Here is a 144179-nt window from a genome sequence, read left to right on the forward strand (position 1 = left end):
GCCTGGGCAAAAAACCTCCTGGCTGGGTTGGCACCCCGATGGCCCCCCGACCCGCCCAGGGCCTGGGTGCAGGCCAACGCCCGTCGGGCTCAGACCACCGCGGTGTTGGCCTCGGATTATGTTTGTGTACCTCAGTCTGTCTGATTCCTGGAGTACTGAACCAAGATGGATGCTCCTCTCCTGACTGGTGGGAGGCCGAGTTCTGAAGTGGCCTCCGTGCAGGAAAGGCGCCGCACAACTGCAGCTGCTTGCTGCCCGGCTGGTCAGCGAAGGTCAGTGGTCGTGGGCGCAGGGCCTAACTGGTCCCTGTGACGCCTTGGTTCCACTGCTGATGGCCCTTCAGCTGGAGCAGCCACTGCTGCCGCTGCTGCCGCCGCCGCCGCCCGTGGTGAGACTCTTAACCTCAAAGCTGCTTCCGTTCAGTCTTCTGACAGCAAGGCTACCACCTGGAGACCAACTATAGCAGATTTTTATTATTCAGTTCACTGCATTCTATTCCGTCAGCCCTACTGTCTCATTGCTTTACCATAATACAAAATGCATTTTGCTCATATTCAAAAGTACCATGATTTCTCACTAGGGTCAACAGTGTCTTAAAAAGAATTCTCTACTGAGAATTAATAATTCTCTGTAGAGTAACCCCTATGAAATGCATAAGCCAATTACATACCTATGAAAACTAATGACAAAAAGTGTGCATTGTAATTCTGAAAGGTAAGAATGGGGACATGGTGAGAAAACACAGAGCACCTGTGCTCATCACTGGATGGTTAATGTGTATTTCAATGAACGTTAGCAGGACCCAAAAAGTGCACTGAAGATGACATACCTGATATCTGCACAGATCTTCTGCTGCTTTGGTGAAATAACATTCCACCAATGAACTTAATCTTGGACTAAGGGTGCATTCATGACTCTAAGTAGCCTCGCATCTGTTTTAAACCATGGGACATTTTCTTCCAGGAATTTATAGTTGTTTTTCTAAGAACAGAAGATTGCACCATTTGTATCTCTCAAATTTCCTGTAGGAAGCAGGACTTTGAGACTGTAAACAAACAAGCCCATACTGACAAATACATATTAAATGCCCTCTGCATTGCACTGGGTAAGAACAGTCAAAAATGGGGTAAAACATTCTTTGACTTCACATATTGATATTAACATATCAGTTGATACAAAACAGTTTTCCTTTACTATAATTCACCTGAGTTTTAGAAAATATGTCTTTAGCTGCTGTGTGTCATGCTAAGGTACTAAATGAAACATCTGTATAGATAGAAACAGTAAAAGGACAAAGAGAAAATTCAATTTTGTGTATTATAGATATAATCTTATAATGCATATTGTTGCCTCCTGTTTTGGATTTTCAATTTTACTGTGGAAATTATTATGAATTATAGATATAGAAAAGCATCATTACCAATTGCATAGAACTTAAAATAACATTTAAAGTTTAGTTACCATCTTAGTATATGTTAATTCTCCTCTTACAAATGGCTCCAGAATCAAAAACTAAAGCCTAATTTTACTTTCTACTCAATTCAGTTTTTACTTTAATGTTCAAGGATGAATTTTTAATAAAAGATTTTCCCACAGATCCACTTTAGTTCTTTGCTGTGTACTTGAAACTATTTTTCAGTGTTCTCACTACTTGTTTTAGTTGTTTCTAATATCTTTCTGAGACTGAGAGAAGTCATGAAAATACATTATGATATATATTAAACTTTACTCTGTTATATTTTAATTTTATTTGATACTTAGGACAATGAAGTGGGTATAAAATCACAGCATACTAAAAGCCATCATAGTTGCTATGATTCCATTTGGAGTTAATTGCAAGTATAAGACACAAGAATAATTATGTACTTCTTTTGTAATGTTAACTAAATAAAATTTATCATCTCAAATAACATGAGTTATTATTTGAGTTGAGTTACAATACATACCTGAATAATGGAACAATTCTTATATATCTGAACAATTTTTGTACTACTGCACTAAGTTAACTGAATCAGGTTGATTTCATTTTTGTCTCATTATATAATCAATAATATAAATGAAATAATTATTCAAGTAGCTTTCAAACGGTCCAGAAACATGTAATCTATTTTAGTAGCCAGCTGTTTAGATATTATGAATTTGCTTCTCTCCTTCTACATAATTTTGATTTCCATTTTGAAAATGACAATAATTCTATTTGATCCATTGTACAGAGTTCTTTATATGAATATTTTTCTTGTTTTAACACCTCACAATTTCTTTAACTCATTTACAATGTACAAATTTTACTTTAAATCTTTCAAGTTAACAATTTCTTACTTTAATTTGTTAAATAGCTACATATCATGCCTACATTTTATTGATTTCCAGAATCTTTACCTTAATCTGCATACAATTTTCAAATTGTTTTAAACAGTATAATTAATAATTGCATATCTTATCTACCCTTATATTGTATACTTTCATGATTCATAGTATCATCTTAAAAACCTTGAAAACATCATTGTAATATATATATATAAAGATCTATGAATATTCTCATGCATTTTAACTATTTCCAGAAGTATCAAACATGAAAAAGTCACTCTATTTTATTCATTGGAAGAAATTAGCAATTTGTGAATATAAATCTTAGTGGTGAGTTTACTATATATTTAAGACCATTCCCTGATTAAGAAATGTCTGATTCTATGTCAAGAATCAGAATATATTTCTCCTTTAGAAATTAAGCTACAATGATCATAATCTTAAAATACATGCCTAATCGTGGTGTTTCTTGGAGTGATTGTAACACATTTTTAAAAAATAAATCTTATGTATCTAGGCAGTAAATATGTATCAGGACTACTTACTATGGTGCCAGAAAAAAAAAGATGCATTACACAATGAATTCTTTAATTTCATACTGTGTGAAACATTAAAAGAAGGTTGACAGTTAATACATAGCAAGTTTAATTGTTGGGAAAGTTGTATTAGAACAAGTTAAGCAGTGTAAGATATGATATATTAACTTCCAAATTAGGAACGTTTTCATGGAAACCATAGATAGTCGATAAGACAAACCAGAGAGGAATAAATCCAGTTGCCTGATAATAACCCACATTATTAAATTTGAGCATTTTAATATGGCAATATAAATCAGAATAAAGAAATTGATTCAAATTTACAAAATGATCTGGAAAGAGCTGAACATGCTCAATTCACATCTTTGAAGCCTATGATATTGGAACGTTATTAAGGTAGAAGCAATTGGTCCATTGTTACACATCTTTGTAGGTATAACTGTATCTGTCATTGTTTTCTCTATTCTCTTCTTACCATGTTCTATTTGTATACATTAAAAATCACAACCTTGCAACCCATCACTTTCTCTATCATCTCCCCTTAGTCAATTAATTGTCTGGGGGTTACTAAGGATATCTTAATAAGTAATTAATAAATCACTTGTGTTGATTTTTAAGTCACTGCATATGCTGTCAAGAGATGAGAATACTCTAATCCCATGACTAAAACTAAAGAGTTTGATCGCATCTGAAAATGCCAACTAGTGGTAATAGCTGACTGAATGTCTCAGCAGCTAGAAAGGTCTGTGTGTGTTTACACTAATCTCAAGGAGCTCATGTATTTCAACATTTTATTACACAATTTGTTTTGTACATATTGAATGAAGCAGAATAATACTTCATTCATTTGATGTAGTAGATGCTGGGTAGAATTCATTTACTTTCAGATTACCCACTAAAACCTAATGATTTAAAAATAATACACATTGAAAAAGATAGTATCCTGATGGTATATTGGACTTAATGTCTTCTCGGATGACTCTGTGTCTTAAATACCATAAACTATAAATCTTAAATGCTTCCTAAGTCCTGAACTACTAGACACCACTGGTCCCTACCTGCCCTTGGGGATTGGAGGTGAGGTGGCACAGAGTCAAGACACAGACTCCTGGAGCAGGTGAGAAACGCCACAGCATAATCATCTGAACACTGTTGCAAGCTCCTTTAATACTTTCCACCTGCACCCCATTGTTCCAAGAAAGCATCTCTTCTAAACAGCAGTTTCCAATTGGCTGGCATTGTCTGCACTAGAGATCCTTGGTCTCTCAGGAAGTCATCAATTAGGTCCTCCTGAAGGAGATGCTTTTGCAGATGCAAGGTCCAGGCATTTATTTAAAGGTGGACCCACCATTTCTGCTACACTTAAAAACAGTAAAAGTTTACTCTCACAGTTTTGACTTCAGTAAGTCTTACAATGTGTCATTTTGTGGTCCATATGTGCTAGTTACTACCTTCATTCTTTCACAGTAAATGAGATGCTAAATTATCTATAGCAGCTTTTACAACGGTTTGAATTCCATCACAGAGAATCAGTTTTTCCAAAAGGCCCTTTGTCCTACCATCAACTTCAGCATTAGGATTTCAGCATATGAAATGTTAGGAAGGCACATAATTCTAGAATATAGCCTCTTGCATTGGAGTGAGTATTTATTCATGTGGGGGCTGTGTGAATGTACAAGTTAGGAGAGAAAATGAAATAAATTAGCATCTCTCATATATAATTTTACAGATAATTTTACCAATGTAAGGAAACCACTCAATATTAATGTCTGATTCATAGGCAAATATTCTAGAATACTGCTTTTGTATAAAATCATATTTTAGTAGAAGCATACATAAATGATAGATAATAAAATGTATCAAATAAGAACTTGAAAATCTAACAGTTCCCTAAGTACTTGGTATATTAGTCTCAGAAGCACAAATCTATCTAGCTTTTGAGTTCTTTCAGTTTTAATATCTGCAATGCACTTTAGTGAAAGAGAATGAAAGTTGATGCTGTAAGATCACCAAATCCTTTAGGCTGTACCTGAAGCTTTGCCCTGATGAAGGGTAAATGGTTTCATAATGTTTCTCTGAAATTGGTTTATGTATTTGAATCTCCTGTTTAAATATGTTTATCCTTGGAAGAAAGTAAAATATGTTCAGTACCTGAAAGCATTTTCTCTACTGTATATTCAGTTTTCTACCTAAATATAAGTTAAGAATTTATAAGATTTGAAATAGCTTGTGCTTGCTGATTTTGCCATCAGCTTGTGTTTAGTAAATTCATGCACCCATTTTTGGAAAGTCATCTGACCTTGAAATCTGACAGAATAAAGCACATGAAAAAAACACAGTAATATATTTTTCAAAGTACTAAATTTTATTTCCTAAGAAAAATATCGCTCACATTAATATAGCTGACCTCTCGTCATAGCATGTCCTTAGATAGTTACTGTTATATCATTTATATCAAGCAAAGAACCATTTCAAAGGAGGGCAGAAGCTTGGTGGTATTTGTCACATGTTCAGGTAAAGACATCTCAGGCAATTCCATAAGCCTCTGGTGCCTTGTTCCATCACTTCTCATTTTCAGCTGCCATTTCTATATGGCAAAAACGCAGATGTATTGTTCTCTTGGGATCGAAAAGGACCCTAAAATTAGATTAAATGACTCATATAAGGAAAGAAAAGTTTGTTTTAAAGTAATAAATGAGGTAGCTTTTAATCATTTAAGATGGAACTGACAGGTTAAAAGTCTGTTAAAATTCTCTCTCTCTCTCTCTCTCTCTCTCTCTCTCTCTCTCTCTCTCTCTGTATGTGTGTGTGTGTGTGTGTGTGTGTGTGTGTGTGTGACATATTTTCTAATCTGGTAATTTAAAAGGAATTCTAAGAAAAAGCTTCATATATACAAACATAAAAATAACTACTTTGTTAAGTAAAGTGCATATTGTGCAGTTTTTAGTTATTTTCGCTAATGTCATTAAGCACCATTATTTAACTCAAATATATGATTTCATAAAAATGGCAATTCTTTTGTTTAAAAGAACAAAGCAATATATTTTCAAGAAAATGATTTCAAGTGACCATGGTAGCACATGATTCACAACCTCTTTATGATTTTGACAATCTGAAAACAGAAACTTCATTTAAGTCATGGATTTGGTCAAACTGCCACAATCTCCCTAGAAAACTTTAGATGAGTAATTATCAAGGATTTTTGTACAATTATTGTGTTTAGTTTAAATGTCTGTATATAAGAATGAGCTACAGACCAAAATCACACATTGTGGTAAATATTCTTTTATGTGGTATTACATATTTCTTATCTCTTGGTCATCACTGTATATTTGGGTTTTTGGAAGGAATTAGAAGCTATATGTATACATTTTTGCTAGTTGTCTTAGTCAGGGTTTCTATTCCTGTACAAACATCATGACCAAGAAGCAAGTTGGGGAGAAAAGGGTTTATTCAGCTTACATTTCTGCATTGCTATTTATCACAAAAGGAAGTCAGGACCGGAATTCAAGCAGGTTAGGAAGCAGGAGCTGATGCAGAGGCCTTAGAGAGATGTTTTTTTCTTTTTCTTCTTTCTTTCTTTCTTTCTTTCTTTCTTTCTTTCTTTCTTTCTTTCTTTCTTTCTTTCTTTCTTTCTTTCTTTCTTTTTGATTTTTTTTATTTTATTTTTTATTCGATATAATTTTTTATTTACATTTCAAATGGTTTCCCCTTTTCTAGCCCCTCACTCCCCGAAAGTCCCATAAGCCCCCTTCTCTCCCCCTGTCCTCCCACCTACCCCTTCCCACTTCCCCGTTCTGGTTTTGCTGAATACTGCTTCACTGAGTCTTTCCAGAACAAGGGGCCACTCCACTCCTCCTTTCTTCTTGTACCTCATTTGATGTGTGGATAGTGTTTTGGGTATTCCAGTTTTCTAGGTTAATATCCACTTATTAGTGAGTGCATACCATGATTCACCTTTTGAGTCTGGGTTACCTCACTTAGTATGATGTTCTCTAGCTCCATCCATTTGCCTAAGAATTTCATGAATCCATTGTTTCTAATGGCTGAATAGTACTCCATTGTGTAGATATACCACATTTTTTGCATCCACTCTTCTGTTGAGCAAATCAAAACAACCCTGAGATTTCACCTTACACCAGTCAGAATGGCTAAGATTGAAAATTCAGGAGACAGCAGGTGTTGGAGAGGGTGTGGAGAAAAAGGAACGCTCCTCCACTGCTGGTGGGGTTGCAAATTGGTACAACCACTCTGGAAATCAGTCTGGCGGTTCCTCCAAAAACTGGACACCTCACTTCCAGAAGATCCTGCTATACCACTCCTGGGCATATACCCAGAGGATTCCCCACCATGTAATAAGGATACATGCTCTACTATGTTCATAGCAGCCCTATTTATAATTGCCAGATGCTGGAAAGAACCCAGGTATCCCTCAACAGAAGAGTGGATGCAAAAAATGTGGTATATCTACACAATGGAGTACTATTCAGCCATTAGAAACAATGGATTCATGAAATTCTTAGGCTTAGAGGGGGGCTTGCGGGACTTTCGGGGAGTGGGGGGCTAGAAACAGGGAAATCATTTGAAATGTAAATAAATTATATCGAATAAAAAAATTAAAAAAAGAATATAAAAAAAATAAATTAGTAAAAAAAAGAAAATAAAAAATCTGAGGAATAATTATAAAATAAAATAAGATAAAAACAAAACAAACAATTTTGAAAAGGACAAAAAAGAGAAGAAAAAGCATACAATAAAAACATATCACTAGAAAATTCTACACATATTCATAGAATCATGTGTTTATAAACACATAATATAAAGAATAATGCCCCCACTCAACATTATGAGACAAAGGACCAGCAAACATACCTCTGAGGGAGTTTATTTAATGCTGGCCATCTCTTGCCAAACATGAAGAGTATCCTTAATAGTAGTTTGTTATTCCAGAGACTCCCATAGAGAAACCAAATTTTCAAATTCAAAAGGTTATAATTTCGAGATAGATTCTAGATGAGGAATGCAGTGTGTGCCTACTTCCCCTTTCTTCTCTCAGAACCCATCTGATGAACACCCATGCAGGCTCTGGGAATGTTTCCACAGTCTCTGTGAGTTTATAGATGCGATTGTCAAGCAGTGTTTTGAAAACCTTGTTTTCTTGGTTCCACCCCTCATGTTTAATCTGTCTCTTAGACTCTTTCTGCTTTCTCTTCTACAGAGTTTCCTGATCCCAGAGGAGAGGAATGTGATGGAGATATTACATATTGACTCTGCTAAAGTCTCTTACTCTCTGAATGTTGTCTGTGTGTGTCTCTGAATTGTTCTCATTGGCTGCAGGAGGAAGCTTCTCTGATGATAGCTGAGCAAGGCCTGCAGCTATGAATATAGTAGAGTCATTACAAGCCATTTTACTGCTATTTTCCTTTATCAGAACAGTAGTATAAAGTTTCTCTCCTAGATCCTCAGTGTATCTAGTATCCAGTTCTTCGTCATCCAAGCGGTGCCAGGTATGGGTTGCATCTCTTGGGTTGGGCATTGAATCAAATGAGATATTGTTTCTCAAGCAATTTCTTATAACATCCACCGTAAAGGGGTAATATACGAAGCTCAACACCCCAGAACTCTCCACATAAAAGAAAATAAATCCTTATCAACACTGATGCTCTCATATACCTTTAATCCCAACACTCAAGATAGCCAAGGTGAGTTGGATGTCAGCTTCACTTACAGAATGTGACTATCTCAACAATAGATTCAACAAAATAAACAATAGAAAGCAAATAAAATAAAATTAAAAGATGAGAATCAGCAAGTTAAAATAATGCACGTATAACTATCAGGACACTGGACATTTAAGGAAAAGGATAGCCCAAATGAGATTCCTTCATTTTAGTAGGAGAATTTAAAACTTTTAAGGAGTTTGTAGATACATAGATATGTAGTGTGATGATGCACAAATCATTTCAAGATGGTATGGAAAAAATGCTTGTCATTAAAGAATCATAGCAGATGCGAACTGTAGAAATGAGAAAAAGCTCCAACTTGTCAGTTTGCTCAACAAACTTGAAATAGTCATTGTTGTCTTTATTCACTGGGAAATTATTAAATTACATTAACATGATTTCAGTATAGGCTAAGATTTAAAGAAAAAATGAATGAAGTAAGCAGGAATGTTGATTCTATAAGAAACATCCTTTAACCTATATTTTAAACAATAGAAGTTCATTTGATTGGCATTGTTACAGTTAAAGTACTGTAAGTTTATGTGACAAATCATGTGGCCCATCCATGTGTTTAACACAAAGAAAATAAAGAAAACATTCTTTGTGGGTATAATTAATTATGAAGTTTAAATTTTATAATGTTGATTGACACAGAAACGACAAGGCAAATAACAGAAGAAATTTAATAGAAAAATTACTTAGGAAATGGGCAGTAAACAAATATATAATTAAGGATGTGAAAAAATACATTTATACATGTTGTGGTGGTACTGAGGTTCAAAATCAGGGCCTCTGAAGAGCTAGGAAATCACACTGGTTCTATGCTACTTCCAAGTCTTTGATAAAACCCATTTAAATTAATTTATATCATTAGTACACTAATAAAATGTAGGAAATGGAAGGTATACTTATCCACAGTTCTATGAAACAGATAATGGACATTAAGATACTTGATTAATAGATATGATGTAATCCTTAGTAGAGAGGTGTTATACTGTTTTTAGAGTTTTAGCTTCAATTTTCATATAATGATGGCAGAAAGTGATCCAATCCATATGCTTTGATTTCTCTTTATGTTGAAGGAGTTAGCTATGAAAACTATGCAGAGTATGGGTGAAATAAGTAAATTTTGCAAAGTTAGTATGGTAAAGGTGGCTTAAAGAATTGTTTTATAATGAGATACAAAGATAAAGTATTGAATAGAATTTGAAACGTTGAGTTATTTCATAGCAGACTCAAACTGCAGTACGAAAAGCCTGAAAGGCGACATAGCATTGTATAAATATAAATGGCAAGTAAGGATTTTCCACCAGACATGATTTTTTTTCATATTTTAAAATTTGAAAAGGCAATGAGTCTTTTTAAAAAACCTGAAATCCTTAGTAGCTCAACTTATTGAGCAGCTTATCTTGACTAGGGTGTTATTCTTTCTTTTGTCACTAGTCAACACAGAATATGGTTATTGTTTTCCTAGTATAAGACTTTTCTTATTTATTTCTCATGTCCTGTCTGATCACATGGAGCTTTTAAATTTGCTACCTCCAATTAGTCTAATCTTGATAAGTGCACCAAAGGCATATCAGCACATGATGAGGGAGATAAGTGAAAAAGAGAATATCCAGAAGGAAATAGTGTGACTATAATGAAAAAGTTGAAGCTATAAGTATATCTGAACACAATATCCCTATAAAGGTAACTCTTCGTTCTCTTACTTTAATGTGTTGCTTATAAAGTAGAATTTCAATCAGCATATAGTATGATGTTATTATAAATAATTCAAGTCAGTAATCTATTGTAGAGTATTTCCTGGAAAATAGCTAACTGATAAAATATGTAGAATGATCATTTACATTTTGAAAAGCACAGGGACTTTGAATCAGTTTTGCACTGATGCTTATTTTCTACAGAATGACTCTAAATCTCTGCTTGCATTGATTACCATAAAGAAATCCAACATCACTGCCTCCTCTGTTGGTCTGTCTGTCTGTCTCCCCATCCCTCCCTCCGTCCCTCCCTCCCTCCCTCCCTCCCTCCCTCCCTCCTTCCCTCCCTTCCTTCCCTCTCTTTTTCTTTTGTTTTGCTAGGACTTTTACATATGACCTTGCATATCCTAGGTAAACATTTTTATTAGATGTATCTTTAGCTTACAACATCTTCTTGAGTATATAGTCTTTTAGAGAAATTTAGTTCTTTAGTGAGGCAAAAACAAGTAAACAAATAAACAAACAAAAGACTATTTGTAATGTGCATTTTTGGAGCTGTGCCTATTCTATATTATAGCTATGCCAAATCCACAGGATACCTGTCATGTAAATGTGAAAAGTCCAATATAAATATAATGTCCATGTAGATGGACATGTCATGGAAATATAAAAGTCCAAATGTGCTCCCCAGATTTGGTTTCTCAAACTTCAACCCTAATGTGCCAGCAAAGGTGAGGCTTTCTGGGATCTGTTTAGCTCACAAGGAGGGGCTGCATCCTCACAAAGCAATGCCATGTTAATGGATTGTGGGCCTGGCCATGTGCTCTTTTGACCTTTCATCTTTTGCAATAAGAGGACAGAGCAAGAAATCCCAAAACAGATATCAATGCTTGATCTTACCATTTCCAACTCACAAAGTTACAAAAATCTAGTCCACTGTGACTATTCCATCATTTATTATAGATACATTGATTACTTCCATTTTTGGCAACTTTAGTATGTTACCAGCATGTATACACAGACTTACATGTGCACAAACATTTAAAAATAATTTGGATTTTAAATAATTAAATAATTTTAAAATAATTGGATTTCCTTCATATTATCACACAACAAGAAAATGTTGTGGTCTTTGAATGACAGAAGTAAAGAAATTGAATTTTATATGGTGATATGCTGAAATTTTAGTGAATTTTATTGAAATCTGTTCTAAAATTAGTATGTTAAAGACAATGTTGATGCTTGACATTTTGAAAATGATAGCGCTAAAAGAGGCTAAGGTTTAATAAGCTCACATAATGTGTATACTGTTGATATGTATTTTGTTCCATTTTTTTCAAAGAGACAGTACCCTAAATTGCTCTCATATTATACATATGGTTTTGGGCACAGTAATTTAACTTTCACCTAAGATGCTATGAAATAATGTGAATGCAGTGAAATAATGTTTTTCCAACTCTATGCAACTATTCATCCTGTTATCAGTGTTTTCTAACAGTATGTGAACACTTTTGACAGTTTTTTCATATTAATAGAAAATCATGTTTGAGTATATTATATCTCCAAATTGTACACTTGTCTTTCAAGGTTGAGGAGTCATCTCAGTTTAGTTACTTTCACAAATCATTTACCTATGGTGAAATATATCAAGTAAAAATTTCACACTAATTAAATACATAATTCACTAAAATAGAGTTTAGGAAAATATATAATCTTGGTTTTTCCATAGTACACATTTTTTATACAATAACAACCATGTGACAAGTAAAGTTTAAGAGCACATTATTCAATGTATTTTTTCTCAAATATTTATTTCCCTCTATGGTTAAAGGCTGAAGAAGGAACAAGAAAAGACCTCTTAGAGAACACTAACTGATAAGTGGATATTGGCCCAAAAGCTCGGAAAACCCAAGATACAATTCACAGACCACATGAAGCTCAAGAAGGAGGAAGACCAAAGTGTCTATATACTTTATACTTCGGTTCTTCTTAGAAGGGGTAACAAAAAACTCACTGGAACAAATACTGAGGCAAAATGTGGAAGGAGACTGAAGGAAAGGCCATCCAGAGACTGTCCTCATCTGGGGATCCATTCCATATACAAATCACCAAACCCAGACACTATTGCAGATGCTAAGATGTACATGATGACAGGAGCCTGATATATCTTTCTCCTGAGAGGCTCTGCCAGAGCCTGACAAATACAGAAGCAGAAGTTTGCAGCCAACCATTGGAGTGAGCATGGGGTCCCTAATGGAGGAGTTAGATCAAGGACTGAAGGAGCTGAAGGGGCTTGCAACCCCATAGAATGAACACAACATCAAACAATCAGACCCTCGCCCCCAGGGCTCCCAGGTACTAAACCACTAACCGTGGAATACACATGGAGGGACCCATGGCTCCAGTGGCACATGTAGCAGAAGATGGCCTTGTTGGGCATCAATGGGAGGAGAGGACCTTGGTTCTGTGAAGGCTTGGTGCCCCAGTGTAGGGGAATGTGAGAGCTGGGATGTGGGCAGGGGGAGGGGCCATGGGATAAAGTTTTCCAGGGGCAGTGGACCCTAAAAAGGAGATAACATTTGAAATGTAAATAAAGAAAATATACAATAAAAATACATTTTAAATGTAAATCCTAACATTAAGAGGTTTTTTTTATAGATAAAACGATGATGTCTTAACTGCAACAGAAAATAAACATTTTGATTTAAGAAGAAGATTCAAGAGAAGTGCTATTTATATACTGATTATTTATGACTATTTCTGTACTAAACAAGAGAATAAACAATAATTCTCTCTAAAGAAGAAAATTGGAAGAAAGTAGTAAAAGATGGCTACAAATGCAAACATTTAATACTAGATATTTCAAACTTTTAAAATAATCACATTTATTTTACTGTTAATATATAATAATCATATAACTTGCTCTGTTCTTTCCTCCCTCCAGTCCCACCAGTGTGCCCACTTGTCCTCTTTAAAATTTATGGACTCCTTTTCTTTAATTGTTGTCCCATATTGTATGCTTGCAATAAATGGCTTTGAAAGACATTGGCTTGTATTGGATTCCAATACACGAAACAATTCATATTTTCTTAGGGGAGAATATGGTGAACATGATAACTAGAGAATTGGACATAATTTCCTTTCATCCCATGACTTCTTGTTATTCCATTTGCATATTCTTAAAATAGAGCAACCCAACAATGATATACACTTATCGAACTGAACAAAGTAAGTGTGTGTGTGTGTGTGTGTGTGGTGTGCAAAAATTTAACTGCATTAATTTTGTATTTTTGTAAACCTTTGTAGTTAAGTGTGAGGCACATACGAACTACATGAGGATTTGGCCAAAAGCAAAGAAAACCCAGAAGTTTCCCTGATGTAAATGCTTCCTAGGAGCTCTTAATTGAACAAGTCAGACTTTAGTGGTCATTTGTCTTCAGCAGATTGCAGCCATTCATCAAACATTTTGGGTCCCCTGCTCTTTTTTTTTTTCTTTTAGTATGAGCCAATTTCCACACCTAGTCAATGATAAAGTAACTTTACAATGTATGAGTTTTCCTTAAATAATTACCTACTCTGGTGAATCCTACGTTCTTCATTTCCTGTGCCATCTATCTCTTCATCTTTTAAGAATTTTTAATGGTGATGGAAAGATGGCAAAAGACAGAAAACTGAGAAATGAGGACATGATACATTGCAATAAACTTATCAACTTCCTACCACACATTTTTTCAAATAAAGGAGGATTTTTTTTAGTATTTGATATGTTATAATATCATTTGTAGTTTTATCTATATGCTTGCACAGCAATTTAAAGAGCACTTTCTTGATAATATATCCCTTAATTCAGATCCTGATATGACTTCCAATTTTATTTACTTAAATAAAAGTATTAAGCCTCAATATACTAATTTCAGCTTATAAAATTATGAAAATACCTTCAGGGCATATCTAAAATGTTAAAAATTTGTATAGAATGTATAAGAAAAAAATGTTAGTGTTTCAGATAAATATATTTATATAAGAAACAAAATTTAATACCTGAAAGTTTAAAAACTAAAGAAATATTTACTTATATACTAGAATACTTAATTATTTGATTTAGTTTGTAAATTTTATGAGCAAGAAATTGCTGTATTAAAACAATAAAGCACTTAAAATTTTAGTTATTGATATGAAAATTAAATCACATGCAATAAAAACAATTTTTCTAAATTACTAAAAATTGTCTAACATAAGTAGAGTACTTGGTGCAAATAATCCTGTTAATAATCCTATTAATAATTAAGTGCAAAGAGTGTTGAAAATAAAACATTCTTAATGACCTTTCTCCCCAACAAGCTTCTACATATCCTTCTCTAGGATATAGATGATTAAATTCACCTAATTCTCCTCTCCTCAAATCTGCCTAACAACCATATCAGCTCTCAACTTCAAGCTATAACCAAAGCATATCCTCCACACCAGCCCAGATCCCCATATGCTTCTGGTTTATTCTAACCTACACCACATCGAATCTTGAGGTCCAATCTGACAATTACATCTTTTCTTTAGCAAACTATTTAGTCTATATAGACATAAAAATAATGAAACATCCCCATGTCCATATCTAATTTTGAAAAATCCAAACATTAAGAGAGATCAAGTCATTATCTCCCCCAGACCATCCATTAGTTTTATAGAAATGCCTTCCAATGAAAATTATCTAGGAGATCCCTGGGAAAGAATTTTGAAGAACAATCATGAGATTTATCAGGTATAAAGTGTTTAAAGAATACTCAAAAGAGTAGCTCAATTAACTTAGAAAGAAAGAACTTAAAGGAATGAATGCTTGAATAATGCCCAAGAGAATACAAACATAAGGATAGTGAGAAGAATCTTGGGGATTTGAAAACTGAATCTAATAAATAGAAACATTGAAGAGGACTTCAGCTAAAATGAATATAGAATTTTTTAAAAATCTAATAACCTAACTATAAAACTCAAAGGAAAACCTTAGAGGTAAATTGAATAAAGCTGAAAGTAGACTATCAGGACACCAAATAAAACAAGCAAGGAATATAATAAGTGATGTTCCACCAAAATAAATGGTAAGAAAAACACTGTGAAAACACAATCTACTTTATAAAAATATGTGCGCAATTTATAAAATAAAAGGCTGATATACAGAATATATAAGCAAGTCAACTCAACATGAAATTACAATTTCTAGATTGAAAATGGATATAGAAGCAGTTGTGTTTTTAATATGAGAATTCTAATGACTAATGGATTTGTGAAGACGTTCAAAATTCCTCAGCATATATACATTAGAGAACTGTACATCAACCAAATATGCAAATCAAGATACCTGTAACAATTACTAGCGAGACCAAGATATTGGGTATTGATGAGGCTACTGATAACAAAGGACTGATATGCTCTGACCATGCGAGTATAATTATACAGATAGTAAGAAAATATACTAGACAAATGATTGGAAGTGATAATATTATTTAATATGAAATTCATATATGTTGCAGATGAAAGTCTCAGGACTGTGTAAGAATCCTTATAAACATAGAAGAGAACATATTTCTCATGGAAAAAATGAACATGTGACTTGAAAAAACTTAAATCTGGGAATTTTCATACAGCTTGTTGCTTAATTGAGTCTCTTGACTACAACCTTGGGAATACTGAACAAAGATTGGCTCAGGGTGAAATCTATGATTTCAGTTGCACGTACTACTGACACTACCATTGGCTTATCACTCACATTGCTTACTGTTTGGTTAATTAAATATGCTTGCAACCGATAAATAGCTCAGGGCATTTCCACCTAAAAAAAAAATTCTCTCAGGAATTTGAAATCTGCTTTTGAATCCAAACACTGTCTCAAGAACCAATAGCATGAAAGACAAGACCCTGTTGGCCCACTGTTGCATTTTTCTCTGTTCCCAGAGGCAGATTGTTAATAATTGATATGGAAAAAATATGAAAGTTGTAGGAAGTGATACAGCCTTTGTACTAAGGATTAATTCAAACTCAGTAACTGATCTAGTTAAAGTTACTGCTTCTAGGCTTCTCTGGTTATATTTTTGAGGCTACTGGAAGCCACAGACATTTTAGTCTCTGAGTACAGATTATAGAGAAGCTACAGTAGATGGTGACTGTAGATGGTGATTAGTGCACAGACACAACTCTTGACAGTACACAGTGGCCATCGTTAAATAGGATATCTACATTGTACTTTCTTCTTCTAAGACTCTGGGATCATTACAGAAGAGGAAGGAGAAAGATTTTAAGAGCTGGAGGTGTGCATGCCTTTAATCCCAGCACTTGGGGGACAGAGGCAGGTGGATTTCTAAGTTTGAGGCCAGCCTGGTCTACAAAGTGAGTTCCAGGAGAGCCAGGGCTACACAGACAAACCTTGTCTTTAAAAAAACAAACAAACAAAAGAGCTGGAGGTGGTGGGTGATTACAAACAAACACTGTCTACTATAAACAAAAGAACATTTCTAAAAGTATCTAATACTATCTAAGCAGAGCAGTTTCAGTAGAATGTTAAAAATTGAAAATAATTAAGAATATGATAATAACAACAATAATAATAATAATACCAAAACATTTCTGTTGGTGTTCTGGCTGCTTCTCGCTCCTTTGGCAGATTTAGGCTGATTTGTGGAGCCTTGCCATTTCTTCTAGGGGTTTGGTTTACAGCTACATGGGCATGATGTCAGCCACCCAGATACCCCAGGACTCTCAGGGACTAAACCATCAACCAAGGAGTACACATGGTTCCAGCCAAAAATGTGGCAGAGGAATGTCTTATGTGGCATCAGTGGGAGAAGTGGTCCTTGGCCAGGGGAAAGCTCAATAGATGCCCCAACAAAGGGAAATTAAGGGAGGGGAGGTGGGAGTGGGTCTGGTGGAGGGGCATATAGCTGGAGGCAGGGGGTGGGAGGAGGGGTTGGGGTCTTTGGGGAGGGGGAAGTCGGGAAAGATTTTACCATTGGAAATGTAAATGAAGATGATATTCAATAAAAAAAGAGAGAGAAGCACCACTGTTTCCTATCTTGCTAGTGGATTGGACGGCTGACACCAAAGATTGGAATCGCTAAGGAACTACTTATAAGCAGGTCCATGTCGCTCTTGTCCCACTAGCTAACTTCTTCTCCTACCTTTGGTCAGTGGGGTTTAATGAGGTTGAAGCATTTAAGAACCTTTATTAAACTAGGCTTTGAAAAATATAAGCCTACAAGTATAATAGTTCAGTTTAAAATAACACATATACTCTGAAAAAGCACTGGAATGGGCCTTTTTGAAGTTGTTTGATGCAGTGAATCCAAACTTATGGAACTTCAAATTTTGTGATATGGATGGAATACTTGCTGGAAGAAGATTATTCTCTTCTTAAAAAATACAAAGACAAACAAATAATAATAACAACAAAACAAACCTTTGAGCATTGCATGGCCTTTTAGGGCCTGACAAGATTGGTCAAAACTGCAGTGAATGTTATAATGAAGCTATGCTTTATAATGTAGCAGACAGGTCCTTTCCTGGTGCACTTGCATGGCAGCTGGGAAACTTCTCTGGCATTTTAGTTTCTGGTATATGGGAAAATCTAACAATAGGTTCATGGATGCTTCAACATAAGAGAACATTCTAACCATCAAGAAACATAGCTACTAATATACAATGTCACCTTCTATGGTTCACTTATTTCTAAAGACTTGTCTACTATATCTTAAGAGGCAATTCTATTGGTTTATTATCGGCAATGTTTCACAGGCTGATCTGAATTAGCCTTCTTAATGTCTTACACATGAAAGTGCATCCTGTAACACACACTTCAACATCTAGAAAAGAACAACTACTGTTCACACATAAGTGAAATACTGCTGTCAATTTTCCTCACTACTCAGCTTCCATACATTGATTTCTTAAAGAAGATGAACCACGATTCTGGCATCATGCCCTAGAAAGAGAAAACTATATTTGCCGTGAGATTAAAGTTTACCACAGTAAGGGACAGAAGCTTGTTACATCTGAAGGTGAATAGCAATCACTAAAATGATACTAATCAAAAATAAAAGTGAGGAGAAGGTACTAGGCTATCAGAGATCATCAAAAGCAGATGGGATAAATTGGGTGTGCCTGACTGAACACAGAAGTTCTGTAATAATGGTCATTTTCTTAATTGTGTCCCTGGGAAGTCAAATCTCTCCATGGATCTGTCACACTGATGAGTTTTTTAGTTTCTTCTCTGCCAATTTATGACTTCTCTCCATCTTCCTCTTAGGTTCCTGTTTCACTTTCTGTTTGTTGTGTGATTCATCTCTATCAGGTAATATAAAATATACCCATCCATTGGCTCCCTACTACTTATTTCTAGTCCTCAACTATTAAACAGGATTTTATATCTCCCATTGCTTTATAGCCGATCCTCTGAAATGGAGTCTTTAGTATAAATTTTACTGCAATTTTCTGGCATTTATTAGCTGTATTCTAATTTTTCTTTTTTTATAGCATGCATGAAATGGCCTGTTTTTTCTTTTCTAGTCTTTTTACTTTCATAAGAAATGACTACATATGTAACCTTAAATTATGCATTTTCTTATGAAATTCTAAAGTAGACCATTTGTGTCATTTTTGTTGCTTGCTCTTTAGTTGGTTTAATTTAATCTTAGCTATTTGCTAATGACTTCCAATATCACTCTTCAGTTCTGCCCTCATCATTTATTTCCATCTTTTATGTTTACTTGTGATTAAATCAGATCTGTACATTTAAAAGTCCTATTAAACTGATGGGAGTTTAAACATCTATTTCAGAAATCTATTAACATTTGTATACACAAAGCCTAAATGGCTGACAAGAACTTATTCCAGTTATACTGATGGGTTATCAACCACTGTTTACATTTTTTATTTCTTCCCATTTCTAATCAATCAGCAGCAGCTCTACAGAGTCTTTCATAAACTACCTTTCTTCTTTGATATTATTTTATACAACACAATGGTTATATTGGAGTTAGACCATAAATATCCATTATATCTATCTCTCTGTCTCTCTGTTTATATCATCTATACCTATATTTACATCTATCTTTATATCAATATATATCTGTATCTGTCTGACTCTATTTGTCTGTCCATCTGTATGTCTATCTATGATCTCTATATCTCTTTTATCACATTTATCTATGCATTATCTATATTTCTCATTAAAGTATATGCTTATCTAGAATATATTTAGAATATATTTTTAAGAAATTATGGATTATAAAACTTGTCACATGACCTGCAATCCAATATTAGAGATTCCATAGTTACTTTCCTCCATAACTTCCTGGAGCCAGCCCTGATGAAAGCTGTTCTTCTTTCTTGTTGGTTCTTCTTGAGGGGGAAGTTCGTTGTTGGGGGCAGGGGGCAGGGGGCAGGGGGCAGGGGGCAGGGGGCAGGGGGCAGGGGGCAGGGGGCAGGGGACAGGGTAAGACTTGGTCTTAGGAAATTTGGAGTAAGACTTTTGAATTATTTAGGTTTGCTGTATAATAAAATGCTTACTTATCTAATTCTAAGTTACTATGCTATTGTAGCTGAGTTATTACTTACTAGTTGAGTTATTTATGTTTGCTGTATAATAAAATGCTTACTTATCTAATTCTAAGTTACTATGCTATTGTAGCTGACCTTCCTTCAGTGTTGCTCTGAAGTCAGAGACTGCAGTCTCAGGCACTTAGCACCTCATTTTAAAACAGCAGAGATTAAGTAAAGGGTTAATTGTTGGAACCTTTTCCCTATTGTCCAGAGGCCTCTTAATTGCCAGGCCATGGGAGAAGTTTGGAGCACTAAACTTCTGTTCAACCAGGAGAAGAGAATAACGCTCACAGAAAGAAAAACATTTATGTAAGTGAATATGCATAATCTCACATGAATTCATACAGAGCTTCATGCATGCAGAGTTCTCATTTATACATTTCCACACAAATTCAGTTGGGCCCAGCCAGCTTGCATGCATTCTCACAATTACATCCTTACACACACATATGCATGCATTCTCACGATTGCATACTTACACACATATCCATACTTACATATGCATATGAAGCAAAAGACCAAGCACTGGTGCAGAGAGAACTCACTCGTTCTGGATGAAAAATGAGCTCTAATCTTCATTGCATGGAGAAAGAAAAGACTTCAGCCCTTTTAATGCTAAATGTATTAAAACCATATTTATTAGAAAAAGCTTTGTCCCTTTTAATAGGACTAAGCCTGCCTTGTCGTTACCATGGGAACTGTTCTGTCCCATGGTAAGGAGAAGCCTGCCTGCTCCTTCTGCTCTCTGCAGCGTCTCCTTTTCCCCCTCTTTTTCTCTGCATTCTGTACATTACTCTCTTATATTTTTTATGTTACCTACAGTTACTAAGTTATTCCGCTCTGCATTCTCCTTCTAGTCTTGTTCTCTGCTGACTAAATACTTCTCCTCAGTTCAGGTCCTCTTTTACCTCAGTTCTTCTTACCTCTGTTTCTCTCACCTCAGTTCCTCAGTTCTGACTCTTCTCTTTGTCCTCAGCCCTTAAACATCTTTCCGAATACATGATCGCATATTACAAAATTCATCACAAGTTCACACAAAGAATCAAATCATAAATTGAAATAGAAGTTTACAACAGAGAATGTTTATATGCATGTTCATTAGGAGTAAACATCCATCACCTGTCTCAGTTACCGCAGGCTCACTAAAGGTTAAAAACCATAACTAAGTTATTAGTGAAGTTTCATATAGTTTTGTATATAAACCTAGCTAATATTTTATCTTTTGTCTTCTGTCCTAGCACCTATATAAATCATTAGTTCCTTTTTTATGACCTTTGGTAAATTGTTTTTTTTTTCTTTTTTCTTTTCTTTTTCTTTCTTTCTTTTTTTTTTTTTTTTTTTTTGCTTTTTAAGATGTTTTTTATTACAAATAGTCAGAAAAGAAACAAGGTAATGTTAAGGTTACATGTTTTAAATATTTCTCCAATATTTTATATTTCTCCTGTTCTGTTGTTTCATTTACATTTCTTGAACCAATGCCTAAGCCTACATTTCCAAAATATTAATGAGAATCTAAGAAGTCAATAAAGGAGAATTATATCTAAGCATAATGAGCCAAAAATAAACTACATTAGGATCTGAAGAGATGGCTCAGGCATCAACAACACTTGTACTTGGAGAGGATGAGGGTTCAAGTCATAACAACCACATGGTGGATTACAAGTATCTTTTACTTCAGTTCCAAGGGATCTAATGCCCTCTAATAACATCTTTGGACACGAGGCATACACAAGATATACAAACATGTGAGAGCAAAACACTGTCACACACACAGAATGTAATAAATAAATCTAAAACTGTTTTTAGTACTATACTATATTTTTTTGTTTAAATGATGAAATTTTGCACTTATTTGCCTAGAATATGCCATATACTATGTAATATGATAAATAATCCATTAGAATTTACAGTATTGATTGGGAAAAGAAAGTGTCATACCACTGATTTGTATGATTTTTGTCAAAGGATAATATATGGTTAAAATTAAAACTGCTTTATGTTAACTAAAATAAAACAAGTTGCTACATGAAAATTTAATAAATTCCAGCAGCAATAATATATATATATATATGTATATATATATATATATAATATTTTTGTTCAATATTCATTGTAACATTTCACTGGAATGTTATTTTCACTTAGAAAATAAAGATTTATAAATGTGATCTCTTATTCTAAGTGTGATTATGTGTGTGAGTATACAGCACAGTATGTAGTCCAGTTCTCTCTACTTGAGAAAATATTTACATTGGTGACAATATGTAGATTAAACAAACAAAAATAGATAAACTCTGATACTTTTTAGCAGTCTATTTTGATAAGAACAATAACTTTTTAGCCTCAGATCTGTTTTCTGGTAGTATTTTAGAATTTGATATTTTAATTATTAAGTGTTATTCTCACTTTAACCCAATGGACTGAAATAGCTTCCTTGTAATATTTGGATACACATTAAGATTAGAAATCTTAATTCAATTTTTAGAGTGAAAAAAACAAGACAATAATAAAGGTAAATATAAGCAATGATTTGGTAGAGATGAATATAATAAAAGATAAACACACAGTTGAGTGAATATGGAGACAGAAGTTTCAGGATAGAATAAGCTTTAAGCTTCTTTTTATACATTCTCTAATTGGCTAAAAAGCAATGTAGAGGAATGGGATAATCTCTCTAATGCCATGTTTTCACAAAGACGTGGCATTTCAAAAGAGTTCTTGCATAGTTACTGGAAAATAACACATGAGAAAACCAGTCAAGCTAATGGGTTTCCTAAGAGGAAGAGACTGTGACTTATATTAATAAATACACAATATATTTTTACTTTTGTAGTATGAAAACATGCCTGGTCAAATAGAAATGGAGTTTATGTAAAAGGAATTTCAAAAAGCTTAGATGTACAAAAAGAAAAAAAAGGGATGGGCAGGTAATGGTGAAGTGGAGTCCTGATACTGAAGAAGACTCCACGACACCATTGAGAATATATATATTATATATATATATATATATGTGTGTGTGTGTGTGTGTGTGTGTGTGTTTATGAGCATGTATTTGTGTGTGTATATACATGTATATATATTTATATATGTATATGTATATATACATATATAAAAATTTGAAACATTTTTATCCTGAATACTATATATATTTATGATAAAAATGTTTCAAATAAATTAAAGATGATATAGAAACTGTGTTGTACAAACAGTCATAAGATCCTGAAAAAGAAAAATTATATAAAATCTTATGGATGTGTTGTACTGAACCTGTAGAGACCATATCCAGAGGCTAGACAAGGCCCCTGGTTGTGGAATGGGGCCACTCACACATCTCCAAATTCTTAACCCAGAGGGTTCCTGTGTAAAGCAAATATGGGAACAAAGCATGGAACAGAAACTGAAGGAAAGGCCATCTAGAGACCATCCCACCTGAGGATCCACCCCATATACAGACACTAAACCCAGACACTATTGTTGATGGCAAGAAGTGTTTGCTGACATGAGCCTGATATAACTATCTCCTGAGAGGCTTTGCCAGAGCCTGGCAAATACAGAGGCAGATGCTCGCAGGCAACCATTACACTGAGCATGGGGTCCCGAATGGAGGATTTAGAGAAAGAACTGAAGAACTTGAAGCGGTTTGCAACCCCATAGGAATAACAACAGTATCAATCAACCAGACTCCTCTCCCCAGAACTCCCAGGGCCTAAACAACTACCCAACGAGTACACATGGAGGGATCCATAGTTCCAGCCCCATATATAACAGACAATAGCATTGTTTGGCATCAATAGGAGGAGAAGCCCTTGGTCCTGTGAAGTCTCAGTTCCCCAGTGTAATGGAATGCCAGGGCAGTGAGTTGGATGTGGTTTATGGGAGGGAAAGAAGCCTCATAGAATCTGGGGGAGGAGGAATAGGAAAGGGGGTTTCTGGATGGGAAACTTGGAAGGGGTATAATATTTCAAATGTAAATACTTAAAATATCCAATGAAAAGGAAATTTTTTTAAAAAAGCAAGAACAGAAATGTAATTTTGATACTCTAGCTTTTCTATTGGCAGCTTGCTTAAATATGATAAATCAAATGTCAGCTGGAGATGTAAAGAGTTCATCCTTGGAACTCTGTTTCTAAATAGTGAACTTGACACTGAGGTCTGTTCTCACTCTTATTACATGTAGGGTACATCTGTATCACGCATCTTCTAGTTCTCAGGTTGTGATTTTTCTTACGCATCTTCTGGATCATGCATCTTCTGGTTCTCAGGTTGTGGTTTTTCTTACCAGCATCTGTGTTGTGCTCCTCACTGTACCAGTGCTTGCTTCATTCTTTGCCTTTGCAACTTCTATGTCACCACTGCTGTTAAGCATGTTCATTTTCACAAGATTAAAAATTAATTTCAAGTGCATTAATTAAATATTCTCTCAACTACTCCCATTATCTCTTTGTAGCAACCTAATACACCATCTTTCAGTTTCTTACTTCCCATCTTATTGAGTCATGTGATCATACTGAACATATTCAACAAGCATCTTCATTCCTATTATATAAAAAATGAATTCCTGACTATACTCTCAAAACACTCAAATTTGAAGTTCATATATTATTGCTTCTTAAAGAACAGAGTTATAATTAAAATTGAAAAGTGTAATCCATTGTCTTTGGAGCTTACATTTGTCGTTTCCTCAAATGGATATAGATCTTGTACCTTTATCTAGGTAAATTGTTTTACAACCTCTTGGAATAGGACAAAGTCTGGTTATCGTCTAAGAGCAATTAACTTGTGAAATTTGGGAGACTGGCAGAGTTCTCATTGCAGTTTTGACAATCAGAACAGGACCTAATAGCAGTTCCATTATAAAAGACTGTAATAATCACAGATATAATTTTAGGGATTCTTATATTATCATCATTAAAACTTAAGTCATCTATTTGTCTATATAGCATCACTACAAGACATCTTCATGGATCTGCAGAGATCTTTTCTAAAGGGGTGTGCTATTATTTATTGATTATTATATACATTTAATAATAACAGGGAAACATATTAATAGCAGGAATCTTTCCTAAAATGAGTCCCTTACAGCCTTGCTTAATAAGGACTCGCCTGTCACAGATTATATAATAATCTGAAGCAGGCCATTTCAGGATGATCACCTGCTAGTATATTAGCTTGTCCCATTATGGCTCCTGACGTGTAACCAGATTTTCACTATCATATTTAAAGATAGTTCTCCTTTTATTTATTTTCAAAATAAAAGAGTATGGGTATTTGTATTATTGGACCCATGTGACCTTACTCTTCATAGTATTTTTCAGTTCTAGCTTTCAAATTCTGTTGCTGTAAAATGTATAAATGTATAGTGTATATTGAATATTGCCCCCCACAGTGCTTCAAATTCCTTCTCATTTCAATCCATACTTTACATGTTCTTCATCTGTTGTCTCATAATTATTCTTTAGCATCTGACAGTATCGACAGTTTCCTTCACGCTGTGTTTCTTCTACAAATCTGTTGTGATTTGTCTACTCTGTCTCTGTTTCTCTCTCTCTCTCTCTCTCTCTCTCACACACACACACACACACACACACACACACACACACACAATCTCTCTTTCTCAATCTAGAAGTGGCAGACAATTCCCTTCAAATCATATATCTAGCCAGTCAATGAAAATACTACCCAAGTCTTTCATTTTTGCAAATGCCAGCAAAGTATTTTTTCTGAAGAAACATCTCTTTAACTCAGAAGATCATCCTTTAAAATTAAAAAATAGGATGATTTTCCAATCATGTAGATCTTAGCCAGGACAATGAGTAGAAGATATTATTTTTAGGCACCAGTGGGAGGAGAGATCCTTGGTCCTATGAAGTCTTGATAGATGCCCCAGTGTAGGGGAACTGAGGGTGAGGAGGCAGGAGTAGGTAGGTCGGTAGAAGAACATCCTCATAGAAGGAGGTGGAAGCGGGATGGGATAGGGGGTTTCTGAGAGGAGGAAAACTGGGAATAGTGATAACATTTGAAAGGTAAACAAAGAAAATTTCCAATAAAAAATAAAATAAAATTCAAAAATATGATTGTTTTCCAATCATGTAGATCTGGAACTAGTCTATGCTTTTTCTTTTTTATCAAAATGACACTAAAGGTATAATTAGTTTGTATATCAATGAGTAGTATAAGTTTTCTCTTATAATGTTTATTCCAGTATAAAACACTAGAGAAATAAGTTGGGCTATGAAGCATTACTAAAATGTCAAAAAAGATAAATTTAACTTGGATAGGTTTATATTAAATAATTTTGCTTTATAAATTTCTATATAATATCACTCATTTTGTAATTAATATAATATCTAAACTTTAACTCAATGGGCAAGAAATAAATATTATGGAGGTGGTATTATATATCTATATTCATGCATATATATGAATATATATTTGTATACTTCACTATATGCTCAGTTGAGGTGCAATAGTCAGCTGAAGTTCAAAGCTATTATCACAGTTTTGTGATATTTGATACTAATAGGATGTATCCTGTCATTCAAAATATTCTAAACCATTTTGTAAAGACTTTTGTATATGAAAAAATACTTCATGACAGTTTTCTCAAATTTAAAACAACAATTTCTTTCCTACATGACTATTTTATTGATGCCTGTCATTGGGGAAAGAGAATTGTCTGCAATACAATCTAGATGAAAATAGAATGGGTTGCAAAGTAACTAGAGATTTAACCTTGCTAGAGGAAAGGCATCAAAGTAAGATATATTGCCTCTAGATGACATGCAAATACCAAAGAGATAAACCATTCAATTTATGGAAAAGTATAATTTTCTTCTTCCCTTTAACAATATCTCAATTTCTGCTTTCCTTCCCCCTCCTCTTGTGTGCTTGAACTATATGCAATATAGTTTCTTTCAAAGCTTTACTGAGAAACACAATTTCCAAATACTATAGTGAGGATTATCAATGCAGAAATATTGCTTTGACCAAAAATAGTGGCAATTCATTCTGGATCCAAATATGAGTGACCAGGGCTCAGCAACACTTTGCTACAAGACTATGGTATACAACATGCTAACAAGTTCCTGATGCTTTTACAATAAGAGAATAAAATATCTCATAACTCAACACATTTTTCAAATATTTCAGTAGGTATGTCATATATAGGGATTATTAGGAAAGCTATGAAAGTTCTAAGATAAGTTTTAGGTATCTTTTGCTTGGTCAAAGCTAATAGTCAACTTTATTAAGATAGCCAAAAGTATTCACGTATTTGTCATTATGATGCTAGGTCAGATAAAAAGATTAACAACGAATGAATATTAAGAGGAGTAAAAATTTCTGAAGGCAAATTGTAATTTGTATTTGGACCTGCAAAATCTCAGGCTGCCCACAATAATTGAGATTTTAATCTTTAAATCAACCTTAGAGCTGCAACTTCCTTTGAGAACTTCAGTTCATAGCATTTTATATAAAATATTTGCACAACAGTTAAATATGATTTGTATTTTCATGCTACTTTATCGTGTTATATTAATATATCTCATCCTATAAAATACTCAAGTCTATTCAGAATTTAAAACACCAAGAACTCTTGTGAAATTGACATTATGATACTACTTTCTCTCTTAGATTATATATCGTAGAAATAATTGCCTCGCAAACCTCATAATATAAAAATCACTGGAAGCTGTATCTTGTTTCATATAGCAAAGTAAATTTTAAATAAATGATTAATGTTAAATATGGAGTTATGAACAAGTTATTGTGGGATTAGAGTAACATCACATATCTCAAAAAAGCCTTTAGAGTTGAAAATTGTTTCTCTGGAATATTTGAAACTTTGGCCCATGAAATGTGGTTCCCTAAAGACTACTATAGTCATTGAGCCCCAGAAACTGTTTAATGAGAGAAAGAAAAACAGAATGTTAGAGGATCAAAAATAAGACAGATTGAGAAAATGGTAGAAATAAGATGACAAGAAAGAGACATCTAAAGGAAGAAAGATGTAATCAAAACAAGATGTTGCTAGAAAAAAATAGAGAAATAGTTTAAAACACCATCCAAACCAAGTGAAAATTTACAGAATGAATATATTAATATTTACATAAATCATTACTGATGGAAAATTGAGAGCCAATTCAATTGGTTATCCAATTGTCCCACAAAGCTGACACCCTGATTTGAGTGCCTTGAACATAGTGATTTAAAGAGAACTGCCTCCAAAAAAAAGTCCTCTAATCTCCACAGAAATGATGGGGCACTTCGCTGCCCAAATAGAAGAAAAAGGAGGAGGAAGAAAGGGAGGAGAAAAAGAAGAAGGAGGAGGAGGAGGAGGAGGAGGAGGAGGAGGAGTAGGAGGAGAAGAACAAGAACAAGAACAAGAACAACAAGAAGAACAACCAGAAGAACAACAAGAAGAACAACAAGAAGAATGAAGAACAAGAACAAGAAGAACAACAACAAGAACAACAACAACAAGAAGAATGAAGAACAAGAAGAAGAACAAGAACAAGAAGGACAAGAACAAGAAGAAGAACAAGAAGAACAAGAAAAACAAGAAAGAAGAAAAACAAGAAGAAGGAGGAGGAAGAGCAAGAAAAACAAGACAAGAAGAACAAGAAGAACAAGAAAATGAACAAGAATGAAAAGGAGAACTAAAACAAGTAAAAGAAGAAAGAAAAAAGGAGAACAAGAAAAACAAGTAGAAAAAGAGGAAAAAGAAGAAGAACAACATGAACAAGAGGAAAAAGGAAAAAAGAGAAAAATAAGGACAAGAACAAGAAGATAAAAGAGGAAAAAATTGAAAAATATCTAACTGAAAGTATTTTTCAATTTTAAATGGAACAGACACAATATAAAAATGGTGAATTAGATGTTTCATAAAGACAAAATCCATCCTAAATAAAAGCATAAATAATGAAAGGACTTTATAGAAAATCATTCTGTTTAATAAAACATACTATATAAAATTTAGTATTTGTAGAAGATATGTATACAAATGTATCCTAAGGAACAGGCAGAAGTATGACATCATGCCTTAGATTGAGAATAGAAATTAGAAGCTTTATGATAATTATACAAAGCCAATCTCTTTAAAAAATGAATGAGCTCCTCAAATAAATATTTTGAAATTGAAAAGAAGTATAAAATACACAGAATATGTATAAATTACTATACTAGGTATAATGGTGAAGTGATTAAACAATTAAAGTTAAAATTGGGCAAATCATTCCCCTATGGTATGTGTGAGCATATCTAAAGAAGTCGAATTTAGGAATTAAAAAGTAATGACTGTTTAACCTAGTCAAAATTGCAGTAGTTACAAAAAAATATCAGTTCTAAATAATTCTGTTAAGAAAAGAAAACTATCTATTAAAGTGTGCATAAAATATTTTAGCATATTAATGAGAAATGTAAAAATAATCGATGATCACAATAATTTAAATCTTGTAAAGTCACATGATGACATGATATAGAGAAAAATTAATTTTTTTATATATGCAACCATCAATACTGTGTTCAGAAAACAGTAGGTTGAGTGAAAATACTATGTATGTGATGGGTATGATATAATACAACTCATATCTTTTCAATATTATTTCATGAAATACTATTTTTTATTTGATGTATTTTTTATTTACATTTCAAATGATTTCCCCTTTTCTAGACCCCCACTCCCGAAAGTCCCATCAGCCCTCTTCCCTCCCCCTGTTTTCCCACCCACACCTTCCCACTTCCCTGTTCTGGGTTTGCCCTTTACTGCTTCACTGAGTCTTTCCAGAACAAGGGGCCACTCCTCTGTTCTTCTTGTACCTCATTTGATGCGTGGATTATGTTTTGGGTATTCCAGTTTTCTAGGTTAATATCCACTTCTGGAGTAGTTCTATGTATTTAGAATTTTTGACAGTTAAATATGTTATATTTTTGTTTATATTATGTTTACTCATCTAAAATGAATAAATGTATTTATAATTAATGCTAAAGGAATGGGAACAAGATTTAGAGAAAACTTTGTCAGTGGGCCTGATAGTGAAGGTGTATTATGAATTGCCAAACTTACTGACTAGAATGTCTTACCTAGGCTAAGCTGGCAGCCTATACATTGTCTTGGTAAATTTCCCATTGATGTGAAAAATGCCCTGAGAGAAGCAACTTAAGGGAAAAAAGAGAGATTTATTCACAGTTATAGATCATGAAGAACATTTCATCATCATTTCATCAGGAAAAAATATAAAAGCAATAGAAAATGCTTAGAGGTAGAAACAGGAGGCCAGCTGACCACATTGTACCCAGACTCAGGAAATACCGTTGGAGGCCCTTAGGTACTTGTTGTCAAAAATAATCACTAGGAATGTAGAACACTCAGTGTTGTTTGTCCAAAGGAAGAGATAATCTATTTTCTACCCAGAAGACTGGGAATAGCTATGTGATCTTTGTACTATGTGCCTGGTTGGACCACTCTTATCTGAACCTACTTATCTCAGTACATCTATAACACTGTCCTTCCCTAACTCATTGTGACTGTTGTTTTCCTTGAGCCTATTTCCTTACTTAATCTATAGAACCTAACTTTATAGAAGATATCACTTAGGCTTTACAAATATTTCAGCATATTCTTGTCTTAAGCTTTGGTGTGCACACGGGATTGAGATGTTAATTATCTCAAGGATACTTTTTTCCCAAAATATGCTGTGCTTAAGATGCACTAAACAAAACAAAAACCCAAACAAACAAACTTATGAACAAACAAGTGAACAACTAAAACCTACCTAGTATCGGAATCTTGAAGTTTGAACTGACTAGTGAGTCACATTGAATCAGATTCACTTCTTGCCTTGCCTCCCATGAACTGGGTAATGAATTGTAGGGGGATAACCAGGAGTAAGGCAGTGAGTAGGATGTGAAATAAATAAGTAAAAAACAAATAAAAAAATAAAATAAAAACAACAAAATGATTTCTTCTCTCCAGATATGTCTAGGCTTGTGTCAACTTGACAAAATCAAACAGCACATTGAATCATTGTCAAGTTGACACAAATCACATCACTTACTAATCCAGAACTTTTTTCATACCAGCATCAATATAACAATGCAAAACATTTTTAATGTGAAAGTCCCATAATCTTCAAAAGTTTAAACTCCTTAAAAATATCAAAAGTCCCTTCAAACATTCAAAGTTTCTCTAAAATAGTCAAAGTATCTATAAAATTCTGAAGTCTCTCTAAATTCTGAAGTCTCCTAACTGTGGGCTTCTTTCATATAAAATAAGTCAAATGCTGTTTTACTTCAAGGGGGAAAGATCAACGTATAGTCACAAGCAAAGCAAAGCAAAAACAAAAACAAATAATTGAAGGATTTAAGTTCTTGACATCTGATACTTACTCAAGATACTCTAGGCCACAAAAAGGTCCTGGCCTTTTTGATATTTCTTCAGTTTTGTAATTCATAACACAGATCGTCTCCTAGGCTCAGGCAATCTCAACTCCAATGTTCCTACTGAACTTGAGAGCCACCCCAGGATACTAGCATCTCCAAACTATTGGGACTTCAGCTGTAATTGTGTTGCACTTTAACAACACCCTCTTCTGGGTTTCCTTCATCGATTCTGACCAGTCTCAACTTCTCTCCATGGCCCCTTGGGCTTCTGCTACTGTAACTAGGGTTATACCTGTCAAGCATTGGTTGTTCTTGGTTTCTCATCTTTTCAGGTAAAGTTCAAACTTGGTGACTTTTACATAATACCATGTTTGGCTTCCAGCATGACATGAGAACCTCTGGTCCACAGTTCTGTGTGCTAACTACGAGAAGACACTCCAAGAAGATTTCCAATGGTGCTCATCACCTCTTAATCACTGTTAACTTCTTATCTCTAGGTTGCGTCCACTGTTTTTTATTCCTATCAAAGATTTAACTTTATAGTTTCTTAATTTGAAATATAACAGAAATAGTACTTTTGGTATCAGGATCTCTGAACCCAATGACATCACACACCTAGGCTACAGTGCGATCCATACACCTGGTGCTAAGGCAACAAGCCACCACATTCCCAGAATCCACTTGGGTCACCTCCCACCTTTACCTGTGGCTATGTTACTATCCATATGTAAAAGGACGACTCCTCTGATCACTCTCTTTCTTCCCCCTGCCTTCTCTTTACTCTGCCACCTTTGCCCTTCTCTCCTTCAATAAACCTCACATGGAACTGTTTGGTCTGGTGTGGTCTTTCTGGAGCCAAGTGATGATCACAACATTGGTGCGATGTTTTGTTCACCATGATCATATAGTGGCTAGTACTCTGCATTGTGGCTGCAGAAAATCTGGGTCACAGCAACAGATTATGTGTTTATATAAAGATAAAGAGGTATAAGATATGTTCTATAAGGGTGTGGTGAAGTATAGGGTAAGGGGAAGTCTCAGTGGGCTCATAATGAGATACCGCTTCCCTCTGAGGGACCAGCCACACCACAGTATATAGTATAGAATAGAGTTTATTCAGGGCTTGGGGAGGGGAGTTAAGATGGTAGTAGAGGCAGAGAAAAGCACACACACACACACACACATACACACACACACACACACACACACAGAGAGAGAGAGAGAGAGAGAGAGAGAGAGAGAGAGAGAGAGAGGATAGAGGCCAGCCATGGTCATAAGCACATGGAGAGAGTGGGAAGGGAAACGGGAAGGGAAGAGCCCAGAGGACAAGAGGGAAGCAGGTTGGAAGCAATAGTAAGAGAGGGAGGAGGGGGCGAGCAACCCCTTTTATAGTAGGTCAGGCCTACCTGGCTATTGCCAGGTAACTGTGTGGAGGAGCATATCTGGCTGTTACCAGGTAATAGTGAGGTGGAGTTTAGACAGAATGCTAACAAGGACTATTAGAACTCTTATTTCACTCTGAAACTTCACAAGACATTCCTTCATTTTCTGCATTGCTTTCAACATTTGTAAGTTCCAAGTACACATTGTACATTCCACTGAGCTCTGAAATTCCAAAAGATTTTCCAGCACAAAGTTAAAATATGTCCCCAGCCTTTCCCCAAATACATGGTCAGGTATTTCCTAGAAAATAACACACTCCTGGTACCAATTTCTGTCTTAGGGTTTTGACTAATGTGCTAAAGCACTAAATGACTAAAATTAACTTGGAGATGAATGGATGTTTTTTTTTTTTCATTTTATAGCATGCAGTACATCATTCAGGGAAACCAGGACAAGAGGCATGAGGCTAGAGACAGGAAATGTATCAGAGGCCATTGAGTGTATAGTTTATTGACTTGACCACTCATAATTTTTAGTATTCCCAGAAACAATACGTTGGTTCACAACCATCCATAATGAGATCAGATGTCCTCTTCTGATGAGTGTGAAGACAGCTATAATGTACTTATTCATAATAATTATCAGGGTTTCTCCACAGTTGTGCTTATTTGTTTTACCTGGCTAAGGGTGCAGCACCAGGAGTGGTTGTGAACCTTGCAAATAGAATATCAATCATTAATCAAGGAAATACTTGACAGACTTGCTTAACAACCAAACTTCTAGAGGCATTTCACCAATTATTTCCTATTCCTTAATATACAAACAAAATACTGGTAAAACAACGGGAAAAAAAGTCCAAACAAAGGGATATAGAACAAAATGTCTACAAAAATACAATGGAGTTATGTTATATTGACCATCTACTGTTGTGCATGCTGTCTACCCTTAAGTGTGGTTAATAAACCCAATCAGACTTCATTGGGGAAACAAAATCTCTCCTTTGGAAGTGGATGTCAATTGAAGATATCTTCTTGGTTATAGAGAGGAGTCTGTCTGTGCTCCTCCTACAGTACTGGCAACCTATCCTATTTCAACCTGTGCATTTTTGGTTTTGTGCTTTGTGTGTCTGTGTTTCTTGGGCTTTATCTTTTTTATTATTTCTTAATAATTTTATTATTTCTTAAATTCTATTTGTACATCTGTTTACTGAGGAGGAAGAGGAATAATGTATAGAGTTGGGTGGCTAGAAAAGATCTGGAAAGAATTGGGAAATGAAAACTTTGATCAGAAAACATTCTTTAAAGATGAATAAATAAGGGTTTATCTATCTTGTTGATTTTCTCAAAGAACCAGCTCCTGGTTTTGTTGATTTTTTGTATGGTTCTCTTTGTTTCTACTTGATTGATTTCGGCCCTGAGTTTGATGATTTCTACTCCTCCTGGGTGAAATAGCTTCTTTTTGTTCCAGGGCTTTCAGGTGTGTCATTAAGCTGGTAATGTATGCTCTCTCCATTTTCTTTTTGGAGGCACTCAGGGCTATGAGTTTTCCTCTTAGCACTGCTTTCATTGTGTCCCATAGATTTGGGTATGTTGTGTTTTCATTTTCATTGTGTTCTAAAAAGTCTTTAATTTCTTTCTTTATTTCTTCCTTGACCAAGGTTTCATTGAGTAGAGTATTGTTCAGTTTCCACGTGTATGTGGGTTTTCTGTTGTTTTTGTTGCTATTGAAGACCACTTTTATCCATAGTGATCTGATAGGAGGCATGGGATTAGTTCGATCTTTTTATATTTCTTGAGGTCTGTCTTGTGACCAATTATATGGTCGATTTTGGAGACGGTGCCATGAGGTGCTGGGAAAAAGGTATATACCCAGAGGATTCCCCACCATGTAATAAGGATACATGCTCTACTATGTTCATAGCAGCCCTATTTATAATTGCCAGATGCTGGAAAGAACCCAGGTATCCCTCAACAGAAGAGTGGATGCAAAAAATGTGGTATATCTACACAATGGAGTACTATTCAGCCATTAGAAACAATGAATTCATGAAATTCTTAGGCAAATGGATGGAGCTAGAGAACATCATACTAAATGAGGTAACCCAGACTCAAAAGGTGAATCATGGTATGCACTCACTTATAAGTGGATATTAACCTAGAAAACTGGAATACCCAAAACATAATCCACACATCAAATGAGGTACAAGAAGAAAGGAGGAGTGGCCCCTGGTTCTGGAAAGACTCAGTGAAGCAGTATTCGGCAACACCAGAACAGGGAAGTGGGAAGGGGTGGGTGGGAGGACAGGGGGAGAGAAGGGGGCTTGAGGGTCTTTCGGGGAGTGGGGGGCTAGAAAAGGGGAAATCATTTGAAATGTAAATAAATTATATCGAATAAAAAAATTTTAAAAAAAGATGAATAAATAAAACAATGAAAACAAAAGTTTACCTCTTCTTAGATATGTCTAGATTTGTGTCAAGTTGACACAAATTCAGACAACATATTTTGTGATATGTAAATTTTCTTCTTTCTCTTGAGAGAATAACTTGTGCCCTGCAGCATAGAAGTACTGCCGTGTAACAGTCCTGACATGGCCTGCTGTCAGATGGAGGGCACTGCACTGTTTTTGCCTCATTATTGTTGTTTTAATTTTTTGTTTTTTGTATTTTAAAATTTTTTTATTATATGTATGTGTGTATGTAAGAACATATGTATGTATGCACATATGTATGTATGTATTTAATAGAGGAGACATAGAAGTATCCAGAGGAAGTGTCATAGCACACTTTGCAAAGGTCATTCTCACCCACGATGTTAGGGTCACAGGTCTAACTCTGGCAGCAAACACCTTTGCTAAGTCACTTCACTGACATTGGAGAATTATAAATTCCACTTTTTTAGACAAGGGAAATGATTTTGCCACAAATCTTGACTATCTTCTTGGAAATGGCTAGAGAGAATTTTACTCTGGCAGATGGTTGTGCTTGAGAAGAGGCATGCAAGTGACAGCATGACAGTCACAGAAGCTGCTAGATTTGCTGAATAAAGTTGTTACTGTATATAAAAGTTATCATTTTGTCATTTTTAAGTTTGCCATTTATTGGCATCAGCATGACCCCTTTACTAGGGTTTAAATTAAATATTATAAGTAGGTGTTAAAACCATACATATTTCTAGAAGTCAATGGGTAATAAAAATTGTATGTGCAAACTTCCAAATTTTTATTCCTTTATTTAACAATAACTATTAAAATTGACTCATTGTAGGGCAAGAATGTAATGTGTGCAATTATAAAATATTAAAGTCATGTTTAAAACAATAGCATTTGTTCCTGATGATAAAAGTCATAATCACTCATTTTGACAGCACAATGATGGGTTCTTTTTATAGATTTCTCAGATGATCTGGGAAGTCAGTGACTGCAGTTAAATGACTTACAATTATACTCCGTTTATAAATCATAGAAGTGTTGAGAATTTTTGCCATCTTAAAATGTAGATGTAATTCATATTTTAGAAATATAACTGTCAGTTTTAAAACTAAGTTGTAGAGGTATTCTATTTTTTTCATTTTTTTGTTATCCCACCATTAAGTGATTAGTTTTAAAGAAAGATAGTCACTGGGTGCTAGTGTGAAGGTTTATATGTAAGTGGGTAGGTTTGTGCCTTTTTGTGTTTTTGTGTTTTATTCATCCTCTGCTTTGCACAGTCCCAACCTTTTCATTGTAAAACATGCACCTAAAATGTAAATGACGTATGTTTAGCCCAGAAGTACAGTTAAAGCTCACAAACTGCTGTCCTGAATGTGTGCTTGCATAAAATCTCTATCAGTAATATACCATATATTTGTTGTAGTTCTCTGAATATTGTGCCTCTGTCCAACAAATGGTAAGTTTGATATTAGACAGATTTTTTTTTTTAATTAAGAAGATGTGTCTTCCCTGAAGCTACTGTTTACCCTTCTGCTCTTTCTAAACCACACTCTGGAAGAACAGGAATAACAGAAGAATTAAGTACTTAACATAAAACAATTTTTGCGTATTTCTGGAAAAAGGACTAACTTCTTATTAATTTCTGTTGTGGATGTGGTTTGACTCTTGTATTATGTTAATTGGGTTCCCAAAATAGCATGAGATTCCACAGGTAAGATGGGGGGGGGTCCCTGCCCCCAATTGGCTTTGATTGGTCAATAAAGTTGTCAATGGCCAGTGGTTGGACAGGGAGAAAGATGCAAGAATTTAGCATTCAGGAGCAAATGGACTGACAGAGAAAAGAAGAATCACCATGCCATCCAGGGAAAGGATTAAGATCCAGGCTTGAGAGTTTCAGAAGAAAGAGCATACCAACCACATATGAGCTGGGGAAGAGTTGCCCCAGCCCCATTGGGTCTGCCTATGCAAGGTGGAATATAGATTTTAGTAAACAATAACTCAGGAATATTGGATGGGAGGTGTTAGCAAAGTGGAATTTTTGGAGTGGTCCAGCCATTGAGCTGTTTAAGGCATATTAAAATAGAAGGATGCATGTGTGCATGTGTTTGTGCATGTGTGTGTATGTACACATCATTCATTCTGGATCTCAGACCATTGGGGCAGGTAGCAAGGAAGAAGCACCAACATCCCCGGGGTGATTTGTGTAGCTCTAATTGCCTACAGTAACAAATTTCTATACCAATACATTGTTCTTGTTTTATCTTTCCTTATAGAATATGTGTACTAAAATATTCTGTGAAAGGTACCACAAAAGGGGGAGTTCACTCAACATTTTATGCAGTAGGTGTTTTTTTTTTATAATTAATAATTTAAGAGTAATTTTATACTCCATATTGTAATATAGTGATATACTATAGTTGATACTGTCATTTAATATTATTTGACTGTTATAGTCATTACAGAAAAAAATCTATACACATTTTAACTAAATTAAAACTGCTTTTGGCTAGGACAGATTTGTTTTGAAAAGACTTTAAGAATCCTTTGCTCTTAGTCTTCTTTCTTCTCTACTAAGAAATTCCTGAATTGGACCTTCATCAATAGGTTCTTACCATCTACTTATGATGGGTAACCAGGAACAAACAGTAACAACAGAATATCTTATTAGGATGGCTCTGGGACCCATCATTGATAGCTTCCTGTGTTAGACACTGAAATTCTCACTGAGGTCTCTTGGGGAGAAGAATTGTTCCCCCTTGCAGGGTACCTCTGTTCATACATGGTTTCCTTTCTTTTTTAATCATACTTATACAGCTTGTATACTGGTTGAATTTCTTAAGGCATCTGCTGATGTCCTTAGCTTTAGTTAATCTACATTTTACTCTTGATTAGTTTTCAACTCTTAGTCCCTTCTCACTTAAACTCTTAGCCTTTTACAAGCTCCCGCTCTACACTTTTAAGGATCTTATGTGTTCTTTATCTTCTCTTTTATATTTTTGATTTGGGCTGCAGGATTACAGGTTTCTATGTAGATTCCTCATGCATATTTCATTTTGATTAATGTTTCCTCAACCATTCATTTCTCTTCTGTATCACTACATAACATATTTGAACTTTCCCCTCTCTATTTTAATCTCACTTATAATCTGTTTTTCCACCAACATAACTGCATCCACCCCCAGAAGGCTTCTTACAAGTTTACTGACTGCCACATCTACTCTATGCTAAAAGTCCACAAATTAAAAAAAAATGAAGCAAGCAAGCAAGCAAACAAACAAAGAAACAAAAATCCATGAAGGTTATACCCAGATACAAGAGATAGCATGAAACTTTTGGGTTTCAAGTGACTGCACTAATTATATTTTTTTGTTCTGTTTACATTTCTATAAATTTCAAGATAATATTTTTCTTTAAAATAGTACAATATTTCATTATATATATGTACCCATAGATTATGCATCTATTTATAAGTTTATGAACATCTAGATTGATTTCATTCCCCATTAATTGTGAACATAGCCACAATAATCACAGGCGTATCATTATCTGTAGTAATGCTTGGATGTTAAACATTTTTATTGAAAAGCACTGATCATCCCTCTTCTTTTCTGACTTTGTGTGTGTGAGTGTTTAAGACAACTCAATGTTGACCAGCTGCCTATGAAAACTTGCTAAATAAATATTACTGCATAGTTTGATCCTCTTCAACAGTGATGATTTAATGCTTCAAGCAATATTTAAGCATGATATTAATACTAAAATATTTAACATCTAGATAATAGTCCACCTTTTTTTCTTACCAGACCTAATCAATGGGGGGAGATGATGGCTGAAACAGCCTGAGTAATTCTAGTGTCCTACTTTTTTAAACATACTGGGACAGTTTCAAATATTCTAGAAATTCAGATAACTTTCCTTTTAAGAAAATACAGAGAATGTTTTACTTTATTTATTTACAGGGAGTAGGATTCAAACTGAATGAAATTATATACAAAATCTAGAATTGAAAAAGAGAGCTATAATACAACTCTTGTTTGTGCAGATATTGAGTATGAATTATAAAAGAGAAATTATTGTAAAATATGCTCACTCTTGTTTGGATCAATCTCTACTTTCATCTCACAGAGCATTTTCCTTCATAATTTTTTCTATTGAGAAATGTACTTAAATTATTCTTTTTTTCCTTTTTTAATTTATTGATATATTTATTTACATTTCAAATGATTTCCCCTTTTCTAGACCCTCACTCCCCGAAAGTCCCATCAGTCCCTTCCCTCCCCCTGTTTTTCCACCCAACCCTTCCCACTTCCCTGTTCTGATTTTGTTCTATACTGCTTCACTGAGTCTTTCCAGAACCAGGGGCCACTCCTCCGTTCTTCTTGGACCTCATTTGATGTGTGGATTATGTTTTGGGTATTCCAGTTTTCTAGGTTAACATCCACTTATTAGTGAGTGCATACCATGATTCATCTTTTGAGTCTGGGTTACCTCACTTAGTATGATGTTCTCCAGCTCCATCCATTTGCCTAAAAATTTCATGAATTCATTGTTTCTAATGGCTGAATAGTACTCCATTGTGTATATATACCACATTTTTTGCATCCACTCTTCTGTTGAGGGATACCTGGGTTCTTTCCAACTTCTGACAATTATAAATAGGGCTGCTATGAACATAGTGGAACATGTATCCTTATTACATGCTGGGGAATCTTTTGGGTATATGCCCAGGAGTGGTATAGCAGGATCTTCTGGAAGTGAGGTGCCCAATTCTTGAAAATAGTGACATATTTCCATATATATATATGGAAATATATGGATATATATATATATATATATATATATATATATATATATATATATATATCCAGAAAATTATAGTTGCTTCTAGTTTAGGAAGATACAAGCATTTCAATATCTCATGCTACAGGCCCAGTTATATATTTTTTAAATATCCAAATCCTAAAAATATTACTTAGGTTAAGCAAAGGTAATAAGCATACACAAAAATACATGTATTCATGTACACATGCGTACATACATACATGCATAAATATACATTTTCATTGTATAGTGTGTTCAGTGAAACAGAAAGGTTCTGCTTTAATCTTACCTTTCTATACATTTAGGGTACACAATAATTCTTGGCTGAATTTCTCACAAAAGTCCTTCAATATATAGTTTCTGTATTTTTGCTGTGGTTAAAAACATTATATACTTAAAATGTGAAAGATTGTATAACAAAAGATTTTTAAATAAAGAAATATTAGTTTTCGTTTGTCTATAAGATCCTGCTTAAGCAGTTTTGTCACTGTGTGTGTGTGTGTGTGTGTGTGTGTGATGCTTTGCTTAGAGTTTAATAAGTTCCATTACTATTTCATGAGGCCTCATTAACTTTAATGGCAATTTTCATACATATATAAAGCCATTGCCCAGTTGATGTGCAGGGAATTTTTACTTCACATTTAACACAAATAGCTACAAACACAGGGCTTCAGTTATATTTTTTTCTGTATTTTAATTGAGCTGGAATGCCTAAGCAAGAAGATGATAATTAGGCTGCCAAACATAAAATCAGCTATCCTCATCCAGAACACTACATATTTGCTAAGCTTTGGGAACTGTCATTTACACACACACACACACACACACACACACACACACACACACACACACATCATGAGGGTGGGCAGCTCCTAAGCATAGAAATGTGCAGGTAATGAGTTTACTTCAAATAAGATTGAAACTCCTCTAAATTTGCACAAAACCTAGTTATTGTCTTTTATCCACTAGTGTTGCTTCCAATGCTGACTTTTCTTTATCTGATCTTATTTAGAATTAACATGTCCTTTAGGGAAAAAAATCTCCTTTAGTGAATAATTTGGTCTTTTCCTTCTTGATAACGTAGGTTTAATGGTCACATAACAAGAACAACAACAAAGAATAATAACCCAATGCTCTCATAGTGAATTATATAGTTTATAATTAAAAACAAATGAAACAGTTACACGGTGTTGATGGATGAAATCTGTAAGCAGATACAACTTATATGAAAAGATAAAGGAAATGTAAAACAGCACAGTAACTTTAAAAGGTGGAGTAATTCATTACAACAAGGTAACAGTTAATTTATTAGCTTGCATAAATGGATGCAAAATGTATCTTGTCTATCTGTCTGGAAGGTAAAAACGCTTTTAGTTTTAGAATATGTTCATTCTTTGATTCCTTATGGACTTTAGAAAAATGAGTGGTTATTGTATTTTCAGTTAAGAGTACCTGAGAAAGGATTAAAAAATTTGCTTACCATCATACTTACCTTACCGTTTCTTTAATGCTTAAAGTTACACTGTATCCCTTTGTCTACCCTAGATGTCTCTGTTGAAAAAGTTGAAAAGTTGAATGCTTCTACTAAAACAACCTTGTGGACTATGATTTTTACATATTATGATACTTTTAATTATTAATCCTTGGAAGATAAATATGATTTTTTGGACAAAAGAGGCATTATAACAGAAGAGTGGTAGTTTAGTTAAGAAAGACTCTTCTAAAAAGTAATTATGAAGTTTTCTAGCTCATACACACCAGGCACAGTGCTGATTATTCCTGCAAATTTGCCACATATTATCAATTGTCTATCTCATTGGCTTCAGATACATTGGAGCCCACAGTTCCCATGCTCTACTAAAATCTTTTTCTTAGATGCTAGTTTCACATTTCTGATATGCAGCCTGTGTATTTTTCTCTCTCCAGTATTTAACTTGTTGATCTCTCCATTGAACGTTTTCCCATAAATGCCACCCTGGAGACATACATCTACCCAAAGTGTGTTCTCTATCAAAGCACCATTCAGCTGCAACTGTCTTCATAAAGAATGTGTTATAACATGTAGGAATTTTTGTTTGCTTGATTTGGTGTTTTGTTTTCTTTTGTTTTGTATTTTTAGCTCTTTCTTTAGTAACTACTTTATGATAATTGCCATCAGGAGACAGCAGGTGTTGGCGAGGATGTGGAGAAAGAGGAACACTCCTCCACTGCTGGTGGGGTTGCAAATTGGTACAACCACTCTGGAAAGCAGTCTGGCGGTTCCTCCGAAAACTGGGCACCTCACTTCCAGAAGATCCTGCTATACCACTCCTGGGCATATACCCAAAAGATTCCCCAGCATGTAATAAGGATACATGTTCCACTATGTTCATAGCAGCCCTATTTATAATTGCCAGAAGCTGGAAAGAACCCAGGTATCCCTCAACAGAAGAGTGGATGCAAAAAATGTGGTATATATACACAATGGAGTACTATTCAGCCATTAGAAGCAATGAATTCATGAAATTCTTAGGCAAGTGGATGGAGCTGGAGAACATCATACTAAGTGAGGTAACCCAAACTCAAAAGATGAATCGTGGTATGCACTCACTAATAAGTGGATATTAACCTAGAAAACTGGAATACCCAAAACATAATCCACATATCAAATGATGTCCAAGAAGAATGGAGGAGTGGCCCCTTGTTCTGGAAAGACTCAGTGAAGCAGTATAGGGCAAAATTAGAACAGGGAAGTGGGAAGGGGTGGGTGGGAGAACAGGGGGAGAGAAGGGGGCGCATGGGACTTTTGGGGAGTGGGGGGCTAGAAAAGGGGAAAACATTGGAAATGTAAATAAAAAAATATATCAAATAAAAAAAAAGCAAAAAAAAAAACTATATAACTTCCACAAAGACAAAGTCTCTTTTATTAATTTTCTCTCTAATGATTATTAGTTCAACCAACACATTAGTGAGTAATCATTGAAAAGCCTGGAGAGAAGGGAGAATTATGTAAATGTACAACACATATATGAATGTTTAAATAAAAAGCCAGACCTAATTTCCCAAAAAGAAAGTGAAACAGACACATAGGCTACTTCTAACTACTTTCAAGGCTAAAATTCGACCAAAAATGGGGCTTCTGAAGATAACTATGATAAAACTACAAAGGAAAATTTGTTTACTATAGGTATATGTGTACTATAGTTATTAGCCCCATCAGTTTCAGAGAACCTAACTAAATAAATAAAGTAAATGATACTAAAATTATCACTCTTAACTAAATAAATAAAGAAAGCAAATGATACTAAAATTAAATAGTTACCTCTGATCAGTCAACTTCAGTATACTTCTCATTTTGAGCACAAGGTCATACTAAACTAAGACAGTATTGTATCCTCCTAACAAAAGATACAAGGTAAATCTGTCCTGTAACTGGCAACCTATCCCTGGCATTCTTTTCTTTTCCTCCAAAGTTTACATTCATTTCCCTTGTACTGTATTAAAAGTTTAAAAGTATGATTTTTTTTTGTCTTCCTATCTCTGTCTTTTCTCATATAATTATACCTGATCACGAAATATTTTATCTTGTATGTCTACATCATATCACTCCCCTACATTTCTCAGGCTGTTTTAAAATTTTATTATAAATAAGATGAGGAGCCTACAAATTACATTCTGTAGCGAAATGGCAATATTATATAAATGATTATTATAAATATTATTATTTATATTTATAATGAACATTATATGAATACTAATAACAATATCTATTATTAATATTAATATAAACATTAAAATGCCTATCACTAATATTAACATGATATTATTTGTCATTATTAATCATTATAAATTAATTAATATTAATTGTTTATTAATAATGAGTAATATTTATTATCAATATTGATATGATGAAATTATGGTTATTAATTATTATAAATCAAATGATATTAATTTTTATTAATAAAATAATAATATTTGTTATTAATATTATATAAATAAGTACACAAAATCCTGACAATGTGGAAAGGAATTTATAATTATATTTGCTTAATTTTGAATTACTTATTAGTCATTTGTTTTTGTCTCTTAGTAAACTCACAACAAATGTGTGTGTAATAGGTTTACTTAAGCCTGAGCCACAAACAGTCTAAGACAAGTTATAATTACAGTGATATTGTGGTTTTCGTATGCCTGTCCCAGGAGTGGCACTATTGGGGAGGGGTGGCTTGTTGAAGTAGGTGTGGAGTAGGTGTGCCACTATGGGTGTGGGCATTAAAATCCTCATCCTAACTGCCTGGAAGTCAGTCTTCTTTTAGAAACTCTCAGATGAAAATGTAATATTCTCAGTTCCCCCTGCACCATTCTGCCATGCTCTCACGTTGATGATAATGGACTGGATCTTTGAATTTTAAGTCACCTCCAATTGAATGTTGTCCTTACATGAGTTGTTTTGGTCATGGTATCTGTTCACAGCAGTAAAACCCTAAGATAGAAGTTGGAACCAGTGACTGGGGTATAACTCTGATAGGCCTGAACATGTTTTTGTTAGGAACAATGTGGATTTTGGGACTTTTGACTTGGAAACTCATGGAATGTTATAGCTGGGGCTTAATGGTCCATCCTAGTACCAGTACGGAAGAAGGTGGTGCTAAGGGTAAATTGAACTGTGTAGGTCTTCTGGCCAATATGTTTGAATGGTGAAGCTTCTTGGTATTTGGCTTAAAGATGGCTTTTGTGATATTTTGACGAAGAGCAAGGCTGCTTTTATGGCACAGTCTGAAGAGTCTTTCTGAGTCTAAGGTGATGAGATATAGATTAATTGCTTTGACAAAAGAAGTCTCAAAACATCCTGATATAATTTCTGTTTTGTTGTTGCTACAGTTCACTCTTATGAACTGTATTTTAATGAAAAGGAGCAAGCTGAGAAAAGAAAAAAATATAAAAATGTATGGTAATAAAAAGGCACTAGGAAGCAAAGTGGAGCTTAATCCTATGTTTAAGAAGATAAATATATTAAGAGAACAGTGGGTTTGGGACAAGAACCCATTCAGCTAATTCCAAACATGGTGATACACACCTTAAATCCCAAGAGACAGAGGCAAGCAGATCTCTGAGTTCAAGGCCAACCTGGTACAATGAAAATTCCAAGAAGAGAAAACCATAAGTCCAGGATTGGAGGTACATACATGTGATCTCAGCATTCAGGAGACAGTCATACAGGTTTTTGGGTTCAAGGTAAATCTACAGAGCAAGTTCCAGGACAGCCAAGCTTAGGCAGTGAAGGAGTTGCAAAACAGAAAGCTGGGGATAATGTAGTACTATGAGGGGCCATTTTTCAGCTCCAGTGAGCAACAGAACTGGGCAGCTTCGGCCATGTGACTCTGGCTATTGAGTCAAAAATAGAAGGGATTCCTGGAACACTTGATACAGGTTAGCTGGAGCTAAGAAATAAGAAGAGACTAGAATCACTGAGCTGAAATCTTCTGGTGAGTGCTTTCTGAGAGCACAAAGAATCTGTCTTTCAGAGATATCTAAAGTTGTACTGTGTGCTGCAGCAATACTTGGGAAAGTGTTAGATTCACCCAGGTGATACTAGTTTTGAATATATGAAGTAGTCTTGGAGAACAGCTGAGACTTGGCTCTGTGAGAGGCCAGGGAAGGCTATTGGTGAAGGCGCATCCTCAGTTGAAGTTGGTGGCCCAGGAGCAAAGGGGTCATGTGAAAAACTTGAGGATTATCACCATGAAGTGAGCCTTTGAGAAGCTATGTCTAGTTGCAGCAGAAGACACCAGTACATTAGCAATGCAAGTACCATAGTATGATCACCAAGGACCATGACAACTATTTAGTGAACAAAATCCCAGAGTGTTACTGAAGGCAGGATGAGCTGGAAAAATCACCCAAGCCCTTTGGTGGAACCCAGAAGATTGTGTGTGGATCCCAGACAGTGGAACAAGAGGCTATGAGGTGAAGTTGACATGGAAATCCCAAGATGTTAGAGCTGTCCCAGTAGAACCAACCCAGGAGAAAGAAGTTTGTTGCAGTCAATAAAGATAAAAAAGGAGTTGGAGATCTGAAGACTGCTTTGACATCAGATATGGAGGTGCAGAGTTTGGAGTTTGCTCTGCTGGATTCTTGTTTTGCTTTGGGAATTAGTTAAGTGATTGGATTTATTGGATGAAGAGACTTTGAACTTGAACATTTAACACCGTTGAGACTGCTGCAGACTATGGGGACTTTTGAAGTTGGATTAAATGTATTTTGCATCATGCTTTTTTTTTTTTTTTAGGTATGATCTCATAGACTCATGTGTCTGAACAAACCTATGAGGGCCAGAGAGTAGAACATGGTGGTTTGCATATGCCTGTCTCAGGGAATGGTGCTATTTGGAGGTGTGGCATTATTTCAGTAGGTGTGGAGTAGGTGTGCCATTGTGGGTGTGGGCTTTAAAACCCTCATCATAGCATGTTGGAAGCCAGTCATCTTTTAGAACCTTCAGATGACAATTTAATTTCCTCAGCTCCCCCTGTACAGTGTTACCATGCTCTTGCCTTGATGATAATGGACTGAACCTCTGTAAACCAGCTCCAATTAAATGTTGTCCTTATAAGAGGTGCTTTTGTCATGGTGTCTGCTCAGACCAGTAAAACCCTAACTAAAACAATTGGCCATGTGTTTTATGTAATTCCTGTTTTTTTTCTCTAATGTATTTTTAAATTCACATTCCGTTTTTTATCTAGTTGACAATAAATTTCATCAATGAAATTTAATACATGAACAATTTAGTGATTTTAAACACAACATAATCATCTTGTTTACTTAGTGTTTCAGATAAAAGGATAGATTTTCTACTTAAACCACATCATCTACATTTGATTTTTATTGACAGTAATATTCATTCTGCCTCAGAAGTCTCACTTTCATTTTGCTCTGGGCAAATTTAGAACATAGAGAACAGACATATGTTGTCTGACTAACCATTTGAATCCCAGGGAATATAGCATTAAACTTGACTAGAAATCCATGACACGCTTATTAATATGACTTTTACACTAGATCTATTGCATTTTAACAGCCCCCAAAAATGTTTATTATAGTGTGGACTGTGTGAGTCAAATAATTTTTATGACTAAAGAGAATGGCTTAGTTATTTTTAGGATTGCTTTTAAAGGATAAATTTACATTTCATAATTTAGTAGATTATCATGGTCAGATGTATCTTAATCATATCAATATGAAAACCACAACCTCAAAATGATCATATATAGTCTGAAAGAACTATATTATTCAGAAAAGAACTATTATTATTCAGAGAAGAAAGTTAATGTATTGCCAGTGTGTTAGCTACTATATACAACAACATATACTTGTAGAGTAGCAGTTGTGTTTTTGAAACTAGTCCACAAATTCTGTTACCTTGGACATTTTACATAAATTCCAGATACCAGCTAAAATCATCATCTGTGTTCCTGGGGGTGGACTTTGATGCTTCAGAAGCTCAAGTCAGGGGCAGTTGGTTACTTTCTTTTCCTGCTGCCTGCTGATCTAGATGCAGAACTCTCATCTCCTTCTTCAAGACCATGTCTGCCCACATACCATAAAGTTTATCTCACCAAGATCACAAACTGAACCTCTGAACTGTAAGGCAGCTCAAATAAAGTGCTTTTCTTTTATGATAGTTACCATGGTCATCATGTATACAAACAGCCATAGGACATTAAAAAGACATGTGTCTTATCCTATTGTTCATCATATTTTTTCTAAGTTAGCTTTATATTGCTGTGGTAAGAATCCAGGATCAAGGTAACACAGAGAATAAAAATATTATTGGGGATTACAGCTTCAGATGGGGAGGCAGCTGCCCTTGACCATCATGACAGGTAGTATGGAAGCAAGCAGGCAGGCAAGACTGAGCTGAAACACTAACATGGAGTTTAATTACTTATCTGCAAGGAGAGAAAAAGAGACAGAGAGACAGAGACAGAGAGACAGAGCTGAGAATGAGGCATACTATTTTGTAATTCGGTATATTCTTTATTTACATTTCAAATGATTTCACCTTTTCTGGCTCCCCAATCCCCGAAAGTCCCATAAGCCCTCTTCCCACCCCCTATTCTCCCATCTACTCCTTCCCACTTCCCTGTTCTGGTATTGCCCTATACTGCTGCACTGAGTCTTTCCAGAACCAGGGGCCATTCCTCCATTCTTCTGGGACATAATTTAATATGTGGATTATGTCTTAGGTATTCAAAGTTTCTAGGCTAATATCCACTTATCAGTGAGTACATACCATGATTGATCTTTTGAGACTGGGTTACCTAACTTAGTATGGTGTTCTCTAGCTCTATCCATTTGTCTAAAAATTTGATGAATTCATTGTTTCTAATGGCTGAATAGTACTCCATTGTGTAAATATACCACATTTTTTGTATCCATTCCTTCATTGAGGGACACCTGGGTTCTTCTGGCTACTACAAATAGGGCTGCTATGAATATAGTGGAACATGTGTCCTTATTGCATGCTGAAGTATCCTCTGTGTATATGCCCAGGAGTGGTATAGCAGGGTCCTCCAGAAGTGTCATGCCCTGGGGGAAGGCCTATATGAAGGAAATACTAACCAGATGGGGTTTCCCATCGCAGTATATGCGCAGATTGCGGTGGCTGCCCGCCATACATGGAATCTTTTACCATCTAAGGGAGGTCCTAGTGGAAATTTAACAGCTGTGAAACAGGCTCCCGATGAACTCTTTCAGGATTTCGTAGATCAATTGCTAAAAACGGCTAATAGAAGTTTTAGAAATTCTCAGACAGAGAATCCACTGGTTACTCAACTAGCCTATGAGAATGCTAATGCGGCCTGTCAGGAGGCGATTAGACCCCATAGGGGGAAGACAGACTTAGCTGGTTACATTCGTCTTTGTTCTGAAATCGGTCCCTCGTATAATCAGGGTTTAGCTATGGCTGCGGCGCTGCAGGAAACCACAATCCAGGGAATCCTTTCGCAGAGACGAAGAAATAGAAGGTGTTTTAAATGTGACAGTCTGGGTCATTTTAAAAATGATTGCCCTGATAACAGGCCTACTATAATTGGGCAATCAGGTGGTCCACCAGGAACATGCTCTAAGAGTAGAAAAGGAAATCATTGGGTGAAGGGATGCAAGTCCAAAACTAATTCCCAAGGCAGACCCGTGTCGGTAAACGGGGGGAGGGGCCAGCCCCAGGCCCTGATGCATCTAGGACGAACAGTCTGTGGGGCAACACAGCTGCTGCTGAGCCAAGGAAATCTATCTTTGAACTCGCCAGAGCTACACCAGGAAGTGCAGGATTGGACCTCTGCTGCATATTCCATGCCGTACTAGCACCAGAGATGGGTGTTCAGGTTTTGCCTACGGGAGTCTTTGGACCATTACCTGAAGGCACATGGGGATTGCTGTTAGGACGAAGCAGTTCTACCGTAAAAGGACTGCAGATTTATCCAGGTGTCATAGACAGTGACTATGAGGGAGAAATAAAAATTATGGCTGCTTCCTCTCATGGTGTCATAACTATACCTGCTAATCAAAGAATTGCTCAACTTGTTTTGGTTCCTTTACATCCACTGCCTTCCAAATTCATTAAAGATAAAAGAGGAGAGGAGGGCTTTGACTCCTCCGGAGTGTTTTGGGTTCAATCTATCACCAATAAAAGACCTAACCTTAAATTGACTATTGAAGGAAAGAGTTTTGAAGGATTAATAGATACGGGAGCTGATGTTACTATTATCAAGGGACAGGATTGGCCGTGTAGTTGGCCACTGACTGAGACCCTAACGCATCTCCAAGGTATCGGTTACGCAAATAACCCCAAACAGAGCGCAAGACTTTTAACTTGGAAAGATGCAGAAGGGAATTCAGGACAAATTCGGCCTTTTGTTATGCAGAACTTGCCTACTACCCACCCTCTGGGGTAGAGACCTCCTATCTCAGATGAATTTAATCATGTGTAGTCCAAATGAAATCACCTCTAAGCAAAAGACAGTGTCGGAGGAATCCTTACCTGCTCAGGGGCTTGGGAATGAAGGACAAGGCACTAGAAAGTTTAAAAACCCCCAGCCAAACCCCAACTCTAGAAGTCTGGGGCATTTTCAGTAATGGCCACTATCTTGCCTGCACCCCACGCCGATAAAATTCAATGGCTTAGTGATAATCCTGTGTGGGTTGATCAGTGGTCTTTATCTAAGGAGAAATTGGAGGCCGCCTCTTTGCTAGTGCAGGAACAATTAAAGGCGGGACATTTACTAGAGTCATTATCTCCATAGAACACGCCAATATTTGTAATTAAAAAAAAAATCCGGCAAATGGAGGTTGTTACAGGATTTAAGAAAAGTAAATGAAACAATGTTGCCCATGGGAACCTTACAAGCTGGTCTTCCATCCCCCGTGGCTATCCCTAAAGGGTTTCATAAAATAGTCATAGATTTAAAAGATTGTTTCTTTACCATTCCATTACACCCTGAGGATTGCAAAAGGTTCACGTTCAGCGTTCCTTCTATTAACTTTACAGAGCATATGAAAAGGTATCAGTGGACAGTGCTTCCTCAGGGCATGGCTAACAGCCCGGCTTTATGCCAGAAATTTGTAGCACGGGCTATTCAGCCTGTGAGACAGAAATGGCCAGATATTTACTTTATCCATTTCACAGATGATTTTCTAATTGCAGGAAAAAATCCTCAGACCTTGCTTTTATGTTTTAAAGATTTACAACAAGCCTTGGTCGCCAAAGGGTTGCAGATAGCGCCAGAGAAAGTTCAGACCCAGGAGCCGTATAATTATCTGGGTTTTAAACTTACAGACCAGGCAATTTTTTCCCAGAAGATAATTATCCGCTGGGACAATTTGAAAACTTTAAATGATTTTCAGAAGTTATTGGGTGACATTAATTGGCTTCGGCCGTATTTAAAGCTTACAACAGGAGAATTGCAACCTTTATTTGATATTCTTAAAGGGGATGCTGATCCGACATCTCCTAGGTTATTAACTTCAGAAGGACTTTTGGCTTTACAGACAGTGGAGAAAGCTATTGAAAATCAATTTGTTACCTATATAGATTATTCTTTACCTCTGCATCTGCTAATTTTTAATACTACTCACTCGCCTACAGGTTTATTATGGCAAAAGGCTCCTCTGATGTGGATTCATTTGAGGGTGTCTTCAAGACATAATATTTTGCCATATTTTGAGGTGGTGGCCCAAGTAATTATGCTTGGTAGAAAGCAGGTGCTAACTTATTTTGGCAAGGAACCGGACGTTATTATACAACCTTACAGTGTAAATCAGGATGAATGGCTAAAACAACATAGCACAGATTGGTTGCTAGCTCAAATAGGTTTTAAAGGGTGTATAGATAATCATTATCCTCAAAACAAGTTGATAAAGTTTTTAAATATACATGAGGTTGTATTTCCTAAAATGACATCTCTACGGCCATTACATAATGCCCTCTTAATTTTCACAGACGGCTCGTCTAAAGAAAAAGCCGGATATCATATTAACAATCAACAGGTGGTCATAGAGACTCCTGGATTGTCCGTTCAGTTATCAGAGCTAACAGCAGTGCTGTGTGTTTTTCAATCTGTAAATAGTACGTTTAATCTTTTTACTGACAGTGCTTATGTTGCATTTTCTATACCACAATTAGAAACCTGTGGCACGTTTAATTTTAATACGCCAGCTGGATACTTGTTTTCACAATTACAAGGTATCATTCTTGCTAGGAAAAATCCTTTTTATATAGGACACATCAGAGCCCACTCAGGCCTTCCTGGACCTCTGGCTCAGGGTAATAAGTGCATTGACAAAGCGCTTATAGGACAGGCCTTGGCACTCACACCCATAGAATTGACAAAAAGTGATCATGATAAATTTCATCTTTCTAGTCATACGTTGAGACTCCGTCATAAGATCACAAAGGAGCAAGCTAGAATGATCGTAAAGCAATGCCCTAATTGTCTCACTTTAGTACCAGTGCCCCACTTAGGGGTTAATCCACGTGGTCTTATGCCCAATCAAATTTGGCAAATGGATGTAACTCACTATGCAGAATTTGAGAAATTAAAATTTATACATGTTTACATTGATACGTGCTCAGAACTCATTTTTGCTTCCCTACATACGGGAGAAGCCTCTAAAAATGTAATTGATCATTGTTTGCAAGCCTTTAATACCATGAGATTACCCAAAGTCATTAAGACAGACAATGGACCAGCCTACACTGGTAAGAACTTTATCTCATTTTGCAAGGAATTTAATATAAAACTTAAAACTGGAATTCCTTATAATCCAATGGGGCAAGGAATCGTGGAGCATGCCCATCGCACACTTAAAAATTGGCTTATTAAAACTAAGAAGGGGAATCTATATCCTCCCAGGTCCCCTAAATCACATCTTGCCTTTGTTTTATTTGTTTTAAATTTTCTCCAAATGGATGCTAAAGGTCAGTCTGCAGCAGACCGACACTGGCACCCAGCTACTTCCAATTCCTACGCCATGGAAGGGCCCAGACCCCGTTTTAATCTGGGGAAGGGGGTCTGTATACATTTTCTCCCAGGAAGAAGACGGAGCACATTGGTTACCAGAGAGATTGGTAAAACAGGTAGACACCCCATAAACTGTTGGTAAGTATAATTAATTCAAAGGCTGTTTTCAAGCCACTTCCCACTTACTTGGGAAGGTAAAGTTCCTTTGTGTTCTTGCAAATTAAGTTGCAAGCCAGGCCTCTGGCCTGAGGCCACTGAATTTCAATTAAACTAAAACTGCTTTGAGCTTCCGAGACTAACCAAACAGGTTGTTCCCTTAATCTCCTTTTATATTTCAAGCAGACAACGCTCCTAAGACAAATTCCTTCAGCGATGGCCCCAGGTTGAGGATGGGTAGTTATTACAGCCAGCCAGCGCTTATCCGCAGAGCATTCACTCTGCCAGTGGAATCCTCAGAAAGGAGGCTGCATGGTATTCGGAACCATGCATGTTTGTTTATATAACAAACATGGGCATCAGTTGAGGTGTGAGGCGAGGCACTGCAGGGGAAAAAGAAAAAAAAAATCCTGTCTCTGAATTTCCCTGAAAAGCACGCCCAGCTGCATGGGGGTTTGACATCGAAAGACTGTCCTTGAATTAAAAAAGGCGGTCTATTCCCCCCGCCCTGAAAAAGATGTCCTTAACGCTTAAGGGGGTTGGGCCTCTGCTTTCACTCACTGATCAATGCCCGTCATCCATTGGATGAACTTACTTATTTCCACTGAGTTGTTTAAAATTAATAATTAAGGGGGAATTGTCTCCTCCCCCCCACAACCAAGCTGGCTGGCAGCTCCCAAACTCTTCCGATGGCTACCTCCGGCCTTTGTTCCTGTGAACAATGAGGCTCCTCACCTCGACTACCGACACCGCCCCCAAGGCGGTTTTCACCTGACTCGCCAGTCTGAAGGCAGGCGACCCGCTGAGACCTGGAGCCAAGAGAATTCACAGGCCCGCCTTTGATGTGACCGGGAGGGGTGGTCGATCCCCCAATTAATATATCACTGGCCTTAAAAATATTAAAACCAGTCTTGACCGGAATATTCGCCTTGACTCATGTCTCTTGTCGCCTCCCCCTTCCCTGTAACCTCAAAATTCTCTTAACAGGTAACTCGGTTCACATGTAGCTGCTGGCAGACTATATCCATTCCTCCATTGAGGGACACCTGGGTTCTTCTGGCTACTGCAAATAGGGCTGCTATGAATGTAGTGGAACATGTGTCCTTATTGCATGCTGAAGTATCCTCTGTGTATATGCCCAGGAGTGGTATAGCAGGGTCCTCCAGAAGTGTCATGCCCAGATTTCTGAGGAACCGCCAGACTGCTTTCCAAAGTAGTTGAACCATCTTCCAATCCCACCAGCAGTGGAGGAGTGTTCCTCTTTCTCCACATCCTCGCCAACACCTGCAGTTTCCTGAGTTTTTGACTTTAGCAATTCTGACTGATGTGAGGTGAAATCTCAGGTTTGTTTTGATTTGCATTTCCCTAATGATTAAAGATGTTGAGCATTTCTTAAGGTGCTTCTCAGTCCTCCAAAGTTCTTTATGTGAAAATTCTTCGTTTAGCTCTGTACCCCACTTTATAATGGGGTTATTTGGTTCTCTTGGTTCTACCATCTTGAGTTCTTTATATATATTAGATATTAGCTCTCTGTCAGATTTAGGGTTGATGAAGATCCTTTTCCTATCTGTTGGTTGACGTTTTGTCCTTTTGACAGTGTCCTTTGCCTTACAGAAACTTTGTAGTTTTATGAGGTCCCATTTGTCTATTCTTGATCTAGAGCATAGGCTATTGGTGTTCTATTCAGGAACTTTTCCCCTGTGCACATGTCTTCCATGGTCTTCTCCAGTTTCTTTTCTATTAGTTTCAGTGTGTCAGGCTTTATGTGGAGGTTCTTGATCCATTTGGAGTTGAGCTTAGTACAAGGAGATAAGAATGGTTCAATTCACATTCTTCTCCTCCAATTGAACCAGCACCATTTGTTGAAAAGGCTATCATTTTTCCACTGGATGCTTTCAGCTCCCTTATCGAAGATCAAGTGACCATAGGTGTGTGGGTTCATTTCTGGGTCTTCAATCCTATTCCATTGATCAGCTTGCCTGACATTGTACAAATACCATGCAGTTTTTATCACTATTGCTCTGTAGTAAAGTTTAAAGTCTGGGATACTGAATCCCCCAAATGATCTTTTACTGTTGAGAATAGTTTTAGCTATCCTGGGTTTTTTGATTCCAGATGAATTTGAGAATTGCTCTTTCTAGCTCTATGAAGAACTGGGTTGGGATTTTGATGGGGATTGCATTGAATCTGTAGATTGCCTTTGGCAAGATGAACATTTTAACTATATTAATCCTGCCAATCCAAGTGCATGGAAGATTTTTCCATTTTCTAAGATCTTCTTCGATTTCCTTCTTCAGAGATCTGAAGTTTTTGTAATATAGGTCTTTCACTTGTTTGGTTAGAGTCACACCAAGATACTTTATGCTGTTTGTGGCTATTGTGAAGGGTGTCATTTCCCTAATTTTTTTCTCAGTCTGATTATCCTTTGATAATAGAAATTAACAAAATTAGAAAAGGGAGATATTACAACACAAACTGAGAGAATTCAAAAAATCATCAGATCCTACTACAAAAGTCTGTAATCAACACAACTGGAGAATCTGGAGGAAATGGACAATTTATTAGACAGATACCAAATACCAAAATTAAATCAGGATCAAGTAGATCATCTAAACAGACCCATAACCCCTAAAGAAATAGAAGGGGTCATAGATAGCCTTCCGACCAAAAAAAACAAAGAAAAGGACCAGATGGTTTTAGTGAAGAATTCTATCAGACCTTCAAAGAAGACTTAACACCAGTACTCTTCAAACTTTTCCACCAAATAGAAACAGAAGGAACACTATCCAACTATTATTACGAAGTCACAAATACACTGATACCAAACCCACAAAAAGATCCAACTAAAAAAGAGAATTTCAGGCCAATTTCCCTTATGAATATCAATGCAAAAATACTCAATAAAATTCTTGCCCACAAATCCAAGAACACATCAAAACGGTTATTCAACATGATCAAGTAGGCTTCATCCCAGGGATGCAGGGATGGTTCAATATACAGAAATCCATCAATGTTATCCACTACATAAACAAACTGAAAGAAAAAAAACCACATGATCATTTCATTAGATGCTGAAAAAGCATTTGACAAAATTCAGCATCCTTTCATGCTAAAAGTCTTGGAAAGAACAGGAACTCAAGGCCCATACCTAAACATAGTAAAAGCAATATACAACAAACCGGTAGCCAACATCAAACTAAATGGAGAGAAACTTGAAGCAATCCCACTAAAATCAGGGACTAGACAAGGCTGCCCCCTTTCTCCATATCTTTTAAATGTAGTACGTGAAGTCCTAGCTAGAGCAATTAGACAACATAAGGAGGTCAAAGGGATACAAATTGGAAAGGAAGAAGTTAAACTATCACTATTTGCAGATGATATGATAGTATACTTAAGTGACCCAAAGAACTCACTCCACCAGACAACTCCTACAGCTAATAAACAACTTCAGCAAAGTGGCAGGTTAAAAAAATCAACACAAGCAAATCAGTGTCCTTCCTATACTCAAAAGATAAGCAGGCTGAGAAAGAAATTAGGGAAATGACCCCCTTCACAATAGCTACAAACAATATAAAGTATCTTGGGGTGACTCTTACCAAACATGTGAAAGATCATTATGACAAGAACTTCAAGACTCTGAAGAAGGAAATGGAAGAAGACCTCAAAAAATGGGAAAACCTCCCATGCTCATGGATCGACAGAATCAATATAGTTAAAATGGCCATTTTGCCAAAAGCAATATACAGATTCAATGCAATGCCCATTAAATCCCAACTCAATTCTTCACAGAGTTAGAAAGAGCAATTTACAAATTCATCTGGAATAACAAAAAACCCAGGATAGCTAAAACAATTCTCAGCAACAAAACAAATTCTGGGGGAATCAATATCCCTGACCTCAAGCAATACTACAGAGCAATAGTGTTAAAAACTGCATGGTATTGGTACAGTGACAGGCAGGCGGATCAATGGAACAGGATTGAAGATCCAGAAATGAACCCACACATCTACGGCCACTTGATCCTCGACAAAGGGGCTGAAAACATCCAATGGAAAAAAGATAGCCTTTTCAACAAATGGTGCTGGTTCAACTGGAGGTCAGCATGCAGAAGAATGTCAATTGATCCATCATTGTCTCCTTGTACTAAGCTCAAATCCAAATGGATCAAGGACCTCCACATAAAGCCAGACACTCTGAAGCTAATATAAAAGAAACTGGGGAAGACCCTTGAGGACATCCGTACAGGGAGAAAGTTTCTGAACAGAACACCAATAGCGTATGCTCTAAGATCAAGCATTGACAAATGGGACCTCATAAAATTACAAAGTTTCTGTAAGGCAAAGGACAGCATCAAAAGGACAAATCGGCAACCAACAAATTGGGAAAAGATCTTCACCAATCCTACATCAGATAGAGGGCTAATATCCAATATATATAAAGAACTCAAGAAGTTAGACTCCAGAAAACCAAACAACACTATTAAAAAATGGGGTACAGAGCTAAACAAAGAATTCTCACATGAAGAACTTCGGATGGCAGAGAAGCATCTTAAAAAATGCTCAACTTCATTAGTCATTAGGGAAATGCAAATCAAAACAACCCTGAGATTTCATCTTTCACCAGTCAGAATGGCTAAGATTAAAAACTCAGGAGACAGCAGGTGTTGGAGAGGGTGTGGAGAAAGAGGAACACTCCTCCACTGCTGGTGGGGTTGCAAATTGGTACAACCACTCTGGAAATCAGTCTGGCGTTTTCTCTGAAAACTGGCCACCTCACTTCCAGAAGATCCTGCTATACCACTCCTGGGCATATACCCAGAGGATTCCCCACCATGTAATAAGGATACATACTCTACTATGTTCATAGCAGCCCTATTTATAATTCCCAGATGCTGGAAAGAACCCAGGTATCCCTCAACAGAAGAGTGGATGCAAAAAATGTGGTATATCTACACAATGGAGTACTATTCAGCCATTAGAATCAATGAACTCATGAAATTCTTAGGCAAATGGATGGAGCTAGAGAACATCATACTAAGTGAGGTAACCCAGACTCAAAAGGTGAATCATGGTATGCACTCACTAATAAGTGGATATTAACCTAGAAAACTGGAATACCCAAAACATAATCCACACATCAAATGAGGTACAAGAGGAAAGGAGGAGTGGCCCCTGGTTCTGGAAAGACTCAGTGAAACAGTATTCAGCAAAGCCAGAACGGGGAAGTGGGAAGGGTTGGGTGGGAGGACAGGGGAAGAGAAGGGGGCTTAGGGGACTTTCGGGGAGTGGGGGGCTAGAAAAGGGGAAATCATTTGAAATGTAAATAAATTATATCGAATAAAAAATGTAAATAAATTTAACAAATAGTTAAAAAAATATACAGAAATCCATCAATGTTATCTATTATAAACAAACTGAAAGGAAAAAACCACATGATCATTTCATTAGATGCTGAAAAAGCATTTGACAAAATTCAGCATCCTTTCATGCTAAAAGTCTTGGAAAGGGCAGGAATTCAAGGCCCATTTCTAAACATAGTAAAAGCAATATAGAGCAAACCTGTAGCCAACATCAAACTAAATGGAGAGAAACTTGAATAATCCCACTAAAATCAGGGACCAGACAAGGCTGCTCCCTTTCTCCTTATCTTTTCAATATTGTACTTGAGGTACTAGCTCGGGCAATTCGACAACATAAGGAGGTCAAAGGGATACAAATTGGAAAGGAAGAAGTCAAACTATAATTATTTGCAGACGGCATGATAGTCTACCTAAGTGACCCAAAAACTCCACTAGAGAGCTCCTACAGCTGATTAACAACTTTAGCAAAGTGGCAGGTTATAAAATCAACTCAAGAAAATCAGTGGCCTTCCCAAACTCAAAGGATAAGCAGGCTGAGAAAGAAATTAGGGAAATGACCCCCTTCACAATAGCCACAAACAATATAAAGTATCTTGGGGTGACTCTTACCAAACATGTGAAAGATCATTATGACAAGAACTTCAAGACTCTGAAGAAGGAAATGGAAGAAGACCTCAAAAAATGGGAAAACCTCCCATGCTCATGGATCGGTAGAATCAATATAGTTAAAATGGGCATTTTGCCAAAAGCACTATACAGATTCAATGCAATACCCATCAAAATCCCAACTCAATTCTTCACAGAGTTAGAAAGAGCAATTATCAAATTCTCTGGAACAACAAAAAGCCCAGGATAGCTAAAACTATTCTCAGCAACAAAAGAAAATCTAGGGGAATCAGTATCCCTGACCTCAAGCAATACTACAGAGCAATAGTGTTAAAAACTGCATGGTATTGGTACAGTGACAGGCAGGAGGATCAATGGAACAGGATTGAAGATCCAGAAATGAACCCACACACCTATAGCCACTTGATCCTCGACAAAGAGGCTGAAAACATCCAATGGAAAAAAGATAGCCTTTTCAACAAATGGTGCTGGTTCAACTGGAGGTCAGCATGCAGAAGAATGTCAATTGATCCATCCTTGTCTCCTTGTACTAAGCTCAAATCCAAATGGATCAAGGACCTCCACATAAAGCCAGACACTCTGAAGCTAATAGAAAAGAAACTGGGGAAGACCCTTGAGGACATCGGTACAGGGAGATAGTTTCTGAACAGAATACCAATAGCGTATGCTCTAAGAGCAAGAATTGACAAATGGGACCTCACAAAATTACAAAGTTTCTGTAAGGCAAAGGACACCATCAAGAGGACAAATTGGCAACCAACAAATTGGGAAAAGATCTTCACCAATCCTACATCAGATAGAGGGCTAATATCCAATATATATAAAGAACACAAGAAGTTAGACTCCAGAACACCGAACAACCCTATTAAAAATGGGGTACAGAGTAAAACAAAGAATTCTCACCTGAAGAATTTCGGATGGCGGAGAAGCATCTTAAAAAATGCTCAACTTCATTAGTCATTAGGGGAATGCAAATCAAAACAACCCTGAGATTTCATCTTACACCAGTCAGAATGGCTAAGATTAAAAATTCAGGAGACAGCAGGTGTTGGAGAGGGTGTGCAGAAAGGGGAACACTCCTCCACTGCTGGTGGGGTTGCAAATGGGTGCAACCACTCTGGAAATCAGTGTGGCGGTTCCTCAGAACACTGTGCACCTCACTTCCAGAAGATCCTGCTATACCACTCCTGGGCATATACCCAGAGGATTCCCCGCCATGTAATAAGGATACATGTTCTACTATGTTCATAGCAGCCCTATTTATAATTGCCAGATGCTGGAAAGAACCCAGGTATCCCTCAACAGATGAGTGGATGCAAAAAAATGTGGTATATCTACACAATGGAGTACTATTCAGCCACTAGAAACAACGAATTCATGATATTCTTAGGCAACTGGATGGAGCTAGAGAATATCATACTAAGTGAGGTAACCCAGACTCAAAAGGTGAATCATGGTATGCACTCACTAATAAGTGGATATTAACCTAGAAAACTGGAATACCCAAAACATAATCCACACATCAAATGAGGTACAAGAAGAAAGGAGGAGTGGTACCTGGTTCTGGAAAGACTCAGTGAAGCAGTATTCGGCAAAACCAGAATGGGGAAGTGGGAAGGGTTGGGTGGGAGGACAGGGGAAGAGAAGGGGGCTTATGGGACTTTTGGGGAGTGAGGGGATAGAAAAGGGGAAATCATTTGAAATGTAAATAAATTATATCGAATTAAAAAAAAGTAAAAAAAAAAAAAAAAAAAAAAAACAGGATAGGTAAAACTATTCTCAACAGTAAAAGTACTTCAGGGGGATTCAATGTCCCAGACCTCAAACTTTACTTCAGAGCAATAGTGATAAAAACTGCATGGTATTGGTACAATGTCTGGCAAGCGGATCAATGGAATAGGATTGAAGACCCAGAAATGAACCAACACACTTATGGCCAGTTGATCTTTGACAAAGGAGTTGAAAGCATCTAGAGGCAAAAAGATAGTCTTTTCAACAAATGGTGCTGGTTCAATTGGAGGTCAGCATGCAGAAGAATGTGAATTGATCTATTCTTTTTCTTATCTCCTTGTACTAACCTCAACTCCAAATGGTTCAAGGACCTCCACATAAAACCTGACACACTGAAACTAATAGAAAAGAAACTGTGGAAGACCCTTGAGGACATGGGCACAGGGGAAAAGTTCCTGACTAGAACACCAATAGCTTACGCTCTAAGATCAAGAATTGACAAATGGGACCTCATGAAACTACAAAGTTTCAGTAAGGCAAAGGACACTATCAAAAGGACAAAACGTCAACCAACAGATTGGGAAAGGATCTTCACCAACTTTAAATCTGACAGAGGGCTAATATCTAATATATTCAATGAACTCAAGAAGGTAGATCCAAGAGAACCAAATAACCCCATTAAAAAGTGGGGTACAGAGCTAAACAAAGAATTTTCACATGAAGAACTTCACAGGGCTGAGAAGCACCTTAAGAAATGTTCAACATCATTAATCATTAGGGAAATGTAAATCAAATCAACCCTGAGATTTTACCTCACATCAGTCAGAATGGCTAAGGTCAAAAACTCAGGAGACAGGAGGTGTTGGCAAGGATGTGGAGAAAGAGGAACACTCCTCCACTATTGGTGGGATTGCAAGATGGTGCAACCACTTTGCAAATCAGTCTGGTGGTTCCTCAGAAAACTGGGCATGACACTTCCTGAGGACCCTGTTATACCACTACTGGGCATATATCCAGAGGATTCTTCAGCATGCAATAAGGACACATGCTCTACTATGTTCATAGCAGCCCTATTTGTAGTAGCCAGAAGCTGGAAAGAACCCAGGTGTCCCTCAATGGAGGAGTGGATACAAAAAATGTGGTATATTTACACAATGGAGTACTTATTCAGCCATTAGAAACAATGAATTCATGAATTCTTAGACAAATGGATGGAGCTGGAGAACATCATACTAAATGAGGTAACACAGTCTCAAAAGATCAATCATGGTATGCACTCACTGATAAGTGGATATTAGTCTAGAAACTTTGAGTACTCAAGACATAATCCACATATTAAATGAGGTCCAAGAAGAATGGAGGAGTGGCCCCTGGTTCTGGAAAGACTCAGTGCGTCAGTATAGGGGAATTCCAGAACAGGGAAGTGGTAAGGGGTAGATGGAGGGACAGGTGGAGGGAAGAGTGCATTTTGGGTCTTGCGGGGAGTGGGGACCCAGAAAAGGGGAAATCATTTGAAATGTAAATAAAAAATACATCAATTAAAAAAAACAAACAAAAAAGAAGCATACACAATGAACAGACCAAAAGTAAGTAGGTTGAACTAATGATTTATCATGATTTCAGAAAGAAAATTACTGAACCATATACCCCCCCCACCAATTAGTTCTACCAAATATTTATATAATTAATTATAATCTTGTTTCAACTGTGCTTAAAAAGATGATGAAGAGAAGCCACTTCAAAATACAAATTATTTGGCTAGAATTTCACTGATTATAAAACCACACAGATCCTAAAATTTGATGAAACAATAATAAAACATTCTCAGGAATCAGCTACATGACAAGTCATCAACAAAATAAAAATACAGATGATCTCAATATTCAATCAAATGCAGACAAGAAATATTCAAGAGAATCTTTGTGCCTGGACAAAATATGTGTAGATCTGCATTGTTTGTTCTCTCTCAAAGAGTAAAGTATATCAACTATTTATACTGAAATTACAGGCAATGAAAAACACCTGAACAGATATTTGTCCCAAGAATACAAAATATTCAGGATCACCACATGCTGAGAAAACAAGACTGAACTGCTTGGAGATGTGGCTTGTTAACATCTTCAAAATGATGAAAGATAACACCAGGAAAATGTAAGAAATCCATGAACTCAGTTGTGGAAGTTGGAAATTTGTGCCTGCATTTTACAGGAAAATGACACATGATCTTACTCAAAATATAAAATAGAACTACTGTAGACCCAGCTATACATATTCCAGGTGTCACAAGGAACAAAACAAAGGGACATTTGTACTCCAGCACTTGTTTCAGTAGTATTAGAGGGCAATATTGAAAACAACAAATAAATGGATAAGGAAAGAATAATTAGATGGGTTATATAATATAAAGGATGGGGATCATTTTGCTCTACAATCAAAATGTTGCATAAAGTATCTTTATTTAAAAATAAAATGAATTTTAAAACAAAAAAACAAGAAGAAAAAACAAAAAAACATTGTTTATAAACATTGGCATTTGGATTATATGTGATTTCTGTATGTCCATTAAATAAAAGTTACAAGAGAACATTGTTTCAGATTAGACACTTTCTCAGAGTTTCAACAGTCAAGGAAGAAAACAAAATGGAGTTAGTCAGGCTTCAACTTCCACACCCAGAGCTAAAGCAAAGCTGTTTATCCCATCTTCAGAGAAAGCAGGATTAGAGAGATAACAGGCAAATTTCTCTATGGGCCACTTCAAATGCCATAACAGTGAGGTTCCTTTTGCCTTAACTATTACATAACAACAACCATTTGCTTTTTAGTGGTTCTGTTTCCCTAACTCTGTCTTACAGAGAAATAACTCTGAAGGGATCAGTTTTCTTCTTGTTACTCTGTTGATCCAGCTCCTCTTTGTCTAAACAAACTTTCTTGCCTGATCCTCTATGGATTTTTTTTTCAAAATTATAAGCCAAAATAAAACTTATTAAACCATTAAACTATATTCTTTTTCAGTCATATGGTAAATGTCATACCAAATTCTATTCTTTGTATTGTTAATGTTATTTCCAACCATTTATAAATCTTGCAACAGAGGTTGTTATTTCCGGATAAGCTATGGGCAAACTTTGCCTCCTGGTTCTTGTTTTCTGAGTGCTGATTTATGGATATGGTCACAGAATAATAGAAAACAGAGAGAATACTCTCTTGGAGGCAGAGACTGAATATTCTTCTTCTTTGCTTTCTTTCCTGCTCCACTGAATCATTGTCCCCAGACATTAACCTTCCAAGACCTATTGCAAGTAAATTTTCAATTCTTATTGCTAATAAAGCAGAGTATCTCTCCCTTTTTTTCCACTTTGGAAATCACCACATGCCTTGTTTTTAACAATGGAATGAAGCAAAGACTCACATATTTCTGAATTGAGGTTTTACAAGGAAAACATTTTTTTTTTTTTTAGAAAATCTTAATCATGTCTATTAAAATTAGTAAAGATTGTTCTTCCCTGACCCTCTCTCAAACATTTACATTAGAAATCTTGCAAGCGTAAGTTCCTTTTCTTTGCTTGAAATTCCTTTAGACCTTGGCTAAAGTTCAGTATCCCCCACCCTTTCACACATGTCCAGTAGTCTACTGTTGATTGCAAAAACTAGTAAGACCTTCAATTTATCTGAAAACCATCTCCTTGAAATCTAATTATCAAGAAACTTTGCTGCCCTCTCTTTTTGTAAGAAGGTAAGAACCTAACTTTTATGGGTACCCATCACGCTGATATGAAATATCAACTGAAATTCAGCATTATAAATAGAAAAAAAAAAACCAAATCTTCCTAGCTGGGCCTAGTACTCAGGAGGCAGAGGCAGGCAGATATCTCTGTGAGTATGAGGCCAGTCTGGTCCACTGAGCAAATTCTAGGACAGTCAGGACTACAAAGAGCAACCCTGTCTCAAAACACAAAACAAAACAAAACAAATCTTCCTTATGACAATTATAACTGAGGGACATGGTGACTGACATTTAACTGACATCCTTTAAAGGGAACTCAAAACAATTATCATTAAAATGCAGCAAGGTAAAAACTTAAAAATCAGCAATATTTTCACCTGTTCTTTATATATCAAAGTTATAAACAAGTATTCCAGAATTTTTTATTGATTTCTCAATAACTGAAAACTATTAAAAACTTCAATGCTTATTTCCTATAAAGTAATATATTTAATATTGACAGAGAAAGACTAATATTTAATATTGATAGCAAAAGACTTCTAATTACCAGTCCATCATGGGACTCCCTGGGCCCTGAGCCCACACTTTTACCACATGCCCTTCTCTCTTCCCCAGTAAACAGTGTCAGAAATGTCCTAAATAGCTGAGATAGACAGACAGACAGACAGATAGATACGCAGATATATAGATAGATAGGCAGATAGATAGATAGGCAGATAGATATTTAGATAGATAGACAGACAGATAGATACATAGATACATAGATGGATAGATAGATAGGTAGATAGATAGATAGATAGATAGATAGATAGATAGATAGATAGATAGATAGGCTGCTAATTGCAAAAACTAGTAAGATCTTCAATTATCTGAAAACCATCTCCTTGAAATCTAATTATCAAGAAACTTTGCTGCCCTATCTCTCTTTCTGTAAGAAGGTAAGAACTTAACTTTAATGGGTACCACACTCCAAAATAATTTCTTGTCATAGAGCTCTGATGAGTTTATTTTTTCTTTAGAAGAAACCAATTAGTTCACACAGATGGTCGTGTAAGATACAAAGTGAAATTAGGTTGAAATGTGACAAGAACTGCTGCCAAGTCCTCCTATTTGAGGATTTGTTGTTTCTTTCCAGAACATGTATTTTATGGATTTTACTTAGTTGGCCATATATGGAAACATGATTTGTTTGTTTTTGCTACACTTTGTGGATTGCCTACCATGGGTATGATGTTCTTCTGGTTTAACATTTATTCAATGATGAAATTAGAATCCTTTTCTTCTATTATTGTAGACAGGTTCTCTGGGTTTAGGAGACAGTTCATTACAAAGGGAATTTTGCCCAATTTCTTAAGAAATATAGTAGGTTCATGATTGCTTAGTAACCAAAGTAACTTACTCTGGACTGTCCTCCCCCAAGTCCTTTTGATATCCATGAAAAGTATTTCGATGAGAAACATCAATGCAATATTAAAGATAAACAGAGGTAATTATAAAGAAAAGAAGTGTTTACAGTCAAAATGATGGGAAAAACTGATTTATGTTTATAGGGGTTTTATACTATTTTCTAAAATATCTCTAGAACACATAGTTTTTCCTCAAGTGCTTGGTTCTTCTCTGGTGATTGCAAGACCAGTTGCACTCCTGAAACAACAGAAAGTACATTATTGTTTCCAGGATGTCTCTTAGGTTTCTCTAGGATCCCGTGACAGTGCAATCTTCATTGCACACACAGAACATAGTGTGGAAAACAAGAAGAGGTTACTACAGGATAAACTGGAGATGTCTCAAAGGGAATGGTCAGAGGTCATCATATCAAGTTACATTTTTAGCAGCAATTATAGTATTTATAAAGTATTTGGAATGAATAACTTTCTTGAAAATATTTTTGTTCTTTCTTTCGTTCTTTCTTTTGTTCTTTCTTTCTCTCTTTCTTTTTTGTTCCTTTCTATTTTATTCTTTTTTAAATTTTATTTAAATATAGTAATAGAGATCTAGTACACAAGTCATTTGTAGGTCTGTTTGCTGTTATGTGGTCTGTGTAAATCCAAAAGGGATCCAGCATAACTCCAATACCAGGTCAATGCAGATGACAAAACATATTGCAATCACGCTGCTGATCAATTAATACAGACTTGGGAACTGAGTTACAACACTGAAGAAATGCTGTGCAGCATATTTAATTAAAGTTTGAAACTATGAAACAAGGGGAGTTGGGGGAGCTGAAGTGTTGTCCAATCAGAATTTGATATAAGTGATTGAGCAAAAGGAATTTCCATCAACCAGCTCAGGAGTATGTTTCTGGGACTGGAAACATACACTTAGTTTGACCCTGCCAGTAAAATGGAGAAGTTGTCCTTAAGGTATCTGGAATCAAACTGTTCCCTTACAAATTGTCGCTGTGATATCTAGACTCAGACAATTCTTTCATCATAGTGGAAGCTCTTCAGATATTGGGAAATTACCAGCCCCATTTGGGCTGACAGCCTTTGAATTTGGTTCTTCCTGTGATTAAATGTAATCTAAAATGAAGCTGTAGTACTTGGAATAAGTTTCTTTTGCTTGTTCCCAACACTCATTTGTGTCTCTATAGGGGAAAAATAATATTCTTTTTCTCTTGGTGAGAAAAAAGTCTTTCTATATCAACATGCTCATATGATATAGGTCTCATTTCGTTTTTACTGGATACATTTTTATTTATATTTTAAATGTTATCCACTTTCCCAGTCCCCCATCCTAACCTCCCCATCACATCCCTCCTCTGTCTGCTTCTATGAGGATGTTTCCCCCACCCACCTACCCCTGCCTCCCTGCACCCCAATTCTGCTACACTGGGGAATAGAGCTTTCACAGGACCAAGGGCATCTCCTCCCATTGATTCCCAACAAAGCAATCCTCTGCTACATATGTAGCTGGAGCCATGGGTCCCCCCCCCCCCCTTGGTACTCTTTGGTTTAGTTACTCTGGGGTTTCTGGTAGCATGATATTGTTGTTCTTCCTGTCGGCTTGCAAGCCCCTTCAGTTTCTTCTATCCTTTCTCTAACTCTTCCATTGGGGACCCTGTGCTCAGTCTAATGGGTGGCTGTGAGCCTCCACCTCTGTACTTGTTAGGCTTTGTCAGAGCCCCTCAGAAGACAGCACTATCAGGCTTCTGTCAGCAAGCACTTTGTGAAATCCATAATAGTGTTTGGATTTGGTGACCTTATTTGGAATTCACAGGTGGGTCATTCGCTGGATGGCCTTTCTGTCAGTATCTACTCTATACTTTGTCAGCTTCTTTCCTCCAGTGAGTATTTTTTCTCTCTTCTAAGAACAATCTAAGCACCCACATTTTGGTCTTCCTTCTTCTTGAGCTTCTTTTGGTCTTTGAATTGTATCTTGGGTATTGTGAGATTTTGGGTTAATATTCACTTATCAATGAGTACATATGATGTGTGTCATTTTTTTGACTAGGTTACCTCACTCAGGGTGATACCTTCTAGTTCTTTCTGTTTGCCTAAGAATTTCATGAAGTCATTTTTAATAGCTGAGTTGTATTCCATTGTGTAAATGTGCCACATTTTCTGTATCCATTCCTCTACTGAAGGTCATCTGGTTTCTTTCCAGCTTCTAGCTATTATAAATAAGGCTATTATGAACATAGTGGAGCATGTGTCCTCCTTACATGTTGGAGCATCTTCTGTGTATATGCCCAGGAGTGCTACAGCTAAGTCCTCAGGTAGTACTATGTCTAATTTTCTGAGGAACTGCCAAACTGATTTCCAGAGTGGTTTACCAGCTTGCAATCCTAACAGCAATGGAAGAGTGTTCCTCTTTCTCCAGATCCTTGCCAGCACCTGCTGTCACCTGAGTTTTTTATCTTAGCTATTCTGATTGAGGTGGAATCTCAGGGTTGTTTTGATTGCATATCTCTGATTACTAAGGATGTTCAACACTTTAGGTGCTTCTCGACCATTAAAATTTAGGGCTATTTGGTTCTCTGGAGTCTAACTTCTTGAGTTCTTTGTATATATTGGACATTAGTCCTATATTGGATGTAGGATTGGTAAAGAGCTTTTCCCAATCCGTTGGTTGCCTACTGACAGAGAGTGTCCTTTGCCTTACAGAAGCTTTGCAATTTTATGAGGTCACATTTCTCTATTTTTTTTTCCTTAAAGCATAAGCCCCTGGTGTTCTCTTCAGGAAATTTTCCACTGTGCCTATGTGTTCAAGGTTTTTCCCCACTTTCTCTTCTATTAGTTTTAAAGTATCTAGTTTTATGTGGAGGTCCTTAATCCACTTGGATTTGAGCTTTGTACAAGTGGAAAGAATCTGTTGTGCATTGTTCTTCATGCTGACCTCCAGTTGAACCAATACCATTTGTTGAAAATGTTGTCTTCTACCCACTGGTTGGTTTTAGCACCTTGGTCAAAGATCAAGTGACCATACATATATGGATTCATTTTGGGCCATCAATTCTATTTCATTGATCTACCTGCTTGTCTCTGTATCAATACCATACAGTTTTGGTTGTTTTTTTTTATCACTATTGTTCTGTAGTACAGCTTGAGGTCAGAGATAATGATTTTCCCAGAAGTTCTTTTATTGTTGAGAATGGTTTCCGCTATACTGGGTCTTTTGTTGTTGTTGTTATTCCAAATTAATTTGCAAATTGCTCTTTCTAACCCTATGAAGAATTGAGTTAGAGTTTTGATAGGGATTGCATTGAATCTGTAGATTGTGTTTGGCAAAAAGGTCATTTTTACAATATTAATCCTGTCGAGCATGGGAGATCTTTCTATCTTCTGAGATCTTCTTTGATTTCTTTCTCTTGCAGCAGGTTTAAACATTTATCATCAAATAACCAAATTCAAAGAATATTGGTATATTTCATCTTATTTGATGGCAAGAGAAATGGCTCTCAGGGCTTTTGCTTATGATCAGTAATTGTAGATTAGCAGTTATTATCTTCAGTTTTATAAGCTATTGATTATAATGAGTGGTCCCAAGCTGAATGTATTATAATCTTGCTAATCTCTTTCTCGTCACATAAGACCTTAATTGTTTATCAGAAATCTCTAGCTTCTGTCAGATCCACAGATTAGAAAATGTGAGACTTCTAGGACCAGAATGTTGCAGCTTACTGTGGAGTTTATGTTGTATCTGTACTTTCTAGGGACAGAGTTAATTGTCTTCTAATCACCTTCATTTTTATCATTTTATTGTATAGGTTGCTAACTATGAAATAACCTCATGCCCTCCAAAATTGCTAATATGTTAATAGATGCTCAGAAATAGAAGACAGTTACAATGATGATAAAGCTATTAATTATTTGCAAAAAAAATAATACTACTAATTTGGGGGGAGGGGCTGGAGATGTAGCTGTGGACTTAAGAGTGCTAGCTATTTCTGCAGAAGTCATAGCTTTCTTCCCAACACCAACACGAGGTACTTCTACGCTGTATCCATACACACAAATGTGTGCATGCACATGCATCAAATACCTTAATCAAAACCAATCTTAGAAACAAATCATACTCGTCCAACTTATCCTGAAAATTTGTCTAGATTAACTACCTACAAGTTTCCCTGTAAGAATGCGTAAGTTTTAGTACAATAAACCTAACAAACCACAGGTGTGTTCTGCTGACTTGAATCTCAGCCCTGAACAAAAAAAATTTACATTCTCAAGAAGTGATTGTTTAATTTATTACTGTGGCATTTTGTAGTGGTAACAATAACAGATTAATCAAGTTTACAATTCCTTATCTGCTAGTAACCATTTAAACTGTAGTAAAATCCTGAAAAATCTGAGATTTTTATAGACTTAGGATATAAATAATAAAGATTTTTCATGAGTATTATTAAAGGCTTATAATCTTTGTACAAGAGGGGTCTATTTATGTCAAATGTCAAGACTGTTCTATATAATTCTGAGTTGTTCTCTCTTGACAGACTAAACACTTAGGAGCAGGAAATAAGTAGTAACTGAAAAGAGCCCAATGCCTTGTGTTATGCGCCTTGTGCTTTTAGGGGGAGGTATTTGAGAGATGAATTACATGATCACATATAAGGATTGATGTATCAAACAAGTTTGATCAGTGTGTATTTCATTACAATTTCTCTGTAGCAACTTTTAAGTAGAAATATCTGAATTAAGAAGAGTGCCAGTGAATTTGTCTTGGTGGTCACAGTATTGAGTGGATGATGGCAAACACATGACCCTAAAACAGGTCATTGAATGTGGTCATGTTTATTTTACTTACTTTTGCCTAGGCACAGTTTGGTGCAAAGGACTAAGCTATTTTTTTCTACATCTTTTTCTACAATGGTAGATAGATATAAAATTTAAACTTTGCTTTGTTTTTAGAAATATAAATAACCCCAGTACAAAGTAGGAAAAGCTGGTAATATGCCAGTTTTCATTATATGTTACTTATTTTGATTATATCTTTGAGAAAACATATATAAATTTAGATGATAAGAAATTATGGGTTTTTCTTTAAATCTCTAAATGGAGTGTAAATTTATCTCCTGTTTTCTTAATCATTGTTTTTACTGGTTTGGTTGGAGTTGCAAAAGTTATAATTGGGCCATCTCCACACTTAATCACATCTCTTCAAAAGCCAAGCACAGAAAGAGGAGAGAAGCACATTTGTGATTTAAAATCAAACATTTAAGATATCTAAGCCTTATTAAAAAAAGATCTGGGAATGGAAACAATGAAAATTACACTGTGGAAATAACTTTGTAAACAGTATTGATATTTTACAGAAGATGGCTGATTTAAATTACATCATATTTTGTGTTTACTCTGACAGAAAGCCTGAAAATGGTCCATCCTTGCTGCATACAGTGAATTATATAGTACGGTATTGTAAAGGGTAAATTCATATTTTTGCATCCTTAAAACATTGTAGGAACTTTGTGGAGAAATATAATTTTGGGATGTTTTGTTAATTAATATTGTTCTTGCTTATTTATCTCATAATCCCTTGTTTATGTTTTCTGAGTAGATAATTGTATTTTGCTTTCTTCACATTCTGAATATGTGGATCAAGATTTGAAATATATAGAAGTAATAAAAACAATGGTCAAGCTGGGTGGTGGTGTCGCACGCCTTTAATCCCAGCACTTGGGAGGCAGAGGCAAGCGGATTTCTGAGTTTGAGACCACCAGCCTGGTCTACAGAGTGAGTTCCAGGGCAGCCATGACTACACAGATAAACCCTGTCTCAAAATAAATGAATAATTAAATAAATAAACAAATAAATAAACAAACAAAAACCAAAGTCGAGCAAAGAAATATTGAGGACTGAACATAAAAAGAATTCTGTTGCTAATAAAGACATTCAATATTGCTATGTTTATGCACACAGAAAATAAATTATCATTCAACAGGTACTTAGAATATGTGCTTTCTAACAAACATTAACTCTTCATGAGGACATATAAGATAATTAAAAGTATTATAAAAGTCTGACATCTTTTCTTATTTATTTATTTATTTATTTATTTATTTATTTATTTACTTACTTACTTACTTAATATTCTGATCATCCCCCTTTCCAGTTCCTCTCACCCTTTCCTTCACTTCTGAGAAGGAGAAGGAGCCTCCTTGACCCCAACCCACCCTGGCACCTCAAGTCACCGCATCATTAGGCACGTCTTCTCTCCCTGTGGCCAGATTAGGCCAATCAATTAGGAGAACAGGAGCCACAGGCAGGCATCAGATCAGGACAAGCACCTGCTCCAGTTGTTGGGGGAACCCCATGAAGAACAAGCGGCACATCTGCTACTTCTGTGTGAGGAGCCTACTTCCAGCCCTTGTGTGATTTTGGTGGCTCAGTTTCTGAGCACCCACAAGCACCCAGGTTAGATGACTCTGGTGGCTTTCTTGTAGAGTACCTGGCTCCTCAATCCTTCCTCATACTCTTCCAAAGGGCTCCCTGAGTTACATGTAATGTTTGGCTGTGGATTTCTGAATTTGTTTCCACCAGCTGCTGGGTGGAGCCTCTAGGATAAGAGTTATGTTAGGCTCCCATCTATGAATCCAGACTGACAGATACAAACATAGCCTGAGGCGTCAAGAGAGTTGAAGAAGGAAGGCATGCCTTAACTGTGTCCCTATTGATCCTCTGAGAACCGTTCAGCCCACTCACCACCCCAATTGGCAGTTCCTGCTGCTACATTCATTTATGTCTGTCTCATGCGTGGCATCTAGGTATCCACAGCATCTTTGACATTTTATGTCTGTCTCTTTTTGTCATTATACTGTCAACTTTTAAATTACCGGATTTAAGACCCTCATAAGGCACTTGACTACTGTTATTTTGAATTTCAGGAACAGCTTTATAGATTAATGAATATCTGTATGACAAGGTACCAAAAACTACTCTCTACCACTTTTTAGCAAACATGGTACTTTTCTATGATGGTGAAGCTGTATCATGGAGAATGAATTATGGGCTTGCAAAGAAACAAATTGTCCCTTTGGATCAATTAAGACTCCAAAAAATAGCCTTGCAGAGCTGGAAAGAAAATCATGATCAGACAGATTCAGGCTCAAAAGGCAAATTTCTTGCTGTGTAAGCATGATTCCACAAAACCGTGTAAAAGTTTGGTCTGAATGTGGGTCTAGATGTGTTATTATAGTGATGAAGCGAAGCAGTACTAAGACAGGCAGATGAAGGGCAAAGGCAAGCTCTTGATTACCAAACTATCCTGAAAAATGAGGTCCAATGCATAGAGCTTATAAAAATCATAATATGGATAACTATACCAAGAAGACACCTGACATCAAATTCTGACAACACAACATATATAGACAACATTTTACCTAATATACACAAACACTGGTCACAAATAGGCATGCCTCTCATCCCAGTTTCATCTTCTGTTTAAACTTGAAGCTCAAGTCAACGAAAATGGCAGATTTGGTGTTTCTCTGAACTGGAGATTGTGATCATCTTCTCAGAGTGTCATACTGATAGTGTCTTTTTCTGTTTTCACCATTATTCTCTGATGCTTTCATTGCACTACTGATTTGGGAAAGCACATTTCTTGAGGACTTTTGAAACTAGGCTTTTAACACAAGACATTGACAAGAATCACACTAATTCAGTTTGTTCTTTCACCTTGTTTTGTTTTTTGAAACAGGATATCTTATAGGCCAGACCAACTCTATGTGGCTGTGGATGATTTTGAAATGATTCTTTCCATTGCCTCTATAGATCCTGGATTGCATTTTTAACTTTTTTTACCACCATGTTTGTTTATTTTGTGCTGGATGTGGGACCTTTGGCCTTGTGCATCCTATGCCAACACACTACCAACTGGATTAATATACAACTCCAGTGTATATATTTTTGCACAGTAATTTAGCCAATAGTAGAGAACTAATTGAATACAAGTAATAGAGAAATAAAACCATCATAATATCATGAAAGCACACTACAAGGCACATGACTAACTTCAGGAGGTTAAGAGCTAACCTTTAAGATATCAGATCAGCATGATACTATTTTTGCTTATATAGTTTTTAAAAATTTAAAATAGTCACAACCACATTTTCCATGCTCTAGATGTATATTCCTCCAGATTTACTAGAATATATCCATCTTACATAATGACTCATGTGCAGAATTATTTTATAAACAATTTTATACAAATTACACTCATATAAAAAAGAGTCCCTCTTTTTGAAGATTATTTTGTTTGGTATAGAAACACAGGCAAACTGGCATTCAGTGTTGTGCATGGTTCTTATTAGGTGATGTTTTTTATGAAGGATGAATTGCTCTCATATTTTTATATGGATATTTGTGGATTAGATATATATTAAACCAGAAAATTAAATAATAAAGTTTGCCCTCCATAATGAGCCTACTGATAAAGGTCTGGGATAAATAAAGGAAGAACCAGAGAGCTGGCCTTCTCCCAAGGAGATGAGAATTCTTGTTGGAATTAAATTGTCATCTTCAGAAGTCCATTTTCTTTGGACTATTATAACATTCCTATATAGATTCTTTCCCATCCTACAAATCTAAATCTAAACTAAACCACAGGCTCTTTCTGGGTTTGATCTAGAACCTTGTACTAGAGGACTGACACTGTAACCTGGGATTTTAGCCATCAGACTTCATCTAACACTGAAGTATAATTCTGCTGTTTTTCCAGCTGTTCATATGATCCATTCTATGTATCATCAGAGTTACATATTAATGTAACAAGGTTACATTTGACACTTCTTTATAATCTATTTCTGTAACAATACTACATATATTATTGTTTTTGGAGAAAATCTTACAAATATTTCAGGTTAGAAATAAACAATTGGCTGCGTGTGTATATAAAAACAAAGAAACAAACTGCCATTATGAATATAAATGAAGAAAAACTTCATGAACCAATGTGAATAAAAGTTTTAGAATGCTCGCTTTATAAATTAATCATTCATGTCATTGATAAACACTCAAGTTTATTATTATATATTTAATAAAAAATATTAGTATATAATAAGCAGGTGATGTTGAAAAACATTATCTCATAAACTTTTGTAATTGTAGCACATCTAAAGTATTAGCTCATGTGTTGAACAAAGGAAGCTTGATTTTAATATTTTAAATCATTTTCCTGATTTTATGATATAAATAATTAAGATGAATTAAAATATAGCTATTATGGACACTATGAGAAAATGCTGATATATTATCACCATCAATTAAAATAAAGTAAAATTTAAAATGTGTCCAATATATACAACTTTATTATAAATATTTTGAGAAATGCAAATCTGTATTTGAGCTTTTGAAGAAATGAAAAGTTATACATTACTGAACATGTATTGGTGTATTTATTTTAACTTACTTTTGCAAAACTCAATGCAATGCAAATACTGTCCTGTTTAGCTGATGCTTTATGCATTTCTTCCTTTATTAGAATTTTAATTAAATGGGCAAAACACAGTACATATTTCTGGTTGCTTATAATAAAGATTTTCAGTATCTAAACATCAAACAAATATACTATCCCACACAAGAAAATACTTTAAGAGTTTTAACTATTTTAAAGATTCCACCAGACTATATTAACTGCATAATTTATTTAGTAAAAATATTTCTGCTAAAGTAACTAGTGATTCCTTCAGTGTTATTTTTACAGTTTCTCTGGGTTATTATTCGTTTCCATATAGCAAAATTTTAAAATGAATATACCTGTCAGCTTTCCCCTTAAAACTGTCTTCTACATGTTCATCTTTCATCCAGGCTCCATGCTCCAGTAGGCTACTGGCTGTGATTTCCTATACTGGCAATTTCCTGATTTTGCTAGGGAGGAAAAAACATGGTCCTATCTTCTTGTAAACTTTATACACACTTGATATGGCCTCTATATTAGTCTGTGCCTTCTTAACTGTGACTTATAGCTACTGTCTCTCTTGTTTTTCCTTAGGAAAGCGCAGGCTATAAACAAGGCATGTTATTTTTTATTTGATTTTCTGTAAAGCTTTCTTCTTCCCTTGTATAGTTTGATATACTTCTCTCTACTCTACTGCCTTGTCTTTGATTTGTTTTCATCTCGTTTGTCTTCAAAGTCTGTGTTCCAACCCTCATCATTTTCACTTTGGGAGTCTTTTTTCTCTTTCGGAGCTCAGCACTTTCTTGGACACGAGAGTTTCATCTGTGTTTACTGTGGCCCTGTTCTCAATAACCTCATAGGCCTGATTCTGTGGTCCCATCAAATAGCAACCATGGTAAGCATGCTTGTAAAATGATTTCTTTTCTCTTGAGCTGCAATACTTTGACATGTTTTGTTGATAAGGATAAGGATGTATCTATTTTACAGTAGCTCTTCTCGGCAGTGTAAGGAGATTCTCATAACTCCTCCTGCATTTTTCTTGAAAGAAGTCCAATACTCTGGCTCGAACATTTCTATTATATTTATCCAACATCTGTAATTTCAGTGCCATGGCCACAGAATGCCCTTAGTTAACTGTAGCTATATTTAATCATAGTTCTTATACTTAAGGCAAACTTGTTTGGAAAGTTTTTGGAAAATTTTGGTTTTATTGTAGGTTGAACCTAGCTATTCACACAGTAGGCAAACTATCGGAATACACTCATTCTCAACCCTTTCTTTAATTTTTATTTTGCAAAAAGCTTTCACTGATTTTCTCAGCCTGGTCTACAGAGCAGTTTCAAGATCATGAGGGAGAGATGCTGATATTCTTGTTTATTTTCCATAATAGTTGGAATTACAGACCTGCTCTAAAAGACCAGAGGATTTTACATCCTCTGAGATTTCTTGTGTCTATTTATTACCAGAATCAGTTTCTCCTCCAATGATTTGGAGCCTAGAGAGCAGAAAAACATGGATAGTCTCTGATGGAAGCAAGAGATGACAAGTTTGAAGGACCACTCTCTTTTCAATCTTATTCTTGATTCAAAGATTGTGGCATTTTTAATACTTTTATTAAATAATTCATGACATTATTTGTCTTTCAACATAATTTGTTTCTTTAAAAGGTATATAAATTTTAACATAAATTATTGATATTTCCCAAAATATAAAACTTTCGGCCCTAGTTATACAATATGATATACTTATAGCCTTTCAGCGTTAAATCAGAGCTTAAGTGTGGAAATTAATTATTTCTTATTAGCAATGGAATTAAAATATAATCAGCCTATCTGTTGTTCAAATACAGAAACTCAAATTTCAAAGCTCTGTGATACTGCAGGTCAAACACAAGTTGAATCATAATAAGGTGTTGATGTTCATATTTTGTGTTTGGTCAGTAAAATGCATATAAAGCACCATGTATATTCCCTCCTTTCTATGATATCACTATAAGCAAGAGAGAAAAATATGATGGATATAACTTTTACTCATCATTCTTTAACTGACTCTCTGAAATTTTGAAATTCCTAAAAATGTATGGATTAAGTTGTTAGTCCAATCAGTGTAACACACAATACTTCAGGTACCTGGGGAATATGTGTCTTACATTGTGCTTAAAGAAACAGAGTGCTTTTGCACAATGGACTGGCCAACAATTCACAGACCTTCAGTTGCCAATGCCCAGGGTGTGGAAAGATTGAACCATGACCCTGGTGGGCAGAGATGCTCTCAAACCATAGCTGAAGGGCTTGACTGGATAGTTCAGTGACCATAACAAGGGCCCAATTTAGCAGGTGTGTTCTCCATTGTGCCTATTGGCTGAGTTGTGCCAGGTTTTACATCAGTTTGAATTGTTTAAAAAAAAAAGCTATTTAGGGCTTGGACCATGGTAGGAATTTGTTGCCTGCATTCTCAAAATAACCCTTCTCAGTGTATGGCTCCATCACAGGTTTGCAATGCCCTATTTTAATACCAAAGAGTCCCTAAAGGCTCTGCTTGGAAATGGCTGTAGAATAGTTATTTTGATATAGGTCAGAGACCCATTATGTGGCATTTTACTGACAGCCTGGTCCTTTTGTGACCTCTGATTCACATGGGAATCTTCTAAGTGTGAGTGATCACTATGTATTCTTTGGAATGAGTTAAATTTCTCAGAAATCTTACAATTGTTTTATTTAACTTCATGAGATGTGCAGCAAGGTTTCCTTCCTTTCCTTGCATCAATGTTTTCACCTAAGTGCATTCCTGCTCACAAATGAGGGTAAAAGTCACAACTAAGGTTTGCTGTTTGTGACATCACTTCCCATGGGCTAAGGTTTCTAATTTCAATAATTCAAATAGGTTCTTCATAAAGCAACTAAAGGACAACTCAAAGGTTCTTCATGACTCTGAGTGTCACTATAGTCTTATTTACTGACCAGCAGCAATAAAATAGAACAACCAGCAATCAATCTTGCTTTGACAGCTCATGAAGGCCCCATAACACATGCAGTTTACTTTTAAGTAAACTTACAAGTAAAACATTACTTTTAAGAATAAAGAGATTTTGTTTACTGTCTACTGTGTTACCTATCTGTAGATTTAAAATTTTAGTTTTATTGATGAACAACTCATATAACAAAATGTAAATAATTTGAAATAATGTTTTTAAATATTCAAATATCATTACCATGAACACAAGTTTCTAAATTACAAATATCTCCTTAAATTTCTTTGAAATTTATTACCCTATCATCCTGTCCCAAGATAAAAACATGCATAACCTGAATGTCATGGTTCTTTTACACTTTCAGATAATTTAGGCAAACTATATAGTTTGAGGTTTTTTTTGAAATATGCCAAATGACTTTGTTGTATAGTGGTTTCCAATACTCTGTATCTTTATAGAATATCAGCTCTATGGTATCAAAAATTTTGGCATATAGTCCATTACTGTTAGTTAATATATAGCTAATTTCTAGATACTTTTACATTATTCAATAATTTTGATTAGCTTGAATTATATTTTATTTTTCCAATAGTATGTGAAACCAATATAGTATACTTGAGTTATTAAAATTCATAAGCTATAGATTAATAGGTATTTTAGATATATTTTGCGCTCACATTTTCATAGTAATTATATCCTCTACATCCTGGAACATGCCTAATGTCTTTTTTGTACATTATAAAGTATTGGTATGTCTAGTAGAGACTCCCTAATCCATATCATTTTAGAATCAATTACAGTTTATTCATTCGTTGGTTTCTTTAATATGTATTGAACATTTTTTTTGTAGTCTCTGGTCTTTTTTTTTTTTGTATTGAACATTTTTAATTATTTGTATGCCTGCTAGTTTTTATATGGAACATCAGACATTATATGTCATGCATAGTGAATGTGAATGACTTAGTATGCTGATGTGTATTGAGCCAATGCATAATTGCATTACTGAAGAATTCCTGATAATTTCAGAAGCTTTCTTTTAAAAATTATTCCAGGTCAAATGTGTAGCTATTACTAGGGCATTATACTTTCAAAAATATTACTGATATTGTCTGCATTCTGAGAGGCTTCTGTGGTAAAACGTCCCAGACACTTTATGCTCCTTCTCACGATTAGAGAATGTCCATGTCTTCTTTGCAGTGGCTCTTTCGGTCGATATTCCTTTTCCTCCATGAACTGTTTTTGTATTCAATGGAGGAGTTTGTTGAGATGATTTCAATTGCCAGGCTTTTATGCACAGATTGTTTCTATCTGGTGCTCTAGTATATAAAATCTTGGCTGTTGGGTGAATGCGAACTCTGGATTGCTGTTCTCACTTCAAAGTAAACTCAAGAGTGTTTCTTCTTTTGTTTGGTTTGATGGAACCTAACTAATTCATGTACAAAGATACAAATAGTGACATTTATCGTAGTCTTCAGTAATCTTAAAATTATTTCATTGCACAGAAATATGTATGAACAATGGGAGCAGAATAAATATTGTAAATTATACTTATATAAAATATCTGCAGCACAGTAACAATGACATATTATCAATCACATCACCCAATCGATTTTAAAGCATGGAAAAGCTAGAATTTTTTTCTTTCTTATACATACTGGACATTCTTTATTGTCACCAAACATGAGGTCTTGTTAAGAATAATACTATTTTTGAATTAACATTCAGGATTCAAGCATATGAGATTTGTTAAGAATGTTAAATTGATGGCAACCCAATGCTACTGGTATTCAAATAATTATACTTTATTCCCATTCTGAGATTTCTTATTAGCATTTTCCTACCTTCCTTCCACTTTAGTGTATGCTATCTGTTTTCAACAGGCTTGAATTTTCACTAGCACAATTTATGCTGTTTTACCCATACCCAGTGTGTTCCAGAAGATTCTGAGAACTAATTTCACCAGATGACGCTAAATGATCTGCCTGTATGAGTTACATTGCTCTGAAGACACAACCTGAGCAACTGCTTTCTAATAGTTTTCTTTATGATCAATTAATTTCTGCTACTCTTCTGATTTTACCAGGTAACACATGTTTATGGTGCTCTTTCTGTTGGATAGATCCTTATCTATATCTATTTCTGGGAAACACGATCCAGAACTTTGTATTATAGAACTAGTGTTACTATTCCTTACACATCTTTCCACTACAATAGAAGCTAAAAGAAGAAACATGTAAGAGAATTACTGTGGGAACAAAAGAAACATGTAAGAGATGATTCAAGAGAGGCAGATGGCATAGAATTAGAAGTGTGCTTTCTGTGTGTGTTTAAACTATGCTAGTTCTTCGTTAACTGGATCCTTCAGTTGTGTCAGCTGGAGTTGAAAGCTGGAGACTCAGTAAAGATAATTATGCAATTTCACTAAGGTACTGTGAGAGTTCATCATATACCTCAAGTCATGTCTAAAGACTATCTGAAGTGGAAGATTTCAAGTTGAAGAAAATCATGGATTTGCTGAGCAACTGAAAACAAACAAACAAATTAGCCCTTGTTTCCTTTTTGTGTCTGTCTGCCCTACAATGAATTGAATGATGCTTAACCATAGATCTTTACTCCATGCTGTGGTACAAAAATACCTCCCCAAATTATTTGCAGAAACATTTTACCAGTTATCTGCACATTTGCTTTTCCAGTTCAAGGTAACAAATAGGACTACCAGAGAAACAAATCATTTACTTCTCTTGGAGCGAGCTACATGAGTAAAGAGGCTTACTATCTTCTTTTGTTTCAGTTGCTACTTCTATTTTCCCAAGGAATTGATTTTGCCATGTCATACACGCAAACACACTCACACAAATATATATGAGGATATGCTTTAAAGATATATATCATATAGTGGAAATATATATATATATATATATATATATATATATATATATATATATATATATACTCAATTTAGAAAATAAAATGTTTCCTTCACCTGAATGAAGAAAAATTCAGAAAAATCCAGAAGTAGCATGAATAAATATAAAAAGAATACCAGCATGCTTTTCAAAAGATTAAGTGATTTTATTTTCAATCAAAATTTCCTAACTCAGAGTTTGTGAAAAGCTCTGTCAGCCGGGCGGTGATGGCGCACGCCTTTAATCCCAGCACTTGGGAGGAAGAGGTAGGCAGATTTCTGAGTTTGAGGCCAGTCTGACATACAGAGTGAGTTCTAGGACAGTCAGGGCTACACAGAGAAACCCTGTCACAAAAAAACCCAAATAATAATAATAATAATAATAATAATAAAAGAAAGGCACTGTCAGCTTTGTGACACTGGTTAAAATCAAAAAGACTTGCTCTCTCTAATAAGAATTACTCAGTTATGAACCCAGGAAAATCTTTGCACATTTAGTTATGTCTATAATACTTTGTAGCAATTTCAGTGTTATTTTTCATCAATAAAAACAATGTGTTATTCTTTAAATTAGTTAGCTTACACCCAAACTACATTTGAAAACAGCTTAATATTAATTTTGAATAAAAATCCTATTCTACATTCCTCAGTTGAGAATGCTTTGTTTAGCTCTGTACTCCCTTTTTAATTGGGTTATTTGTTTCTCTGGAACTTCTTGAGTTCCTTGCATATATTAGATATCAGCCCTTTGTTGGATGTGGAGTTAGAAAAATGTCTGAAAGAGCTGAAGGGGTTTGCAGCCCCATAGGAGGAACAGCAATGTCAACCAAGAAGACCCCTCCCCCAGAGCTCCCAGGGACTAAACCACCAACTAAAGAAAGTGCACTGAGGGACCCATGGCTCCATTAGCATAGGCAGCAAAAGATGGCCTTGTCAGACATCAATGAGAGGAGAGTCACTTGGTTTTTTGAAGGATCTATGCCCAGTGTAGGAAAATGCCAAGCTGAGGAAGAGGGAGTAGGTGGGTGAGTGGGGGAAGGCCCTCATAGGAGTGAGGAGGGGGATGGTGGGGGATTTTTGGAGGAGAAACTAGGAAAGGGGATAATACTTGAAATGTAAATAAAGAAAACATCTAATTACAAAAAAGGATCCAAATTTTCTGAAAAGAAATATTGTATGAAAAATATATTTTCTTTTCTGTTTTCTTTTTTGTTTTTTTTTTTTTTTTGAGACAGGGTTTCTCTGTATAGCCCTGGCTGTCCTGGAACTCACTCTGTAGACCACCCTGGCCTCGAACTCAGAAATCCACCTGACTCTGCCTCCCAGAGTGCTAGGATTACAGGCATGCAACACCAATGCCTGGCTGAAAAATATATTTTCAATAAAAACATAGAAAAAGAAATTTAAAAAGAAACCAAAAACCTATTCTATATATGGTAGTTTGAATGTGGTTGACCAAGAGAGTGGCTCTTATGAGGTATGGTGTGTTGGAGTAGGTGTGGCCTTGCTGGAGAAAGTATGTCATTGTGGAAAAGGACTTTAAGACTCTCTTCCTAGATGTATGGAAGCCACATTTCTCCTAGCAGGTTTCAGATGAACATGTAGAACTCTCAGCTCTTCTAGCCCCAAGAATGCATCGATGCTGCCATGCTCCTATGTTGATGATAATCAACTGAACCTCTGAACCTATATGCCAGCCATAATTAAATGTTGTCCTTATAAGAGTTGCCTCAGTCATGTTTCTTCACAGCAGTAACATCCTAGGTATGACACCGTACAAAATTTGATCTAGTGACTATACTGTAATGTCACTTAATTTCATTGCATATATTAAGCTGAAGACTATTCCTGCAGATATGAACATGTAAAGAAGTTAGAGTTGCAAAGTGAAGAATTCATTTACTGCTGACTTCCACTGCCTTTGAAGTTCTAATATTTTCATCACTTATTTCCTTTCCCTTGAAAGTAAGAATGTCTACAATATATAAAAAATTTTTTTAGGAAACAAGGTAAGAAAAGGTCTTTTTTGAAAACATGCTCATTTATAAATAAAAATGTGTTAATCAATATGAATATTAATTAAATATCTTTGCTACTCTAGGTCATTGTATTTCATTTCTTTGAAACTTTCACAAGCATATGCACTACATAAACACACACACACACATACAAACACACACACACACACATACACACACACACACACACACACAGAGGAAAGAGGAATAATGGCCCTACTGATGCACAAACATGTGTATATCTTTGTATTCTGGTACTAAGAGATCCTCCCCTAAGGTTAGACCATTAAAATTGAAATCTACCCCAGATCACTTTATTATTAATAAATGTCAACAATAATCTCACTGCACTGTTTCACAGTTTCATTTAATCTGCAAAGCAACAATAGCCATAGCAACAACACCAGAGCTGTGTTATGAAGAATGAGTGTATTAGGATTTGAAACAGAACCTTGTATACCAAGAGCACTCTAAATGGAAGATAATAAATCTAGGTTTTCTACATCCACATTTCAACTAGGTGTTTCTGATTCTGCACATTTTGCTCAAGGGGAAGAGGAAGAAAATGAAAGTTTGTACATTAATCAGAGTCATAAGACGTTGCAATTGACATTATATTGTACATTCTGCAGTGTGCTGTGAAGTTTTATTTATTAGAGGTTTTATTTTGACAGATAAAGAAAGAAATTCTTAGTAGTTATGTATGTTTGGAATGTTATAAATTTATGGACTGATTATGAGTCAACCTTAGCTATTCTCACAGTAAGAGAATTCAGACTCAAACTTTGTCTTGACCCTGATATACTCTGGACAGAGAATCCCTGAACAAAACTTCGAAGGCCACCTCCTAGGGGTGGTTCCTCTTCTAATGGACATTATGAACAGCACTCTGCTATCAAGAACAAAACAACTTCAACAGTAATAACTACCTAGGAACTAAAATGAGAATTTAACTATTACCTAGAGATTGTATGTAAGGTTATCATGTGAATGTCTTCAAAGAAAGGTTTTAAGGTAAGGCAGAGTTAAAAGAATTTATAAAGGTTAGGTCCAAGGCTAGTAATATTATAAATATAAACTACCTGATAAGAGAAACACATAAGGGTGCAACTTTGAGCAGTTGAGGAAACCTGACAAATGGGCTAAGCAAAGCACTTGGCTGACTGCAGGTCAACAATAGCTGTTTGACGGAGCAAATTAATACAGAAATCTTTACAAGGCATGAACATAGAAATGTTGGTGATAACTAGACTATCAATGTGAAGCTCTGAACAAAAACATGTGTTGCATGTTCATACCTATATTTCCATTTTGGCAGTTGACAGTAAATGAAGGGACATGCAAAGGAAGAATACAGGAAAAAAATAGAGAACATGCTGGCACAGGAGTGGGCCCTCCAAATGCCAAAAGCATATTGAAAATGACCTCTCATAGGGGGCAGGAAAGAACAAGCTTATCTAGAAGGGAAACATTGCAGTACCAGGAAGCCAGAACAACTAAAAAGAATGTTTTCAAGTGACAGTAGGGATCGCTTGACAAGAGGCTGTTCAGTGGTCAATTACAGGGGATGTAGTGGCTACTTTGAAGCATGAGTTGTAGCAGCTAGTGGAAAAGTATACGGTAGGAGGGGTGATGGATCTGAGCTAAAGAGAGGCTGGATTTAAAAGACTAGAGGGACTGTTAGAAAAATTACTGATAAACACTTTAGTGTGGGGACAATAACATAGTTTAGAAGCAATTAAGAAAGACCATTTAAATGCATGTATACAGCAGAAAAAATTGCATATCAGTTTTAATAAAAATGTAAGAAAAGTTAAGCTAATGATTCAAAAAGAATAAATATAGAAATATGACATTAAGAAAATTGTAATAAGCTAAATCTTGACATCTTTAAATTGGAATAAGCTTCTATACAATTCATTACAGGAACACATGGGACTGTCAACTAATTAATAAATTAATCAAAAATTTAAAGGTAAATAAAGAAATTAGGTTCAAAAGCTTCAGGTAAGGTTTCAACTTTATTTATTCATTTTAAAAGGAGGAAGCAAGAAAAATATAAATCCAGTTGCTCTAAGCACATCTGGGATGCTTCCCGAAATTACACCAGTTTATTTCTGGAAACAAACTAGGTCTCATAGAATAGAACAAATCTAAACATTCTAAACCTGGAGGGAACATCAAAGAGCAGGAGTTAAAAGCTCAGATCCCTAAGACTGCTCCCACTGTGGAGAGCAATCTCAAATCCAGGTCACCTGCGCATGCGTTTCCCTAACCAACACCGAAGAAGCTCATTAAATCCAGTTACTCAGGACACTTCACAGAGCTGAAGATACAGCTTTCCCTTTACCTCAGCAGAAAGGGCTGAAAGCACCAGCGCTGTCCCTGTTGCCTCTGGTATATTAGTTGCCTTTCTCACTGTACTGACAAATGTCAGTCAAAAACAACTTAAGAATAAAAGGCTTATTTATTTAATTTTTTTATTGTTTCTGTTTTGTTCTGTTCTGTTTTGTTTTGTGTTAATTACTTGTTTTATTTTGTAAAATCCGATTGTTGCCCCCTGGTCTGCCCTTCCACATTCCTCCCCTTCCTCTTACCCCTGTCTCCAAGATGATACCCTCCTTGTCCTGAAAAGCCTCCACTCCTAAGGGCCTCAAGTCTCTTGAGTGTTAGGTGCAATTTCTCTCAGTGAGGGCAAACCAGGTAGTCCTCTGCTCTGTATGCTTCTGGAGCTCAGACCAGCTGATGTATGCTGTCTGGTTGGTGGCTCATTGCCTGAGAGATATCAGGGGTGCAGATTAATTGAGACTGCTCATCTTCCTATGGGGCCGCCCTCCTTCTCAGCTACTTCAAGCCTTTCCCTAATTCACACAGGGCTACCCCGGCTTTTGTCCACTGATTGGGTGTATTTGTATCTGTCTCAGTCAGTTGCTTGTTGGGCTTTTCAGAGGACAGCTATGCTAGGGTCCTGTCTATAAGCGCACCATAGCATCATTAATAGTGTCAGGCTTTGGATTCTCCCCTTGAGATGGATCTCAAGATGGGCCTGTCACAGGACTGACTTTCCCTCAGTCTCCTCTCCATTTTTATACCTACAATTATTTTAGAAAGGAGCTCGAGATTTTAACTGTGAGATGGCAAGCCCATCCCTTATTAGAAATCCTGTCTTTCTCCTGGAAGTGGGCTCTGCAAGTTTCTTCTCTCTGCTATTGGAAATTTCATCAAGAGTCCCTACCTTTCAATCCTGAGAGTATCTCACTTCCCAGGTCTCTGGAACATTCTAGTGGGTTCTCTGATCCTTACGCACTCTGAGGTTGCATAGTTCTTTGATTCTACTGGCCCTCAGGGGTGCTCTCCTGCCTCCTTCCATAACTGATCTTGTTTCCCCTTTCCCGCCCTCCCCCTCCCACTCAGGTCCCTCCCTCTCTCTCTGTCATCTGTGATTTCTTTATTTTCTCTCTGAAGTGGGATTGAATCATCTTCACTCTCGCCCTTCTACTTGTTAACCTTGAGATCTTTGGATAGTATTCCAGGTATTCTGTACATTTTTCACTAATACCACTTATATTGGGTATGCATTCCCTTTGGGTCTGAGTTAATTCACTCAGGATATTTTCTAGTTCCATCTACTTGCCTGCCAAACCCATGATGTCCTTGTTCTTAATAGATGAATACTATTCCATTGTGTAAATGAACTATATTTTCTGTATTCATTCTTCCTTTGTGGGACATCTCGTTTGTTTCCAACTTGTGCTTTCACAAATAAGGCCTCTGTGAACAAGGTGGAGCAACTGCCCACGTGGTTTGCTGGGCTATCTTTGGGTATATGCCCAAGATTTGTATAGCTAGGTCTTCAGGGAGATCTATTTTCAATCTTCTGAGGAACCTCTAGATTGATTTCCAGAGTTATTGTACCAGATTGCATCCCACTAGCAATGGAGGAGTGTTCCTCTTTCTCCATATCCTTGCCAGCATATGCTGCCAGCTGAGTTTTCTTATCTTAGCTATTTTGATTTGTGTGAGGTGGAATCTCAGAATCATCTTGATTTGCAGTTCCCTGATGACTAAAACTTTGAAGATTTCTTTAAGTTCTTCTCAGCCATTTGATATTCCTTTGTTGTGAATTCTCTGTTTAGCTCTATACTTCACTTTTTTGGTTGACTTGTATTTTTTTTGAAGGACAGCTTCTTAAGTTCTTTATATATTTTGGATATTAGCCCTCTATGGGATGTAGAATTAGTGAAGTTGTTTTTCCCCCAATCTGTGGGTTGTCGATTTGTCCTACTGACCATATCCTTGCAGAAGCTTTATAATTTCATGAGGGCCTATGCTTTAATTCTTGATCTTATTGCCTGAGCCATTGGAGTTCTGTTTAGGAAAGATCATATGTGTGCAAAGCTTATTTCGACTAACAGTTGTGGATGTGGTCTGTCAGAGTACTCATGGACAGACTAACAGAAATGTAAGGCACCTAATCACACTGCATCTGCAGTCTTGAATAAGGAAGATGGGGTGTACTATGCTCAAATTCATCTCTTTTTGTTAGTACAGGGTTCTAGCCATGACACAGTTTCACTCAAATTCAAAGGAGTCTTCCTCTTTTGGTTACAGTTTTCTGGAAACAACTTTATAGATACATCCAGAAGTACATCACCATGGTGCCTTTTCCATTAAGAGATTGAAACTGAAAGGGGTTTACTTTAAAGCATAGCATTTCATCCATAGTCCCTAAATTTTAAATTTTAACTCATAAGTTAAAAAAAAAAAAACCTTTGTCTCTCTTTAAATATCTCATACTCTATGACCTTTTCCATACTCTTCAACATTCTAAAACATAAAATTTCCTCTGAAACTCAAGGGAATCTCTTAATCATGAGCTGTTGGAATTGTCTCACAGATTCCCTTTCTCTCCTGGAATGAGGTTTCACAGTTTTTTTCCTTCCATTTTATTCTTTCTCTTTGTAGATGTGAATAAACTGCAAGTTTTAGTGATTGCTTGTTGTGCTTGGACCTACTTGTGAGGACTCTTATTTTTATCTTTTTCTTCCCCTGTGGATTGGGTGTGTTTATCCTTTATCATTGTATATTTAAAGTGTTTGACTGGGTTTTAGTATGATAGTATATTTATAATCTTTGTCAAGAAATAGAGCTAATAATAATATAAACTTGATGTTACAGTATAACCTCTACAGAAGATTTAAAATGTGTGGATTAGGGCTGAATTTTCTTGAAATATTTGTGAGTTTAGTGTTCAGAAACTATTAGTCACTGTTATTATTCTAAAGACATAGAGCTTTCGAAGACTTACCATGGTTTCTTTAATGAAATCACCCTTTTAATGTTTATTCATAAGGTCTTAATTAATTGTCAAGTGTAATCCATCAAAACAAATTGGGATACATCTACAGAATATTGTTCAGGATATGACCTTCACATAAAATATACCTAAGTGAAATATGTTAAACCTAAATTTAACATATTTCACAAAATGTTTGCAAAAATATTATTTGAAGAATTGAATAATATATATGTCAAAAATATACTCCTACTAACAGTTCAGACATCTTTAAACATAAAGAATGAAGTTTTTTTTTTAGGGAACATTGCTTATTCCATACGTAACTAAATATTATTTACCAGACATTGTAGTCAGGGTAAAATAACCAGGTTAGGATTTTTATGCCATAACTGTGTATATTTCACAAAACTCATAACCATCTCTTCAGAAAACAGTCATCCCAACAAGTACTTAGCATTGCTTGTGAGATCATCAAATAGATGTGATATCATAAATATACTGTTGGGTCATCTGCATTAATAATAAATTACAATTATTTTGAAGTATATCAAATACCTATTAACCTTAAAGTAGGCCAGGTAAGCACTTAAGTCCAAAAATTGGTCCATAAAATATTTTATGAAAAGTTTTTATAGATGGCCTGGTATATTATTTGTCTCAAAATATATGATTGTCAAAGAAGCAATAGTGGAATTTGTCAAGAATTTGCAGCTTTGCCTAAAGTACTTAATTTCCTTTATATTCTATTGAATGTTCACTGTCAATTGTTAACAATTGATAATCTGTATTAGGAAAGGAAAAAACATTAGTTGAATGAATATAATTCAGATTCAAATACATTATTAACAAATAAAATGAAGAAGCAGGATTTAACAGAAGAAATACAACCATGTAAGAATCTCAAACACAAAAGTACAACACTCTGAAGTTGTTAAGAAACTATTTTATTAAGAAAGGGAGAGACAAAGTTCAGATTTATTAGCAGAGACTGGCAGCCCAAATATAGAGGCAATGTTAAAAACTAAAATAATGAGGTGAGAAAATTCAAGAAGAATAATACCATAAACATATAAGAAACATTTAGAGTGATAATCATAGAAGGCTTTGTTGATTTCAGACATTAAAAGACTATCAGATAGAGACATATTACATTGTAAAATAATTCTTTCTTTTTAGATATTTTTTTTTTATTTATATTTCAAATTTTATCTCTTTTCCTGGTTTCCTTTCCAAAAATACCCTATCCATTCCCCTTCCCTTTGCTCACCAACCCACCTGCTCCTGCTTCAATGTCTTGGTTTTCCCCTATACTGGATCATTGAGCCTTCTCAGGACCAAGGGCCTCTGCTCCCTTTGATGTCCAATAAGGCCATCCTCTGCTACATATGCCGCTGGAGGCACGGGTCTCTCCATGTGTAATCTTTGGTTGGTGATTTAGTCCCTAGGAGCCCTGGGGGTACTGGATGGTTCATAGTGTTCTTCCTTCTATGGGACTACAAGCTCCTTCACCTCCTTGATACCTAAACCACACAAAGACCCTACAAAGAAGGAGAACTTCTTTTTCTTATGAATGTTGATGCAAAAATACTCGATAAAATTATTGCAAACCAAATTAGAATACATCCATCATGATCAAGTAGGCTTCATCCCGGGTATGCAGGAATTGTTCAATATGAGCAAATCCATCAACATAATCCACTCCATAAACAAATTCAATGAAATAAGCCACATGATCATCTCATTAGATGCTAAAAAGGCATTTGACAAAATACAGCACCCCTTCATGATAAAAGATCAGAAATTCAAGGCCCATTCCTAACCATAGTAAAAACAATATACAGAAAACTAGTAGCCCACATCAAACTAAATGGAGAGAAATGTGAAGCAATCCCATTGAAATCAGGGACTAGACAAGGCTGCCCTCTCTCTCCATACCTATTCAACATAATACTCAAAGACCTAGCCAGAGCAATTAGACAACAAAAAGAAGTCAAAGGGACACAGATTCCAAGGGAAGAAGTCAGAATATCATTATTTATAGATGATATGATAGTATACTTAAATGACCCCCCAAAATTCCACCAGAGAACTCCTAAACCTGACGAACACCTTTAACAAAGTGGCTGCATATAAAATTAACTCAAACTTCCTCTATTCAATGAATAAACAGGATGAGAAAGAAATTAGAGAAGCAACTCCCTTCACAATAGTCACAAATAATATAAAATAACTTGGTGTGACTCTAACTAAACAAGGGAAAGATCTGTATGACAAGAACTTAAGTCTGTGAAGAAAGAAATCAAAGAAGATCTCAGAAGATGAAAAGATCTCCCATGCTCATGGATTGGCAGGATTAATATAGTAAAAATGGCTATCTCTCCAAAAGCAAAATACAGATTCAATACAATCCCCATCAAATTCAACTCAATTCTTCATAGAGCTAGATAGAGTAATTTGCAAGTTCAACTGGAATGACAATAGACCAAGGATAGCTAAAAACTCTTCTTAGTAATAAAATAACTTCTGGCAGAATTACCATCCCTGACCTCAAGCTGTACTACAGAGCAATTGTGATTAAAAAAAAAAAAAAAAAAAAAAAGCTCCATGGTATTGGTACAGTGACAGGCAAATAGATTAATGGAATAGAATTTAAGACCCAGAAATAAACCAACATACCTATGGACACTTCATGTTTGACAAAGAACCTAAAACCATCCAGAGGGGAAAAAAAAGAGCCTTTCTTTCTTTCTTTCTTTCTTTCTTTCTTTCTTTCTTTCTTTCTTTCTTTCTTTCTTTCTTTCTTTCTTTCTTTCTTTCTTTCTTTCTTTCTTTCTTTCCTTCCTTCCTTTCTTCCTTCCCTCCTTCCTTCCTTCCTTCCTTCCTTCCTTCCTTCCTTCCTTCCTTCCTTCCTTCCTTCCTTCCTTCCTTCCTTCCTTCTTTCTTTCTTTCTTTCTTTCTTTCTTTCTTTCTTTCTTTCTTTCTTTCTTTCTTTCTTTCTTTCTTTCTTTCTTTCTTTCTTTCTTTCTTTCTTTCTTTCTTTCTTTCTTTCTTTCTTTCTTTCTTTCTTGGATATCATCTTTATTCACATTGCCATGGTAAAAATTTTCCCAATTCCCCCTCCCCAAAGACCCCCAACCCCTCCTCCCTCCCCCTGCTTCCACTTATATGCCCCTCCACCTGACACTCTCCCACCTCCACCCCTGAGTTTCCCTTTGTTGAGGCCTCTGTTGAGCCTTTAGGTGACCAAAGACCATTTGTCCCAACAAGACCTTCCTCTGCCACATTTTTGGCTGGAACCATGTGTGCCCTTTCGTTGATGTTCAGTCCCTGGGAGTCTTGGGGTGTCTGAGTGGCCAAAATCATTATTCTTCCCATGGGGCTGTAAACCCCTTCAGATCCTCTGGACCATCCTCCAGCTCCTCCATTGGGGACCCCATGCCCACTCTAATAGTTGGTTGCCTCTGTATTTGTAAGTCTCTGTCTGGGACCCTCTGGAGACAACCATTGCATGCTCCTTTTGGTATACATTTCTTGTCCTTAGTGATGCCGGGGTTTGTTGACTGCTTATAGGATGAATCCCCAGGTAGGGCAGTATCTGGGTGGCCTTTACTTCAACCCCTGCTCCACACATTGTCTTCCTTATTGCTCCTGTGAGTATTTTGTTCTGCTTCTTAGAGGAACCAAAGCACCCTTACTTAAATTCTCCTTCTTCATGAGCTTTACCTGTGTTGGGTGAATTGTAACTTGTTTCTTTTGAGCATTTGGGCTATCATCCGCTTATTAGTGAGTGCATACCATGTGAGTTCTTTTGTGATTGGGTTGCCTTGCTCAGCATGACACTTTCTAGTTCCATCCATTTGCCTAAGAATTTCATAAATTCGTTGTTTTAAATAGCTACATAGTACTCCATTGTGTATATGTACCACAGTTTCTGTTTCCATTCCTCTCTTGAGGAACATCTAGGTTTTTTCCAGCTTCTGGCTATTATAAATAAGGCAGCAATGAACATAGTGGAGCATGTGTCCTTATTACATGTAGGAGCATCTTCTGGGTATATGCCTAGGGGTGGTATAGCTGGGTCAGTAGGTAGTACTATGTCTAAATTTCTGAGGAATCACCAAACTGATTTCCAGAGTGGTTTTACCAGCTTGCAATCCCACTAACAATGGAAAAGTGTTCCTTTTCCCCCACATCCTCTTCAGCATTCTCTGTCCACTGAGTTTTTCATCTTAGCCATTCTGACTGGTGTAAGGTGGAATCTCAGTGTTTTTTTTTTTTTTATTTGCATTTCCCTAATAACTAAGGATGCTGAACATTTCTTTTGGTGCTTTAGGGCCATTCGAATTTCCTCAGTTGAGAATTCCCTCTTTAGCTCTATACCCCATTTTTAAAAGGGTTATGTGACTCTCTGGAAACTAACTTCTTGAGTTCTTTATATACATTGAATATTAACCCTCTACCGGATGTAGGGTTAGTAAAGATCTTTTCCCCATTTGTTGGTTGTAGTTTTGTCCTATTGATGGTGTCCTTTGCCTTACAGAAGCTTTGCAGTTTTATGAGGTCCCATTTGTTGATCCTTGTTCTTAGAGTATAAGCCATTGGTGTTCTGTTAAGGAACTTTTCCCCTGTGCTCATGTGTTCAAGATTCATCCCCACTTTCTCCTCTATAAGCTTCAGTGCGTCTGGTTTTATGTGTAGATCCTTGATCCACTTGGACTTGAGCTTTGTGCATGGAAATAAGAATGGGTCTCTTTGCATTTTTCTGCATGCAGATCTCCAGTTGCTCCAGCACCATTTGTTAAAAATACTGTCTTTTTTCCCACTGGATGTTTTTTAGCTCCTTTGTGAAATATCAAGTGACCATACATGTGTGGGTTTTTTCTGGGTCTTCAATTCTATTCCATTGATCTTCCTACCTATTTGCATACCAATGCCAAACAGTTTTTGTCATGATTGTTCTGTTGTTATGTATCCATTTTCATTCTATTTTGCTGATTCTTTGTATAGTTCCTTTTGTTTCTGTTTGGTTGATTTCAACCCTGAGTTTGATTATTTCCTGCCTTCTACTCCTCTTGGGGCTTTTTGCTTCCTTTTGTTCTAGAGCTTTCAACTGCACTGTCAAGCTCTTAGTGTAAGCTCTCTCCATTCTCTTTTTGAAGGCACTCAGAGCTATGAGTTTTCCTCTTAGCACTGCTTTCATTGCATTGTATCCCATAAATTTAGGTATGATGTGTCTTCATTTTAATTAAATTCTAAAAAGTCTTTAATTTATCTCTTTATTTCTACCTTGGCCAAGCTGTCATTAAGAAGAGCATTGTTCAAGGTCCATGTGTAGGTTTATTTTCCATTGCTTTTGTTGAAGACCAGCCTTAGGGTGTAGTGATCTGATAAGATACATGGAATAATTTCAATATTTCTGTATCTGTTGAGGAGCCTTTTATGACCAATTATATATGGTCAATTTTGGAGAAGGTACCACGAGGTGTTGAGAAGAAGGCATATTCTTTTGATTTATGGAGGAATGTTCTATAAATATCTGTTAGATCCATTTTATTCATAACCTCGGTTAGTTTCACTGTATCTCTGTTTAGCTTCTGATTCCATGATTTGTCCAGTTTTGAGAGGGGGGGGTGTTGAAGTCTCCCACTATTATTGTGTGGAGTGCAATGTGTGCTTTGAGCTTTATTAAAGTTTCTTTTATGCAGGTGGGTGCCCTTGTATGCAGAGCATAGATGTTCAGAATTGAGAGTTCATCTTGGTAGACTTTTCCTTTGACCAGGATGAAGTGTCCCTCCTTACCTTTTTTGACAGCTTTTGGTTGAAAGTCAATTTTATCTGATATAAGAATGGCTACTCCAGCTTGTTTCTTGGGACCATTTGCTTGGAAAATTGTTTTCCAACCTTTGACTCTTAAATAGTGACTGTTTTTGTCACTGAGCTGGGTTTCTTATATGCAGCAAAATGTTGAGTCCTGTTTCTGTGTCCAGTCTGTTAGTCTATGTCTTTTTATAGAGGAATTGAGACCATTGATATTAACACATATTAAGGAAAAGTGATTGTTGTTTACTGTTACCTTCTTAGTTAAAAGTGAATTTTTGGTTGTGTATCTATCTTCTATTGGGTTTATATAGTGGATTGCATTGATATATTTCTGTATATTGAACCATCCCTGCATCCCTGTGATGAAGCCTACTTGTTCATGGTAAATGATGATATTGATGTGTTGTTGGATTCGGTTGGCAATAATTTTATTCAGTATTTTTGCATCGATATTCATAAGGGAAATTGGTCTAAAGTTCTCTTTTTTGTTAGATCTTTGTGTGATTTTTGTTATCAGGGAAATTGTGGCTTCATAGAATGAGTGGGGTAGGGTTCTTTCTGTTTCTGTTTTGTGGAATAGTTTGAAGAGTATTCATATTAGATCTCCTTTGAAGATCTGATAGAATTCTGATATAAAACCATCTGGTCCAGTGTTTTTGTTGGTTAGAAGACTGTCAATGACCACTTCTTTTTCTTTAGGGGTTATAGGACTGTTTATAAGGTCTATCTGATCCAGATTAAATTTTGGTAGTTGGTATTTATCTAGGAAATTTTCCATTTCCTCCAGATTTTCCGGTTGTGTTGAGTATAGGCTTTTGTAGTAGGATATGATAATTTTTGAATTTCCTGTTTCTGTTGTTATTTCTCCCTTTTGATTTCTAATTTTGTTAATTTGGATACTGTCTCTGTACCCTCTGGTTAGTCTGGCTAAAGGTTTATCTATCTTCTTGATTTTCTTAAAGAACCAGCTCCTAGTTTTGTTGATTCTTTGTATCATTCTTTTTGTTTCAACTTGTTTGATTTCAGCCCTGAGTTTGATGATTTCCTGTCTTCTACTCCTCTTGGGTGTATTAGCTTCTTTTTGTTCTAAAGATTTGAGGTATGCTGTTAAGCTGCTTGTGTATGCCCTCTCTAGCTTATTTTTGGAGGCACTCAGAGCTATGAGTATTCCTCTTAGCACTGCTTTCATTGTGTCCCATAAATTTGGGTATGTTGTGCCTTTATTTTCATTAAACTATAAAAAGGTTTTTATTTCTTTCCTTATTTTTTTCTTTGACCAAGTTATCACTGAGTAGAGAATTATTCAGATTTCATGTGTATGTGGGATTTCTGTTGTTTTTGTTGCTATTGAAGACCACCCTTATTCCATAGTGATCTGCTGGGAGGCATGGAATTAGTTTGATCTTCTTATATTTGTTGAGTTCTATTTTATGACCAATCATATGGTCAATTTTGGAGAAGGTACCATGAGGTGCTGAGAAGAAGGTATATTGTTTTGATTTAGAATGAAATTCTCTACTCAGTGATAACTTGGTCAAAGAAAAAATAAGGAAAGAAATAAAAACCTTTTTATAGTTTAATGAAAATAAAGATACAACATACCCAAATTTATGGGACACAATGAAAGCAGTGCTAAGAGGAATACTCATATTTGTGTTCCCTTGGGGTCTGCATGGTATCTGCCCAGGATCTTCTGGCTTTCATAGTCTCTGGTGAGAAATCCCATGTAATTCTGATAGGTCTAACTTTATATGTTACTTGACTTTTCCCCTTACTACTTTTAATATTATTTTTTTGCTTAGTACATTTGGTGTTTTAATTATTATGTGAAGGAAGGAATTTCTTTTCTGGTCAAATCTATTTGGAGTCCTGTAGGCTTCTTTATGTATGTGGGCATCTCTTTTTTTAGGGTATGGAAGTTTTCTTCTCTAATTTTGTTGAAGTCATTTACTGGCCCTTTAAGTTGGAAATCTTTACTCTCTTCTATACCTATAATCCTTAGGTTTGGTCTTCTCATTTTGTCCTGGATTTTCTGGATGTTTTGGTTCAGGAGCCTTTTGAATTTTTTATTTTCTTTGACTGTTGTATCAATGCTTTCTATGGTATCTTCTGCATCTGCGATTCTCTCTTCTTGCTCTTGTAATCTCTTGTTGATGCTTGGATCCATGACTCCTGACTTCTTTCCTGGGTTTTCTTTGTCCAGAATTGTCTCCCTTTGTGATTTCATTATTGTTTCTACCTCCTTCTTTATATCCCAGAGGGCTTTGTTTAATTATTTCACCTGTTTTTTTTTTTTGTTTTGTTGTGTTTTAGGGTGTGTGTGTGTGTGTGTGTGTGTGTGTGTGTGTATTTTCCCTTAGTTCTTCAAGGGTTTCTCCTGTATTTCTTTAATGGAGTTATTTATGTCCTTCTTGAAGCCCCCCATGAAGCCCTCTATCAACATCATGACCTGTGATGTTAAATCCAAATCTTGCTTTCCTGGTGTGTTGGGGGTATCCAGGACTTGCTGTTGTGGAAGAATTGGGTTCGGGTGGTGACATATTGCCTTGATTTCTGTTAGCAATGTTCCTACGTTTGCCTTTTGCCATCTGGTTATCTCTGGTGTTAGTTGGTCTTGCTGTCACTGGCTGGTGCTTGCCCCTCCTGTGTACCTGCAGGCCTAACTCAGCAACACTGGGTGACCTGCTTTCCCCTAGCAAAAATCGATGTGGTGCTGTTGAGTTCCTGGGTACAGGTGGAATCCTGATGAGGTGTGTCCCAAGCGATCCTTCACTCTGGTGATCCCTGCCTACCTATCTACATAGACAGAATAGCAAAGATGGCGGCTGAGACCTACTCTCTTATAGTTGTATTTGGGTATGTAGCTCTTTGGCCCTGATCAACTCTGGATGCAGATGGTGCTGGCTGTCTCCTCTGTAACCCTGGCTGTATAACTGTCTTTCTGAGCCACCTGGAGATTGCATGCTGTGTCCAGGGTTGTTCCCGATCTGGAGATGGAAACCAGAAGGCTCCTGCCAGAGGCCTCTTGACAGGATCCTCTGATCTGTAGGGTACGTCTCACCTGTGCAGACTGTCTCCTCCTTGCTGGCTTCTGGGTGTACAGCTGGATTCCTGTGCTGCTTGGAGATGGCGAGCTGTGGCCAGGAATGTTCTAGATCTGGAAGCAAATACTGAAAGGATAATTTCCTTCTTAATTGGGTAATAACAATGTAGCAAGATAGAATGATAGCAATATTCAGGCAATGAGTATTAGAATGTAAATATGAGTAGCTTTTACAGCAAGACAAGGTATTAAGTATCTAAAATAAGAAACAGAATTACTCAAATGCATAAATAACCTTCCCTTATAGATAAATTGTACATATTACAAAATTCCAGTATCCAAAATGGTTTACAATTGTATTAAATGATATTTTTCTTGAAAGTTCAAGAAAAGAAATATCAAAATTATTAAGTTCAGAGGGAAAATGTTCTGGAATGATACTACCTCCTTGAAATTTATCTTATGGAAAGAGTGATTCAAAAAATATATCAGGTAGAGCTACTTTTTCTTAAATCTTAGATATAATATTTGCTAAATATTGAAAATCTTACATGACATGTGTGCTGCAACTCTACCCAGAAAACCAATTTGATCATATTGAAATAAAGACAACAGTACTTAAAATATTATTTTAAATATATGATAAGATAGTGGCCTTCTTTATTACCAATTCAAGCTAGTGTAATTTGGAAATATGATGTCCATGGCCCTGCTCAGTAGACTGTTCCATTTTATTATATGATAGAAAAATTTTTGGACTTGGGACTCAATTAATTGGCAGTCTGTTATAATTATAGAGGTGTATATGTTTATGTAATGGATTTTAGCCAATTAGGTTCATTACCAATGTTAGTATAAAAAACATATTCATTACAATGCAACTTGAGAGATGTATTTTGCTCATCCTCTGTACTTGCTCATACATATTTATATTGCATTTGAGGTTGTATATATATATAGATATTGAAGATGATTTTATTTTTGCCTTTATTTATTATTTTCTCATGTATTTCATCCTGACTAGTTTCCCTTCCCTGCCGGCCTCCCAGTAACTCTGCCCAGCTCTTGTCTCTCCCAGACCAACTCCTACTCCTTTTCCTTTCAGAAAGGTACAGGTCTTTTCAGGATATCAAGTGAACATGGCATAACTAGATGGTATAAAAATAGGCACATACCCTAATAAGAAATTGAGATGAGGCAACTGGGTGTGAGGAAAGGTGTCCCAAGAGTAGGCAATAGAGTCAGGATAAGCTCACTCCAGTAAGCAGCAAAACCATAACACATATGCAGGAACCTAGCTCAAACACAAACCCGAGATTGTCCCTCCATTCTCTATGAACCCTGATGAGCCCTTTTTAGTTGATTTCTGTGGAGTTTGTATTTGTGATGTCCTTGACCCCTCCTGCTCCAACAATTCTCTCTCCCCTGTGTCACTGGTTCCCTGAGCTCTGTCTTATATTTAGCTGTGGCTCTTTGTGTAGGCTCTCATCAGTTTCTGCATGAAGACTCTCAGATGATACTGGATTATGCTTCAGTTTTTGAGTATATTAAAGTATCATTACTAATCCTTTGTTTGTTTGTTTGTTTGTTTCTTTCATCTCTCTGTCTCTCTGTCTCTCTTGGTCTCTCTCTCTATCTCTCTCTGTCTCTGTCTCTCTCTGTCTGTCTCTCTCTCTGTCTCTCTGTCTCTCTGTCTCTGTCTCGGTCTCTCTCTGTCTCTCTCTCTCTCCCTCTCTCTTTCTTGCTTTATTAGTGAGTCATGTTGGGTATTAACCTGGGTCCCTGTTCTTTCCTTCTTTCCTGTCTTTGGTTCCTGGCCTTCCAGGCAGTGTCATTCACGGGCCCCTTCTTGGTGGCATGGGCCTCAAACATTCATTCTTTGATCACCACCCTCCACCCCATGTACTATGCCTTAGTTACTCCAGCACATCTTGTAGGTAGGACAAATTATAGGTAGAAGGTTTTGTGGTTGGATTGATGTCCCAATCCCACCCCTGGAAGCCTTGTCTGGGTATAGAAGACATTTGAGTCAGGCTACAATCCATATCCCCTATTACTAGGAGTTTTTGCGAGGGTCATTTTCATACATTCAAGGATGTTTATGTTTCCACATCACTCCTGAAATGCCCTCCAATTTCAGTTGTTTCTCCCAGTATTCTCTCCATCTACCTCCCTTACCTTGTCCTTAAATCCTTGTGAAATCTATTCTATTTTCCTTCTCCAGTTCGTTCCAAGCATCTCCTCTTGAGCCCTCATTGTTAGTTAGCCTCTCTGGATCTGTAGATTTTAGTATGATTCTCCTTTATTTAATAACAAATATGCATTTATAAGTGAATACATACCATATGTGATTTCCTGGGTCTGGGTTATCTCACTAAGGATGGTATTTTTTCCTTCTTCTATCAATTTGCCTGCAGATTTCATGCTGTGTATTAACAAAAGCTGAGTAGGTACTTTTCTAAATGATGTTGAGTGTAACAAATTAAAGGAATGAAAATACACATAGTACAAGTGAAATAGGAACAAAATGCATGAAATGATTTTATAAAAACATAGACCTCAATTTCTAATGAAATCTTAGTAAGTTAAATATCATTAATGACAAGAGCCTTCCTAATCATTATTCTCTTAAACAAGTTACACTGATTTGCTATGAACAAAGAACGCTGATGGTATGAAAACACAGACATGTTGTAGATCATCAGAACTGTTTATTCATTATGACAATAAAGCAAGTTCAAAAAAACATTAGAAAAAAGGTTAAGGATATTTTAAGTTAACCAGGCACATTTCACACACTTAACGATTATCACCCATTTAAAAATCAATACAATTTGGCATGTCAGAACTAAAATACTTCCCTCCAACTCACACATAGACATGCACACACATACAAGTTATTACCACAAAGTAGCCTCCCTTTAATGCAAATGGAGAATATTATAAAATCTACACCTGGATATAATGCAGAGATCAATAGATCATGGGAATCACAGCAACCACAGGTATTAAACTATGTTATAGTTCCTCATCTATTGCTCAAGGAAAATAGATGGGAAACAGTCTTTACTAGAACTTTATGAATACAGTACAATGGTAATATCAATGGACAAGGTAAACTGAAAGGGAGAAAATGTTCTAGGAGAACTTCCAAGACAAAAAACTACAGATAACTATGGACTTGCTAACAAAGCAGACTTAGCTACTCCCAGGGATGAGCACCATTACTGGATGTCCAACGTAAAGTAATCAACTCAGAAATCACTTACCACACATACACACACACACACACACACACACAAATATATACATACACATATACACAAACACATGTGTGTAAATCATTAGTACTCAATGAAAAACAGAATATCATCTTGAGAGGGTACATGGGTTGAGTTTGACAGAGTATAGCTGGAATTTAATTCTAATTCCACTAAGATTATAAATAGAAATCGAGCCTTATTTACAAACAAATTTTCCTTGGCATACATCAGGTAGAAATGATAGAATAACGTGGGTCACCATAAAAGATAATAGTGCAGGTGTTTGAAAAATGTTATAAGATTGCTGAACAAGAATTTTTTTAAAATTAACTGATTGAATGCAGCTTCTTTGAAAATTACAAACATTAGTAGCAATATCAACAGCATAAAATCTTCTTTTTCACAATATTTTTGATATTTGAGGTATTGTTGGTGTCCTTTGCCTCAAAGACTGCAATGTTAAGAAATATATACACCTTTATCTCTTTACTAATTTTCTCTTTTCAATGTAGTTCTGACAAATTGGGTGCTACTAGAAAGTTAATGAAAACCTTTTTTTCATAGTCTCTGCTTCAGGGATTACCTGACATTTTCTATTTAGTCAATGGAACATAAACTAAATAATCATATAAGTTATATCTACATTTTTCTGATCAATAAAAACTTGAAATTTAATTTAAATTTTTTATTATTTATAGATTCTATTCATCAAATTAATGTCCATATACTCTGTTAATTTTTTTCCAATGGATCTATTAATTGCTCAAAACTCATTAAAGAAGCATCTTCTTTCAATGGGTGGGAATTAGTGTAAAAATCCACAACTGACAACATGAGTGAAGACTTTAGAATGCATGTTTAGCCCTTAATAGTATGAGTATTCTACATCCCTCACTGAAGACTCATTTATCTATTAGAAACGCATATCTTTTGTTTTATAGTTTGTTATGACTTTAGGTTTGTCTTGTATCATTTAAGTTTAGGTAGTTACAAAATATAAAGTACACTGGTTAAAAAAGTAGGTAAAGTGCATTTTATTAAACCAGAAAATCCCAGAAATGTGTCCATCTCTTTGAATCTACATGTATGAAAATTTCTTCTGTTTTGTCATGGTGCAGTTTTATTCCTTCTGTTAATAGGACTATAGTAAAGACTATATGCCTCTGATAAATAAGATTTTGCTTTTTTTGGAGGATTATAGGTTTATATAAAAAAACACTGCATGCTTATATGTCATAGTCCATCATATATCTGTTAATATTTCACATTGGTTGTCCTAAGCTTCCTCTAATTGCCTTTAAGGTACTTGGGGTGGGGGGAATATAATTTGTATTTCAAGGAATGGAATTGGAGTGAGTTCAATATCTGACTGCCAGGTTCTCTAAAAGTATGCATTTTCAAGATAAGTGAGATGATAAATTGCCTACAGAGAGGTTCTGCAATAATACAATGATGAAATGGAGGCTTATTTACTATAGGCGAGTATTTAGCTGAAAGCTTTAAAGAGAAGCAAAAGCAAATATTATGAAACTTAACTTCTCAATGAGCAGGCTTTCTCTATGTTTTAGAATCAGCATATTTAGACTCCAACATTTTAATTTATTCTTCAAAAACATTGTTGTATGTATGATGCTGTAAATTTTGGGTTATCCAAATTATTCACAATCTTAAATATTCACATTGAGCTAACAAACTATTGAGCAGAATCATCTATTTATCAGTTGATGCATCCATTCATCTATCTATCCATGCATCAGTTTGCCTATCCATTGACCTGTCTCAAAAGCTGTTACATATTGCATAATTTTTATCAAAAATTGTATTGATTAATTATAAAATGGTTCATATTTTATTTATGATTTTAGAAGCTATTTAAAATTTGTTTTCTATCATTTCAGATCTAATTCCCCCAGGTTCCCAAATACTTATATCAGAATGAGCAATGAGTTCTATGTTTCCAAACACAGTGATCAATTAAGAGTTCCAGTTCATGAAAGATTTGAAAAACATATTTGACAACCCTATCTCATTGAAACACTTATTAGATAGACATCCTTTATCACAATATAAATATTTTGTTTCTGAGGTCATCAAAACATAGTTTTCTTTCTTTTTATATGTGGTTTCTTACTTTTATACCAAATTGTAAGCCCTACATTAATGGCTGGCAGTGATAAATTAGCTCTTCTCTATGTGCTAAATCCTAATATTTAAAGTAATAAATGTCCTTGTAGGATCTATCATACAAAAACTGCCAAATGTCCTTGTAGGATCTATCAGGCTTGGAAATAGCTTGGCCAGAAAAGCATCAATTTGCTTTGTGTCACTCTTTGACCATGATATTTGTGATACTTTAGCCCAGTGGCTCTCAATCTTCTTAATGTAACATCTTAATAAGTTTACTCAAGTTGTGGTGACTATCAACAATAAAATTATTTCTGTTTGTACTTTTTAACTCTCATTTTGCTATTGTTATGAATTATAATGTAAATATTTTTGTAGAAATAGATTTGCTAAGAGGGTCACAATACACAGGTTTTGCACCACTGATTTAGCCCAAAGTATTAAGTTGACTCTAGCTATATAATCAAACTCAGAGCCAAATCTCAGAGACTTTAAGATCCTTTGCAAACTGGGAAAGTGAAGGCAAATACATCAAATCTTTGTAGTGCTCATGATGTTTGTGAATAGAAAAATTGATTTCCTAATTTCTATGAGTGTTCTGTCTCAGAATCAGGCAATGGGATAAATTTTACTAGATAAATTTGTATTGATTGTGCAGTCTGGTTTGCCTGGTTGATTCTTAGAGTTTCTATTTGAGTTTATACTTCTCTATACAATTTCTAATTATGTGATCTGTATATCATGCTGATGATAATGTTATAACTACACGCAAGTCCCTGAAGTCTTGGTTTACTGGTTTTTGAAGATCTGTATCTTACATAATTTTCTGCATTCAAGTATAAATCAGTTTTACTTACTCAGTTCCTTAACTCCAAACTATTTAATCAACTTTGATTCCAAGTCTACTATTCCAACTCCCTTCATGTCCATCAGAAAAAAATATAGTAATATTGCCATTAAAATCATTTGAAGTGGTTCAAAGTTTTTGGCTTATATAAGTTATGATAATTTCCAAAGGCTTGCGCACTTGAGATAAAGAAAGCTGAACACCTTTCAATCTGTAACTTTTAAAAGTAGATATTTTATTACATTGGTCCAAATTCTGCCTATGCACCATTAGGCATATGGTTGTCAATCTAATACTTCAAGTATTATTGAATCAATAAATACTAATATTTAAAGTAATAAAATATATTCTAATGTATGTCTTCAAAAATCACTTATTTAAGATACAGTTACTGAGATATAGCTGACTTAAAGTTATATAGAATGATATGATGCAATTGACAATTTGATGGCGTTATGTGTCCTCACGTGTTATATCTCATGGATAGCAAATGATACAGCATCACAGCTTCGACTTGGCTATCATTACCTTTGACTGTTAGAAAATGTGGGATTAGAAAACAAAGTCAATCAGCTTTAAGTGGTGATGTGGCAAACAACACTTGAGCACATTTTTTCATTGTTTATATCGTGTGTTGCTCAAAAAAATCAATCACTGAAATGAAATACTTCAATGGTCTAAATGATAGCCACAGTAGTCTTACAATTTAATTAAAGTAATGAGTACCTTTTGTCATTTTATTTGTGAGGGCAACTACTCAAGTAGGCACTGCATGCTAGGTAGTGGTACCTGACACTGAATTAACAGTGAGTGGATCAATGAAGCTTGAAATATGCTGAAGTATCATGTGGGCATTAAAGGAGAAAGAGTGTAAGGGACAGGGAGATGGAAAGCTTTGTACCATTTATGATAGCAAAAAATTAAATGGAGCAATGCAGGGAATGCTGTAGAAAGCACTGGTTAGGCCTAGAGTATTTTGAGCAGGCAGTTTTACATAGATAAAATATTGTGCAATGTATTCTTGTATGACTAGAATGTTTGGACTTGAAGACTAAAGACTACAGACAATACTCTCCAATATGAGTTTCCATGTTTCACTATTTCATAGAGACAAAGGAATGACATTTGGTCATGACAATTGGTGATGTTTCAGATGGAAAAACAATAGTGTGATGGTGAGAAGCTTCATATGAATAATATTAAATTTTTCATAGAAGACATTTTATTTCTGAATTAAAGAAGACTTTTGTATTCCAATATGACTTATAAGGACTGACCATTCTTGAGTAGGAATGGTTAACATTTCAAAATATATTAACCTGGATGTATAAGGAAACAGAAGCACTGAGACAGATGGAGCATGAGAGAGAGAGAGAGAGAGAGAGAGAGAGAGAGAGAGAGAGAGAGAGAGAGAGAGAGAGAGAGGTCACTGAAGCACAGAAAGAGAGAACTAGAAAGAAAATTCAAGCAAAAGACACAGTTTATAGAGCATTTTCCTAGAAGACTCTTCATTCATTTATTCCAGCTCTGTTTATGAGATTTTAAAACTATGTTATCTTGCTTTTCAATTCCTAAGCAATTATACCATGAACTTTATTTTCTGTTTCAGAAGTGGAGGAAGAGAGGGAAGGAGAGAGGAAGAGAAAGGGAAAGAGAAGGAGATGGAGAGGGATAAGGAGAGGGACAGGGAGAGGAAGAGGGTGAGAGACTATAAGAAGATATGACTCTGGAGATAAGATCAGTATCAGTTATAGTCTAAATTTCTTTTGTAATAAAATATACCATTTTAAGGATTTTTAATTGTAGACCATTTGGATATAAGAGCAAACAACTCTTAGTTGAAGAAACAAAAGAAAGCATGAAAGAGCTATAACACTAAATTTAAAAAAAATTGCATCTTCTTATAAAACGGTGAGATGTTTAAGATGAACACAGAGAATATTTGTTATAAGACCTTTGATACAGATGGAATTAGCATAGACTATATTAAATAATAATTTGTACAGGTCATACTGGATAAAGTCTGTTGACCTACAAACCAGCTCTCTAATGTTATGAGGTTTTGGTACATGCTATTTCTGGAGAATATAGCTTATTTAAGGTTCTGATTATTTTAGGAGTACACAATAAATGCATGATAGAAGCAAGTGTTATCTGAAGAATGCAAACTGCTACTATGTAAGGAACATATCAGTAGCTAAAAGAAAACTGAATGAACTTTTCACATTATTTGATATTTGAAAACTCACTTCAAATTATTTAAATTTTATTCTTTCTATCCAAGGTAATAAAAACTTTCCAGATTCATCCCTGATCATAATTCTCAGGATTAATTTTGATCTCTGGCCTCATTACTGAACATTCTTACACATCTAATCACATTAACTACTTGTTTACCCTGTAAACTTCTCCTAGGAGATTTTGAAAGGTAACATAGATTGAAATTCAATGTTCCTCTTTGTGTCAATTTGTGTCTGCTACAAATTGTAGGTATATGTAGTATTTAATTTAGTTTTTGCAATTATGTGTAACATTTTCCTCTGAGAAGTCTCTTTTGGTCCATTGAAATCATAGGGTTTAATTATTTCTCTACATAACAAATACTTTTAACTTTTGGTGTGTTAAAAACTATCAGTAAATTTTATATTATTATAACTAAGATATGGATCAGAAAATTAAGAGTAAGTTACAGAAATAAGAATGTTTGTATTACTAAACTATAAAAATTCATGAAAACTAAATAAAAGTAAGTTTTTATAATTTCTGGGCCCCCTTTCAAGGTTACCAATTGCATTTCATTTCTTTTATGTTATTTTGTAACCCTTGACTCACCTCTAGATTTTATTTTATGTGCCAGATGGCATTCATGTGTCTACTTCTTTCCATTTAAGTGTGAATATCTGTGTATGTATGCCTATGTGTATGCATGTGAAAACTGTTCTTAAGAAGACAGTGATTTAGTCAATCTTCACACAGCATAGATCTCAAATTTCTTGGGGATGCCTAGTACCAATCACCAAGTAGAAAGCAATTTTAAAAATATTTTAAATCTAACACAGTATTCAAGTTTTATAACTGGAATTACAAAATTGGTAGTCTGAGACCAGCAGAATTCTGTGACTTGAAAGCCACCTTGTTCTATATAGAAAGTGTCAAGGCAATCTGGATTGAGAATAAAAAGAAAAAAAAAAAACATCCAAATCAAAGAATACACAGTTAATTGAATGTTATGTCCAAGTGGTCTGTCTCTGGGAATTTCTCACTATTCTTTCTTGTTTAGTAACCAGATGTACTTCATGACGTCTTGCCATATACAAATTGGCAGCTAGAGTAACGTTATAAAGAGAGCCAGCATAAAAAGAAACAAAGTAATAAGAAGAATGCAATTACCAGGTATTAATATGGCTGATCTAACAAACTGATAATATCCACTTATCAGTAAGTACAAACCGTGCATGTCCTTTTGGGTTTGAGTTACCTAACTATGATGATATTTTCTAGTTCCATTCATTTGCCTGCAAAATTTATGATGTACTCATTTTTAATAGTGGAATAGTATTCCATTTGGTAAATGAATCAACTTTTTGGTATAGACTTTTAGGTTAAGGAACATCTCAGTTGCTTCCAGTTTCTGGCTTTTACAAATAAAGCTGCTATGAACATATTGGAGAGCATCTCCTTTCGGCATTGTGGAGCAACTTTTGGTAATATGACCACGAACAGTATAACTGGGTCTTTAGGTAGAAGTATTTCCAGTTTTTCTGAGGAACATCTAGATTGATTTCCAGAGTGATTGTACCAGTTTGCAATCCCACCAGCGAAAGAGGAGTCTTCACATTTCTCCACATCCTTTCCAGCATGTGCTGCAGTTGAGTTTTTTATGCACACTGCAGACTGGAAGAGGCTATAAAAGAAAGAATGCCCAAGTGAGGTTGCTTCAATCACACTTAGAAGGGGGAGCAAATTAATCATGAGCGGCAGAAGAAGGGAGGGACTAAAGTGGGAGAGGGAGGGGAAGGGCATAGTGGGGGTGAATCAGATATGGGGGAGGACAGTAGAGAAGCCCAGAGTACCAGGAGACTTAATGGAAATATGTAGCTTTGGGTTTGTGGGGGAACCCCTCTTCTCCTGTTGAAGAAGTATGGGTTGAAGAATAGGGTTAAGACCATGGGTGGGGGAACCACTAGAAAGACTCAGAATCCTGAGATGTAAGAGACATCTAGGACTCAATATGGGTGACCTCAGCCAAAATGCCAGACAGTGGGGAGATGGAACCTGAAGAGCCTGCCTCCATTAGCTACATGGGCCATGGTGGAGGGTGGAAACAGCAACGGTTTTCATAATTTCAGACCTAAATTTGTTCCTGTCCAAAAGAAATGCAGACACAATAATGGAGTAGAGACTGAAGGAATGGCCAACAGTGACAACCCTAACTTGGTATCCAGCCCATGGGGCACCAAATATTGAAACTCTTACTGACGGTATATTTTGCTTGCAGACAAGCACCTAGCATGGCTATCCTCTGAAAGGGTCTACCAGCAGCCGAGACAGATGCAGATATTTACAGCCAACCATTGAAATGAAGTCGGGGACTCCTGTTGAAGAAGTATGGGTTGAAGAATAGGGTTAAGACCATGATTGAAGGAATTGAAGAGATTGTTAACTCTGTAGGAAGACCAACAATGTAAATTAACTTGGATACCGGGGATCTCTCAGAGACTAAGCCACCAACCAAAGAGCAAACATGGGCTGGTCTGAGGGCCTAGATACATATGTAGCAGAGTACTTACTACCTTTTCTGGCTCCAGTGTGAGAGGATTAGTCTAATATAGAGACTTGATGCCCAGAATTTCTTTGTTGTTGACAATAGTTTTAGCTATCCTGCGTTTTTTGTTATTCCAGATGAATCTGAGAATTGCTCTTTCTAACCCTATGAAGAATTGAGTTGGGATTTTGATGGGCATTGCATTGAATCTGTATATTACTTTTGGCAAAATGGCCATTTTAACTATATTAATCCTGCCGATCCATGAGCATGGGAGGTTTTTCCATTTTCTGAGGTCTTCTTCCGTTTCCTTCTTCAGAGTCTTGAAGTTCTTGTCATACAGATCTTTCACATGTTTGGTGAGAGTCACCCCAAGGTACTTTATACTGTTTGTGGATATTTTGAAGGGTGTCATTTCCCTAACTTCTTTCTCATCCTGCTTATCCTTTGAGTATAGGAAGGCTACTGATTTGCTTGAGTTGATTTTATAACCTCCCACTTTGCTGAAGTTGTTTATCAGCTGTAGGAGTTCTCTAGTGGAGTTTTTTGGGTCACTTAGGTAGACTATCATATCATCTGCAAATAATGATAGTTTGATTTCTTCCTTTCCAATTTGTAGCCCTTTAACCTCCTTATGTTGTCTAATTGCCTGAGCTAGTCTCTCAAGTACAATATGGAAAAGATAAGGAGAAAGGGGGCAGCCCTGTCTAGTCCCTGATTTTAGTGGGATTGCTTCAAGTTTCTCTCCATTTTGTTTGATGCTGGCTACCAGTTTGCTGTATATTGCTTTTACTATGTTTAGGTATGGGCCTTGACTCCTGTTCTTTCCAAGACTTTAAGTACGAAAGGATGCTGAATTTTGTCAAATGCTTTTTCAGCATCCAATGAAATGACCATGTGGTTCGTTTCTTTGAGCTTGTTTATGTCATGGATTGCATTGATGGGTTTCCGTATATTGAACCAAACCTGCATCCCTGGAATAAAGCCTACTTGATCATGGTGGATGATTGTTTTTATGTGTTCTTGGATTCGGTTGGCAAGAATTTTATTGAGTATTTTTGCATCGATCTTCATAAGGGAAATTGGTCTGAAGTTCTCTTTCTTTGTTGGATCTTTGTGTGGTTTTGGTATCAGTGTAATTGTGGCTTTGTGGAAGGAATTCGGTAGTGTACCTTCTGTTTCTGTTTTGTGGAATAGTTTGAAGAATATTGGTGTTAGGTCTTCTTTGAAAGTCTGATAGAATTCTGCACTGAAGCCATATGGTCCTGTGTTTTTTTTGGTTGGAAGGCTTTCTTTGACACCTTCTATTTCTTTAGGGGTTATGGGACAGTTTACATGATCTATTTGTTCCTGATTTGAGTTTCTGTAAAGCAAAGGACACCATCAAAAGGACCAATCAGCAACCAACAAATTGGGAAATGATCTTCACCAAACCTACATCAGATAGAGGGCTAATATCCAATATACTAAGAACTCAAGAAGTTAGACTCCAGAAAACCAAATAACCCTATTAAAATTGGGGTACAGAGTTAAACAAAGAATTCTCACCTGAAGAACTTCGAATGGTGGAGAAACATCTTAAAAAATGCTCAAATTCATTAGTCATGAGGGAAATGCAAATCAAAACAACCCTGAGATTTCACCTTACACCAGTCAGAATGGGTAAGATTAAGAATACAGGAGACAGCAGGTGTTGGTGAGGATGTGAAGAAAGATGAACACTCCTCCACTGCTGGTGGGGTTGCAAACTGGTACCACCACTCTGGAAATCATTCTAGCGGTTCCTCAGAAAACTGGGCACCTCACTTCTGAAAGATCCTGCTATACCACTCCTGGGCATATACCCAGAGGATTACCCAGCATTTAATAAGGTTATATGCTCCACTATGTTCATAGCAGCCCTATTTATAATAACCAGAAGCTGGAAAGAACCCAGGTATCCCTCAACAGAAGAATGGATGCAAAAAATGTGGTATATATACACAATGGAGTACTATTCAGCCATTAGAAACAATGAATTCATAAAATTCTTAAGCAAATGGATGGAGCTGGAGAACATCATACCAAGTGAGGTAACCCAGTCTCAAAAGATCAATCATAGTATGCACTCACTAATAAGTGGATATTAGCCTGGAAAACTGGAATACCCAAAACATATTCCACACATAAAATGAGGTACAAGAAGAACAGAGGAGTGGTCTGGAACGACTCAGTGTAGCAATATAAGGCAAAACCAGAACAGGGAAGTGGGAAGGGGTGGGTGGGAGAACAGGGGGAGGGAAGGAGGCTTATGTAACTTTCGGGGTGTGGGGGGCCAGAAGGCGTGAAATCATTTGAAATGTAAATAAAAAATATATCGAATAAAAACAATGAAAAAAAAAAGTCTTGTTGCCCCAGAGAAGGGGAATGGAGGTGAGAATAGCATTCTCTCTGAGGTGAATAGGATGTAAGATGAGGTGAAAAACTTTGGGAAGTAATAATTGGATAATAAAGAAAATGCAGACACAGAGGTGAAATCTCCGATTGGATGGATGGGATGAGATGAGATGTTATCATGATATTCACAACTTGCATTTCTGCAATCCATTTATTATTTGTGGATTGCAATGGATTCTAGTAATTTAAAACAAGAAAATGAACATACACATAAAGCAAAATAACTGTAACAGAAATTTCTTTATAATGTATAAACGATCAAGTCATATAATGTGCAAATTATTGGAATAACTTTTCACTCCTATCTCACAAATTATACCATCTTCCTGACCACATGCTTTGCAAAATATTAATTATGACTAGATCTATAAAGCATATTTGTTTTATTCTTAAATATGTAAAAATACTTTTTAATTTCAGAGAAAGGAAAAATAGTATTTTAGAGGTTTGCATGATTTAAAATTATATTTGGCTTTTAGAGAAGCACCACACAGATATTTATAGATTCTTTATTGTTGGGGCAATTAGTCCATCCATGTATTTCTTTTGTTTATTTTAAATATGTTTTAATTAAAATGCAATTACATCACCTTTCAAGTTCCTCTTCTTCCTTCCAGTTCATCCCATTCCACCATCTCAATGCAAAAATATACAATGCTGAGTCTGTTTTTGTTGTTTGTATTTTGTTGTTTGTTGTATGTAGAGTTGTTCACTTCATGTAGGTTAGGTGGTTAAAGCTTCATCCCTGAGAGAGGATAATTTTCCCTTTCTCAGCAGTCATTATTTCCCTATAGTTTATTGTTTAGGTTTAAGACCATATGAAGATTTCCTGCTTCTTTGTTAATATTGTCATTGTACACGTAGTGAATATACAATCATTTTTAGGAGGAACAGCAAACTTTCTGGTATATCTCTCACAAGAGTTCCCATTTCTCTCCCTTAATATCCTCCAAGCTATAGATGTAGGATCTGCATTGTGATTGTATTCATTGAGACTAGGATCACTGCTATCAATTGATCTCTGCACTAAGTCTAGTTAGTACTTTCTGTGATGGTCTCTATTTTCTGCAAAGAGAAACTTCTTGGATGAGAGAAGGTTTCAACATTTATCTATGTATATAAGGCTATGATTCAGACTATAATTAAGTGTAATAAAGTAGCGAGTTAGCTGTATTAGATTCTCTTCTAAGACCTCTAACCTCACTAGCCCCAGGTTTCTCCTACCAGGCATTTTCCCTTATTTTTTACTGCTCCTTAAATTTCAATTATACAGGTGTTACCATCAGTATATGTGTGCCACTTACTGTACTTTTGAGTAGAGCTTCCCATTATTGCTTATTGTTTTGGTTCACATGTGTTTCAATTAAAGAGAACCAGTAATTGCTTCCTTCCTGTCTTAGTTACCATTTCCTAGGTTTGAAGAGACATGAAGATCAATGCAGTTTATAAGGAATGTATTTGATCATGGGCTTGCTTACAGTGTAAGAAAGCTAGTCCATTACCACGAAGGAGGAAAACATAGTCGCAGGCAGGCAGGCAGGCAGGCAGGCAGGCAGGCATTGTGCTGGAGCAGTAGCGGGAAGCTAACATTCTTATTTGCTGGTAGCAGGCAAAAAGAGAAATAGATGGGAATAGCTCAGACTGTTGAAATTTCCAAGCCCATCACCAATAACATATGATAAGGTCAATTCATTTAAATTCTTTCAAAATTATGTTTTACAATTTGGGACTAAGCATTCAAACCTATGAGCCTATGAAATCATTCTCCTTCAAACTACCTACTTCCCTTGGCAGCTTGTCATTTGGAATCTAGACTGCACACAGGAAACATTCTCTTCAGAGCGACTATCCTATTTCTGGGTTCTCAGTATAAAGTATCCTGAAAATCAGGACGTACTTTTAAAATCTGGGTATCAAAAGAAAATTTATATCAAATCTTGTATAAATCTTGGCTATTTGTATTAAAAACAGCAATCCCTATTTATAATAAAAGTTTAAGGACATATATTCATATATTCTTATTTTAAAATGAGTTCAAAATGTTGAATATGCCATTTTTGTAATTCAGTCTTACCATATGTGACCTCTGAATCCTAGAGAAATAAAAAGAATTGGTAAGTATTAATATACATTTTGATATTTAGCCTCACTAAGTTAGCACTGTGCTTCTTGATATTTTAACACCAAATGTCAAATTTGAAGGGAGAAAATAATAGATTAGTTCTGATTCTTTTCATTTGGATTCAGTGTGCCCTTGCTCTCACAGACATTATATGTATTTGTGATGTGATACAAATGTTCAAACAGGCATATATTTTCTAAATAAGACATCATAGCTATCTATCATATTCAATTGATATGGTGTAGAATAGTCATTTGTTTTTTTCTATTTTGATTGTGGGATTGAGTTTATGAATGTGAAGTATTTAAAAAACATAATCACTCTACGGATCTGCAGGTAGAGATGAATGCAAAATAAAGCTACTCAGGGTTTTATAAGCTCACTCATTACTTTAATACTTATCCCTATAAGGACTGAATATGTCTTTAAGCTTTGAAGAGCTTTGATTTTTTTCATAACACCAAAGCATGTTTTTTTTCCCCCTGAGACCAACTGTTACATGTAAGGTTGTTTAAAAGATTTTTACCCTCCCCCATTTCTTTTGACATCACTAACTTCAAAAGGATGGAATAAATATTTATTAGAAAAAATCAGTGACATTAATGTAGTATTTGAGTTTATCTTGCCCTCTTAATCTTTTCTACATCATTAACTTGGAAACATTTATCAGTGCCCTTCCTTTAGGCTTTAAACTTGGGTTTTTTTTTTTTTTTCTTACTGACCTGGCTTGTAACTCAAAGAAATTAGTTTGAAATAATTATTCCTAAATAACTTAGTGATCTGTTCATCTGCCAGCTTGCATGTTGTAGAGGTAATATTAGCAAAATAAAGGTTGCTTTATGAAGAACAGGTCATGTAGGATACTTCGACTCCTGAACTAGCAAGCAAAACTACAGCGAAGTGTCATTTTCTTAATGTCCTTGAGTGTACTAGAATTAAACCATCTCAACTATTTTACAGAAAAAGCTCTGTTCACAAGAAATTAGGTCAAACTATTAAACTCACCTCTGTTTGATATAAAATAAGTGCTTATTGCAGAACTAACAAAGACATTCTGTGTCCTATTAGGTTGCCTTCAAAGCCTGCCCTAGATAACCTTAAGGTAATTTAGAGTAAAAACTAACTTCAGTAATTCTTGTCTGTTACAAATCTAAGCTCATTACAATAAATCGAGAAATGCAGCCTTGCAAAAAAAAAATCTTGTTGAATTATGCTTTTTTTTTTCAATTGGTCACCCGAGCTTTAATTTCCATACAATTCACATATCAAAAGGAATAATCAGTGTATTAAAGGAAAAATTAAAATCTAGTTCAATTAATATTACACAGTTATATGCAAAATGTGGAAAGCTTCATTACTGTGCAAGAGGAACTCAATTCTTCCCTGTATTGCCTCTTTTCTCATCAATGCTCAGTGCTTCACAGCAGTAACTAACTTATGAAACTCCATGTCCTCTTTCATTTCCATAAAAAATTAACAGGAATAAATGTAATAATTTTATTTAAAATTACTGTTTCCTGTTTTATCAAAGAAGCAATTATGATGCACCATCATTTCTCCAGTTAAATAAACTAGCACCATCTGTATTTGTTTGTCATGGTGTGTTTTAGCTTTTCTTTTCATAAACTTGAGGTGAAGATTTCTTGAATGCACTGGAAGCTCTCTTGGCACTGTCATGACAAGGAAGAAAGAGGAAACTGGCAGATACCTGAAAATTACCAGAGACTATTAGTTGGTATAGTTCTATGAAAACCTAAGTGCTTAATTGTATGGCTGGGAAGATTACCATGAACAACCTCAATAGTTCCTTCTTATTTGTATGTAAATTTATTCCCTTAGTCCAGGTAAGGTGTTTTCAGCTCCTTCACTCAGAGAATCATTACAAAATGTAATAGAATATGTCATCTCAGAACACTCTACCTTAACATAAAGATCACTTTTAGCCTATTAAAAGGAGGTACGAGAAGCATATGCTGTCATTGCCCTTTTACTCCTTAAAGAAAAAGTTAAAATATCACTGTTAAAGCTGTCTCCCCTAAGCACATATATGTCTTCAGACTAGAATAGCATGTCTCATTTCCAAAGTTTTTATTGCTCTTTGTTAGGAACATTAAACAAACATTCTAGATAAGTTTATTTGTGACTTAGAATGTTTCAGAGGGAAGTTTCAACTAAGTTTAGTTATCATTCTTATTCTAATTTCTTTTAACTAGATTTGGCTCTTTTTTTCATTTTTATTGATTATCTTATTTACCTACAGTTCAAATGTTATCCTCCTTCCCAGTTTCCCCTCCACAAGCCCCCATCTCCCTCCTTCTTCCCATGCCTCTATGAGGGTGCCCCCCACCCACACATCCAATTCTGCCTTAGCACCCTACCATTCCCTTACCCTGAGTCATAGAACGTCCACAGTCACAAGGGGCTCACCTCCCAGGGATGCCCTTTAAGGCAATCCTTCTTACACAATGGAAAGTACACACTCTGAGCAGAGAAGCACTCTGCCACAGACATATCTGTTTTTCAAAACACATGTTTCCAATGTTATTGTTTATTTATTTACCGATATTATAATTATTGTTTTACCATATGTATTTATCAATATGCACAGATGTTTGCACACACTTTTTTTGAATCTTTTTTTTTATTCGATATATTTTTTATTTACATTTCAAATGATTTCCCCTTTCCTAGCCCCCCCACTCCCCAAAAGTCCTGTAAGCCCCCTTCTCTCCCCCTGTCCTCCCACCCACCCCTTCCCACTTCCCCGTTCTGGTTTTGCTGAATACTGCTTCATTGAGTCTTTCCAGAACAAGGAGCCACTCTTCCTTTCTTCTTGTACCTCATTTGATGTGTGGATTATGTTTTGGGTAATCCAGGTTTCTAGGTTAATATCCACTTATTAGTGAGTGCATACCATGATTCATCTTTTGAGTCTGGGTTACCTCACTTAGTATGATGTTCTCTAGCTCCATCCATTTACCTAAGAATTTCATGAATTCGTTGTTTCTAATGGCTGAATAGTACTCCATTGTGTAGATATACCACATTTTTTGCATCCACTCTTCTGTTGAGGGATACCTGGGTTCTTTCCAACACCTGGCAATTATAAATAGGGCTGCTATGAACATAGTAGAGCATGTATCCTTATTACATGGTGGGGAATCCTCTGGGTATATGCCCAGGAGGCACACACTTTTTTTATTCCCTTGGTCATAGAACAAGGTGTATTAGAGCTGGATAGTCTATCATAGTTACCTGTTGCTTTTGGAGAATTTTCCACCATCCTTTCATAGTGGTTGCACCAGTTTTCAATACTTACATCAATGTATAAATGTAGCTTTCACCACTCATTAAATATCCATTTTTGTGTGCAGCAGATGGAGATTTATAGAAATCCAAAACTGGTCAAAATGCAGAGAAGAAAAGAAAAACACAAGATGTCCATTATAAATCAATACTTCTGAGATGTGACCCCTATACCCAAGGCTCAGGGAAGACTAAGGAAGGGAAAGGGCAATGTCTACAAGACAGTGTCTTTTCTACATGAGAGAAAAGTTCTCCCATAATTTACATTGTACTTTCACCTAGATAAGACCAGCTTAATGACAAGCCCTTATGACATATTAATGTGGATGGGAAAAATTTCAGAGGGTCCCTAGATGAACAAATACAAATAATTTATGGCTACTCATAGAGGGAAAAAGTCTTCTCCAGAGATAGGCATCTTTAGAGGTTGTCCAATCCCAAGTTGTCAACCCTAAAAATGCACAAATGCAACATTAAATGAACTCAGCCAGTATTTTCTCTCTCTCTCTCTCTCTCTCTCTCTCTCTCTCTCTCTCTCTCTCTCTCTCTCTCTCTCTCTCTCTCTCTCTCGATATATATATATATATATATATCATATATCATAAACACAAATACACAAGTATGTATATTTAAAAGGGCATAAATTCTGTAAGTGTGAAGGAAATTGGTATTGGCAATTGGAAGATGTTGAAGGAGAATTTGAGACAGAGGGGTAAAAATTATGTCAATACAATATACATGCCAGAAATTTTGGGAAAAATTTAAAAATCAGTTAAAATTTAATATTTTCATATACTAAAATTAAAAGAATTAAAATTTAACTGTAACTGTTTAGGTGACTAATATGCAAATTACATTTACTGAATTCTCATATATTAAATCTAAATATTGAAATTTCATACTAAGTTTATGCAAATAAAGCATGTAGAAATAAAATGTGTTTTAAAATATATAAATATTCTGAATATAAATTTAAAATTTTTACAAACCTTTATGAAATTTAAATATAAGAACTGCTAAAAGGGAGAATGAAAATTATGGAAATACAATATATACATGAAAAGAAAGATTGAAATTGCAATGGGGTGAATTATTCAATAAAATTTTATTTTAATATTTTGAAAACCCTAACTTTTAGAGCTTTAAAATAGTAAAATATTATGTGTATTATACATAATTACTAATTTTAATATAGAATGCTTAATTAAATATGAGACACATTACTATAAAATTCATGCTTATGAATATATTTATAATTACACTTCAATTTTGAAGTATGTTGATTGTGATTTAACAGAAAACTATATTTCACATTTGGTTTGAAACAATCTTTTGATAAGATTTTTTGACACAAACATATTCACACAATGATATTGTTTTACAAAAAGATCTATTTTAGTGGATTGAAAATGATAATTAATGCTTTTTCAATACATATTTGATAAAATTTACCTACAGATTCGACAGAAATACTTCTGTGAGAAGTTACATTAATCATAAATATTTATTCTAGTTTATACTCTAGAGAGATTATAATATTGTAGTGGAAACAGTGTATTGTTGATGAAAGACTTCTAAAATAAATTATACTTAATGATCTAAATTACATAATATCAAACAAAATTTATAGTTTATTCAATTGATAGTTAATCAAATTTCCTTTGGAACTGAACCAGTATACAGCAGTAAAAACAAATGAACTTGCAAAGTAAGAACAATTATGAATGAATTCATTATTCATTATTATTATTCAACATTATTCTTCTTCAAACATTTTTTACATAACAATAGAATCTCTATCTTTCATTTGGTTCATGTCTGACAAGTGTAAAACTTTTAAGGTTAATGCCATTTTTAAATTAATCTAATTTATCCTCTTTTAGAAGACAGACGTCTTACTATGTCTAAGGATGTGATTTGAGAATGTACACCTCGACTGATTAGAGCCATCTGGAATGGTGGTGGCACCATTTAATTGGTGGCATCATGAACTTATTAAATATTGAAAAACTGCAGCTTATTTCTCTGTTTTCTGCTTCAGACTTGCACAGTTGTAGATATTCTCACCAGCATGACTTCAATAGACTCTATTCTGTTGTGTGAATGAACACAATCCTCTTCTAAGGTGCTTTTGTCAGGTATTCTGTAAGATAAAAAAAAAACCCAAAAAACAAACAAAAATAAACAACAACAACAACAAAAACAAAAAAGCCTAATGTGGTAACTGCATCTGTAGGAGAGGTTGTTTCTATGATGCTCCTGCCCATGTGGTACTTAGTTGTTCCATCATAGAAGTGAAATTTAATTTGTGAAACAATATTCAAAGGAGGCACTTCTAATTGACTTAGCAGCAGATAATTACAAAGGAAGACACATATACCATTCACTACTCCTGAAAGTCTTGGAACTAGAGTTTTCCTGGGTGCTTGTGATGAAGGAGAAGAAGAAGAAGGAGGAGGAGGAGGAGGAGGAGGAGGAGGAGGAGGAGGAAGGAGGAGGAGGAAGGAGGAGGAGGAAGGAGGAGGAGGAGGAAGGAGGAGGAGGAGGAAGGAGGAGGAGAAGAACAAGAAGAAGAAGGAGGAGGAAGAGGGAGGAGGAAGGAGGAGAAGGAGGAAGGAGGAGGAGGAAGGAGGAGGAGGACGGAGGAGGAGGAGGAAGGAGGAAGGAGGAGGAGGAGGAGAAAGGAGTAGGAGGAGGAAGGAGGAGAAGTAGGAAGGAGGAGGAGGAGGAGGATGAGGAGAAGAAGAAGAAGAAGAAGAAGAAGAAGAAGAAGAAGAAGAAGAAGAAGAAGAAGAAGAAGAAGAAGAAGAAGAAGAAGAAGAAGAAGAAGAAGAAGAAAGGAAAAAAGCCTGATGTAATGTATTGCCTGGCAGAGGAATAAATTGTTTACCAGGAAGACATTTCTTAACGTTCTGACATATTATAACCATATTGTAGTGCATCCCAGGTCTGAGGTTATGAAGCATCATGTCTTGACCAGAAAATATTTTAACAGGACCATGTCATTCTGCATATCTCTTGTTCTCTAACCTAAACCTCATGTCAGTATCTCAGTGAGACAATATGGGGTAGATCTCTTTATTTGTTCTTCAACACGTGGCCACTTTAAATAAATTTCCTTTTCCTATTTTCATAAATATAAACTTTGTGGTCGTTTTAATGAAAATTCAAAGTAAAATCTAATACTTGCATAACAAAATTATTGAATATAAATCCTATGAAGTGTTAAGTTTTGGTCATATGAAAGTCTTCATTTTTATGGAAGCTAGTTTAGAATGGAAGGCTAAAACAGAATTCTCATTGCAGTTTTGATTGAATTTACCTTATTTGCCTGAAAAGAATAACATAAAACTTGTTTGATAACTGTTCAGTAATAAGTAAGGAAAAAAACTAATAATTATATTATAATGGTCTCCCATTTACAAATGGACTTCATTTATCTTTAGAAAAACAATTATACTATGCTTATGAATGCTTAGTGCTTCTGAGAAGAATGCTGTGACCTCAGCTAGCAATTAGGTTTTTTTCCATGCTCCATAAAATTGAAGAGATTTACAAAGCAAGTGAAATACTAACTTTTATAATGACAGGCCATATGGCACTCTGTTTACTATATTTATGCTTAGCAGAGAGTTTAAAATTATACATCTTGTGGGTTTTTTCTCTCAGTAAAATGAGGTTGCTACTTCTATGATGCCTGCAAATTAGTAAAGCTAGGAAAACAAAGCAAAAAATAGTCTATATTATTTTTTAAAATAGAATCTATCGCAATTACCATTCTCCCTCAGGTGTTTTGGATTACAGAACATATTTTTATGTGTTTAAAAACATGAAAAAATGATATACTAGGGTTATAAAAACAAGTTTGCTGTTGAAGTCCATAAGAATGTGAGTTTGGAATAAAGGAGTGAAGAATTATTTCACTCCTATAACAAATGTGTTGCTGAAACTTGGATGAACATTGTCATAACTGCCAAGCAATTTGTATCATGGTTGGATTCTCTAAAGAAGCCCTTCAGATGTACCTCTTGGTCTTGAGGTCCTGCATCCTAACTTGTCCTCTGGATGGTGGAAATGTCAGAGCTGTTGAATTTATACCAAATCCCCTGGAAGAATGGAAGGAGTTTTCCAAGTACATGGGTCACATGTGCTGTAAGTGGCAGACATGAAGAACTGGAGCGTTCAAGGTTTTGTTAAAATTCAAGGGAAAACCAAAATTCCCAATTCAACATACTTTATATTTGCAGAAAATCAAGTTTTATTTCCCACTGCGTTAATCTAAATGACTATCACAGTTTTCATATGACTGTGTATTAGCCAAATTTTAATCTCCTAGATTATATAGAAAGGCCAAATAACACCCTTGAAATATAAAGGAATACAAATTAGCCTATACAGTTAATATAATTGTGTATGATTATACAAGATTTTATTTTAATCTATATTTGTTTTTGGCACTTGGTCTAAATATGCCTGATTTTTCTAAAATTATGTATTCTGTTTTTACTTTAGTGATTGATTATATGAGTCTTAATTGCATAATAATGATCAATGGTGTGAATATCATGCTGGAGGTAATTTTTTCTATATCTTCCCTGTCCTATTCAATTCAGTTACTGTCTTAACTCCTAGAACATAGTAGTGCCCTCTCCTTTCTACTATTAGAAACTGTGACTTGCATTTCCAAGTCAACTCTTAACAAAAGTAATAACATTTCTTTGTAAAGAAAATACTGGAAGAAAGGACTGGAATTTAAGGGCATTTTTGGGGTGATGTGGAAACTCCATGGGATCAATGAGAGTACCCCTATCAATAAACCTTATTATTGGGTCTCAGGAACTAAAATGTCCATCTCCTGTAGTGAGGCAAAGCATCAATTAAAGGGGATTGGGAGATCAACCCAAATTTTTCACCCTACAATTTGTCCTGTCTACAAAGTATATTGGGACAAGAGCCTGGACACCATTGTAATCAAAGAAACCAGAGTGACTGCAACTAGCAACTGATAGGAGCAAATGCCGAATACTGGAGCCCAACATTAGGAGCTCCATGTTTTGGGAGAAGGGAAAGGAAGGACATACCACTAGAGCAGGGTCCACAGATTCAATTGGCTGGGACTCATGGGAACTTGGAGAGATCAGTAAACCTGTAGGGGTCTGACTTAGATCCTCTGCATATATGCTATGGTTTAGTTGCTTGGTATTCTTGTGGAATTCCTAACAGTGGGAATGTGGATTTGACTGACTCTTTTGCCTACCGGTAGGATCCTCTTCTTACTAGGTTGCCTTGCCCAAATTTGATGCAATGGTATGTTCTCGATCTTTTTGTAGCTTGTTATGTTGTATTTGATTATCTTATTGTTATCTTAAATGCATATAATAAAATGGTTTTTAATCTTAAGCATAATATATCCAACACATATACTCAAGATTTGTTTCTTAGATGTATTTATAAAGAAAACAACTCATGTTTATTCATGTTATTTTAGCACTACAGGAAAGCCAAAAATATTCAAGAACACTGAATTATGATACTTAGAAATCTCAAATCTGATATGCAATATTTGATTCTATCTAATATTGAATACTAGATCTCAAATACTATTTTGCAATGGTGAGATATGGAGACATAAAGCTCATAAAAATTATACACTGAATTTAACCTAAAGAATATAAGTTTAAAATTAGAAAAATCAAAGTTCTATTTATTTATAGTAACACATAAAGGACCACAAATATAGAAACTTTCTATTACTGTTTTTATTTTTCATAATTCAAGAACATTAGCTTTTGCTAGCTATAACAATGCACTATCATTTTGTAATGCGAATAGAAATGATTAAATCAAAAAATGTAAATGTAATCAGTTTTAAAGCCATCTGAAGTCTCATCATCTAGGACGCAAATTATAGGCTTTCCATGCTGCTGAAAATTTAATAGCCTTTATTTCTAGAATGCATATGATGTTGAAAGTGAAATGTTTTATGTGCCTTAATGAGAATTCAAACCAGAGTATTTCTAAAGGAAAAGTATTGGTTCATAGTAGGTCAACTGTGATAAATACCTGCTTCTATAGCCATCTAAATTACTACATAAATCAATTCTCTGATCAAATATAACTTTTTTCAGTGGACCTCATTCATCTTTCTAAACAAAATATAAATGATTCTTTCCAGTGTATAAATGGACTGATTCCTTCATATACATATTATCAATTAGAGTGTCAAGATTATTGGATTCAACTATGTGTATTACAAAGATCATTTCTAACTTAAAAACTACATCTGAGAGAAGAACAAATTATTAATTGAGCTTATTAGTGCTTGAATAATTTCTGATCCTGGTGTTATCAAAAGAAGTATAATCTGACATTCATTTTACCCCTGTCTATCAGGAATCACAACTATGGTAAAGTTTAGCAGATGAAGCTTACAAATTCTTAGATCAATTAATAAAGATAGTGTTTCTCACTTTCTGATATATCTGACAATGTAAGCAAAAAATGTGACAGAAATGTAATTAATGTATTCTCATCACTAAATTTCTGATCAATTTATGAAAAAAGTATGTTGTACCTGTTACTTTACTGTAGTATCCTTTGAACATTTTATAAAGTTTCAAATTCAATGCATTGTGAGAACACCAATTGGTTATCTAAAAGGAAACACAGGCACAAACACAAGCACAGCAAAGAAAATATGTTCAAGTTGGGGGTGTGGAATGGTGGCATAAGTGAGGAAGGACTGGACTGAAATAAGAAGGAAAACTCAATATAGTGACCATCCAATCCTGTAGCTCCATATTCAGCATTTAGGGTTTCAGTTTCAAAGGGATTATTAGATGCTTATATACCCCAGATTAGCTGCTTGCTGGTATCTTTCTTGAGATATACATGTCCCATTCCCTGTATGAATCTCACCCTGGCAGATAGGTTATGTTTCTGGCATCTCTGTTATCTTTGGATCCCACCATATCTGTGTTCATTATTGTAGCCTCTCAGAGCTTTTACATAGGAGCTCCTACCCTGCCATACATTGCCTGTCCTCAGCAACTCTCTGAAATTATGGATCAAAAATTGAAAATCTTTCATTATTTTTGAAACTGTGTGTCAATCCTGCCAATTTTTGCTACAAGCTTTAGATACACCTTAAACAACACAGATCACAATGTAAGTAGGATTCATATGCTTATTAGAAGGAAAAGTCTCTTTGGTCTAATTTATTTTTGAATATGAAGATTGATTTTTTTTTCTCAGCTTTCTCTTAATGTTTTGGATAATGAGAAAGTCTGTTGTTTCATTTTGCATTTGAAGTATTCCTATAGCAAGCAGTAAGGAAGAACATGTTTTACTTCATTAGGTAGAAATAAACCTGAGTTAAGGATCACAGGGTGGTTTCCATCCCAACCTAAGGTGGTGGCTTTTCAGACAGCAGCAGGCTGAAATGCCCTCCCTCTGCTCTAACCATGTCATCACAGATCTGCAAGAATATGTGGAGCCATGCTCAGCACACCTGTGGCCAGGCAGGTGGTCTCTGTACTGTGTGTCAGGTCCCATCTGAAGTGATGCATGTTCCCTTGATGCCTCATCTTTATACTACAGTTAAAACAAGTGCTAGGATTAAAACAAATATAAGGGTGAGTAGATGACACAGTGGGTTTTGGTACCTGGTGCCAAGTCTGGCAGTCTAAACTTGGATCCCCACATGATAGAAAGAGCCAACAGATGGAAGAAGAGAACCTATCTCCAGATGTTTTCTCGCTTGCACATTATAACGCATAACCCTCCCCCCATGCAATAAAATTTGGTGCTTTACCTGAGTGAGATCTTTCCCAGAAGGCACCTAGTTTATAATTCCAGTGCAGAGTAAAAGGCTGAAAATTCTGCTTACAGCATCCAAATATTTTTTAAGTTTAAATTTCCTGAATCTTACACCTTCCTCTAAGAGAACAACACTGTTAGGTTTCTCACAGCAAGAATTCAATTCATGGTACATATTTCTATGATAATCTGTCTATGAGAAAATTCTCCATTCCCACAAATTATGTGATGTTATCCTCTACTGGGAGATAATCTCTCTCCCATATTCTTCCAGATGACATATGCTAACAAAGATAAAATTTAGCATTAATCTGGTGTTATCTTCTATGATGAGTTGAAGAAGAATGCTGTATCCGCAGTTGGTGGTACTCTTTAGGAAAGTTTCAAAAGTGTGGTCTTATTGGAGGAACAATGTCACTTTGAAGTTTCAAAAGTATGCTTTGAAGTTTCAAAGGCCTCATACACCATTTTCACTGGACTCTACTTGATTCTAGCTTGCAGTTCATGATCAAGCCACCATCCTGGAAGCTCTCAAACACTATAAACCAGATAAACTTTATTTTTGACCTTGGACATGGCATTTTATCTCAGCAAGAGACAAATTATTATCTACCCTTCAAGGTTGGATCTGGGACATCTCAGTGGCCATCAAAATAAAAAAAAATATAGTCATTGCTCTTCAAAATTTAATGTTAATATCAGATTCCTGAGGATACAGAATGCACCTGAGGAATGGAGAAAGTATATTCATTTACTGAAAGTTTACAACTTCCTGGAAGCTTGACTGGTTTTCAGTGTGATTCTAAATACTATGCATGATGCTTGGAGAGAATAGTAATAGGTTTATCCAACTCTGAACCCTTCAAATTATAATAACAATTAGATTGACAAGATGGGATCTTAGCATAAATGTTATAATTTATCTAATATTTTCTGATTGGCCTTATAGGAGAAAACAATACCTTAATTTCCAATATGTACATTGTATTGAGGAACCTTTAGAAAATATTTTTTGTCTTTGTAGTAGTTGGAGTTTAATACAGAGACTCACAGCATGGTAGATTGTAAAGCATAGGTCATCATAACTAACTATAATTTGGTGTTCTATATCAAATTCCCCCAAGGCTCAAGTATCCTCATGAAAGAGGAAGAATAAAACCTATAAGCATATGAAGTTTTAGAGTACTGTTGTATAGTGTATAGGAACTTGTAAGCATGAAGTCACAAAAACGTCATACAAGAAGGCAATATTCTGGCATGGATCCAGGAATCCATCACAGAGCCCACTCAACTGGAGAGCTATGGTGGTGAGGGAAAGTAATTTTTGATCAATGGTGGGGAGGGAAAGTAATTTTTCTTTAGGTATGTGGTCCCTGTAAGGTTTCTTGTGTTCCATGGATGTTAAATTTATGTCTATACCAGAATTGCTAATTTGCGTCAGTAGGTTAGAAAAGAATAGGTCTCCCTATTGGAGATAGGGAGGGAGAGATGTCAGAAAATAAGTATGGGAGAAATGTGAGGGGAGGGTATATGGATAGACTTGACTACATACATTTGTAAAACTTTTATTCATGTACAGTAATACCATGCTATGCTTTCATATGTATCAGAATGCTTTATGAATAAATATGGTACACTAGGCACACTAGGGCTGCAAGGGCACCCAAGAGGAGGCACATCAGCAATCTGTAACAGGGGAAACTCAGCAATCCAGTGTTGTGGACAGAGCCCTAGAGCCTCACAGGAGGCTCAAACACCAGCCAGAGACAAGACCAACTAACGCCAGAGAACAAGATGGCAAAGGGAAAATGCAGGAACGCTACTAACAGAAATCTAGGCAATATGGCAGTGTCTGAACCAAACACTCGAACATCAGCAAGTCCTGGTTATGCCAACACACCAGAAAAACAAGATTTGGATTTAAAATCACTGGTCATGATGCTACTAGAAGAACAAAAAAAAAGGAAAAAATGAATCTCTAAAAGAAATACAGGGGACCATAAATAAGCTAGAAACCCATATAATGGAAACACAAAAATCACTTAAAGAAATTCAGGAGAATATGGCTCAAGAGATAGAAGCCAATAAAGAAAAATATGCGAAAAAAACTTAAAGAAATGCAGGAGAACTTGAGTCAAGAGGCAGAAGTCATGAAAGAGGAAACACAAAAATCTCTTAAAGAATTAAAGGAAAACACAAACAAATGATGGAACTGAGCAAAACCATCCGGGATCTAAAAACAGATGTAGAAACACAAAGAAGAAATCACAAAGGGAGACAACTTTGGACATAGAAAACCTGGAGAAGAAATCAGGGGCCATAGATGCAAATATCAACAACAAAATACAAGAGTTGGAAGAAAGAATCTCAGATGTGAACGATACCATAGAAACCATTGACTCAACAGTCAAAGAAAATGCAAAATGCAAAAAGCTTGTATCCCTGATCATCCAGGAAATCCAGGACACAATGAGAAGACCAAACCTAAGGATTATAGGTATAGATGAGAGTGAAGATTTGTAGCTGAAAGTGCCAGCAAATATCTTCATCAAAATTATGGAAGAAAACTTTCCCAACATAGAGAGATGCCCATGAATATACAAGAAGCCTACAGAACTCCAAACAGACTGAACTTGAGCAGAAATACCTTCCATCAAATAATAATCAAAACCGCAAATGCAATAAACAAAGAAAGAATATTAAAGGCAGTAAGAGAAAAAAGCCAAGTAAGATATAAAGGAAGACCTATCAGAATCACACCAAACTTCTCACCAGAGACCATGAAAGCTAGAAGATCCTGGACATATCTCATGCAGACTCTAAGAGAACACAAATGTCAGCCAAGACTACTATATCCAGCAAAACTCTCAATAACCATAGATGGAGAAACCAAGATATTCCATAACAAAACCAAATTTACACAATATCATTCCACAAACCCAGCTCTGCCAAGAATAATAGGAGGAAAACTCCAATACAAGAAGGGAAACTATACCCTGGAAAAAGCAAGATAGTTACCTTCTTTCATCAAACCCAAAAGAAGATAACCACTCAAATATAAAAATAACTTCAAAAATTACGTAATGTAATAATCACTATTCTTTAATATCTCTTAACATTAATGGACCCAATTCCCCAATAAAAAGACATAGACTAACAGAGTGAATAAGGAAACAGGACCCTACATTTTGCTGCATACAGGAGACACACCTCAGTGTCAAAGGCAAAAACTACCTTAGAGTAAAAGGCTGAGACAATTTTACAAGCCAATGGCCTCAGGAAATGAGCCGGAGTAGCCATTCTAATATCAGATAAAATAGAATTTCAACCTAATGTCATCAAAAGAGACACAGAAGGACACTTCTTGCTGGCCAAAGGAAAAATCCACCAAGAAGAACTTTCAATTCTGAACATCTATGTGCCAAATGCAAGGGGACCCTCATTTGTAAAAGAAACTTTACTAAAGCTCAAAGCACACATTGCACCTAACACAATAATTGTGGGGGACTTCAACACTCCACTATCCTCAATGGACCATTTAGGAAAACAGAAACTAAACAGGGACACAGTAAAACTAATTGAAGATTTGGACCAAATGGATTTGACTGATATTTATAGAACATTTCACCCTAAAGCAAAAGAATATACCTTTTTCTCAGCAACTCATGGTACCTTCTCCAAAATCGACCATAAAATTGGTCCCAAGACAGACCTCAACAAATATAAGAAGATCGAACTCATCCCATGCCTCCTATAAGATCACTATGGAGTAAGAGTAGTTTTCAATAGCAACAAAAACAACAGAAAGCCCACATACACATGGAGGCTGAACAATACTGTACTCAATAACACCTTGGCCAAAGAAGAAATAAAGAAGTCAGAGACTTTTTAGAATTTAATGAAAATGAAGGCACTAGCAGCATAACGACACACCTATAAGCCCTGGAACAAAAAGAAGCCAATCACTCAGGAGGAGTAGAAGACAGGAAATCATCAAACTCAGGGTTGAAATCAATCAAGTGGAAACAAAGAATCAACGAATCGAGGAGCTGGTTCTTTGAGAAAATCAACAAGAAAGATAAACCCTTAGCCAGAATGACTGAAAGGCACAGAGAAGGTATCCAAATTAACAAAATTAGAAATGAAAAAGGGGATATAACAACAGAAACTGAGGAAATTCAAAATTTATCAGATCCTAATATAAAAGCCTATACTCAAAACAACTGGAGAATCGGGAGGAAATGGACAATTTCCTAGACAGATACCAAATACCAAAATTAAATCAGGACCAAATAGATCATCTAAACCCCTAAAGTCCCATAGCCCCTAAAGAATTAGAAGGGGTCATAGAAAGTCTTCCAACCAAAAAAAAGCACAGGACCAGATGGTTAGAGTGCAGAATTCTATCAGATATTCAAGGAAGACCTAACAACAATACTCTTCAAACTATTCCACAAAATAGAAACAGAAGGAACACTACCTATTTCCTTCTATGAAGCCACACTTACACTGAAACCAAAACCACACAAAGTTCCAACAAAGAAAGAGAACTTCAGAAGAATTTCCCTTATGAACATCGATGCAAAAATGCGCAATGAAATTCTTGCCATACCGAATCCAAGAACACATAAAAATAATTATCTACCATGATCAAGTAGGCTTTATCTCAGGGGTGCAGGGTTGGTTCAATATAGAGAAATCCATCAATGCAATACACTACATAAACAAACTCAAAGAAAAAAACCACATAGTCATTTCTTTGGATGCTGAAAAAGCATTTAACAAAATTCAGCATCCTTTCATGCTTAAAGTCTTGGAAAGAACAGGAATTCAAGGCCCATACCTAAACATAGTAAAAGCAATATACAGCAAACCGGTAGCCAGCATCAAACTAAATGAAGAGAAACTTGAAGCAATCCCACTAAAATTGGGGACTAGATAGGGCTGACCCTTTCTCCTTATCTTTTCAATATTGTATTTGAGGTAATAGCTCGGGCAATTAGAAAACATAAGGAGGTCAAAGGGATACAAATTGGAAAGGAAGAAGTCAAACTATCATAAATTTGCAGATGATAGTCTACCTAAATGACCCAAAAAAATCCACTAGAGAACTCCTACAGCTGATAAACAACTTCAGCAAAGTGGGTAGTTATAAATGCAACTCAAACAAATCAGTTGCCATCCTATACTCAAAGGATAAGCAGGCTGAGAAAGAAATTAGGGAAACGACACCCTTCACAATAGCCACAAACAGTATAAAGCACCTTGGGGTGACTCTTACCAAACATGTGAAAGATCTGTATGACAAGAACTTCAAGACTCTGAAGAAGGAAATGGAAGAAGATCTCAAAAAATGGAAAAACCTCCCATGCTCATGGATCGGCAGGATTAAGATAGTTAAAATGGCCATTTTGCCAAAAGCAATATATAGATTCAACACAATACCCATTAAAATCCCAACTCAATTCTTCATATAGTTAGAAAGAGCAATTCTCAAATTCATCTGGAATAACAAAAAACCCAGGATAGCTAAAACTATTCTCAACAACTAAATAAATTCTGGGGGGAATCAGTATCCCTGACCTCAAGCAATACTACAGAGCAATAGTGGTAAAAACTGGGCGGTATTTATACAGTGACAGGCACGCAGATCAATGGAACAGGATTGAAGATCCAGAAATAAACCCACGCACCTATGGCAACCTGATCCTCGACAAAGGGGCTGAAAACATCCAATGGAAAAAAGATAGCCCTTTCAGCAAATGGTGCTGGTTCAACTGGAGGTCAGCATGCAGAAGAATGCTAATTGATCCATCCTTATCTCCTTGTACTAAGGTCAACTCCAAATGGATCAAGGACCTCCACATAAAGCCAGACACTCTGAAGCTAATAGAAAAGATACTGGGGAAGACTCTTGAGGACATCAGTACAGGAGGAAAGTTTCTGAACAGATCACCAATCACATATGCTCTAAGATCAAGAATTGACAAATGGGACCTCATAAAATTACAGTTTCTGTAAGGCAAAGGACACCATCAAGAGGACAAATCGGCAACCAACAAATTGGGAACAGATCTTCACCAGCCCTAGATCAGATAGAGGGATAATATCCAATATATACAAAGAACTCAAGAAGTTAGACCCCAGAAAACCAAATAACCCTATTAAAAATGGGGTACAGAGTTAAATAAAGAATTTTCACCTGAAGAACTTAGGATGGTGGAGAAGCATCTTAAAAATGTTCAACTTCATTAGTAATTAGGGAAATGCAAATCAAAACCACCCTGAGAACCTTACATCAGTCAGAATGGCTAAGATTAAAAAGTCAGGAGACAGCAGGTGTTGGTGAGCATGTGGAGAAAGAGGAACACTCCGCCACTGCTGGTGGGGTTGCAAATTGGTACATCCACTCTGGAAATCAGCCTGGTGTTTCCTCAGAAAACTGGGCATCTCACTTCCAGAAGATCCTGCTATACCCCTCCTGGGCATATACCCAGAGGATTCCCCAGCATGTAATAAGGATACATGCTCCACTATGTTCATAGCAGCCCTATTTATAATAGCCAGAAGCTGGAAAGAACCCAGGTATCCCTCAACAGAAAAATGGATGCAAAAAATATGGTATATATACACAATGGAGTACTATTCAGCCTTTAGAAACAATGAATTCATGAAATTCTTAGGCAAATGGATGGAGCTGGAGAACATCATACTAAGTGAGGTAACCCAGTCTCAAAAGATCAATCATGGTATGCAGTCACTAATAAGTGGTTATTAACCTAGAAAACTGGAATACCCAAAACATAATCCACACATCAAACGAGGTACAAGAAGAAAGTAGGAGTGGCCCCTTGTTCTGTAAAGACTCAGTGTAGCAGTATAGGGCAAAACCAGGACAGGGAAGTGGGAAGGGGTGGGTGGGAGAACAGGGGGAGTGAAGGGGGCTTATGGGACTTTCAGGGAGTGGGGAGCTCAGAAAATGTGAAATCATTTGAAATGTAAATAAAAAATATATTGAATAAAATTAAAAAGTGGGGAAAATAAATAAAATGTTGAAGAATCAAAGACCCTGGAGGATCAATTTCATCAATAAGTAGAGATGAGGTGTCTGAAATAAAGTAATAAACATTAAACTCAGCAGTACACATACAGAAGATGGGCTGGAGTAAAATGAGGTAGAACACACACAGTGGTTAATCCCAACTGTCCCTTAGATGATATCTAGAATTACTTAGCAGACAGACTTCTGGATGTGACTATAGGATATTTTTTGATTATGTAAAAGAACGTTTAATCAATGATGGTGACATTATTTCAAAGGCTAGCATTATTGATTTTATAATATGGAAATGAACTGAGCACAAATGTGTATTGTTCTATGTTTTGTAATTATGTATGCGATATTCCAATGTGCTTGAAGCTTCTGTTCTCAGTACGTTTTTACCATGCGGCACTATACCATTGCATTATAAATCGAAATTATCCCTTTCTCCCTTAAATGGCTTTTCTTGAGGCATTATAACATAGCATATGAAAAAGTAACTAAGAGTGCTCTCTAATTTTTTTTGTCATTTGTTGTCTTTGTTCATTATGTTTAGTTGTCTGAAGGGAGAACCTTGATCTTCCTATACTTTCCAATGTCCAAAACTATTTCAGTGCCCAAAACATTGTTTCAACATGTAAATAAAACACATGGAGTATAAAATGATACTAAGCCTGAAAATCAGAATAGTTAACACTTCTAACAACTCACAGGGACATAAAAATAATAAAATTATTGAAATATCTAGAATTTCTGTTTTGTTCCTTCAGTTCATGTATTTGCACATGGAACTTCAATATCTCACCACTTGCTTGTTGATATTTTGAGAAGTATTATTGTTTTAGCCTATGATGTACGTATTACTCCTAGCAAAACTCCGGGCTAGTACCCAAATATCTTCATGTGTCTTTATATTTCCGTCATGTATCCATTCTTGTCTATGTTCTGTCATTGCCCAGGTTGTGCCAAGTTGAAGTGGTTTTTGTTTCTTTGTTTGTTTTATTATCTCCAATAATGGAGTTGTCAGCAAGTAATGACTAAAACTAGGATGGGGTTTCATCAAATTAAGGATAACAGTCTTAAATGATATAAAAACATTGGTAAGGATTTCAACGAAACAGGTTTGAATTTAGCATCAGTGATATATTAGATCTTCAGGGGAACCTATAGAGCTCTTAGAAGTGGTGCAGCTCTAAATCTCACAGGGCATATCAGAGAGCTGTCACTTTCAGATACACATGATAGTTGGGAGTATCTGAAAGAGCAGGGCCCCATCTAGCATCTTTTGAAGGCCAGAGCTACTAGTTTGCAGAACATGAGGTTCTGAAGGCAGCAACAGTGGTATTGGTAGCTGGGATCTGATGAAGTTACTGGTCTCAGAAGTGCTGTCTTGGATCTAGACTATAGGAAAGACTTATTTTCTATAGCTCCATATTGTTTTCTGATTCTTTGAGACAGAAGCAAGAATGAATCTCTCTGTATACAGCTAAGGTTGAGTTTTGGATACATGTTCTAGCAAGCTCTCTAGCCAAGGCAGAATTCCCACATGTCTGTCTCTGGGGAGGACTGAAGACAAAATTTCCTGTCTGCTTTGTCTGTGGACAGCAATAGCAGCCCTAAATCTGCAACTCCATCATGCAAATTTTATGTACTTAAGTTTGTTTTGTGACTAGCTAAATATGGATATGTGAAAATATAGGACCATTTAGGGAAGAGCTGTCAAACCAGGATGGCCTGAGTTAAAATCCCCTAGCTACACAGAGTTGTTAGAAGTTGATTCTGTCCTGGGTTTATTGGACTTTCAAGGCCACTGGTTCCCTCTGTGCTGGCTATTTCAGCCTTGAATTTTCCCCTGCCTAGGATATATATTTCATTTAAGTTATTTTGTCAGCTACTGTTGATATTGCCTGCCTAAAGCTTAATAGAAAGTTCCATATGAGGCTCCCACATAACTCTAACACAATGATCCAGTATGCTCATCATCCTTAGAAAAGACTCATCAGATACCTGCATTATTCATTTGATATCTCAAATAAAATAAATTTTAGAATTAACTTAGTCTAATAAAATTATTTGTATTGAGAAATTTTGTATCATCCTGAGTTTCTTGGACAATATAACCCTAATCAATTCTATTTCAGGTTTAATAGATTGTTCAACATTTATGATATATGTTTTTTAATATTTTTATTTTCTATATTCTTTGTTTACATTCCAAATGATTTCCTCTTTCCCGGATACTCCCTCCCCATATGTCCCATAAACCTTCTTCTCTCCATCCCTTCTCCAATCACCTCCCTCCTTTTTCTCTGTCTTTATATTCCCTTTCCATGCTAGATCAATCCTTTCCAGGATCAGGACCCTCTCCATACTTCTTCATGCGAGTCATTTGTTATGCAATTTGTGCCTTGGCTATTCAGGGCTTCTGGGCTAATTAATATCCACTTATCAGAGATTGCATTCCATGTGTATTCTTTTGTGATTGGGTTACCTCACTTAGGATGATATTTTCCAGATCAAAGCATTTGCCTAAAAATTTTGTGAATTGATTGTTTCTAATTGCTGAGTAGTATTCCATTGTGTAAATATACCACATTTTCTGTATCCATTCCTCCTTTGAGGGGCATCTGGGTTCATTCCAGCTTCTGCCTATTATAAATAAGGCTGCTATGAACATAATGGAGCATGTGTCTTTATTGCATGCCGGGGAATCCTTTGGGTATATGCCCAGGAGAGGTATAGCAGGGTCCTCTGGAAGTCTCATGTCCAGTTTTCTGAGGAACCTCCAGACTGATTTCCACAGTGGTTGTACCATCTTACAGCCCCAGCAGCAGTGGGGGAGTGTTCCTCTTTCTCCACATCCTCACCAACACCTGCTGTCTCCTGAGTTTTTGACCTTAGCCATTCTGACTGATGTAAGGTGAAATCTCAGGGTTGTTTTGATCTGCATTTCCCTAATGACTAATGATGTTGAGCACTTTTAAGGTGCCTCTCAGCCACCCGAATTTCTTCAGGTGAAAATTCTTTGTTAAGATCTTTACCCCATTTTTTTAATAGGGTTATTTGGTTCCCTGGGGTCTAACTTCTTGAGTTCTTTGTATATATTGGATATTAGCCCTCTATCAGATGTGTGGTTGGTGAATATCCTTTCCCAATTTGATGGTTGCTGTTTTGTCCTTTTAACAATGTCCTTTGCCTTACAGAAACTTTGTAATTTTATGAGGGCCCATTTGTCAATTCTTGATCTTAAAGCATAAGCTATTGGTGATCTGTTCAGGAACTTTTCCCCTGTGCCCATGTCCTCAAGGGTCTTCCCCAGTTTCTTTTCTATTAGTTTCAGTGTGTCTGATTTTACATGGAGGTCCTTGATCCACTTGGAGTGAAGTTGAGTACATGGAGATAAGAATGGATCAATGCGCATTCTTTAGCATGCTGACCTCCAATTGATCCAGCACCATTTGTTGAAAAGGCTATCTTTTTTCCACTGGATGTTTTTAGCTCCTTTGTCCAAGATCAAGTGACCATAGGTGTGTGGATTCATTTCAGGATCTTCAATTCTATTCCATTGATCCACTTGTCTGTCACTGTGCCAATACCATGTAGTTTTTAACACTATTGCTCTGTAGTATTGCTTGAAGTCAGGGATACTGATTCCCCCAGAATTTCTTTTGTTGTTGAGAATAGTTTTAGCGATCCTGGGTTTCTTGTTATTCCAGATGAATTTGAGAATTGCTTTTTCTAACTCTGTGAAGAACTGAAGATTCAACAATTGCACTTACTGCAATTCTTGTCATTTACATATCTTTCTTTATGCATTTTAAAATTGAATTAATTTATCCACCCTTGCATGTAATTTTTGTACTACTTTCATGGAAACACTAAGACTTAGATCTGATGGGCTGGTTTCATCAAGTACCTTGACTCAGGTCTTTTTAAGAAAAAAAAGAAGCAGCTGGGTAACAGTTCCTGCCTCCTTCCCTTGGTATAGTCCAGTATCTCTGGTACCTCTTCCTTTCCATCAGAGAAGTAGCTTTTCAGTCCATATACCTTGGCTCTTCCATGTCATTGTACAAGATTTTATTATAGTCTTTCAGTGTTATATTACTACTCTTTTAATTAATTTTCAACTTTCATGCTTATTCTATTTTGATATACCCTTTGAAAAAAGATAAAAAAAATGAAAACTTAGTAAACACATTGTATTCCTTCAAGTCTTCTTTGCAAACAGCCAGATTTCCAAAAAAACAAAAACAAAAACAAAAAACAAAACAAACAAACAAAAAAAAATCCTGCCTACGTGGCTTCCATTTCCCAGATTCTAACTTAATTATGTCATTTACCTCCAGACACATACTTTTCAATCTCTACTGCTTGCTGACATTATTAAATCTCCTGAAAAAAGGCAAAAAGTGTCAACTCTACTATATTGACTATAAGTTGTAATTTTGTTTGTATGTTAATAACAGAAAGTATTCTGTGAAGGCACCATAGGACCCATTTCATTAAGAAACACTTTGTACTTGCTGACAAGGAGCTGGATATACCTGCCACCTGGGAGGCTCTGCTAGTGCATGACAAATACAGAACGGGGCACTCTCAGCCAGCCATTGAACTGAGCACAGGGTCCCCAATGGGGGAGCTAGAGAAAGGACCCAAGGATCTGAAGGGGTTTGCTGTGCCATAAGAGGAACAACAATATGAACTGCCTAGTACTTTCAGACTTCCCAGGGACAAAACTATCAACAAGAGAGTATACATGTTGTTACCCATGGCTCCAGACATATAGGCAGCAGAGGATGGCCTTGTAGGACATCAATGGGAGGAGATGTCCTTGGTCATGGAAAGGCTCAGTGCCGCAGTATGGGGGAATGCTTGGGCAGAGAAGCAGGAGAGTGTTGGTTGGGGAACAGGGGGAGAGGAGATGGGTTATGAGAATTTCAAGGCAGGGGGGGAACCAGGAAAGGGGACAACATTTGAAATGCAAAGAAAGAATATATTTAATAAAATAAAAAAGGAAACACTTTCTTCTTTGGAATATTCATACAATACTCATTAATATTTCAAACTGAAACAACTTCTATAAGAATTAAAAGAGCACTTTTATATGGCAATATATATTAATTCTTCTCTTAATTCTAAATAAGAATGAAGCAGTAAAAGTCATAAGAAACTTCTCAATGTCTAATTTCAAGTATGTCTTATATAGTAAAAATTGTGGTGTACTTTAGCTATTATTCATGATCCAATTTCTGTCTTGAAAGAAACAACAAAAAATCTTAATTTTCCAAAAGATAGAAGTGATAATCATTGTTTAATTAATATTTGATCATGTACTAAGACTGACCACCAAATAATTATTACTATGAGTAAAATGTATGAAGGGATTCCTGTATTTGTTTTATATACTTTGCATGAAATCCCAGTTACACTAGAAAACCAAAGTGTAAGATATGCCCATCATTCTCCTGTGCATTGCAAGCTAGTGCACAGTACCTGTCACATACACAGACTAGATGAATTTACATGTTTAATAAAAATAATAAATCCTATTTTTGTGTTCTATTTTTTGTGTTCTAGCATCTTCATTAAATTTATACAGAGATATACTATTATATTACTCTCTCCCACTAATTCTTAGGTAGTATATAAGTAATTTTTGAACAAAGTTGATATTTCTAACTTCATATTTCCCCATTAAGATATAAGTCCTTGGATAGGCATGCTTTTAATCCCATTAATTAGGAGGCAGAGATAGGCAGATCTCTGTGTTTTGGAGGCCAGGATGGTCTTCAGAGTGTGTTCCAGGACAGCCTGACTGCTATACAGAGAAACAAACAGAACAACAAACAAACAAACAAAAACAAAAACGATATAAAAGCTATAAAATATTTCCTTAAAACAGTGTTCTCGGCCCCAGACAGGGTTTCTCTGTGTAACATTCTAACTATCCTAGAACTCAGTACACTAGGATGAGATTAAGTGATTATGCTACCACATCCAATGCTATTCATCTTTAATTAAGTAAATTATATACTAAAATTATATGTAAAGAGTTTAATATGTTGTATAACCCACAGTGCATAAATTTCTGAAAACTGTGAGCAAGCTCACTTAAATAACAATTGATGGGATTAAGGGATTGTATTAAAGATAGACCTAAGATTCCTTATCAATTGTTCTTAAAATAAGGAGATACATTCCAGAATATGTGAATGGACCTGATGTGATAGAAAATGCACTTAAAGTAAAAGATCTCCATCTTTCTATCAGGCCGTAGCTCTTCCTGCAATAATGGACCAGCACCGGACTCCCTACCCCAGGTCTGTTTGCCTCCCTGAAAGCCTGCTTCCAACTGGAAACCCAGTCAAGAAACCCATGCAAAAAGAAAATAAAATACAATAAAATAAAACCTGTAAGGATAAAAGTCTATAACATATAAAGGTAGACCTACCAAATTTATACCTGACTTATCAACTGACATCCTAAAAGTCAGAAGATCCTGGACAGATGTCTTGCAGACCCTAAGAAACCATAGATACCCGCCCACACTACTATGCACAGCAAAATTTCAATAACCATTGATGGAGATAAGATCATATACTATGACAAAAAAAGCCATTTAAACAATATCTTTCTACTAATCCAGACCTTCAGAGCATATGCGCAGGAAAACACAGGGAGGATAACTATATGGTTGCCCCAGAAAAAGATACACACTAAAAAAAAATCAAAATAATAAAACAAAACAACAAAATCACATGAAATTAATAATCTCAGAGCAAAACCAATAGAAGAGAATCTCTCTCTCTCTCTCTCTCTCTCTCTCTCTCTCTCAAACACACACACACACACACACACACACACACACACACAGTACCACCACCAACATCAACATAACAGTAAGTAACATCAGTTATAAGAGGAAATAACAGGAAGTCATTGATCATTAATATCTCTCAAGATCAATAGACTCAATTCATCACTAAAAAGACAGAGGCTAACAGACTAGATAAGAAAACAGGATCCATCATTCTGCTCTTCCAGAGGTACTGAGTTCAATTCCCAGGAACCACATGGTAGCACACAACCATCTGAAATGGGATCTGATGCCTTCTTCTGGTTGGTTTGAAAACAGCTTCAGTGTACTTATACACAGTGTACTCACATAAAATAAGTAAATAAAATCTTAAAATTAAAAAAAAGAAACATGTTCACCAACATAGATAGATACAATTTCAGAGTAAAGGGCCAGAAAGTTTTTTCAAGCAAACAAGCCAAAGAAAGAAGCTGAACTAGCCATTCTAGTATCTAATACAGTAGACTTTCTACTAAAAGTAATCAGTCACTTCATAATCTAATCAAAAGAAAAGTCCACCAAGAGAACTTTTCTATGCCCCAAATGAAAGGGTGTCCACAATCAAAAAGAAACATTAACAAAGGTTACACATCAATCACCACACAATAATAATGGGGTACTTTAATGTCACTCCCTCAACAATTGGACAGGCCATCAAAAAGAAAATAAACAGACAAATAATGAAACTAACAGATGTTATGAACCAAAGGGACCCAACAATATCTACAGAACATTTTACCCCAAAACAAAGGAGTATACCTTGTTCTCAGTATCTCATGCAACCTTCTCCAAAACTGACCATAAAAAAAGACCACAAAACAAACTTGAACAGGTACCAGAAGATTGAAATAGCTCCTTGAATCTTGCCAGATCACCATGGACTTAAACAACAGAGACAACAAAAGGCTCACATATTCATGGAAACTAAGCAACTTTATACTCTATGATCACTTGGTCAGAGAAGAAATCAAGAAACAAACTAAAGATTTTCTAGAATTCAATGAAAAAGAAGGCATAGCATACCCAAATTTATGGGACACAATAAAAGCACTACTAAGAGGGAAGTTTATAGCACTAAGTGCCTTCATTAAAAGTTAAAGATATTTCATATTAAAAACATATCAACACACCCAGAAGCCCTAGAACAAAAATCAACAAATACACCCAAGAGGAATAGATAGCAGGAAATAATCAAATTTAGGGCTGAAATCAATCAAATGGAAATAAAGAGAACAATACAAAGGATCAACAAATTCTTTAAAAAAACAAAAAGATAGACAAACCTTTTTCAAAACTAAATGGCAGTGAGACACTATCTAAATTAACAAAATCAGAAATGAAAATAGAGATATAAAACAAGAAACTGAAGAAATTTAAAAAGTACATTAGGTCTTACTTCAAATCCTGAACTCCAGAAAATTTTAAAATCTAAATGAAATGAATGATTTCTAGCAGATACTGCTTAACAAAATTATATCAAAATCAGGTAAACTATCTAAACAGACCCATAACCCCTAATGAAAGAGAAGCAGTCATTAAAATCTCCCAGTTAACTAACTAACTAACTAACTAACTAACTAACTAACTAAAATGCCCAGGACAACATGGTTTTAGGTCAGAATTCTACCAGACTTCCAACAAAAATCTAATTTCAATACTCCTTACACTATTTCACAAATTAGAAACAAAAGGAACAGAGCCAAATTCATTCTATAAGGCCACAGTCACAGTCATACCTAAATCATTCAACAAAGATAATTTTAGTCCAATTTCTCTCGTGAACATCAAGAGCAAAATTATTTTTAAAAAGCAAATAAAACCAAGAACTCATCAGAAACACTATGAACTATGATCTAGTAGTCATCATCCTAGAGTTGCAGGGATGGTACATTATATTAAAATCATTCATTATAATCTACTATCTAAAGAAACTGAAAAAAACAATCACATTATCATCTCCTTACATTCTGAAAAATGTATTGCCAAAATCCAACACTTATTCATGTTAAAATCTTTGAGAGATCAGAGATACAAAGCACATACCTAAACATAATAAAAGCATATACAGTAAGCCAGTAGTCAAAATCAAATTAAATGGAGACAAAATTAAAGCAATTTTACTAAAATCAGGGATGAGACAAGGCTGTGCACTCTCTCCCTATCTACTTGAATCATAGCTAGACATATAAGACAACAGAAGGAGATCAAGGTAATACCGTTGGGAAAGAAGTGAAGGTATGATTATTTGCAGAAAATACTATTATATACATATACATGTGTGTACATATACATATATATTAATATATATGTACATGTGCATATTTAATCATATATATGTTCAAAGTCATATGCAATCTCCAAAGTTCTGAAAGAAAACTCGGGCAGCTGATGAACCACTTTGACAAAGTGGCTGAATACAAATTTAACTCAAAGAAATTAACAGTTCTCCCTTTTCGAAATTATAAACAGAGAAAGAAATTAGGGAAATAACAACTTTCACAATAGTCACAAATAATATAAAATATCTACACTAAACTCTGACCAAACAAGTAAAATATCTTTATAACAAGAAGTTCAAGGTCATGAAAAACAGTGTTGAAGAAGATATCAGAATATGGAAAGTTCATGCATTGGTATGATTAAAATAGTGAAAATCTTCATGTTACCAATATAGATTTAATGTAATCTCAATCAAAATTCTAAAACAAATTTTTATGGACCTTGAAAGAACAATTCTTAACTTCATATGGAAAATAAAAAACCCAGGATAGCCAAAACAGTCCTGAACAATAAAAGAACTGATAGTTCTGACCATCCCTGACCTCAAGCTGTACTACATAGCAATAGTGATAAAAACTACATTGTACTGGTATAGACAGTTTTACCAATGGAACTAAGTCGAAAACTAGAAATGAATACACATACCAGTGGTCACTTGGTTTTTGATTAAAAAGACAATATATACAGTGGAAAAGAGAAAGCATCTTCAACGAATGGTAGGTCTAACTGGATATCTGCATGATAAAGAGTGCAAATAGATCTGTACTGGCTGGTTTTGGGTGTCAACAGGCTGGGGTTATCACAGCAAAAGGAACAAGTGCCTCCATGCGATCCAGCTGTGGGGCCTTTCTCAATTAGTTATCAAGTGGGGAGGGCCCCTTGTGGGTGGTACCACCTCTGGGCTGGTATTCTTGGGTTCTATAAGAGAGAAGGCTGAGCAAGCCAGGGTAAGCAAGCCAGTAAGGAACATCCCTCCATGGCCTCTGCATCATCTCCTGCTTCCTGACCTGCTTGAGTTCCAGTCCTGACTTCCTTTTGTGATGAACTGCAACGTGGAAGTGTAAGCTAAATAAACCCTTTCCTCCCCAACTTGCTTCTTGGTCATGATGTTTCTGCAGGAATAGAAACCCTGACTAAGAAAAGATCCATATCTATTTATTTATTTATTTATTTATTTATTTATTTATTTATTTATTTATTTTTTTCGAGACAGGGTTTCTCTGTATAGCCCTGGCTGTCCTGAAACTCATTCTGTAGACCAGGCTGGCCTCGAACTCAGAAATCTGCCTGCCTCTGCCTTCCAAGTGCTGGGATTAAAGGTGTGTGCCACCACTACCCGGCTAAGATCCTTATTTATTGCCCTGCATAAAACTCTACTTCAGGTGGATGAAACGGCCTCAACATAAAGCCCAATACACTAAAGCTAATAGAAGTGTAAGTGGGAAATTGCCTTGACTGATTTTGTATAGGGGGTAATTTCCTAAAGAGAACACGGGAAGCTCAATCTCTAAGACAATTGATCAATGGGACCTCATGAAACTATAAAGCTTCTGTTATATAAAGAACACTATCAATAGGACAAAATGGCAACCTACAGATTGAATGTAGTGCTTGCATGCATATCTAGGCAGTAACAATTTGTTTTATTTGGGTTTAAGACCATTCAAAAAGAGCAATACTATGGCTGATGCTAGAACCCTAGCCAACTACCCAGAGCTAGTGACACCATAGATCAGGGAAGAGAACCAAAGAACACCACTTTATTAAACCAGAATATTTCCTAATTACACTATAAACATCTGTTCTTGTCCCACAGTTGAGCATAATACTAAACCTTCATCACGGAAACTTCTTTATACATCAAAAAACCGCAACCAATAAAAATGTAAATTTGTGAAACACAGTTCCATTATAGACATGGGCCAAACAGCTTCAACATGTGAGTGGCTATGGTAAAATCGGAGTTTAAAACATTCTAAGGAAGAGAGGATAATGAAGCTTACTGTGTGTTTGTATCTCCTAGTAATGTCAGAAGCTAAGCACTTAGTACCTCACCAACATGACAGTAAATATGAGCTGAACTAGATCAACAGTAAACATGCAAAAGTAGACAGGGAAAGATCACAAGTTCTTAACTCAAAATGAAACTACAGTCAATTAAGGGAAGCTGAAGGTGAGATAAAAAATCTACAGGGTAAAGAATCAAAATTGGTTATCTAATATTAAATAGTTAACCCAGGAAACACATACACACAAGTAACTTTATACAGACTGATCTGGTTATATTTATAAATATATATGCATATATAAATATTTATTTTATAAATATGCAATATATGTGTTTCTATCCATATATATATATATATATATATTAATTAAACTATACTATCATTATATTTATACTATAATCTCATAAAGAAAAGAAAAATTGGAGAGTATATAGGTAAATAGGGCCAGAAGAACAGCAATAGGGCAAGACCTGATGTTGTTGGTACTGAGGTAGGACAGAGAATCATTAACCAAGAACTGAAGGCATTTGCTTGATGTTTCAGAAGAACAATTAAACATTGTTGAAAACTGAAAAGTCTTAAAATAATGTGGTTTCTAGGAATAGAAATATAAATGGGCTCAGAAGAAATAACAATGTATATAAATGAATATTTTTATAATTTTTATTCTTTAAAGATATTTTAATTTTTAATTATTTTACTTATTTACATCCCAAATGTTGCCCTCCTCACCCCACACAGAATTCTTCCACCCACATTCCCTCCCCTTTGCTTCTGAGAGAATGACCTCTCCCTGGAATCCCCTCTCTCTGGAGCACCAAGTCTACAGGATTACATTCATTTTTTACCACTGAGGCCAGAGAAGACAGGCAGTCCTTTGCTACATATGTGCCAAAGGGTTCAGATCAGCCTGTGTATGCTCTTTGTTTGGTGACTTAGTCTCTGTGAGCTCCCTGATATTTACATTAGTTGATATTATTGTCCTGCCTATGTGGTTGCAATCTCCTTCATTTCCTTCATTCCTCCCCCTAACTCTTCCATACAGAACCTGACCTCAGTTCAATGGCCGGCTGTGTCTGCATCTCTCTCAGTCAGCTGATGGCACAGCTTCTCAACTGACAGCCATGCATAGCTTCTGTCTGCAAGCACAACATAGCATCAATAATATTGTCAGGGTTTGATGCACACCCATGGGATGGATCCCAAGTTGGGATGGTTACTTTTCTCCTGTTCCTTGTGTCTCTGTTCCATTTATGTCTTTGCATTTTTTAAGGCAGTAACAATATTGGGTCAAAAATTTTGAAGGTTGATTGGCTTCCCCATCCCTACACTGGGGGCCTTGTCTAACTAATAGAGGTAATCTTTTCAGGTTCTATATCCCCAGTTGGACATTTCAGCTAAGGTCACAACACACTGAGTACTGGGAGCATCCTTCATTCCCTGTCTCTGGTACTTTCTAGAGGTTCCACCCACCTCAACTCTGAGCATCTATATGTTTCCAAGCATTGAGTGACAGACATCTCTGTCAGAGTGTTAATTTAAAACAATATTCAGTATATATTAATAATACAATTATAACAAGTACATAGATGATCTAAGTTCCTCTGTCTTAATAAATAGATTACATAAAGTTAATTGGGATCTTGAAAGGAACCCATGTTTCTTTGTTGTATAAACTTGTGTGGATTCATTACCTTAGTAATTGAATTTAGAAATTGAAATGGTGGAGGAAATAATAACAAAAATGAATTCCTGCATTCCCCTATCTTTCCTATTTCCTTTCTAGAATATAATCAGCAGCCAGCACTGAAAATAATTTAACTAAATTATTTCCTATTAAAAGATAGCAATGTGAATACTATGAAAGGGAGGGGAAAAAGCCCACCTCAATTTTGTTTCTGACTCTAACTTGTGTTATGTAAAACAATTCTATTTTGCAACAGATAAAATTGAATAAAAACAGTTTTTAAAAGAAAGAAAATAAAAGTGAATAATACTAGGAAATTATGCAGTTCCATCCCCATATCTCCAATATGGAAACTAGGCTGTTTTTTGGTTTTATAATGCAGCATTAAATTAATGGTAGGTTTATTTGCCTTTACCAAAGGAAAATAAATGAGCTATACAGTTTTTATATTGTTAGTGAAAAATAACCCCAGTTTAATGTGAGCATTTGGGATCTTCTACTGTGAATCAGTCACAATGATAATAAGTATGAATATCATTAATTTGAATTATAAACTGGCTTAATATAAACTAGAATTATACCTACATTCCAGAACTTATCATTTTAATCAGACAACATTCTTACTGTTTAATATGTTCTGAATTGAGGTATTAATCATTTTTCATTATTGTTACTATACTTACATATTATGCATGAAATATTCTTTAAATTACCTATTGGTCTAAAGATTATATTGTGTGTTACATGTTATGTAAATTTCTGACTTGTATTGGGAGTTT

This window comes from Apodemus sylvaticus, chromosome 11 (assembly GCF_947179515.1).
Source record: "Apodemus sylvaticus chromosome 11, mApoSyl1.1, whole genome shotgun sequence".
In the NCBI taxonomy this organism is placed as follows: domain Eukaryota; kingdom Metazoa; phylum Chordata; class Mammalia; order Rodentia; family Muridae; genus Apodemus; species Apodemus sylvaticus.